The sequence below is a fragment of the Pholis gunnellus genome, assembly GCF_910591455.1.
Source record: "Pholis gunnellus genome assembly, chromosome: 16".
In the NCBI taxonomy this organism is placed as follows: domain Eukaryota; kingdom Metazoa; phylum Chordata; class Actinopteri; order Perciformes; family Pholidae; genus Pholis; species Pholis gunnellus.
The window spans coordinates 783840-928018 of NC_136543.1; the positions used below are offsets into that span (position 1 = coordinate 783840).

Consider the following 144179-nt stretch of genomic DNA (forward strand, 5'->3'; position numbering starts at 1 on the left):
ATGAATGCAATCACCAGAAGTAAAAAAAACAACGATAGGCTTTTAACAACACTACACCACATCCGCATGAGTGAGTATACACAACGAGGCTGTGAAGGAGGAATAGTTAGCATCATGACATTAAGTCTTATTTTGCTTTTTGTAAGCAACTGCTTTTTTAAAGAAACATAAAAAGGTTCAAATCGAACCAAAAACCCATTAAAAAAAACCTAAGAGGGAACCGGATGTGTAAAAACGTAGACTCATTTCTGTGTTTTAGGACTCATTTCTACAGAACTCTATAGACATCTTTACATGTTGTAACGGATTGTATATGGACCCAATTGCAGCAAACACGGTTCCAGGAACCGTTGGCTTTTATCATAAACTCAACAGGTACAGACTGACACATCAAAGTCTCTGGCAGAGTAGCAGAAATGTAATATCCAATATTATATTTATCAGACATATCCATCTCGACCTCCTTCTCCTCAGCATCAGTGGGTGAGTTGTCCCCGCCAGAAGACGGCTCCTCTTCATCCTCCCCAACATCTGAAATTACAGATGGAAGAGGGGGAACAGAGTCTAGCTGGGTAGCCCCAGTGGGCACAGAGGCCTTGGAGGGCTGGTCAGGATGGCAGCGGGGAAACTCCCTGATGAGAGGGGCATCCAGAATATGTCGAGCTGGGACCCAGGATCTTTCTTCTGGACCGTAGCCCTCCCAGTCGACCAGGTAATGCAGTCCTCTCCCGGCGAACCGTGTAGGTAAGACCTCCATCGATGAATCGAGGTGGCGGTGGAGGTTGAGCAGCAGGAACCCGTGGACTCTCTCGAACCGGCTTCACCTTGGAAATGTGGAATGATGGGTGGACCTGCATGGAACGGGGCAACTTGAGCCTCACTGCTGCAGGATTGATGACCTTCTGGATCTCGAATGGGCCAATGAACTTGGGTGCCAACTTCTTAGACTCTACCCGCAAGGGTCGGTCCCGGGTCGACAACCGCACTTTCTTGCCAACCTGGTAGATGGGGGCTTTGGTGCGGTGCCGGTTGGCTGAGTGGAGGAGCGCTGCTCTGGCTTCGGCCCAGGTACGGCGGCAGCGGCGCACAAAGGCACTGATGACAGGGGCTACCATGCAAGGTGCCTCCTGTCCATCAGGACTGATTAACATTCACACCCATTCATACAGCAATTTGGAGTTAAATGTCTTGACCCTGCACTGCCACTGAGCCACAGGCGTTCTACATTGCACACAGATGATAGTTTGGGAAAAACAACTAGTTTTATTTTCATTCTTACATTTCAAATTATCTCTGATATCAGATATTACAGCATATATAAATATATTTTGAATACTGTACCACATGAAATACAGCTTGTATATGCTGTCATCATTATTTACATCATCATTATTTACAGTCAGTGTGCATATTGTCATGTGTATCAACATCATCACATCTTCACTGCTTTACAGACTCAACAGTAAAACACATCATAACAAACAAACAGCAGATCTTTACACATGGTCTCTTTAAAAGAATGTAGCAGGAGCAGTGCACAATGTTCAGTCACTTCAAAAGTGTTTACTACAACCCACACTAATGAAACCAGTTGTGCTGCCACACAGTGATAACATGAGAGTCAAGACTAAATCTATACTTTAGGTAGAGATCACACAATATATTTATTATGAGAGTTTAAGACAATGTGCTTTTGAGAATAAATTGCAAACAAAGAAACATTCAAATCAAAAGCTGAACCCTCAATTTAAATACCGAGCAGAGGGACAAACATTACATACTGTAGCACTTGCAATTTTCCTGTGCTGCCTTGCAAAATTGATTATGAAAAGTATTCTTGACCTTTGAAACAGAAGTTTAGCCAAAATCATAACCCCAGGTCTCCATGACAACTGTAGCAAACTCCGTTCACTGAAGTCAATGATGGATTGCAGTTGAAAGCCCTAGAAGAAGTTTGCAAGTGACTTTGACACAAAAGACTGCCGTTCCTTTCCTGTTTCCTACTGATAGTCATGATTAGTTTCTTGAAACCATTGTTACCAACTAAATCATTTTAAGTCTGAATCTAACCACACTGCATAGCTACTGTTTGTAGTGGTGATTTGTCACAGTTTTGGAAGGTATGAACAACAACATGTTTTGGTTCGGTATTATTACCTTCTTCACAGTTAGAATCCTTGTGATTTCCATCCTGGTTGCGTTGGTGACATCTGTGGTTACAGTGTTTAATACTACGGCAAATCCTTATTGAGCAGCTACTGCCAGGAATCCAACAGAAGAGGTGTGTGTGTGTACATTGCAGGGTCTTGTTGTTTCAATAAAGATGTTGGTCACACAATAAAAGTCATCCCATGTTTTACCATGACAACTTAAAGCTCAGAGAAACGCATTAAGAGACCAAAAGCCCCATTCTGTTAACTGAAGTTAGTCTTATGTATAAAGAAGTTCAGCGCCTGCTGTAATTTCACTATCTGCCATGAAAACCTTTTTATTGAAACTGTATGAGGGAGTCTTCCTGTCTGTTCACAGAAAGCTATATTTGGAAGTGAGAGCAAAAAAGCAGAAGAGTGAACACAGCAGAGGGAGAACTGAACTGAACTGAACTTGTGAATGGAAGCAATATGATGGCCTCTCCTATTAACTAACTATTAACTCTCCTATTAACTGATCAGACACTTTTGGTAAGAGAGCAAGTCTGTCATGGAACCCAAAATGTGGGTCACGTGCACTATTAGGGGCCGTGTCCATTAAAGAGTTTTTTCCTGAGGCCAGTGGGAGTGCCATGTATTTACGCTCTGCTACAATCAGCAGCCGTGTCACAAGGTGCTGAATGTCTATTCTGAGCTGAGCGCTTCATATTTGGCGTTTCTTTCTGGTCACTGACAGTTTAAAAAATGTTCATCAAAAGTCTTTTACTATGAGTATGTTGTGGTCTTACTGTGTACATTATGCTAATGTTTTTACTGTGGACTTTATGTTGACCTCATGTCTGGAGCACCGGACCAAAGGAATTTCCCCGTGTGGATAATAAAGTGGATCTGATCTGAACAAAACGATAGACTCACCAAGATGTTTCCTCGCCGGCCGACACTTTTATTTTAAATATATTCTGCATCAGAAGCAACCAAAGTGTCTCATTGAAAAAACGCTGCACCTCTAAAGCACCCTCAAACAATCCCAGATTGCCGTTTTCTACAGAGCATCTGGCATTTTGAAGTGGGCAAAAGACTTTGGTGGAGGCGGGCCCTGAAGCCTTGATCCGACAGAGGGCATTTTAGGAACCTGGGGTGGCTTTTATAATTGTTTTCAATGAGCGTAAAATCTGCGTTGCTAAGTGCCAACCCTAGTTACCATGATCTAAACAGAAAACAGCAGGAGGCAAATCAGTGAGATTTCAGGGTGAGGTGTTTCCATTTGATTTTCATTTAAGCTGTGTTAACTATTAAGTAGCCTACAGTTCATGGTTTGGGTTAAGCTAACGGCAGCACTCATTCCTTCGTGCAACAACCGTGCACATTGCTCTGTCTGATCAGACCCTTAGACCATATGGTGCTGATTATATTTGAATTTCTATTGAATTTACTATTTACATTTGAATTAAGTCAGCAGGACCTGTGGAGTACCACAAGAATCAACAGGTCCCCCTTTTAGGAAACGTTAGCATGCTCCTGTTAGGCCAGATTTACATCTATTTTCCACTGGCTGATGGTGGTCCCCTTGACTCACGTCAGTGCAAAAAGAATGACCAGACATGCCAGGATCATCTCTTACCAAATAAAGACAAAGCTGAGGGGACTGTGTTTGGCGCATGAAATAAAATTCAGAGAGGTTTTGATACTGTGGGTTGAAACAGCGCCGCTTTGTTTCACCTCAGTCCCTAAATGTGCTGTCACAGACAGATGAAACTGAAATAAAAAACTGAATTTAAAATGCACTGTGCACCTTCTTTTCAATTCATATCTCTTTAAACAGTCACATTTTCCTTACTTACTTATTCATTAAGACATGTAAAAAAGTCAGCTCTTGAAGAACAACTTCAAAAAGTTCAATAAATACCAATAAAACTAACTGCATTAGCTTTAGGTTTGACATTTAAGCCTTGTCAGTTGAAAGCGGTCCATTGTATTTATGTCTGTCTTTCTTGTACAGCCACACGCAACTGCAGTCTAACATTAAACACTTAAAGGTGTTTGAATTGATGCTTGTAGCCTACTTCAGGGTGGCAGTCACAAGACTTGTTACAGTAACTACCTGACAGATGACAGCAGTGTACTTTTCTATTCAGCCCTAAATCTACAGGACTACGTTCATCTACAGTGAGGAGTTTAGCATGAACACACAACTCTGTACAATGACTCAGCAGTCTCTTTGAACAGAGACTAATAACAATATAAAAACCATCAAACATTCAACAAGAGGAGCTAAAATGACAAATTACTTTATGGATACATACAACCAGTTACTTTGTCACAAAACTGACATCATCATGGAGTCTGTCCTTTCGTCCAGCCTCTTAATACAGTACATAGCACTATCTAGACACATTAGGAGGCAATATTGTAAGGTACAGATATGATAAATGCTTTGCCATAGCATCTTGGTCTCCAGCGGACTCTTTGCTAAGCCCCACACCCCATTAGCTACTCTTGCTATGTCCGTCTTTCAATTCTGGCACTGCAGTTTTCAATGATAACGTAAACAGATTTACCATCAGAATTCTTGGGACTGTGATTTCACACATAAGTTAACAAAAGCAGTCTTCACCTTTTTGTCAGAGACCATCTATTTTGTCAGCTGAAATGACAACTGTCGCTGGCAGATTTTGTCAGCTGTAGCTTGCTTTTTTACTCTAATATTTTAAATTGTTTCTGGCTGTTTCATTTCAAAATGAGAGCCCTGTTTAAAGGGGTCTTAAATATGCACTTATACATGGTATCATGCTAAAAGACTGAGGCTAATGCTACACAAACACACTTTAGCTCTAATGCTTTTGGTTTTGGAGGGTGGTGTATTGCTCTTGATAGAGTCCAATAAATACATATATAACTTAAACTAAAGAGCTTGTCTTTCTTTAATCTTAAGGCAAGAACATTTAGTTTTAGAAGTTGACATCAATTCCGATGGTTAACCTGCTTCCATTGTTATGAGCAGTGTTACAATGGGAAACGGCTAGCACCTGCAGCTAAGGAGGCCAGGGCTAAGCTGACAGCGGTTGTTTCTCAGACTCTGGATGGCACATGATAAATCAGTGGCAGATTAAATACAAAATTGTATCATAAACAAAAAAATAACATGTTGATCTGCTCGAAAACTGGTTATCCTCCGGCATCAGCTGATTGGTGGAAGGGGTCTTGGAGTCAGCTGCTCCAACAGATACTGATTTATTTTTCAAACTATGTTCGTACTTCATTTTCTCCATCTCCATGTAGCTGTGAACATCATTACTGTCCTCGTCCCTCCCAATGTTCACCACTACCTCACTTGTACAGCAGCTGCAGATGGCTGGTGTGGCAGTTATTTCGGCTGATCTTGCTGTCCGGCTGGTAGAGGCTGGACGAGTTGCCGAAGGGCTGAGGGATGGGGTGGATGTCAGAGATGGGGGTGGGGTAGCCCGGAGGAGGGGCCAGGGACCGTGGGTCACTCTGGGAAATGGCATTGGATGAGGAGCTGTGGTTCTGATTGGTGACAGTGGACGCTCTTCTCCTTGAACGCAGGGCCTGTCGCTCAGACAGCTGGTTTCTTAGCTCAGACACACGCTCTTCTTTCTGAGGGGACAAATAGTGACAACAACTCACCAATCTTCTCCAGGGACAAGTCCTCTGATCCTAAATACTGGTTTATGGTAGGCTTATGGTGTAATTTGTTTGATTGTTGAAAGCAGTTGTGTGGAAAGACATGTTTCAGAATGATTCCCTAAACATGGCTTAACGGGTCGGTTTAACCAAATTCACATCCATCTAGTGGTATCAATCCCTGACAATAGTTTGGATTTCAATTCCCAGGTTTTGAGATATGTTGTCAAGATATCTGTCTCACACAATGCATCCAAAGTAAACAATAGTAAATGTGTGCTACTCAAAGTATTGAAAAATGGAGTGATCATTCTTGAACTGGTAGTTTTTGAATATAGTAGTTTGATCAAAGAAACCAGAAAAGTTACAGAGATGCCTTGTCATCATGTGATATGTGAAGTATGAATAGATATGATGACAACTGAACCAATTCTGTCCGCTGAGGAAGGCTTTGAGGCCTTTTTTTGTTTGTTTTATCATATATTGAAAAATTCATATTTACAAAGTCAAGATCAAAATCTTAATTCTATGCTATCTTCTGGACATATATTTTAATCCTAATAAGAGATTTACCTGCTAAATGTGAGTGAAAAGAGAAAGGACCTGGCTGACCTCCTGGATGATCTTCTGGAGCTCCTTGTTCTCTCTCTCCAGCTGTCTGGACTTCTCCTCGTCGTTGTTATTGGTGGACGAGCCGGTCTTCATGGTCTCCTGGGCATCGGACTGCCACTCACCCCGTGTGATCAGACGCCGCATCTACAAATCATGCACCTGTTATCCTATCTATACATGTAAGACTTGTCATGAATGTTCACCAGTCACTGACGGAGTTCATCAGGGGTCAGTTTTTGGACTGACCACTTATGTGCTTAGCATATTTTTGAGACCTGAATACATGTTATTATTATGGTTATTTGTTACTGGGCCCAGATCTTTGTCATCATTTAGAATAACCACAATAGGAATATGTGGGGTGAAAGAATACTTAACTTTTCACCTTGAGTCTAAGATTGAACAACTTAATTTTAACCCAATTTTATCGACCCTTCACTGTGGACGGTTGTACTTGAATGGAATGAACTTTTTTTATCCTATTCATATTTTATTTTGTACTATTCTTATTATATTTGATCGTTTTTTCAGATTTTTCTATTGTCTAATTGTATATTTTAAGACAATATATCTATGGTGTAAAGGACTAAATGTTTTGCACACATTTATACTTTCTGACTCCCAATCTTGTTGATGCTTAGCTCTTCCAGTTGAAGTTAAAATGGATTCCTATTCATCTGAGCTGGTTTAATATACGTATATTTATAATATCATTTTTTGTTCACACTTTTATTCTGCAATTGTGTTATCTTTAATGATTGTATTCTACATCCAGATGCTTTGGAACCAATTAATAAACATTTATGTTTCTAAGCTCACAAAATACACGGCTTCTCCATCATTGTCCATCAAGTGTCTTTTTCAATATATACTTACAAGATATACTGTTTACATTTGAATAAATACTCACCCATTAATGAAACAATTTACTCTCTTTGAAGATTAAGAAATATTTACATTACAGTAGCAGGAAGCATAGTGCATTTAGGGGCATTTTGGACATGATTTACAGAATACAGAATTAAAACTGTGTTCTGATTAAATGTCTGTTTTTTCACAAAGCCATATTCTCAATCTCTAATGTTGATATATAATATTGTTTGGATGACTGCTTAGAATGAGATAATATAAATACCCTGTAATCTGGATGAATAGCCATACATTCCTGTTGCTGAATAGTTATACAATTATGGACAATAGTTGGCTTCCACTTTGAAAAATAAGAGCTGCTTCCCACTCACCCACAGAGAGAAAACTGCTGAGTGAGTCATTGTTTGAGCTGCTTCCATCAGTTTAAAAACCATGGACACATTTAAGCAGAAGATCTAACAGCATGTCCTGCATTCAGTCACTGATTTATCTACACAGCTTTCCTGAACCCAGCCAGTATTTCATCCAAACTAACCTGCATTATATGCTCCATGTTTCCATATACTGTACATAATAAAAGTCTAAATTTTGTGCGTCACATTGCATTCAATTCAATTCAAAACACAACAGCATGTTCCTCAAAATGTTTAGTTCTGATGTAATGGTCATTTGGACTATTATGTGTGTGTTCAACTACTTCATGGTAAGTAGAGGATGTCAAAGTTAAACCTATAAGTTACTGCAAAGCATCTTTACAAAGGACGGTTTGAATGGTAACTTCAAATCATGAGTTAAGTGATCTAAGATATTGTGCATTTAACACATAAATGAATAACCACCTTCTCATCTCACTCTGAAAAAAGGTAAAAACAACTAGCCTGGATCCGTCCAAAACAAAAATACAACACCAATTTAGTTCACTGATTAAAACATAGCATCTTGTTTGTTCAATGAGACCTCACTAATGCTCTTGTGGCTGAATGGGTGCAAATCCCTGGTGGAAAAAAAGCAACCAGAAAAATGGAGGCTGTTAATAATAGTAATTAATGCATCAATGCATTAATCAGCCTGGTCGCGAGAAGGGTCAGAGCAAATTGATACACAGAAACACACAACCATGGTGAAAGCATAGCAGACTATTGGAGACTTGAGCAGGTATAGATGCTGACACAGCTAGGCTGAGCCAATCTACAAGTCATTATGTGATATATTGTTCTAGCCCAGATGACTTAGATCCCTGATGAAAGGCAATCTATTACATCTGAAACTTTCAGCTGTAATCTACAGGGAGGATATGCTGAGAGGAGGACAGTGCTCTGCTTTTACCTTGGGGACGAACAGAACCACCAGAGTGATGTAGACCGAGAAGACTATGGCCAAGGAGGCGAAGGCGAAGGAGGCGTCCTGCTGAGAGGACAGGATCATGGTGACTGGAGCTGTTATCATACACAGCACCTGAGGAAAACGGTGGATAGAAAAAACATGTTTAGTTATTTTATGATAGAAAATGACACCGCATACTTGTCAGGTCACCGTGAGCCTGCAAGTCAAAAACGCACAGCATTCTGTAACCACTACAGACCAAATCAATTTTATTCTTAAAATACATCAATATTGAAACTACTGACTAACACTAACACTGATGTGTAGCCATGATAAGAGTAAATACTTGCATATAGCTACCTGCTTGCTATATCTTTGGAAAGTTGTGATGGTCATCTTTTGGTGTTTTACTGTCGTAATGTAGAGATCCATTTGATTCATTGATTATTGAAGAGTAGAGTCATTGATGTTGAAAATGATTGTTAGCTGCAGCCCTAGTTTAGATAACATAAAGTACCTGCTTATTTAGATTGTAAAGCCCTTTAAGGGCACATTAGTGATTTGCAGTAGTTCTCTGCTGGCGTGGACAGAATCCCAAAGTTATAGCTATTTTATAATTTAATTATATTTCATAAATACACTACATCTATGCCTTCCTCAGTTGCGCTGCTTCCAGTGCAGCTTGTTTTAAGTAGAGCTTTTATCCAATCAGATTTCACCCTTATGCTGTCTTCAGGGGAAAAAATCTGCCCGGAGGCCTTCAGAATTACAAGTGAATCCCTTAGCAGTTTAAGTGAATGGGGACGATATTGTTGATTGTCATAGTCTTCAACCAATCAGATCTTTAGTTTGACATGTTGGGCGTATTCTTTGACGTGTCAGAGCCTTCTAGCTGGCCTACAAGTACGTCAGCATTAACATGCGGCTTGATTGGTCAGTTGGCTAGCATGACTGTTGTTAAACTAGCAAACAGAACTTTGTAGTAGTAAGATTTGAAGTTTAAAGATATGTAAGAAGTTGTTACTTGACATAACATTTTTAGCATTTTGGCATGTTGGGCTGTGACAATCCCAACATCTGCTGCCTCTGTGGAGCGGACATTTTCATCCCTCAAACGCATTAAAACGTATTCAAGAAATACAACTGGGGAGGATCAAATGTCATCACTGGCGTCCATGAATCGAGAAGGACCTCCGTGGTGACAACCGTGGTGTTAAACTCTTTATTAACAAAGAAAGGAGGATGGACTTTGTCTTTAAGTGAACAGCAGCTTTGGTAAGTGAACTGCTTTCGTTTTTACATCTGCAGTAGCGTTACTATTGTGTTAGATTTTTCTATTGTGTCGTTTTTATTTTATGGTTGATATTGTTCCCTCTGATGTGAATAATCATGAATAATAGTGTTATTTGGGTTTTATGTTATTCTACCTGCTTTGTTGTCATATAAATATATGTGACTGGTTTTTGTGAGTTTGTTCTTGTCATTGTGTTAATTACATTGATTTTGACTATATGCATTGACGTTAATGACGAAGCATCCCGTCATGCTGCGTCATATTGAGGTTATTAGGAGGTGGTTCAACTAGGACAGCACTGAAGGCCCAGGTATGAAATACACAGCCCACCACTGGTGATTTGTGATACCGGGCTATACAAATCAAATTGAATTGTCTGTCCACTGGGTTTTCTTGACCTGTAGGACATCATGTACTCCCAGATCTCAGCAATTACTTTAGTAAGAACAATATTATCATAACTGATAAAGATGATGGCCAAAACAACTCAAATAAGACACATGTTCTAATAAACCCAAAATATGTTTTAAAACCTTTCTGGCGAATGATCTTTGTTGAATTGTTAATGCTTTTGACGGCTAAGCTGAATAATGCTGCCATCTAGTGTTTCTTCTTGTGTAGGAATTCATAATATATTTTTTGTATCGTTGTCAAAGAATTTCTTTTAGTTTTTGTTATTATTGGGTTATGTTTAACTTTGAGTACATTTTATCCTAATTGCAAAAACCAAACATATTTTATCAATTTATGATAGTGTTGTTCCTCCAACATAACAGCTACTTATAGAAAACAGACAACTGAATATAACTGAAGACTCAAAAACACATCCATCTGCAATAAGGATAGCATTATAATTTGTTGAATTTCATTCGTTACTTGTTTAATTGCTGATTATATAATTGTGGTATGTGTGGTCGATCTGACAACGCAAGTTTCAGTATTGTCATACCAACAAAGTTTAATCCAAAAGGCAGCAGGAAGAGAAGCACAACATCCAATAAAACATGAGAAGTGGGGGTGAGGCTGGAAATCAATACATATTGATCAACAGTCACAGTTACATATTGGTCAGTTATCTCTGTGCAAAAGCTGAAAAATCCCATCTCGACTGGCAAATGGAAGCAGCAGGCCGACACCAGCACCAGCCATGTTTTCTCTGCTGTGTCATTACTCACACACAGCGACGCATAAACACAATCGTGTCCTCTGCTCACACACAATTCATCCAATTCATTTCAACCACCTCACTGGCACAAATAGCATTGTTGTGCACTTGGGGTATTCGTTGAGGAGAGAACCACTCTCATTCTTGGAGACGAAGCGTTTCCACACAGTCTGCAGCCTTTACAAAGACAACTTTGGTGGACATACATCCATTTTATGCAACTTATACTGATGCAAATCGTGGTGGCAGTAGGCTAAGCAGGCACAGTTCTGCTTGTAGTTCTGTATTAAACTTGTGATATAGAAATACTTTATTGTACCTCTATCCTATCATGTGTCCAAGTGAAATGTCAACTCAGGAAGTCTGGATTCTGTCAAGACAAGTTTAGTCAAGTCTTGAGTCATTTAAGACCAGCCCACGTCAAGTCTCAAGTCAGTAGAAAAAGTCCAATGAAGGGCGCCCAGGATCAAGCCTGATCAGATGCCACAAATCTGACTTAAGTTCCGGGTCAATCAATCAATCACCCAGACACAGACACAGTATTTATTGGAACTACTTTCACTGAGAGAAATAGAATTATTGACTATTTCTGGTTCCAAAATGAACAGGCAGATATTTAAAAAAAATCTAAAGCATTTAGAAGATTCCATAAATAGATCCTACAGCTACCCATTATTAATTTGTTTTAGAGTGCGAGGGGATGACAGGCCACTCATTGATGAAACACAGACCAAAGCAGGAAGAAGAGAGGAAACACATGATTCTTTCCCTGTACCAATTTCAATTTCACCCACACAGTTAAGGCTTCAACTGGGTTCAGTGCATAATGAATAATGCTCAGAGATAAATAAAAAAGCGACATGAATGAAAATGACAAAATCAGCTATACTGGAGATGTTGTTCATTATAAAGCCACTTTAAGGGTGTGTGTGTGTGTGAGAGTGTGTGAGTATGTGTGTGCGTGTGCCTGGCTGGAAAGAGAATGGCATTTCAAAACAGTAGCTGCCTCACTTGTCTATTAAATTGTCATGCAGAGAGGGATACTTTGCGTTTTGTCGAGTGATATTTGGTTGCAGTGAAACGACTTCTTGTTCTAGGACACACATTAAAAAGCTGAACAATTTATCTGGCAGTGTGACACAGCGAACAGGCCCAGCCAATTTATAGACACAGAGAGCAGTGACGTCTTTGAAGAACACTTGAGGGAAGAATGTCAGAGTTATTCACACTGAGCAGTTGAAAATCCTTTAGAAACCTGGTCACAGTCATATCTTTTCTGCCTACACTTTCAGACGGACTGAACGCAAAGGAATTTTAGAAGCAGCGCTACTGCATATTGAAGCCCAAACGATTAATCAAATAGCCAATATTATGTGCTATTCGTTTATCACAAATATATCGTGTTGGCCAATAAATAACAATAAATATGTTTGCTTTGATTTAGAAACTTTGTCTTCCTTTCATAGTAAGTTCATTTTCAAACTGTAAAATGTTGTGCTCACTACACTTTAATAACCAAATTTAAGAAATCTCTATACAAATTTGTTAAAAAACATGTTAAAAAACAGATATCGAAATCAGAGAAAGACAAGACAAAGAAAAGCAGCAAATCTTCACTACCGAGAAGCTGGAACAAGGTCATATTTGGCACTGAAAGTGATTTGCCTGAAAAGTTATTCAAACGATTATTTGATTATCAAAATAGTTGCTGACTAATTTTCTGTCCATTGACTTTAACAATGAATCAAGTAATCATTGTATCCCTTTTTACAAACCAACAGAAACGTGCATGTGTGTCAACATACAAGTGTCTAATGTGGAACATGCATCTGTGAGAAATTGTGACTTGGCCTTTGTGTTTTCTGGGCATGCTGCCGAGCCTCATGCCTGCAGTGGTGTCGTCACTTAGTAGACTCATCGTGGACTGCAGAGCCCACCAGCTGGCGTCACCCTAATTTAAGCCCACAAATTGGGCTGGAGGTGAGCCTCAGCACAAAGACGGCAGAGCTTTCTCAGCAGAGTGTGAAACAAAACAGAAGAGGTCGAAGAAAAAGTCAAAGTGCCTGATGACGGAGGCTGTGCTTATGAAGGATTCGAAGTGAAAGACCAAGTCTGCAGACTAACTCAGGGCCTGCAGAGAGGCACGCTACTGACAAACACATTAGTCCAGCTGCCACACACTTTTTCTATATAAATATTAACTGTGGTACATTCAATGTCCTTTGGTAGTAGATTGTTACCATGTTTGTGAATGATTGCTGAGTAATTCTCAGAGAACACTGAAGGTCGAATACATTCCCCCTTGATATTACTTATGTTTTTATATTGACTGTAGCCTGCATCCATTTCAACTGCTATAATTGTGACATGATGTTTACAATTGCAAACAGCTGCTGTCGTCAAATTATTATATCAACATTCTCTTTGATGTGGCTCAGTGGAGAGCAGGGTCGTTTTCAATCACAAGATCGGTGGTTCGATCCCCAGCTCCACTAGTCGCATTTCGATGTGTGCTTGAGCAAGACACTTAACCCTCGTAGCTGTACCTACGGTGAATGTGATAGGATCTGAATAGTAAATAGCTTTGTATAAAAGCATTTTCTAAATGACTGTAATGTCATGTTATCAGTTAGGAAGAAGGAAGAAGGACCACGCCCCGAACAAAGCTCATTTCCTCTGCACAAAGTATTTAAGTACAACGAACCCGTTCACTTTATCTTTGACTCAGTTTCTACATGACGTGCGATTCCCGAACAAAAACCCCAAAACCTCGCTCTCCTATGAGTTCCGGCCGCCCGAACGGTGGCCGAAACCACCACAACCCTTCTCTACCATGCCAATGCTCTGACAGATCCCATATATCCCACATTTCCGAGTGGACAGTCTCCTGACTGAAGAACACACTCACCCAGCGCCAGTGGCTGGCCGTCAGGGCCTGCAAAGCCTTCTCTGCTGGCCTAAACAGAATCACAAAGTTATAGCTATTTTATAATTTAATATTTTTTCTTAAATACATTACATTTTTTCTTATATGTATTATAATTTATAAATATATTTTCCCCATTATCTTATTTTCTCATTGCACAGCTACTGTGTTCCTCAGTTGCTCTGCTTCCAGTGCAGATTGTTTTAAGTAGAGCTTTTATCCAATCAGATTTCACCTCTGTGTCTCTAGGTAGAAGAGAGGCCCCAGCCTGCAGACTCACCCAGTGCTTCCATGTGCAGGTTAAGTGAATGGGGACGATATTGTTGATTGACATAGTCTTCAACCAATCAGATCTTTAGTTTAAGATTCATGGACGCACCAGAGCGGTTTGCAGACCTACAGCTACGTCAGCATTACTGCAGCTCAGAGTCCAGATGCCTCTCTGCCGCAAGGGTGCAGAGTGTGCTGTGATTGGTCAGTGGGCGGGCACGTGACTATGTGCCCGCGAAACATAATGCTTGCTAGCAGAGCTTTGGTTGTAGCAGACAGAGTTCAAGTGGAAATATTTGAAAGACATTTTACCTAGCTTTGTTTTTTTAATATGAAATGGCGGAAGGAGGAGAAACGGATTTAGTGGCGGAGTTACTGGGAACGCTTTTCTCAAGAAGGACATTTCCGAACAAACTGGACAGTAAGAAACGACCCCACAGCTAGCAGCCCTGACCCAGCCAGGAAAAGGATTTGTATGCAGCGTCGGAGAAGCGTTGCACATGTTATAGCTGTGAATAGGGCTGCACAATTAATCGAATTTTAATCGCGATCAGGATTTTGGCTGCCACGATTAAATGAGCATGATCGTCTGCGATATTGACGTTTAAAATACGTGCTCTGCTACATATCAAATCAAGCGCTTCCTCAATCAACAGTCAGCCAACTACCAGGGGGCGAATGAATAATCGTGATCAATAATCGTGATCTCAATATTGATCAAAATAATCGCGATTATGATTTTGGCCATAATCGTGCAGCCCTAGCTGGGAATGTGTTTCATTTTAACTGAGCGTCGGTACTTTTGGAGAGACTCGAGTGGATCTACAACTCAACGACCACGTTCGCAGGGAAACAGCTCCACAACCGCGGCCCGCCCTTTGCCGGTCCACGAAGACGACCACCGAACGGCGGAAGACCGACGACGACCGGCGAAATACAACTGGGGAGGCTCGACTGGCATCGATGAATGGAGAAGGACTTCTTACTGGAACTGATGTACTGGGATTAAACTCTTTGTCAACAAAGAAAGGAGGATAGACAGCATTTGGTAAGTGAAGTTTGTTTACCTCTACAGTTACTACTGTTCATTTGTCTATCGTGGTGTTTTTATGAATAATATTTGAATGGCTCGTGCTCGTGTGGTGGAATGTGTGGATCCGCTGCAGGTCTGCTGGATTGATTTGTTGCTTTGTTGTCATACGAATATATGCGACTGCTCTTGTGAGTTTGTCATTGTGTTACATTGATTTGGATTGTATTGTCCGTTAATGACGCAGCGTCCCCTCATGCTCGTATTCATGTATCTGCACTCTGCATTTCATGTTTTGTATGCTAGGTGTTGAACTTCATGTAACATTTTATTTCATTTGTCAAATGTTGCATTGTTATGTGAATATGCGGCTTTTACACGAAACAAATAATAACCCGTAGCTGTGACGTCATAATGAGGTTATTAGAAGTGTAGAACAGCACTGAAGGCCCAGGTATAAAATCCACGGCCCGCCACTGCTATATAGACGCAAGCGCAATGTCCCCTTCCATCAGTCCGACAGAAAAGCAAAACTTTACAAACTGTTCACAGACTCTCAGCATAACACCACTATCGCTAGCCAAGCCTCCAGAGCACTTCCGGATTCCAAACACCGCTATGACGACACAGCCGGAGATTGTCTTCATTACCATCCCACGCACATGCATCCCTCCATCCCAGCATCCTTTTCTCTTCCTGCCCCACTACCTTGACCAACTTTGCTCCTTCCAACATGATACCGGCTACCTCAGCTGCTCAGATCGCTCCAACAGCAGGAATCCATGGCAGAGTCACTGGCCAACACCCCTTGTTTCCTACTGTTTAAGCTTTTCCCCCTCCCTTTCATCCGGCCACCACATTCACCCTAACAACACCTCTGACTTTCGCCTCAGCTTCTCGTAAACAAGGCCCCACCATTTACCGCAGCCTGCCTCCCGCAGTCCCCCCAGCATCCATCACCCCTAAATGGTAAATGGACTGTACTTGTATAGCGCTTTTCTAGTCTTCCAGCCACTAAAAGCCACCTGCCCATCAGAACTATCTAACATTCATACAACATTCACACTTTGTAGGCACAGCTACGGGAGCAATTTGGGACACATCGACATGGACCAACGGAGCCAGGGATCGAACCGCCGCTCCTCTGATTGAAGGATGACCCTGCTCTACCACTGAGCCACAGTTGCCCCTAAACCAGCCACCAACCAGCCAACCACCTTCGGCCCTCAACCCTAGCTTCCGCCTTAAAGAACCACACAGACTGCCAGTTCACTAGCTTCCTCATACAAAGTTTCACACACGGCTTCCACCCAGGTTTGCAGGTGAAGCCAGAATCTTCCTTTACGTATAAACATGCAATCAGCCATCTCTGAGCCCGATACAGTCGACAAGCTCCAGGCTCAGGAAGTTAAAGACTCATACATGATAAGCCCACTCACTAGCCCTTTTCCCCATATTCAGAATCAGTCCTATCGGCATAGCTACTAGGAAATATTCAGGAAAAAAGAGACTCATCATAGACCTCTCATCTACCTACGGCTCTACCGTCCCAAGCATCAACCTCAAACACAGCAAGACCAACCAATCTGGTCGACCTCAGCCCATCTACCTCTTCCGACTAGACTCATACCTAAGTCCATATGAATCCATCCGCTACATAAGCTCAAGATCAGCCAGTTGGCAAAGGGGCCACGCAATCCTGGTTTTACCACCACTTCCGCTATATCTTATCCAGATCCGGAATATCCCCCGAGTTTTACTCGGGCGATTCATTTTGCATCGGAAACGCCTCCTCCGCTTCAAGTCAAGAATCCCTGATTACATCATTTGGCCATTGGTATTCCACTGCGTACTTCTCCTCCATTCCGCTCCAACCTGAACAACATCAGAAACACCAACTGGCACCTGTCTTCATGAAGCTGTCTCTTGGGGACTCTGCATGACCAAAGCTTTTGAAGAGACGGCCCCCCCTCAATAGTCTCCACTCCCCCCGTTCCAACCAGTCACTGGACACCAGCGGTCCTCACCTCTCCCATTCAACCTTCTTTCCACGACCCCCTCTACCTCCTCCTTTCTTCTTCCCTACATCCTTTCGTCCCATACCTTTAATCCCTCTTCCCTCATCCCTTATCCAGCATCCCTTCATCCCTCGACCCCCATACCTTTATAACGGGTTTGGTAAGGACCCTGAAGCAGTATGACAGACACACTGGATAGTTGAAATCGAAGCTTCATTCTAAACTGAACATACAACAGGTAACGGTCTTGGATATGCACAGGTGTAGAATCCCACATGGTGGAACGCCAAGCTGTCAAGGGAGAAGGCAGACAGAACCCCGAGGAAGCAGAGGCAGAATCTCGTGGTCGGGGACAGAAGGCTGAATTGTTTCCCGGGGAAGAGGCAAGGCGGAGAAGTCCAAACAGGCAGGGTCGGTAACGGTTGGAAGGTCAGGCATAAATGCGGAGAATGATCTGGCATTGGAGTCAGCTGAGGTGGTTCGGGCATCTGATTAGGATGCCTCCTGGACGCCTCCCACTGGAGGTTTTCCGGGCACGTCCAACTGGGAGGAGACCCCGGGGAAGAGCCAGAACACGCTGGAGGGATTATATCTCCCAGCTGGCCTGGGAACGCCTCGGGATCCCCCAGTATGAGCTGGAACATGTTGCGGGCGAGAGGGAAGTCTGGGTCAGCCTGCTTGGCCTGCTGCCACCGCGACCCGACCCCGGATAAGCGGAGGAAAATGGATGGATGGATGGATCTGGCATTGAGTGTGTGTGAGACTGGGGTCTAAATACTGTAGTAGGTACAGCAGAGTGAGCAGGTGAGCGTGATGAGCTGATGAGATGGGTGTGACTAGCAGGTACACTGAATGACCTGATTAGGTGAGTGAGAGATAGGCCCAATCCCAATGTCCCCCCTAAACCCTCAAACCCTGAACCCTCAAGGACTCACTGACGTCACCTGGTAAGTGATTCAGTGGGAGAGACTGTGAGGGCTTGAAATGGTGTAAATAGGAACGGGACAGTACTTTGCTGCAACATATCACGTTACCATGAAAACGACAAAAAATGATGTATAATTGTGTGTATTTATTTTATACTTTGTACTCCCTGAATTGAACGTCTTCCAGGATCTTTCCTCACAAGATGAGGTCATTTTATATAATCTATTTACTCATTTTTGTCAAAACAGCTTCAATGACAAAATCAAATATTTGATGAATAAATGAATAAATATTCTCTGATTTCATGTTTATTTTTTGTTCCATCTTTAACCCTTAATGTTTCTGAGTAAATTTAATATGACAGGCTGACACATAGAGTGTGGTCTAACATATGCATATGACTATACATTTTCAACCTCTTCATTATTAAAATTAGCATTGTGATCCATATTAATTCATATTTAACTGGCCGCGCTCCCTCAGCCCACATCACCTCCGGTTTGACTTTTTTTTAATGCCGAAATAAAAACGTCTTACAAAAACGACTCCAGATGTCACATATCTATGTAATAATAATAATAATATTTTAATTTTATATAGCGCTTTTCTAAGTACCCAAAGACGCTTTACATAGTGCAGAGACAAACAAAAAAGACTGAGGAGCAAACAAAACAAACAAACAATTTTTCAAACAATCTGGTGCCTACGTCATTTTTGTTTACTGGGGGCTCTAACCTGCAAGCTGCTCTTTAGGTCATGGTCTTTGGCAAATACACACACACATACACGCACACACACACACACTAACTGTACTCACTGCAACATTATAGATGGCCATGCCCACAGCTCGGTGGTCATTGATCTTCTCTGTGGAGATGGACTTGGTCTCATAGGCCAGGAAGATGCCAAGCAGCAGCAGTAAACCTTTATAACCATAGACCACACCTGCAGAGAGGAAACAAGATAGCAGCTGTGAGAAATTATGGAACTGTCTGTACTGCTTTTACACAGTACTTTAATATGTTTAATATGTTATTTATATGTTACACTGATAGCTACTCACCCAGCCATGTGTTCATCTTTTCTGAGCTGCAGTGCTCCAGTAAAGGCTGGATCAAAACATCCAGGTCTCCTTTGGGGGCTTCCCTGGTGAATTTCTGCTTACATACAATCAACATGAACACGTAGGTGAAGAACAGCAATACACTACAACTTTAAAACCTCTTAAACCCTTGGCCTATTTTGAGACCTCTGCTTGAAAATGTCATAACCAAACTCTAGAGAGTGTAAATCTCTAACTACAAGGTCTATTTGAATAATTTAAATGGCAAAATAACACAAATAAATGTGAGCTTTGTTAATATGTGTACATATCATTGTATATGTTACTGGTAAATGCTGAAACGAATGTTACACACAGCTCAAATTGAACATTTTCAGGTTCGCCTTTTTTTTTTGTTGCCTAAAAAGCACTTTTATTGATTTGAAATGATGCACACAAAGGCCTAAACTCTCCCAAATCATATCACAACACGTCAGCAGTCCTTTTAAAAAAAAGGGCTTTGATAGAGTGAAGTATGTCTGAGAAATCAATGCAGGTCAGCTCAGGTCAGCCAACGACAATTCTGATTTTGGAAGGAGCAGACATAGCTATTTTATTGTACTTTTATATACTATATAACTATATATTTCACTTCTTTTATCACTAATAGTGTTCAATATATCTAATACAGCAGTTTGGCATCATTTTGAGAGCCTGGGCCATATAAAAACATGTAAAACATGGCTCATTTTCGTCAGAATTTCAGTTTTACGTGATGCAATTGAACCTCACACAGCCTGTGATCGACCGATTTGCCATTTCTCACAGATCTGAACCCGGAAGAGTGTGGGCAGTGTAGTGATACCTTCTTTGAGTTGTTTCCAGAATTTTAAGCCTATAAAATAATCGAAAACTGTGATCCGCCCCCATGAGTGACCCATTGGCCAAAACTGAAATTATTATTCATTCGTCATAGAAGCTGGTTAGAGACACAGTTTTTTTCACAGAACGAGGAGAGAGACTTCTGCGAAATAGCCGCACGGATTAATTTTTTTGTTGTTGCCGATTTTCATCCAGGAAACATCTAAAAGGTACGGAGTGTTTCAATTTTTATGATGATGGGCTGAGTTGATATCTGTGGCAGATCAATAGTAATTTCTAATGGTTTAAAGTAGAAGAATTTGGAGGCTATACTTCGAAGTGTGTTCTGCTCGTCCTCCTGGATATGCAGTGTGCCTGTGAAAGTCCCGTAGATCGCGGCTGGGATCGATAACGGTGAACATTGCTCGCCTTTTCCTGGCGAGAAATAGGTGAAATTGTGGTAGAACTTGTAGTACCTTGAAGTACTTTGTCTATATATATGTTTTTGAGTGATTAAAAGAGGTTACATGGTCGATTTTATCAGAATTTCTTCGTCATGTGGGTTTTTAAAATATTTTAAAATATCATTTCATTCGTTCTCAGAAGTGATTTGTACTACATGTGTGTACTCTTCGCCCCCTCTCTAGCCCACCAATCTCGGGTGCAAGAGGTTTTAACAGTAAACATACATGACAAAATCTATTTAAATTTAGGTTAAATACATTTGATTATGCCAAAATGAAAATGTGTCGAATTAATTAATTTAGTAATAGATAAGTCAAATGACAGCAAATTTATATTATTCATTGATTTATTATATAAAAATTAGTGCTGGGCAACGATTACAATTTGTAATCGCGATTAATCGAATGATTTTTCTGCAATTAATCGCATTGTTTTTTGGCGATTAATCGCATTGTTATGCGCAAAATTCAATAATTAATTCAAAAGTAGGGTATTGCGCACTTTTATTTTAAAAGTACTGCTATATGAACAAAAGTGCAATAACGTTTGGTTTGCAAACACTTTCAATAAATAAGGTTCTTTTTAACAGCAGTATTCCCTTTACACAGTAGCAGTTAAAATACAGTTATAATGATTCTGATAATAGATATTCAGCCTGTGTTCACAACTTTATCTTCATGTGTGTAAGAAGTTATGACATTGACATGACATTTTTTGTGTTTTGCTTGGTGTAGATTCTTTTTTTTTTTAACACTCAGTGGCTGAAGGACGAGAAACGGATTTCTTGAGAAGGAGATTTCAGGAAAAGCTGGACATCGTAAAAAAAACCCACAGCTAGCAGCCCTGACCCAGCCAGGAAAAGGATTTGTACGACTAGTATTTCTGGCTGACAGCGTTGGAGAAGCGTTGCACATTGTATGGCTGGGAATGCGTTTTATTTGCGACCATCTTGGTTTTTGGAGCTACGCTACGCTAACCTGAGTTGGCTAACCAAGGCAGCAACAAGACACCATAGCACGACATGACACTTACAAGCTACGGTGCTTTTGACAACTTTTGCTGAGACCCGAGTGGATCTACAACTCAACGAATACATTTGCAGGAGGACCTCTGGCTGGAACTGAACGTCACCGATGTTCTGTACAACAGCTCATTGAAATCTAAGTAATCAAAGAAAGTTTTGCTGGATTGATTTGTCATGCTTTGTTATATAAATATATGTGACTGGTTATTGTGAGTTTGTTCTTGTCATTGTGTTAATTACATTGATTTTGACTATATGCATTGTCCGTTCATGACGAAGCATCCCGTCATGCGTGTATGCATGTATCTGCACTCTGCAGTTAGTGTATTTGTAGGTGTTGAGCTTCATTTTTACACAAAACAAATAATAACCGGTAGGGATTAGGGTTCTGACATGTGATTCTGTTTGAGGTTTCATTTTCTTTTACAAAGCAAGAATTATGGTCTGGGGAAATGGGGATTGTGTGGCGATTGCTTTAGCCCTGTTTGAATCGGTAGGGAACAGCTAAATGCTGCGGGGAGAGTTTGTAGCTTGTGTGCTGCTGTTGTTTTCCTGCTAAGCTAGTTTAGCGTAGCACGCCTCCCAGAACCCACGAGCCTCACCAGAGTACAATGTTTTTCCGTGGTGGGCGTGTCAGACAGCACGTTGTCTGTTACGTTGAGTGGGTTGCCAGGTTGAGCGCAGTGGCTCCACCGAAAGAACATTATGTTTCCCACAATTTAAGCTTCTGTATTTTCCAAATATTTTTTATATATATATATATATTTTCGTAATGCGTACCGTAGCTAACCTGTAACCTGTAGCTGTGGCATCATAATGAGGTTATTAAGTGGTGGTTCAACTGTAGTAGCACTGAAGGCCCAGGTATAAAACACACGGCCCGCCACTGCAATTTGATTATGCATTATTAATACATTCATATTCATTATACTATCCAGCATCATAATAGAATTGAAAGCTCCACCTTGAACACATGTTAAGTAAATTTAAGTACATTGTGCGGCTAATGGCTCTCTTTGACTTTTCACTTAAAATAGGGGTTTTGAATGGGAAGGACGTTTACTGTGTGGTATTAGTAGTTGTAGTATTAATAGTTTCACTATTATTAGTTTTACTTCAGTAGGCTACTTCTACCACTGCCAATACCATTGGTGAATACCATAGAGACATTGGTGAAATACACTTAGTCGCTTGTTTGACATAACCACCGTGGTTATAAAGTAGAGCATGGATTTAAACAGTAGAGTTTTTTTGCTGACTTAAACGTATACACCGAAGTACTCACAGTAACACAAGTGAAAGACATTCTGGTTTGATTCTGCTTCCACTTGGCTATCCGCTCATGTTGACTCCAGTGAGGAAGAGTTTGGTTGTAAAGTGAACTGCAGTCAATGAGCCATGGTCTGCCCTCTGCAGCTGACATACAGGACTCTAAATTCAGAGCCCTGCAGACCTGCCCCATCAAAGTTTATTAATATTGAAAGTGTCCATATTGCACCAAATTTGACAAAGCACCCCCTTGGGTCCCCAGCAATACACCAGCCAAGAGTAAAGTAGATCAGACGAGCAGTTCTCGATACATACGAAGGACAGACAGATGGACAGATAGACAGAGATTTCTTGCTTTAGAGTTAGATTCCAATTCAAATGTTTAGGTTGCACATTGTCTTCCAATTTGAAAATATTAATGAAAAGTCCATTTCAATTGTATGTTCTTTATGGCAGTGTTATGTTTAGGAGTACACCAAAACATTTTCAGGGGTTCTTATTTTCATTTTGTCAGTAATCATTGACATTTTCATTTTGTCATACATCATGCAGGATGGAGTTTCACTTTGACTAAATTATTTTATTTTAATATCGGCATTCATAAGCTTCCATAATTTGTATGCCTCTATTTGTTTTATAACGTCTTTCTCCCCAATCAACCTTACGATTAACTAGACAGACCAAATACTTTAAGGTAATAGATTTAAAATCACTTTTTAGCCCAGTTACGATTAAAGAACAAAATGAATGGATTGGCCATACCTCCACTGTGACATGTAAAGGATCCACGATCTGCCAGATCATGAGAGACAGGATGTCGATGCTGAGCAGAACACCTACAGTAGCGTAGAGTTTCCATGGTTCCAGGTGCTGCTGGGAAACAGGGAGGTGATGGTCACTGCAGCAGCATGGAAAGGGATCAGGAAAAGGCACAAATCCTCTCTTTCTGATTTTGTGAGGGAGGGAGTTATGAAGCCATAAATAGACTTGCCGAAGCTGGACGAGAAAACAATGATCCATCACTAACTGAAGCCAATTCAATCTGCCCTCAAAGCGCTGGGCCATGACAGGAAAAGAGACAAAGAGGCAGTGGTGGGCCGTCAGGGCCTGCAAAGCCTTCTCTGCTGGCCTAAACAGAATCACAAAGTTATAGCTATTTTATAATTTAATAATTTTTCTTAAATACACTACATGTATCATAATTTATACAAATATTTTTCCCATTATCTTATTTTCTCATTGCACAGCTACTGTGCTCCTCAGTTGCTCTGCTTCCAGTGCAGCTTGTTTTAAGTAGAACTTTTATCCAATCAGATTTCACCTCTGTGTCTCTAGGTAAGAAGAGAGGCCCCAGGCCTGCAGACTCACCCAGTGCTTCCATGTGCAGGTTAAGTGAATGGGGACGATATTGTTGATTGACATAGTCTTCAACCAATCAGATCTTTAGTTTAAGATTCATGGATGCACCAGAGCGGTTTGCAGACCTACAGCTACGTCAGCATTACTGCAGAATCCAGATGCCTCTCTGCCGCAAGGGTGCAGAGTGTGCTGTGATTGGTCAGTGGGCGGGCACGTGACTATGTGCCCGCGAAACATAATGCTTGCTAGCAGAGCTTTGGTTGTAGCAGACAGAGTTCAAGTGGAAATATTTGAAAGACATTTTACCTAGCTTTGTTTTTTTAATATGAAATGGCGGAAGGAGGAGAAACGGATTTAGTGGCGGAGTTACTGGGAACGCTTTTCTCAAGAAGGACATTTCTGAACAAACTGGACGGTAAGAAATGACCCCACAGCTAGCAGCCCTGACCCAGCCAGGAAAAGGATTTGTATGCAGCGTCGGAGAAGCTTTGCACATGTTATGGCTGTGAATAGGGCTGCACAATTAATTGAATTTTAATCGCGATCAGGATTTTGGCTGCCACGATTAAATGAGCATGATCGTCTGCGATATTGACGTTTAAAATACGTGCTCTGCTACATATCAAATCAAGCGCTTCCTCAATCAACAGTCAGCCAACTACCAGGGGGCAAATGAATAATCGTGATCAATAATCGTGATCTCAATATTGATCAAAATAATCGCGATTATGATTTTGGCCATAATCGTGCAGCCCTAGCTGTGAATGTGTTTCATTTTAACTGAGCGTCGGTACTTTTGGAGAGACTCGAGTGGATCTACAACGACCACGTTCGCAGGGAAACAGCTCCACAACCGCGGCCTGCCCTTCGCCGGTCCACGGCTGAAGACGACCACCGAAGGGCGGTCGAAGACGGACAACCGAACGGCGGTCGAAGACGACGACCGAGCGGCGGCGGAAGACCGACGACGACCGGCGAAATACAACTGGGGAGGCTCGACTGGCATCGATGAATGGAGAAGGACTTCTTACTGGAACTGATGTACTGGGATTAAACTCTTTGTCAACAAAGAAAGGAGGATAGACAGCATTTGGTAAGTGAAGTTTGTTTACCTCTACAGTTACTACTGTTCATTTGTCTATCGTGGTGTTTTTATGAATAATATTTGAATGGCTCGTGCTCGTGTGGTGGAATGTGTGGATCCGCTGCAGGTCTGCTGGATTGATTTGTTGCTTTGTTGTCATACGAATATATGCGACTGCTCTTGTGAGTTTGTCATTGTGTTACATTGATTTGGATTGTATTGTCCGTTAATGACGCAGCGTCCCCTCATGCTCGTATTCATGTATCTGCACTCTGCATTTCGTGTTTTGTATGCTAGGTGTTGAACTTCATGTAACATTTTATTTCATTTGTCAAATGTTGCATTGTTATGTGAATATGCGGCTTTTACACGAAACAAATAATAACCCGTAGCTGTGACATCATAATGAGGTTATTAGAAGTGTAGAACAGCACTGAAGGCCCAGGTATAAAATCCACGGCCCGCCACTGCATCCAATGCTAATGTTAAGTGCCAATACAATAATGCATGGTGGAGGGATGTGTAGCACATCTGACATTCACAACATTAAGTTTCACTTTCATTTTTTGGGGGGTTTCGTTTGGCCCTTCTGAATCATTAGCATGGTAGTGATGACCACTGATAACAGCCATTCAATTGGCTGATAACATTGAAAACAGATGTTTTAATAACTCCCATTGAAAAGTTTAGGGACGTGGCTGTGAGTTGCTCTTTGGGCACGTTTCTAACTTACATTTGCCAAACCAACCACTTAGTCTCATTCTTGGAGCCTTCTTTTTTGTAAAATAAAAATATACTTTATGAAAATGCTTCTGAGAAAGCATACCTTTGTGTGTATGGTCCAAGTTATGTTTCATTTTTACCCAAACCTCTAACTTTTTATCCCTATCCCTAAAACTGGGACTGTACCAATGTAATGGTTGTTGATTATAAGTTCAGGGTCAAATTTGCTCAATTGATAGGACCACCTAAGAACGAGATTGATGTATGAGACGTGATCAGCCCGTACTGTGCTTCATTTTTTCATTTACTTTGTAATATAGAGTAATGGGGGGCTACAAACTTACTTGTAGACCTGGAGTTTAATTCATGTAACTTCTATTTTGCCTCGACTGACTGAATAGAAAACTATTGCAATCACAGTGAACCGAAGATTTGCTAAAGTAATGCCCACCCAGAGCCCGGTTCTGCCCAAGGTTTCTACCCGTTTAAGGGGAGTTTTCTCTTGCCAATGTGGCCCCTGTGATTGCTCATGCGGGGATGTTGGTTCTCTGTAAATTAAAGAGTATGGTCTAGACCTGTTCTATATGAAGAGTGTCTCCACATAGATTCTGTTATGATTTGATAGTAGATAATTAAATTGAATATAATGTTTTAGAACTAGTCTCTACTCGCCTCGGAAAATTGAAAGAGAAAACATTAGCAGCCAAAGGGTTTTTTCCCCCTCCCTCTGTGCATGTCTATCTGTGTCTGTATGGCGTGTGTCGGGAGTTCCTCTCCTGGCTCCCAGTTACCTCTGATTACCCACAGCTGCATTCCATCAAGCTCATCACTCTGCAGGACATCAACTCTGATCTTCAGTCACCCCTCGCCAGATTCTTGTTGCAACCACCAAATTTACTCCACACTTTGTCAACATTTAGGTTCATCCATTACTGATTGTTACAACATATAGTTGTTAAACAAACAGAAGTTCCCCTTGTGTCTTCTCCACCCTCAGAGAGATGGGCTACAGCAGCCATGGCATGGGCATTACATGAGTTAAAGGGATCTCAACCAGTTTTGACAGAGCCCCCTTAAGCCCAACTGATAGGGTTACCCAACTAAAGATATTCATAATCAGTAATAGTTATCTCTCTGCTGGGAAGATTTCTGCTCTTGCCTCACAGCAGGAGTGTCCGATCTAAGACATTGTGTCTGACGTGTCCCATAGAGGAGACAGGAGAGGGAGGAGGGGGGTTGAGGATGGAGAACTAGGGCAGATTGAAAGAGTTCACTGGCCAAGCCGCCCGACAAATAGATGCTACAGAATGCTCAACGGCGAGCTATCCCATTGTGAGCCAACTATTGAAGCCGGGCAGAGAGTAAATGTAAAAAGATAACACATGATTGGGGAATACATCATCGTTGAGGGTAAGGGAGGGTCAAGGGAGCTTGCCCTTGAAGGGGATGATGATTAAGCAAAGCCTAACCCCCCTTGGCTTGGCAGAAACGCTCCGGGTGGACTTAATTGTTCGTAAATCCATTGCTTTAAATCCCTGCCACATTTACCTTCCTCTTGTCCTTCTTCTCATCCTTTTTGGTGAAGACAGTGTGGACCCACCAGATCTTGGTGAACATGCTGCCGTAAGCGAGGCTAAAACCCAGACCGAGCAGCCACAGCCGAAACTAGCAGAGAAGAAAATCAATGAAATATTTCATAATTAAATTGGTTAATATATTAAACAGATAAATCAGTCATTCTCCATCATTAATCCCTGTTTGAGTTTAATAGCCTTTCAGAAATGACCTTGAAATGAAAATAACCTTCTCTATGGCTTGCTATCTCTTACCTTAAACTCTGTAATACAGCAGTGATGGTGGACAAGAATCAGAAGCTTAAAGTCTTTAAACTAGAGAATATTTGTGGAAATTAACAAGTTTTGTTTTGGATCTGATCTCCTTTCTGTGGAAATAACACTTTCATATGTAACGGTAGCCAGCAGTTTACAGTGATGTAATAATGACATACCAGCAATACAATAATAACAATAACAGACATGTCAACTTGGACCGGACTGATTCACCTAAAGATTTCACTGGTATTTCTGACTTCTATGCATTTTATGGTCAAAACTCTCTTTTCTACCTCTAAAAATGTAAAAATTCATATTTCTGACATGCCTGAATGGCATTAAGCCAGGGTCCAGATTTGTGATCACCCCCCACATCTCTCTAGCAATCAGTATCCCAGCTCCCATGTTAAGTGAAACTGACATTGGCGAGACAAATAGATCACTACTTACTGATTGGTTTGGGTACTACATTAAATAACTCACTAATACAGAAATGTGCTGGCAAAAACACAATAGCTATTGTCAGGCACATTTGAAGTAAATGTTTGAAATGTCGCAAAACGCACATTTCTATCAACAGAATAGGAGATTTATATTCCAAAGAATAAACTCAGCTACAGCATAGTTTGGTCAGAATTTGACACAAGAAGCTTGCATGTCTGTAATCCGCCCATAGAGAGAGTGAAAGAAGAAGAAGACATCCAACCATATCTACCCCATCTACGAGAGCAAAATGTGAGGGAGGTATGGAGGAATTTGTTTAAATTGGGCACGTTTTAATTCTTCTTTCATGTCACGGCCATGTTGACCTGGGACGAAGACAAGCATTCACACGTTATGGGAATATCAGAGAAGATGAGCCGTGTTGAGCATATATTAACTCTAGTCACTAGGGGCCACTAACAGGGTTTTACCCTTATTTGCTTTAAAGGAATAGTTCAACGTTATATACACTTTGCTTCCTTCCAAGAGTGAAATGAGAAGATCCATATCAATATAATATCCGTGCAACATTAATACTCACTAATTAACATCTGGAACAACACATTCTCACTCCCAACTCAACCGATACCAAGACTTGGTCAGTTGCACTAAGCTTCAAAATATGATGCTCTTGTACCTCTACTGTTTTGGACCCTTATGCTGTGTAAAATATTGATGAAGTGTCTGTGACATTACTCGCAGGTTTATGAAAGGCAGTTGTGAAGCTCAAAGTAGATGGCTCCGGCTGCTGCCATCTTGTCATTGACGACACAGCCTTATTCCCGGCTAATCCATAAATTGGCAAATAGGTGGAATGTTGGTGGAGCTGAGGCGTCCCAGATGATGCATCAGAGCAAACAGCTAGCAGCAGGCGACCTGAGACAGTACCCACCTTTCACTAAAAGCAAACACAGCCTTTAATAAACATAACTTCAAGCCTTAATGTAATGTAAGCAGATGAGTTTTATAAAACAAAATCACCCTCTGTTTAGTTGTCATGAGGAGGGATATTAGCTATAGAGACCAAAACTGTTTTTAATGTACCAGGGTGTAAACATGTTTATTTCTGCTGTAAAGTTGATCATTTTGAAAATGGCTAGGGAGACGCGGTCAACATAGTTTGTCTATTCTTTAGCATTTCGTGACGCAATCATGTTTTTATTCAGATTCTCCAAAATATCAAACATGTTTTAGATTATAGGGGCGGTCTTGATGGGGCTGCGAACATTTCGGGAGGTTTAAGACTGGATATGTAAACCCCTCACATTATCAGATAATCAGGGCCAAACATCGTTACCGACCGAGGTCCCGGACCAGATTTTGCCCTAAACGCCAAGCTATGAAGTTCTACGTGGCCATAAGGATGAAAATAGTAAAGGAGGACGTCAGGTGACGTAGAATAAAGAGTGATAAAGTCTGTGTAGGGAGGAGTCAGGGTGGATGGATGGGTGAGAAAAACATGCGGCTTTCACCCAGGAGACGGTGTCCTGTGTGAAACCAAATTACCAGATTACACCCCCAAACAAGATGCTGATGTTGAGTGTCCTAGACACGAGGATATTATATAATTGTGCTTAAGTGACATGATTGTCAACATCTTTACTGTTTTAGTGGAGATATCTTTTAACTTATCCTCTTCATCAGGGTATCTGGACACAGCACAATTTGAATTGATTTAAAAAACATTATAGTAACTCCAAAATAAAAAAAATGCTATCAAGCTAAATATGTTTGATATGATGATTTTGACATTATATGACTGTGAGTGACACTTAACCCCAAATTGCTCCTGTAAGCTGTGCCTGCGATGACATGACATGTAGTGTTAAAGCGCTTTGAGTCGTCGGAAGACGAGAAAAGCGCTATATAAGTACAGAAAAACAATCTAAACATTATGTTTGGAGCAAGGGCAAAGTTCCAAAAACTGTAGTCCTTCAAATGTCCACTTGAGGCAGGTTCCAAAAGGTAGTCAATCCCCATAGACCCCTGTTAAAATGACCAACTTTACTGCAGAAATAACCATGTTTACAGCCTGGTGCAAGAAATGTTTTTGGTCTCTATAGCTAACTTCATGACAACTGTACGGGGTGGGGGGTAATTGTTATTCAACTCACCCATTTTAATTATTTTAAGTCATAAAGTTAGGCATAATAATTGAGGGCATGTTCGCTTCAAGTGACAGCTAGCTGCTAGCTGCTAGCTGTCTCCTCTGCCGGCCTAGCTCCACCGACGTTCCACCTCTGCTCATTTTTAGCTTTCGCTGCGAGTTAGGCTGTGTCATCACTGCCAAGATGGCGATTGCCGGAGCCACCAACTTTGAGCTTCACAACGGCCCTTCAGAAACATATGGGTGACATCATGGAGACTATGGTTTGAGCAACTCTGAAAGTGTACCTGGCAGACCACGGGGAACTGCCTCCTGTGGACATGAAGGCCATCGATGCCCAGAGGGAAGACAGCAGCCAGAGCCATCATGCAGCCCACTGCAGTCATGTTGTTAAGGTAGGGCTGAGAGTTCTGAATGTACCTGAAACAAAAGCAGAAAAACATAATCATAATAATTAACAGACAAATACACAAACAATAGACTATACCGTAGTGAAAGGAATGGATAAGAATGGAGGTAGGATAAAGAATAAATAGATAGTGTTTATTGTTTTTAAATTGTGGTCCTCAAAGCAACAATAGACATATAAGTTGTATCATTATCTTACACAAGAATTTAAGTTTCAAGTGCTTTAATTGCTTACAATTTAACTGACATACTTTATTCTTCAACTTACACTTCAAATATGTTAATTTCTTACACTTCAACAGACAATTTAATTACGCTTATGCTGCACACAATCAAAATGTCTCCAGCACCTCCACTTTAACTGAAATTTCAACTGCTTACATCAGTTATGATTCAACTGAATTCCAATGGTTTCATCAGTTTACACATTATCATTGTAACAGTTTTCATCCCTTACTCTTCAACTGACATTTTACAAGCTTTTAGGAATTAATCTTTATCTGCTTTCAGTGTGTTCACTTCTGATGACACTTACCTCCTTGACAAAGTTATGCAATATTATGTTTTTTTAAAACCAAAGCTTTGAGACATATCCTACACCTAGGCAGTTGATTCCAGTGCACTTTTAAAATGACTTGTTGAGACTTGAGACTAGCTTGAGATAGGGTCATCCATCACATTTCATAAAAGTTTCACCACTGATGCGTAAGAAAGCATCTGTAAGGGAAGGTATAAGTATAATGTCTGCACCGCATTTACTATGCAGCAATAAATTGCCTTTTACAGTAATACAAGCAGACATTATGTTCACTGTGAAAGACTAAACACTAGCAGGTTTCAGGTTTTCAGTAGACTGATTTTCATTCATTAAATGAAAGGAATGGATAACAATGGCTGCCTGGGAGAAAGCTTGAACTATTTCATGTAAGATATAGGATAAAGAATATGTCACTGCCTTGTGTATCCTGTGTCCATTTGGAGCTTTGGTTGTGTACGTAGTCAGAAACACATGTGTTGCATGTTTAAAAAGTACGTCTCCAACCTAACATGTCAAAGCTGACACTTCACTTTTATTCTTCAACTGACATTTAAAATATGTTCATGTATAAGGGGCTGATCACTCCAAACTCTTAGAGAAACTCATCGCCAGCTAAACCATTGTTCCTATAGTACAGAACGCCTGGTCTGTGCTCCTCTCTTGTGCAGCACTTTGCATTTTTCTAGTGGTTTTAAGACATGCATTCAAATTAAAATATTCTCAACTTTTCAGTTCAAATCCACAGTCACACAGCTTGTCAATGTCACACTTAGCCCAGGCAGCCAATCGAATTGAGCAAGAGGCGGGCTTCACTACTTTACCACTTCTTTCCTAGTTTGATGCTGGTAGATGTGGTAGGGCTGGCTGTCCAGTTATCTGTTGGACTGTGAGAGAGCTGGGGAGTATGTGGGGGGAGGAGGGAATTGATATTTCATGCCGTGATAGTGTCATGTAGGCTTCTACAGAAAGAAACAGAGAGAGAAAGACCATTTTTCCATTAACACAACTGATTGCGTGGTTGTGCACATGGCCCCACTCCACAGGCGCACTGAGCTGTTTAGCTGACGTGCTTTGCCATGGTGCTTTTGAAGCGGCCGCGCCGGTAGTGACATGTATCAGTTTGATAAGCTCCTTACACTTCAACTGACATCTTGACTGTGTCAGTTCTCACATACCAACTGACACTTGAACTACTTACAGTTAACACACTTAGAATCACCATTTCAGCTGAACTGTTTTAATCACTAACCCTTCAACTACTTTCAGTGGCTATGCATCAAGTGACATTCCAATTAGTTTCATCTCTTACTTTTCAACTGACAGCTGACTACCCTCATTTTGGAGGATTAACATTATGTTTTTCTGCTAGTGAAGACATTAGGTCCTCCTCACTGCAGAAATGGATGTCTCTGTCAAAGGCTTTCCCAGTGCACTTACAAACAGGCACACAAAGCTCCTCAAAGTCATCCTCCTGCTGTCAGAGTCAAACTGTCACACAGTCCAGAATATTAGCTGTTTGTCAGAAACATAAACTGCAGTAAGTCTGGATTCAAATGTCTGCCTCACACATGCCTTTCTAGGATTTACCACAACTTGCAGACTGAGCGCTGTAAATACTAAATAGATTAGATCACTCCCAAATTAAAGGTGTGGTTTTGTCCTTGGCAATGTAAGTCCTGAAACAAAGTAGTTTACAATAGGAAAACCAAGGCTCATAGATTACCGCATGCTGTTTAGACTGTATGACAACACTAACTTGTGACTTTGTCAGTTACACATCAATACATTTTTACCTAACTCTACCTACATTATATCCATTTTACACTATTCAATTATCATCTAAGTGCAATTAAATGACAAAATGAGAGGAAAAGTTTAAAAAATATGACTTAATAATTTGTGCAACTTCATTGAATTTTGACAATTTCATATTTTTGTTACATTACATTTTTCTGTATGTTAACATATATTTAGTATTTTAGTACACATACATGAATGCTTCTTAAAGTGTATAATGTGTTTTGGCAGACTTAGTCTTCTACATGTGATCTCTGTGGCCTGATGCTTGGAATGGATAGGTCTTTGGAGGATGAATCATCCGCAACTCCAACCGATGTGATTACCGGGCATGGTCTGAGTAACTTAATCATACATAATTCAGGTTAAGCTAATGCTACCACACTAGTTCACCTGCACAAGCAAGAAGAAGAAAAAGCAATGATCTTGTGGATGACACCGGAACTTGTACCTGGCCGGTGTCTGAATGGGAGCAAGACATCTCTTTAACAGGTAATTGAAGTCAGCAATGTAACAGTCCAATATTCACACTTCTTTTAGTGCTGGTTTGATGTTCAAAATCTCCCCAAATAGCTGTCTATTTCGCTGCTCCTCTATGTTCACCAGCTAGTCTGTAACATTATTTTAATCAGGAGAGACAAGTGTGATTAAGAAAAGATACTAGTTTATTATTAACAGATGATATGTGATGATAAAGTCTTCAGCGTCTTTGGTGCTTGGACTCTACAGGGAGATTTGTAATGGAGGGGCGTGTGCCCTGAGCAGCAGCAAGATGAATCCCCCCATGGAGTCCAGACACTGGTGGTGGTGGTGGCTGATGAGGCTGATAAGATGATGAAGCTGATGACTCTGATGAAGACTGGGTGGAGATGAAGAGGTGCAGGGGTGCGTAACAGCAGCATGAACGTACTGAAGGTAGAGAGACAATCATATTTAAAAGAGACAGCAGTAAGATGATAGGCTAACGATGTCATTGTTTTGTTGTGCTATTGGATAGAAGAGACCAGCTGATCTAAACAGCTGATATCATGATTGACAGCCTCGAACAATGACAGCAAGGAAATAATGAGTGAGCATGTGTGAGGAGTGAGGCAGATGTATGAGAAATAAACTACGGGCTTAGGCATGCAAGAGTATAGTCTTTCTGACTGATTTTACACTAGAGCTACATGAGTATGCTGTTTGCTGCTAAACAGGTAGTGTACCCTGGGTTTTTAGATTTTTTGTTTTTACTGAAAACAACTGCTTGTTGCGGCTAAAAACAAGGAAGATGAGAGCAGAGTCTGTGGGCCATAAAACCATAACAGTGAGCTAAAAGATGCTAAAACGCAAACCGAGAAGAACTGCAGTGCTGGGTAGTAATTCTGGAGGGTTTGCTCTTTCACATATATGAAATAGCCATTGTTCAAATAAAAATATTGAAAATGCAACTTTAAATGAACTTGATCTTGATCGATGTCTGGTGAACCTTTGTACCTGACATTGCTGTTGTAGATGTTGAAGGTGAGGCAGACAATTCCCAGCAGGATTCCCAACCCAGCAAAGACAGAGACGGACACAAATATCTTCTGGGACAGGTAGCGAAACTCCTCAATGACCACTGTCTGGTCTGCAGGGGGTCCTGAGCCTGGGAAACACAAAGCAGATGATGAGAAGGATGAAGAGACTGTAGGGAAAAGACGAGATGACAGAGGTAAGAAAAAAACTTATGTAGAGCAGAAAATTGAAATACATTCCCAGTGTTGACTCTGACTACTGGTCTAACTACCAGTGCAGTGTCCAGCCATGCCTCAGCCTCCCAGGTCCCACTGATGTTTGTAGTGAACCACACACGGTCACTTAGTGCAGTGATTCTCAACTGGTGGGTCGTGACCTAAAAGTGAGTCACAGACCCGTTTTCAGTCAGCCTTTGCCTGAAAAAAATAAAAATAAAATCCTGTGCTTTTATTTTGAAGGGGATTCTTTTATGCAGCAGAGTTATTCACACTCAACCTGTTAACACTCTGACTGCCCGCGTGTTAACTGTACATGTGTGTCATGTACACAACTGCTATTTATAGATAGGCATTGATGCGAATTATCTTTGGAAAGCTAAGATTCTTGTGATTCAATTTCTGCAAACCACTTCAAGATACAATCACAACAGCAGGTACAATCAATGCCTCTGTCAGACCACCAACCAACAAACAAGCAGTTACAAAATCGAGGCAACTCACAGATGAAGCTTTATAGAAGTCCACCACATCGATAATATTCCAACAAAAGCGGTCTTGTTACATTGCCAAAGGTCCAGATGATCCAATCCAGTAAAATATTTCGTCCAAAACACATTATTACATCCATAAATACCCACGGACTGCTGTTGCATCATTTCAAATTAGCCGGCAGATATGCCTAATTATCTATGTATTTTCGAACGTAACTTCAGTTTGCATGTAAACATTGCCGCTCTCTGGATCTCAAAATGGCGGCTGCACTCTGACCTTTAGATTGACACCTCACTTGACCCAATAGGAGCTTCCATGTCCTGTCCACAGCCTAGAATAGCCAACGAGAGTCCGCGTTGAAGGAATGTGCCTGCCCCTCTTCTTTCTTGTAAAGCTCGAGCCAATTGCAACTGATCGTTCTGATGACTGACGCTTCTTATAGCCAATGAATTTTCGAAAATAACGATATACAGCTTCAGGGGTTAGATTCAGAGCCAGAACACGGAAGTCACCTGCGTAGCCACGAGTCAGCTCCCTACGTCCGTGCGCTAAATGCAAAGTGTAGTTTTTGAGAGTTTTTGAGAATTTAGGAAAGTGAATAATGGTGAAATAACTTATAGATTACTGTATTTAGACTTCAATGAGCTTTAGATTGAATTATGAATACATATTTTTACACAGCCTAGATATGTTACCATAGTTACCATGGGTGTCCAAATGACCTTTTTTGGAAAGAGCCTAGACATGTCAATATGTCTAGGGTATGTGTAAAATATTCATTTTCTGTGGTATTGTTATCACATTTGAACTTGGACTAGGTAAGGCTTCATGCTGTGGTCTCATTGTGTTTTCCAGCTAATATTAAGTCCCAGCTATAGTCATCTGTTTGCAAAAAAAATATTCAGGCGGAAATAAAAACCTTCTACTTCAGTGTGTTCCAACTTCTATTACTCAATGCCAGTAGCACTTACAGTGATTCTCACTGTTGGGGAGAAAACTTCAGAGTTTGCTGCTCTCAAAGATAAACCTGTTGAGTATTTTCGAAGACGACTTCAAGACCTGAGGACATCACACAAGTGTCTTACTTACCTGCTGCCGTGGACATGTTTGATCAATCAGCAGGGGATAAACTGAAAACTATACCTCTGTCAAATGACACTATAGGTAGACGAATTGAAGACATGTCGGATGACATCAAACAACAGACCACAGCTCGAATTAAGGCAAGTGGTCATTTTGCATTACAAATGGACGAATCTACAGACATAACAAACAAAGCAGTTTTACTCGTTTACGTGTGTGGGACGGGGACTGACAGGAACAATTTCTCTGCACAAGAGAGCTCCCTATACTACGACTGCAGAGGACGTTTTCAGCTCAGGTTCAAACTGCACCATCTTTTCATTAAATGCATTTGAGAAGTTGAAAATTTGGGTCGCGGCTTGTTAAGGAGTGATGGTGGGTCCCGCAGCCAGACCAGTTGAGAACCACTGACTTAGTGTGTGTCTCCATTACCAAGGTTCATTTAATGTTCAGAACAGCACGAACGGGTACACAGACACAGCTCAGGTGTGAAAAAAACACTTTCACTTCTCAGTTCATTTAATTCATTGACCTCTACTTTGCATTATTCATGAGCCGTTTCCTGATTTTACAAAGAAACATTGGAATAATGAAGTGCAAGGTCTGTTCACTGATGCACAAGGCTCCGTCAAATGAGGCTGTACAAACCTGAGAAATGTATGCTCATACTTACAGTTATGTGTAAAATAAAATGATCAGCTGTGAAATAAATCTCAAGGTTGTTTTACCTGAAATAATTCAAACACATGATCTGAAACTTGCTGATTTCAACATAACTGCATGAAAGACACAAGGCAACTTTTTGTAAAAGCAAAGAAGATAATGAAGTGTTGCTTTCAGCAGAGTGGGACCTGATGAACAGGGAGTTATGATGAGTCTTCATGGTCGACAAATTACAGCAAATAAAATGCAACAAAAATATCAAATCATTCCCCAATCAAAGACATTGCGCATTTACATACAAGGAGTCTAAACTCAAACTTGTACAGAGGATAGAAGCCAATCAAGAGAGTGGGAGTGAGCTACAAGATGCATCTTATTGCAGTCAGTCCAGTCTAGAGGGTGGTAATGCACCTGAAGCTCTTAAACACAGAAAACATCAGAAGAAGAATAACTTCTACCATCTAGCAGTTTACTTAGAACAGCAGTTTAGCTAGCTAATAACCACCATGAACAAAAATGAACACATCTGTTGTGCCTGAAATCACTCCCTTGATAACTCATTCATACTACAACACATGATAATTTCCTCTCGTTACAGTCAAAATAAACTTCCGTCTTCACAGGAAACAGTTTAGGCAACAAAACTACTTACTTAGGTTTAGGAAAATATTGTTGTCCGGGTTAAATAAATACAGATGTGCTGTTACTGAAGTATGAAAGTTACGTGAAAAATAAATAACATTACATGATCAGTCTGGACATGTGCAGGGTGTTTTTAATGTATCATGAATGTGGGCGCCTTTTGTGGCTTAGCTGTGCAATGTTGACTACAGGTCCGCAAAGACGTTATCAAGAAGAGAATGGACATCTCTTACTATTATTATCTTCATAGCTGCCACATCCTGCCAGTGCAACAGTAAGCCTGATCAAGATCTTCAAGTGAGTTCAATACATTGCAGTGAGAAGAGTACAACATGTGAAAGTAGCCGTGGACCAGAGTTTTCTGCCAGAAGTAACTCTCAGACTTCATTTCTAGTGAAAAGACCATATTGTTCGACACTGAGCAATAATATAATAAAACAACTTTTTAATAACTCTTTTTGCCCTCAGCAAATTGCACATTTCTAAATCTGTTCAGTGTTATTACATTTACTGCAGCACAAAATGCAAAGCCAAGTTATAAAATAGCATCACGTGGAAGAGCAGAAATTTTCCGCATTTTCCTTCTTGCCACTATCATTTATTACTATATGCACAAGTACTTTTAAAAGAAATGAATATCTTGCTCTCTGTCAGTTAGTTTTCTTCTTCATCTACCTATATATCAATCCATCTTCAGAAACTGTGATCACACACTATATCATTAGTCTACATACAACTGCAGCAGAGATTGGATCAATAATGTAATTGTATTTTATATCTGTTTTGTTTATGTTTAAAATGGTTATTTATAGTATCAAGGAACGAAATGTGTCTCCTGCCTTGCTGACAAACATACTTACTATAAAACCACAGGTTCTAGTAACTAGTGGTGCATTAAAAAATCAATAAGCCTCTCTTTGCTTTTAAAATGACCAGATTGTCAGGATCCCTGTCGGACCTGTTGTGTGTTACCTCAGCTTCCCCTGGGCCCCGTTCCTCGTACGTGGCTAACTGAGTTAGCCGGATAATTTTCAGGATAAGATTACATGAATCAGGCTTTTCGGTTCCTCGAAGCAAGTTTGGCAAAATCACCATAGCAACACATCCATAAGCTTGAACCTGCTCCAGCGCAGGCTAACTTAAGTTAGCTGGATAAGCTGCCACTCCCCCGGAAAAAAATGTCAGCTCCCTTCCTCAGAGATCCCATTGATGAAGGAGCGATATTAGTTAGATGAGCGTTTTATAGTTATCACATCATGATGACTTCCTGTACGAGCGCTAACGATTCTGCCGACAAGGAATCATTTATTTAAAGACCTTCTCGAGCCGTACATTGAACACCACACGCCATCTACTGTCTCACAGACTGTATCACAGCCTCGCGCTGTGTAGTGAGTGGTTCATGTTTGTACAGTGTCTGTGATGTGGAGAACATCGGGAAAGCCGCTGCATGCCGTGTTGTTCATAAAGTTTATTTGGCGCTAAAGAAACTTATGGATGTGTTCATTACATCACCATGGCACATGTTGTATTGACTCACCATTCTGAATAATGTTTTTGTGCTTAGTGTTTACTTGCTCCCGTGTCCTCTTGATGGCTGGTTGAACTACATGATGGTTGAAAGCACTCATAATGATATGACAGTATTATTAGTACACCATAGATATCATTGTTGTAGAACATGATTAAGGTGGACTCATGATAAGAATAGAGAGAATCACACACAATTTATTTTCACTGCTGATTATGAATAATACACACACACTGATCCGCCCATACACAGATTCACACACACATATTCAAACTCCTAGTTCTATATGGTAAACTACACATACATGTATATACACATATAGTACATGATATATAAGTGCATACAGTACATGTATCCTCATAAGTATCTATTAATTCGTATCAATTAGATTCTCTTTGGGCTTGTTTTTATCCACTTCTTCTGAAAGAGTTGAGATCATTATTGTCGCTATAGATCTCATTAGATGATGCATTCCATTAAGCCTACTGCCAGCACCACATTTAAAGAAATATAATCTGATTGATTGGGGTGATGAGGCACTTAAAATTAACCTATACATTTTCCCAACACTTACGCATTTAACTTGTCCGCGATATGTTGCCATGCTTCTTGTCTAGCCCTCGCAGCAGTGGCGGTGTTAGATTTTGCCATGATTATGGTCTTGAATTCCTCATATGAGTTCATGATCATCTCCTGCTCGTCGGCAGAGAAAAAAAGAGGCTCTTTCTTTGAGTTGATTTGCCATCGTACTGTTAGAAAATCATGGTTTCGGTGATCGACGCTTCCCCCTTTTGAAGTAGGACGGGCACGCGCAATTATCCTGGTTACTGCAGTCTGGTTCGAATTAACGAGATTGTTTGAGCGCGGATCAGCCTTTGAGGAACCGAGATAGCCTGATGTCAATCATCGAGTTAATTTAAGCTGGCTAATAGGACATTTGATCGACTTAGTTGAACCACGTACGAGGAACGGGGCCCTGATCTCCTCTCCTCATGTGTTCTGTCATTCCCCTGTTTGTTGTTGTGTGTCATGTGCCCTGGGATTTTCCTCACCAGACTCTGATCACACTAATCCTTCCCCTGCCACTATATCAACCCTGGTCCTGCAGTCTGGGGTTGTCAGTTCGTACCGTCTTTCACCCGCTTCGACTCCATATCGTCTTCTGCCTCGAGCGCCTGCCTCCGGTGCCTGCCGGTCCGGGAATCCCCCGTGCCCTCCGTTGTGTTCCAACGGGACTTCACATCGTCGCTCTGCCTGCCCTCCGGTGTCGGACCACGGGTTCCACACAGCCATTCCTATCCTTTTATTCTGGTGAAATAAAATCTGTTATACCAGACTCTGTCTCCTGTGGTCTTGCTATTGGGTCCTGATCTTGCACTCCTGTGACAGAACGAACTGACCATTATGCACCCAGCAACCACAGTCATATCACTCTGCTGGAGGAAATGAGAAGATCACAGAGATCCCTCGCATCTGAGGTTTCCCAACTTAGCAGTGTCTTGCAGGACCGGGCCAAGCGAGTGTAGCGGAACACTCGGTGGTCCGGCCAACTCCAGCTCCCCGTATTCGGACGGCGCTCCGCCCGACTCCATATCGCGCTGCCACCTCGGAGCCGCAGCGAGTTCCAGTTCCTGCCGCCTCCGCGCCGCAGCGAACTCCAGTTCCTGTTCCTGCCACCTCAGTGCCGCAGCAAGCTCCTGTGCCTGCCGCGTCAGCGCCGCAACTACCTCCGGACCCCCCCCACCCTCTTTTGTCTTGCTGAACGTCTGGAATCCGTTCCTTGAGGGGGGGGCACTATCCGCTGCCTCCAAGCAGCAGCGACCTCCAGTCCCGGCCGCCGCCGTCTCAGAGCAGCAGCGACCTCCAGTTCCAGCCGTCTCCGAGGGGCAGCGACCTCCAGCCCCTGCTGCTGCCGTCTCCGAGGAGCAGCGACCTCCAGCCCCGGCCGCCGCCGTCTCCGAGCAGCAGCGGGCCCCAGATCCAGCCGCCGCCACCATTGAGTCGCAGCGATCACCAGTTCCAGAGCATGCTGACGAACGCCAGCGATCCCAGTCCGGCTCCCCTGAGCTCCAGTCGGAGCCCCAGTCAGAGCCCCAGCCCTGCTTGTCCGAGCCCCAGCCTGTCCAGCCCGGCTCCTCCGAGCCCCAGCCTGTCCAGCCCGGCTCCTCCGAGCCCCAGTCTGTACAGTCCGGCCGTCCGTCGGAGCACCTGTGTCAGAAGCAAGTCCGGCAGTCCGGCCGTCCGCCTGATTACCCGAGTCGGAAGGAAGTCCGGCAGTCCGGCCGTCCGCCTGATTACCTGTCTCCGGAGCCCTTTTGCCCGTCCACCGGAGCACCGGTGTCCAAAGTCGTCTGCGGCATTACCTGTGTCTGGAGCCCTTTTGCCCGTCTGCCGTTGTTGTGTGCCATGTGCCCTGGGATTTTCCTCTACCTCCAGACACCTCCAATGGCCACACCCCTGACTAGTGCACAGCTGCGGACACTCCCGCCGATTATCTCTCGCAGGCTGACACACCAGACTCTGATCACACTAATCCTTCCCCTGTCACTATATCAACCCTGGTCCTGCAGTCTGGGGTTGTCAGTTTGTACCGTCTTTCACCCGCTTCGACCCTGTATCGTCTTCTGCCTCGAGCGCCTGCCTCTGGTGTCCGCCGGTCCGCCTGTCCGGGAATCCCCTGTGCCCTCCGTTGTGTTCCAACGGGACTTCAAACCGTCGCTCTGCCTGCCCTCCGTTGTGTTCCAACGGGACTCACACCGTCGATCTGCCTGCCCTCCGGTGTCGGACCACGGGTACCACGCCGTCGATCCGGCCTGCACGCTGTGTCGGACCACGGGCTCCACACAGCCATTCCTGTCCTTTTATTCTGGTGAAATAAAATCTGTTATACCAGACTCTGTTTCCTGTGGTCTTGCTATTGGGTCCTGATCTTGCACTCCCGTGACACAGATATCACAATGGGTCTACACTAGGGACATCCCCATCAAGTTTTTTGGGGCCTAGTCCTTTAACATTGAATGTCTGCCAATTATGAGTCTGATCCAATACCTACTGTTACCTAAATGTTGATGAATTATACATCTTACACATCTACATAATAGTTGTAGCTGCTGTATTTCATTTGACCCCAAAACTGATGGTCCTGGTTCAAAGCTTTGTAGTTGATCAGCTTAAATTATTGAAATGATGGTAATGATAAAGGGACTTGTACTTGTACAGTGCTTTTTCTAGTCTTCCCACCACTCAAAGTGCTTTAACACGACATGTCATTTAGCCCGTCATTGAGTCATGTTGTCATTGAGTCACAGACTTCTGGGGCAATTTGGATTTAAGTGTCTTGCAAGTGTAAATGAAAGTTTCATTTGGAGAATGTTTAAGGTTTAAAACCTCTTGAACCCTAGCCCTATTTTGAGGCCTCTGCTCGAAAATGTCATACCCATACTAAAAGGGGGTTATCTCTCTAACTACAAGGTCTATTTGAATAATTTCAATGGCGTTATAACACTAACACTTGTGAGATTTGTTCATATGTGTACATATCGGTGTATATGTTACTGGTAAATGCTGGATGAATATAACACACTTTTATTAATTTTCTCGATTTGAAATGACGCAGAAACACCAAAATCAACCCTCACAAGTCATAGTACAACAGGTTAGGGGTCTGTAAAAAATAAATTGGCTTGATAGAGTGAAGTATGCCTGATATACAAGGATTTTGTACAGGTTAGCCGAGGTCAGCCAACGTCAATTCTGATTTTGGAAGCAGCACTTATAGCTGTTTTTTTGTACTTTTATATACTATATAACTATAAGGGGTGGGGGAAAAAGTCGATACAGCATAGTATTGCGATATTTTGCGTGGCGATATTGTATTGATACACGGAAGCCAAGTATGGATCTTTTATTCTATAAACTATAAACTTTTTGGTACTCAACATAACGTCATCTAGACGTAAAAATACGGCAGCGTCTTTTCATTGTTTGCACCATATGGTGCATGTGCCTGGCTGCATGTAAAGTGTTTCGCTCAACCGCTCAATCTGGCCTCACAACGGGCGTTAGATCTGCCAACAGCAGCCACGCTCATGGGGAGAGTGCAGCGCATAACTGGCTCTCTGCCATCGACGTCCACGCATCGCAAGTTATACTAGTTATTAGGGGTGGGAATCGCGAGAGATCCCGCGATACGATATTATCACGATACTTAGGTCACGACACGATATTATCACGATACTGCGATATTATCACGATACTGCAATATGCTGAGTGTTGCGATAACATATATTGCGATTTATTACCTTTTTTCAACTGCAAATGATGTCCCCAAAGGAAAACTGTGTCAACATGTTTTATCTAATAAGATAAAGTTTTCAGTCTGTTCATCTGTTCATTTTTATTGTAGCAAAATGGGATTGTCAAGCAGACAGACCAACACTGTCATAAATGTTGCATGCACCTGACAAACTTAACTGAATGCAAACGTGTCTATAACTTCTATAAGTACGATATAAGAGTTATATAACTATATATTTCACTTCTTTTATCACTAATAGTGTTCAATCTATCTAATACAGCAGTGATTGGCCGATTTGCACATGTGACACAGCGTTAAACGCGGAAGAGAGTGAGGAGTGTAGTGATACGTTATTTGAGTTGATTGACAGAATTTTAAGCCAATAAAATAATTGAAAACCGTGGTGCGCCCCCAAGGGTTAAACCCATTGGCCAAAACTGAAAGAGACTACCCATTAGAGGATTAATTTTTTTTGGGGGCGATTTTCTTCCAGAAAAACATCTAAAAGGTACAAAGCGTTTAAATGTTCATGCTGATGGGCTGAGTGTTGATCTGTGGGAGAATAATTGTAACTTTTTAATGATTTGAAGGAGAAGAATATGGAAGATACGGTTGGATTCAGTGTGGAGTCCTCGTGCTCTTTTATATGTGCTTTGTCTGTGAAAGTGCCGTAGGTCGCGCCTGGGATCGGTAACGGAGAACATAGCTCGCCTTCTCCTGGCAAAAAATAGGTGAAATTGTGGTAGTACTTGTAGTATCTTGAAGTACATTGTATATATATATATGTTTTTGAGTGATTAAAATAGGTTACATGGTCCATTTTATCAGAATTTCATAAAATATCATTTAATTCGTTCTCAGAAGTGATTTGTACTACATGTGTGTACTCTGTCGCCACCCCTAGCCCCCTCCTAAGGGGGCTCTCAGAGACAGGAGGTTAGAGTGGGAGCATTTCGGTTGCCTCTCACCGGCTCTCAACATGACAATGGCGAGATAACGACTCATATCTAACAGAGCTTACAGTGCAAACTACAGCGAAAGTGTTGACAGAGCTAACAGTGTTAACCTGAGGGGGACAGGAAGGTGGGTGCTACGTTTCCACAAGAACGCTGTTGGTCGGGATGGCATTATTAGGTATTATGAGCTAACCAGTGGGACAAGTTCACATGCACTCACATGTCTGGTTCATAGAATAAGAGTGATAAGGAAATATTAGTGTAGAAGTAACTATTGCTTCCTGTTGTGCTCTGTTCGTTTAGTCTCTTTCTCTGTGGATTATAATTATTACAGTTTACCATCAACCCCGGTATTGTCACGGCCAGGCCTGCTTGTGTGTGAGTATGTGTGTGTGTGTGTGTGAGTATGTGTGTGTGTGTGTGTGTGTGTGTGTGTGTGTGGTATGGGCAGGGCTTCTACCTGGTCTCCTCCCAGCTTCCTGATTTCAATTCACTTCACCTGCTCAGTCAAACCAGCTGCAACTCATCACTCAACAGTTTATCTACCCTGGTTCTTCATCTACTCGTCGCCAGATCGTTGATTCTACTCACGTGGTAGCTAGTCGCTCTTGGCCACTCTACTTTTGAGAGTATTTCAGAGTTTTTTCCCCTAGTATATATCTTTGCATTGACCCTGTCTTCCTTTCCAGCAGTTTTGTCCATCCTCCTGGTTCCCCAGTCTGCCTGCCCTGCCCTACCTCCTCCTGCCTGGATTCCACCCTCGCCCTCCCTGGATTTCCCTGCTGCACCCTGGTTGTTTTTCCCCACTTTTATTTCCTGGTTAATAAACCTCTACACCCATACTCCCTAGTCTGTGCCTGCGTTTGGGTCCACCTCCACACCCCGTGACAGGTATATTTTATGATCCTTACAACCAAACTGTTATATTTGGCATGGTGAATATAAAGTGGCACCTTAATAAATTTGCACCTTATTGATATTCAATATGTTATATATTACACTCGTACTCTTTCCTACTTTGTACTGCAACTGCTGGGATATCTCTAAGTTCTATGTTAACTTATCTTCCCCCAGAAATACTCTGAATGGGAAGGAATGTAATGAGATTTAGCTTCCATTAAATTTGCATTTCATTTAGTGCCATGCACTAAATGTGGGAATAAGAGTGTGTGTCTGTCAGTGTTGCCAACTTAGCTGTGCTTTTAGAGCATCTGAAGCTTGAGCAGTGACAGGAGCCCCAGGCAATGCATTGTAACATCTGTGAGCCTTGGCATGTTTGAATGAGATGTTAATAGCAGCCGTGTTGTCATGGAGTCTAAAGGTCAGAATATTAACAAGAGCTTCTTTTGCCTCACAAATGTGTTGCTATGGAGGCTGCTGGTTCGTATGCAGTTGAGAATGTGTCACACTTCAGAGTCTGATACAGAGGATTACTTTGAGAATCTTACTTCAAAAGCTTGGTGTTTGTTATTCATAAGGCAGCTATTTTTGATTTATGTCATATTCAGAGAACGCAACCTTAAAAAACTGTGAGGAAAAGAGATTTCTTTTAATCAAAAAGTGGATACAAATGATCTTTCATTATCATCAAGCTGAGCATATCTGGAGAGGCCGACTGTTGTGTAGAGTTAACGCCTATATCTGTAGGGATGTAGAGTGATGAAACTAAAAATGTATTATTATTAAGCAGAAAATATAACTAATTGTCTTTACGCTATGTATAGCCTATGATGGAGAAACAGTCATCAACATCAGATAAGGAAGCACAGGGATTGGATGAAAAGCATCGGACCTTTAGTCAATCACTGCCCACGACATCCTCCAACCAGCCAGACCAAGTGCCACTGAGCCGGGATAAGAGCTCGGCTGGCACAGCGTGGCCCTTGGGCTGTTCCACTATCCAGCCTGCTCCTGGCTGATGGAGGTCACAGGAAGGTAGAATGGATAGGACTTGGGCTGACCCAGCAACAGTAGCTCTGTGACCACACCAACAGAGCGCAGGACTCCAGTGGGATGAGGGGATGTTTGCATCAGTGATGCTTGATGCTAAAACATAGTCAAAGTTAATGGATAATGTGTTCCTGATGTTGAATGATTAATTGATTAAGATAAACTGCTGTTCCTCATTCCTCCTAATGCAAATTATATAAAAAATTATGTTTTTGTTTTTTCTTTTGTAGAATAAAGGGACTACAACTGCTTTTTGTTGTGCAACCCTGAGTTGTGGAAAGACAATAGATGAACATCGAACCTACTAAACAGAAAATCAATACATGCAACCATGAATACAGAGATGATCAATAAAAAACTGACTGAGGACCATACACCAGATGAAGCAGTGAATGATATCTTGGCAAGATGTATTAACTTGTGGAAACATAGGAGACCACTAAGTGGATGAAATTCACTAAATGCACCGCTGAGAGATTGGGCAGCACAAGGGAAAGTTCCTAAAGCAAATCAATATTAGCCTGCTATATTGCTGGGAGGTCTTACTAATCTAAAGCAGGGGTCTTCAACGTTTTTCAGGCCAAGGACCCCCAAACTGATAGAGAGATGGAGCAGGGACCCCCGACTATATATATATTGTATAACATTGTGTTTTATATTAAACTGGGCCTAGTGCCATGTATAAACATACCGCTTTATTGTGCATTCAATACTAAGCTATTCAAATAATACACAGGTTGATATGTTCATGTTGTTATTTTAAACATGTGAAGGTACAGTGAGTAGGGGGGCCGTGCCACTGACATTTAGAAACATACCTTCAGCTGATACCAATGCCAAAATCAACATTGTCTGTCAATTGCGTGATAATCATGCATACAAGCTATTCAAATTGATGTTTTAATTTTAAACATAAATGTGGAAACGAAAAATGAGTGATGGCCTATTAGTGCCACTGCCATGCATGAACTTCTTATCTTGCATATTATACTGGACTATTACAATAATGGACAGATTCATTTTAAAAAAATAAATAAATGTCTAATCAACCAAAAATTTCGCGGACCACCTGCAGTACCTCCGCGGACCCCCTAGGGGTCGCGGACCCCCTGTTGAAGATCTCTGATCTAAAGCATCAACCTCCAATCACAGTAAAAAGTAAGGTCTCAACTAACGGTTCTGATGCCTAGGAGAGGCGGGGGCAACCGATTCTCATGCCACTCCCTGGAGCTTTCACGCATTCACGCATTCACGGATCAGATCGGTAACCTTTTCGCTCACGCCCACTTGGCTGGGTGTGATGGAGAAGTGGTGGCAGTGTTTGCCAGATGTTGCTGAATTCAGAGTTTGTTTCTTTCAAAGTTGGTTGGATGCAGGCCTTCGGCACATTCTGTAGGTTTGGGGACTTAGCTGATCTCTGGGTCAAGGGGCTAGTGGGAAATTGGGCAACGAGGAAACAAGAAAGAAAAAAGTCCAACTAAAGAGATCTTTGGGCTACTTGTTTTACAGCCTTCTGTCAAGGGGGTGCTGTGTTCAATGTAAGTTGTGCAAAACTGTTTTGTTAAATAGACACAAAATGTCAATTAGTGAACATTCCATTTGGCATTGTATAATTAGTTTATTTATTCCCTTTTTCTCTCTGTCCAAGAAGTGAGTCTTTCAATCTTGAACATCTTCTTGGGCTGTGAGATGTTGACCCTTAAAAGGGTCAGTGCTTGTCCCTTAACCCTCCATTAGTGTCTCACTTGAGTCCTACAGGGCTTGTTCTGTGACCCATTCGCCATGTGACAGAAGGCAATTTTCTATGGGAGGTGTAAAGTTGGAGTCACCACATTTGCTACAATTGTTTGAGTGAGCAGTAAAGGACAATTTGACGAGTCTGTTAAAAACAATAGCCAAATGCCCAAGTGTACATTAAATCAGATTTTTCTTGCTGTAGTCATTCTTATCCACCAAGAGATTCCTTCCGAAAGTGTTTGACCATCCAACTAGGATACACACCTGAACAAGTTTAATGATTGGAGTCAGATCAGAGGATTTAGTTTTACATCAAGGTGACTTCACTGACCTCAAATTCATGTGGTTTAAAAACATCAAACTTCATAGGAAAAGAAAAATATCACTAGTGTGCATAACTAGCTGAACTTTTCAGTAGGCTGAGGCTTGTGTAAATTGTCGAAATAATTCATTTTTTATCAAGACGTCGAAATAGCTGTGCTAGGAGCAGGGATGGCAATGTTGGTATATCAGTTGTTGGATAATATATCTCTTAGATCCCCTGATTTCCTCCAGTAAATTTGACATATTGGGTTTCAGTGAAATGACATTCATTCTCCCTTCAAGATGACTTTTCATCCGGTGCCACCATTAAGTCAAAGTTTCAATTTGTCCAACTAAGGTGGTGAACATGGTTAACATCAGTATGTTAGCATTGCCTTTGTGAGCAGGTTAGCATGCAGACGATTGCATTTAGCTCAAAGCACTGCTGTGCTCACGTACAGGTTCACAGAGCCATTAGCATGGCTTTACACTCTTAGTCCTGTAACGTTTGAAGGAAACCATCATAACATTTGCAGTATGTTAACAAAAGTGTATGCCATATTCCCCTGACATACATTTTTTAAGAATCACATGACTTGCCTCTGTTTCCTTCTGCATGTTCTATGAAATGTCTCACCATGTTAACTACAGTAATACCTCATCATTCAAGTAAAGACTTCTGCAGTAACAAAAGTAAGGATCCAGAATCATAACTCATAAAAATGATGCACCGTGCTTGTGAGTGGGTGTGTTTGTTGAAGACAGATAGTGTGTGTGTGTGTGTGTGTGTGTGTGTGTGTGTGTGTGTGTGTGTGTGTGTGTGTGTGTGTGCGTGTGTGCGTGCGTGCGTGCGTGCGTGTGTAAGCGAGAGTCCTTTGGGAAAATGTGTTCTCCAACACTAATATCTCCCCTTGCCCTTGATGATGGAATCGGGACATTATGTTACCATGGCGACTGGCCCCATAATGGTTACCAAGGCAATATGAGAAAGGCAGCGATGCAGCAGTGGTTGTCAAGGAGACCAAAGGGATGAGGGAGGACAGGAGATTGTCGACAAATACTGGAAAGTAAGAGAGGGAGTGAAGAGATGAGAGGGGTTAGAAAGATACGATGAGTTGAGTAGATGAAGGAGGGATTACGGAATAATGGTTGGAAAGAAAGGGAGAAGTAAGAAACAAGGTAAGAGGGAAGAAGAGAAGGGGATTGTGAGGAGAGAACTATTATGTGTTGAACCAGACCCTGAGCTGTGACACATTAACATGTAGTAACCAATCTACCACAGAGTCCTGGTAACCTTGAGGAGGCCTGATTTTGTCATGTCACCGGCCTGGCTATTTTTAGTGTTGACTGCCAGGAAGGACGCCGCATACTGGCAGGGAGGGAGGAGGACATCTTGACAAGTGCCTTGGGGTGACTGGCTGCCACGCACATGACTTCAAACTGGCTTCTTGAACCGTATTACTCAGCTTGTCCACTGTCCAAGAGCATCTGCTGACTTGCAAACACAGTCCAGATGGCCCAGACAGTCTCACTAAGGACGACTTAACTGCAGGGTCAAACACCAAAAACAAGGGAGGTCCACACTTCCTCCGGCCTTCCCTCAAGTCTTGTCATATCAGAGCAAGAAGTTACTTGGATGACCTTGCCGTCTGTTTGCTTGATAACAAAAACTAGTTTCTGTCACACAGCCAGTAATGTATCAGTGCTTGCAGCTTTTCAGTGACAGTAGACGAGAGTTACGTCAAAGACTACCAGGGGACATTGCAGCTTGGCTTGTGTCTTCACAGCTGAGTGGTGGGTTTGTCATTTTAAATTGATTTATTTTAAATTTGTATTGGTGAAATGTGTATTGTAACAAAAATAATTGTGTATTGTGACAAAAAAACAACATATAATAACATACACATGGAAGATAGACGTAAAGACAGACATAAAGACAATAACATAAAGCAGTTACAATGATCTAGTTAATGAAATGGTAAGAGTTCAGGAGTATAGATTACAATTAGATTGGGTTATGTTGGATATGTGTGTATATGTGTGTGTGTGTGTGTGTGTGTGTGTGTGTGTGTGTGTGTGTGTGTGTGTGTGTGTGTGTGTGTGTATGTGTATGTGTGTGTGTGTGTGTGTGTGTGTGTGTGTGTGCATGTTTCTATAAGAGGTAAAAGTATATGTTTGAGTAGTCTATGAGATGTGTGGTGGAAAGACAAGATGTAGTGGAATTGTTGCAGTAGTAATAAATAAATACATGCTTCAACAGCAATATCCTAATAATAATAAGCAGAAATAATAATAATAACAATATGACATGCTATCATATAATGGTCATATAACTATAATATGAACAATAATAACATAACAAATAGAAACAAATCATAAAACAGCACATAATAGGCACAATATAAATAGAATCCCGCTGTGTGTGTAGGAATGTGCGAGGCCCTAGTCCAGTCCCAACAACGACAAGAATGGAGACCATCCTTCCTTGAAAACTGTGCTGATGTTGGTATTGTAAACCATAGTTATATATTCTGATAAGAGTGGTTAATGTTTATTAATTTTTTTGATTTCCAGTTTAAGATAATTGTTCTTGTCAACAGAAATAAGCCAGCTGTTTTAGTATTTTTTTGGTATGTTAATTGCTGAAATGTCTCCCAGCAGACAGCTGTGGGGATTGAAGGATTCTGCAGTCCAGGGCTGTGGAGAGTTTTTGTGCTACAGAATTCGAAAAAGAGTGAACAGGATGGTAGCCCCAGAGTGCATGGAAATAATTATCCATTGCGCCTATTGTGCATTGTGAGCAGGTGGTTGTGTTTGCCAGTCTCATTTTGTACACTTTATATTGAGTAAAATTTATTCTATGGATGACTTTATATTGGCTTAGCTGTGGGTTTGTATTGGGAGTCATTGCAAAAATATTTAGATTTATTTATAACCAGAAGTCGTTTGAGGGAGATATGGTTAGGTCCGTGTTCCAGCTAGCTAATGAGGTTGTTAAATCATTATCAGAGGTTAGTAGCAATCTGTAGATTTTGAAAATGTATTTATACATTTTTTTAAATTGGATTATATCGTTAATTATTTTGGTAGGTTGAAGTGGGTTATAAGTTGTTGATGTTTGCTTTTATTATGGTTTTAAGTTGTAGGTATTCCAAAAACTGGTGTCTCCCAAGTCCCTGCCTCTATATAAGCTCTTTGAAATCTATAAACTGGTTGTTGTCGAAAATATTTTGGAGGTGTGTGATACCTTTTTGTGCCCATGTGTGGTAGTGGAGAGGGGTGCTTTGGAGTAGGAAGTCGGGGATGTGTAAAACAGGAGTATATTTACATGGTACTGGAGTGGAATTAAAAATCTTAACACAACCATTAAACAACATCCCTGCTTTAAAAAATGCAACATTCTCCACAACTCTGCAGCCTGATGGAAAGTAATTGAGGAAAGGTAAATCTGCAAGTGAGATGTTATTGCAATATAGCTGTTCCAGGTCTATCCAGGGGGCATTGTGGTTGGTTAAATGAAACCATTTAGCAAGATGCTGTATTTGATTTGCCAGGTAGTAGAATAGGAAGTTTGGAGTATCTACTCCACCAGAGATTTACTTCTTTGTAGAGTTGATAGTTTGATTTTTGCTTCTTTATTTTCTGTAAATATGTAATTTAATTCAATTGATCTGTTGGTATGATAGGCAGCATTGAAAATAAGTAGTTAATGTGGGGGAATACTTTTTTCATCTTGATTCATCCAGCAACGGAGGTCATTTTCTACTGTTTTTAACAATGGAGGGTAGTTAAGATGAAACAACTCTTGAGGAAATGTCAATACCCAAGTATCTAATGATACCTGTGCAAAATGGGAGTGATGATTTCTGTTCTGCAGAATCCCAGGCATCTTCTGAAAATGGGAAGATTGTGGACTTGTTCCAGTTAATTGTGTAATTAGAGATTTTGGAGAAAATGTTGATGCGATTAAGGTTACTTCTAGCAAGGGGTCCTTTAAGTACAATAGAATATTACATTACAGTCATTTAGCTGACACTTTTATCCAAAGCAACTTACAATTCAGATGCTATCATACCATAGGCACAGCTACGGGAGCAATTTTGGGGGTTAAGTGTCTTGCTCAAGAACACATCGACATGCAACTAGTGGGGCCAGAGCCAGGGTTTGAACCGCCAACCCTCTGATTGAAAGATGGCCCTGCTCGCCACTCAGCTACAGTCACCCACTCGAATATCATCTGCATAGAGGCTAATTTGTGTTGGAGGTTTGTTGTATGCACTCCTTTAATGACATTGTTTCAGTGGCGGGCCGTGCATTCTATACCTGGGCCTTCACTGCTGTCCTGCAGCTGAAACACAGCTACGGTTATTATTTGTTTCGTGTAAAAATGAAGCCAACACCTATAAATACACTAACTGCAGAGAATACGCCAGGAGTTACCGCCTATGAGTGCTTTGTGGAGGCGGAGGGGCAGCACCCGCTGCTCGTTCACAACAGTGCAGGACGTACAAGCTTTAACGGCACAAAAGTCTCCAACAACACCAGAACAAGTCGCTAGATTTGTCACTAGTAGCTTTTGACAAAAAAAGTCGCCATGAGGGTTTGGAAAGTCGCCAGATTTAGCGAGAAAGTCGCTAAGTTGGCAACACTGGCACCAGCTAAATATGTCCCCAGAGCAACATTGGACGTAACAATGGTTCCTATCACATATTAAACCAAACAAAAATCCAATCTTCAGAAAAACAAATGATAATATATAAACAAGCATATTAAAGCTACTACAGATGTAAAAACAAATGCAGTTAACTTACCAGAGCTGCTGTTCACTATTTAAAGACAAAGTCCTCCTTTCTTTGTTAATAAAGAGTTTAATCTCACGGTTGTTCAGTACATCCGTGCGTTTTAGTTCCAGTAAGAAGTCCTTCTGGATTCATGGACGCCAGTGAAGACAGTCGAGCCTCTCCAGTTGTATTTCTTGAATAGGTTTTAATGCGTTTGAGGCTGAAAATGTCCGCTCGACAGAGGCAGCAGATTTTGGGATTGTCACTGCCCAACATGTCACGCTAGCCCAGTGGTTCTCAACCTTTTTTCAGTGATGTACCCCCTGTGAAATATGTTTTCAGCCAAGTACCCCCTAACCAGCGCAAAGCATTTTTGGTTGAAAAAAAAGATCATCAGTGTTGTCTGATTTATTAAACTGTCAACACTGAAGATTGCATTGTTTAGGACAGGGGTCGGCAACCTTTACTATCCAAAGAGCCATTTTGCCCTATTTTCCACCACATAAAATTCTTCTGGAGCCGCAAAAGCTATTTGATGTCACAGTTTATAAAGTTTTATATATAGATATAATATATATACAAAAACTATAGTTTGTTGTATTTATGAAATTATAGAACAAGAATAAAGACACTTGTTGCCATTTTATTGCTATTTTACGTGTTATAACAATATGAAACTCTTCTGAAGAGGAGAGTTTGCTGCAGCAGAGGAATCGCTCTTTTTTGCTCATCTCCATCGTGACACTTTCCAGCTAATGCTGTGTGTTTGTTCTGGAAGCGTCTTTCAACATTACATTTTTTGTTGTTTGCAAATTTCTCGCCACATATCAAGCATACAGGTAAGCCAGCATGGCAGTGAAAGCAAATGAATACGTCCACACAGAATTAAACTCTCTATTTTCCTCTGTAACTTTTCTGTTTTTGGATTTATCCATTGATAGTTTACCGAGGGCGGGGGTCTACAAATCATGATTAGCCAGCTGCAGGGAAAGGCGCTAGACAGCGACAGAAGATGCAAGTGGCGGATCGCGTAGCGTTGCAGCTTTTAAATATATTACTATTTTGCTCGACAGAGTTCGAATCCAGGTTGATGCGATCTGTCCATAAATATATTTTCTTCAATGTATTTCTTCATATGTGGCTGTGATGTAGTGCTCACTTATACAATTGTAATCCCCGCAATATATATGAGATGTGGCTTTTAGATCTCCAGCAATATGTTTGTGAATGTTTGACGAATCTGGCAACAGAGACAGAAAACAGCTGCTGCTGTTACACGAACACAACACACGCACGGAAGAGAAACCAGTAGGTTTGAAAACCAGTAGGACGTAACACCGGCACCCACTGCATGCCCAGTGTATCTCGAAAACGATGCTTAAACGCCGTGTGGACAGAGTAAATAAAATGTGATGCAATCTGCCTCTGAGCCTGTGCGCGTGTCCTCGCCATCCTTACTGCTCTTTAAAAGTGACGCCTTGTGTAACTGAAATGTATTGAAACTTTATTGTAGTGTTTCAGGGCGTTTTCACACCTGTAGTTCGTTTGCTTTGTTCCAATTCAGGGATTAATATGATACAATGTTGCAGTTTCCCCTTTGTTCAGTTTGTGTTCACACGGCAACATTTAACAGCGGACTAAATCTGGTAAAGAAACGCCACGCGCGAGCAAACTGTTCTCTCATTGGTCCGATTTTTATGCGGCTATAAATAGGCTCTGTTGCTTTTTTTTTTAAGCTGTGGGGGATTGGGGGTGCGTGAACCCGGTCAGGATGGAGAAGGGGGTGCGTGGCCTAAAAAGTTTGGGAACCGCTGCTTTAGATCATTTGGGTAGGTCCTGGTTGTTAATGAAGGATTGTATTTGTGATGGATCAGGGTCTGTGTTTGAAGATTATAAATTACTATAGAATGTCTAAAAACTTTATTTATTTATTGTCGGTTTTGGGTGGTTTCATCTGTTGATTTTTTTATGACTGGAATAATTGCTCTTTCCTTTCTGCATTGTAACTAATTTGCTAGGTATTTGCCTGAATTATTGCTGTTTTCGAGATCGTCCTATTTGAGTTGTTGAATCAGTTTTATTTTATTTGTAATATTGTTTAACTGGAATTTAGCTCACTTTTTGTTTGTTCCTTGGCATTGTTTAAGTAAATGTCCATAAATTGCTTTATTTTTTGTTCCAGATGTTTTTCTAGCAGTGAAAAATAGTAATTCCAAATTCTCTAGATTATGGGTTAACTGTATGTGAATGTAAATGTGAATTTTTGGTCATAGATGGATGCAGTGATTATAATATATCGTCTTTCAGAGTCAGCAGCTGTTGATTATAGAGAAACCTCTTTGTCCACTGTAGTAAAATGCTGAGAATACTTGATTATAATGATGAGATTTGAGGTCATATGGTTCTGATTAATAAATCAGTATCTTGTAGAACACAGATATCTGCCTTTAGTTTATTAAGATGGTTTAAGATTTTTGTCCTGTTAGTCTGAGTGCAAATGCAGCGCATCTTCCAAGTTATTAGGTTGAGTGTCTGTGCTATGTTAGTCTGTTAAAAGTTTAAACTGTATGTGATTGATGTGTGTGTGTGAGTGTGAGAGAGAGAGTGGATGCATACTTGTTATTTATAATACAGCAATATAACATACAATATAAAAAAAACAATCATCGATACATAACTGCACAGGAATAATACAAAGGTGAATTGGTGTGGGGACATAAGGTGAAGGAGTGAGTAAAAGACGAGAAAACAAAAGTGTGTAAAGGGATAGGGGATGGAGGTAAGATAGAGAGGATATGAGAAGATTGGAGTGTGTGTGTGACATTCTGAGCGTATGTGTGCATATGTGCACACATACGCACATACGAGTGTTCATATATGCATTGAGTGGAGCAGCTGCGCACATTGACATAGAGGAGAGAACAAGAGGAGAGAGAGAGTCATTCAAAATAAGGAAGAAGAAACTGAAACAAAAGATGGAGAAGCACTGAGAGGTAATATTGATCGTAATGATGTCTATAGTTTGTTTAGAAGAGCCATGGGGTTATCTTTGTGTTTCGGAGGAGTTGGCTGTCAATAGAAAGTTTGTCCACCACCATGTAAGCTTGTTTGTTATCTTTCCTGCTGTCCTTCAGGATCAGGTACTTATTCATTTTGTGCGGAAATTGGTCGTTCAGACCAAAATGAGTTCCTTTTAGTTATGTATTTTCAATTTCAACATGATTAGATCAGAAGACAGGGAGACGAGGGGGGGGGGGGGGGGGGGAAATATGAAACTAAATCTAGTTATAACAGAAAAAATCCCAAACAAACTGCCTGTTTTTTCTCTTCTACTGTGGTAAATTCAAAATAATTTTTAATTTATAGTATGTAAGCGGTATTAGTAATAAAGGACATTCAAAAGCACTGGTATGGTCATTCAAAATAGAAATGTAAAATGTAATATTGTTTACCAAATTACACTTCCACCGTTCTTCCAGTCAGCAACCAATGTTTCAGCTTGTCTAGTTCTAGAATAGTTGCCTCACACCCACCTCCCCCATCTTGAAACAATCAATGTAATTCTGACAGGAAATCCAATCAGCTCCGTCTGAGAAAGCACTCGTGACAGACAGTCGTCAAACAAGCAAACTGAATAAACAACTGAAGGTCGATCCATATCCACCACCCCCTTCCTGTAATTGACCATTGCATCACTCAGTTTTGTTTTCCATTTGTCAGACTTGTAAAATCCTTCACAGTTTTCAGGGCATGAACCACTTTTAGATCTGCATCTTGTCAGTGTTCAGGGAGGCAGAGCAGACACGGACACACAGAGCTCCCCTGTGTACTGATTAGGGAACACAAAGTCAAGGTCATGGGACCCAATCCCATTACAACCCAGATTGCTTCCTCCTGTTTTGTTTAGACTGTCAACTAGCATCTTCTATTTATTACATTGCTGTCATAGCTTTGAAGTGGTTCTCATCTTTAATTAGCAAATGGAGTGAAATTGTCGCTCCATAGCACATTGGCCCAAATGAAGCCCTTAACTGTGGCTCTATTTGCTGCTGCATCACTTGGTTGTCTGGTGAGCTTAGCTGTTCTCACATGCTTAATAAAACCTGACTGATTTATCGATGAACATTTGCAGCCAACCTTGGATGTAAAGTGTGGAAGGGAGAGAGAGAGACGAGAGTGCAACAATGGTGGAAGGAAAGAGGAATTAAAGGGAGAGAGGGCGAAGCTGCAGGGTCAGAGAAAACAGGAGATTCGAAGGGAGAAGGAGAGCAACAGACAGTGAGAAAGAGGAAAATAAAGGCGCTGAGGAAGATGAATGTCCCTCACCTATCCACTTGTCATTCCCATACCAGGAAAGATTGCCTTTAGTGCTGTCGTAGTATCCAATCTTCTTATAGCTTCCTCCTGTGAGAGAGAGAGAAAGAGAGAGGCGGTCACTCTGGGCTCTAGTGTTCCCAACTTTAAATGTGTGCATAGCAGGTATATCAAACAGGCAAATAGGTAAAGTTTCATTTGCCAATTTTAGACAACACAAGTTTAACGTTTGAGAACATGGGCTTTTGTGTTAAAGGGCAGGGTTGGTAATCTTCCTCAAAATGTTATTGATATTTTTGATGAAATTCTCATTTCATCCTGAGAGCAAACAATGATGAAATGCACTGGAAAAAAGAGCATTTGATCCAGTCCGTCCAATCATTTAATTGTGCTCGAATAGGATTGGACCGGCTACCTGAGCTAGATTGAGCAACTTTTGGAGCTAGTATAGCTACTTCACTGGAAAAGAGTTGGCAACACAGAGCTGGGTTTTTTGGTTAGATAATTAACAAAATCTAGCATACTCTTGCTATTTTCTCAACAGCACCAACCCTGCCTTTAAATGGAAAAGGGTTAAGAGGAAAAAAATATTTCTCAAAATTAATCATTGAAAAAGTATAATTTTGTTCATGGCATGGAAACTCAGGTATCATATCAGCAAACACTTCAAACTGACACAACGGCATGTGACATAATGCTGTCGGTAAAAATCACTCCACTTTTGGTTTCACATGGGACTCGAATGCTGGTCCCCTGAGTAAAAGTCATGTGTTTGTTTGACCCATCCACCACCACTCCCTCCCGTCCTTAGATGACCTCTCCTAATACAATGCCCATTGCTCTGAGCATGTAATAATGACACAGATGAATTTTGATTGGAGTTTAAAGTCTGATGCGTTTCATACAGACACTAAAGGGTGCCTTTTGTTCGGTATCAAGACACTGGAGGACTCTGACCAAGCAGTGTTTTATTGATGCCCTTTTAGTGAGACCAGGCTGCTACAAAGAAGCATCTTCAAATTGTGCTCGCCCTCAATAAATATGCAGTTTTGGTTTACTTCAAATACAAATGTAATGCCCTGCGTTCTTCCGCTCTTTGAACCAATACACTTTATGGGACATTTCATTAATGGAATTCAGGCCAGAGGGATCCCTGCAAGCCTCTTTTCATACAAAAAATTACCCATGTGAGAAACTGGCCTGTCATCAGCTGTAGCACAATCCTGTGGTTTGCTGTAATTACACTTTAATATCCTAGTGCAGTAGCACATGGACGCACAGCCCAGGGGCATCAAACCACCACCCACTGAACTCCACTCCTAATTGTCAAGTAGTCATTGGTCATAATTCCTACAGCCAACCAACCAATATGCTCTACAGCAAAAGCTGCTGCAGCTAAAGATACCGTAAGACTCTCCACCACTCTCAAAAAGCAGTAATCATCATCATAGGAGAAACTACCCTTGTGGTTCCTTGCTGACATAAAGAGCAGATATTGACCCTATTGCCAAGATATAACCTGCCAATACAACACTGTAATGCCTTTCACAACTCCACAAAACCTACAGTGTATTTATACACTGTAGGTTCTGTAGACAATTAAGTTAACAATGTGTTAATTAATTTAAAGGATAAGGCTAGCATTATGCTACACTTTTAGCCACATGCAGCTGAACTCCAGGGATAGCAATGTTAGTCAGTCGATCCACCACAGTGGTCCAGAGCAAAATGTATTAAACTCTTGGATGGATTGCCATGCAATTTTGTACGGATGTTCATGGATGTTCAAGATGAATCTTCTGACTTTTTTTTATCTTGTACCATTATATTGGAGTGAAAAGTTTCCACTCTGATGTTATAGATTATGACATGAGTGTGCATGCAATTCCTGTAGACACTGAAACCAGAGTTAGTATTTAAATACAGTTGTATGAATACTGGATGACAGATGTATTATCTAAGCATTAATACGTTTGAAACATATCTGGTGCAGGTCAGTGAGAAAGAAAGAGGGACACAACAAATTGACAGAGCTGTCAGACACAAATAATCCATTGGTGTGTTTGCTTTACTATTTTTAGTGTTCAAACTGGTTGATTAAGAGTTGCAAGACAAGCTCACAAGAAAGATGCATTCTGCTTAATACATTTAAAGCATGGTTCCAAAACCAAACGGTTGGTTGCCAAAATGGATAAATATTTGACTGCCAAAAATGAAACAGAACAGAAGTTTACATCTCATCTTAACACGTACACATTCAACAAAAATCGCGCTAACAGGGTGCCCACCACTGAGGAAGAGACATGGATTCAACCAATCTCATATCGGACATTTGGTAAGTGGTAAATGGACTTGTACTTGTATAACGCTATCAGAACTATCGAACATTCATAAAACATTCATACACCGCAGACACAGACTACGGGAGTAATTTAGGGTTATGCGTCTTGCCCAAGGACACGTGTGCTCTGTAGTTACCATCTAACTAACTAAATTAAGGGGGGAAATAACAGTGCATACGATTATAGACTGCATACCCTGTCAACGTATCCTCATAGAGTTCACATAATATCACACAAAGAGTTTTTTGTGTGTTTTCCAAGGAAAGCCAGCAACACATGTCAGTTACATGCTTACATAGTTAAGTTCAGGCAATAAAACTACTTAGTTAGGATTAGGGGTTAAACGAACTAAGGAAGACTTCTAATGCCTTGCTTCCAAGAGCTCCCTCCTTTTAAGGAAGCGTCGCCTGTTTCAACCCGGCCACCCAGTCGGGGTCAGTGGCAATGACGGAATATGATGTGTGTCATTCTTCTAAAGAGCACTTTCCTCTCAGCCAGTCTGCTTATGCTCCCACTGAGCATTTTTCAGCTTCTAACACACAGACACACGCTCCAAACACAAGACAGATGCTTGCCGCTACTCACACAATGCAGCCGGCACCCAACAGTCACTTCCTCACATTTTCTCGAAATCCTCTTTTAAAATGTGCATTACTGACTATACAGAATTATCAACCAAATCCATTGGGCCAAGTTATTGGTGGCATCCTAACACAACTGGTGTCAACCGCTTCCAGCACCATGGCCAGCGACGGAGAAGACTAAGTTGGCTACAAATGATGTCAGTGCTGTGTAGCAAAGCCTGCTATCCATGATTACATGGATGTCAAGGCTAGTTTCAAGAGGCTAAACAATTCAGTTGCTCAGTCCCCACATAGCTTTTGGGGAAGGAAGTTTTCCCACTTTGCTCCAGAAGATGAGAACAAGGTGTTCTATCCCAGCTATTTTCTGTATTAATAGAATATTTACCCAGTAGTTAAATAATAACGACATTATAAGTTCTTTGTAAAAAATTGTTACTCCTTTATTACAATAATTCACATCTTGTTCCCCAGTACCTACATATAGTAAATGGGTAAATGGACTTGTATTTGTATAGCACCTTTCTAGCCTTCTTTCCAGTCAAAGCGCTGTACACTACATCATTCACCATTCACCCATTCACACACATTCACACACCGATGGCATCGCCGTCAGGAGCAATTTGGGGTTCAGTGTCTTGCCCAAGGACCCTTTGACATGCGTACTGGAGGAGCCAGGGATCGATCTTCTGATTGGAAGACTACCCGCCGTACCTCTGAGCCACAGTTCACTTTGGTACATAACTCCAGAGTAATTACGCAGTAAATTGCGGGCAGTAACCTAAAGCGTTACCGAGTCGTCTTTCTTCGACCTGAATCATGCTACCTTTAACAGCACACACTACAACAAAGCAGTTGTCGCTGAGCAGTCACAGTTCTTGTGGTGTCCAGGTAAGCCCTTAGCCCCAAAATGTATTTCTATATTTTAGGCAGTGCACATTGGCTACAACAGGATCCTCTATGTAGCTACAGATTCTTCCTGCTCACATACAGCACATACTGCAGCACATGACAGAGAAGCATCTGCCTTTAGAGGATCACAAACGTCCACTACTTCCTTGTCCTTTCCAAAGCCTTACAATTACTTACTACTACAACAGGGGACCTGAAGACTTTTGTAAAGCCAGTTAAAGTTTATCTTGTGAAGATGACAAGAGGCTTGAATGAGCACTTTATTTCCATATCTATCTTTCCCCTTAGCTAAGGCTCGATCAAAGAACTGCCCAGGGTCAGCACAGTTCCAATTACCATCAAACAAAGTGCAGTTCGTCACTGATCCTCCCCTTGTGGGTTGAAGGAGGCCAGCACCAAAATAAAAAATCTGCAAAACAGGCTCAATTTTTAATCGGTCCCAAAAATATACAGAAAGCCTCCAATAGTCACAGATCTCAGCGCTGTCACAGAGACATAAAGCACAGATAGACTGAATAGTAGAACAAAAGGCATCCAGCCAACCAGAACCTCACGCAACTAAGACACTACCATCACCACTCAGCCATCTACATGTACTACATGTGTGTACTCTTCGCCCCCCGTGCAAGAGGTTAAGAACGTAACACAGCTACTACTGTTTCAATCAATTCAAAATGAAAGCATATGCTAGCTTATAAGGCCAGTGCAACAGCCTTATTGCCAGACAAAACTGTAATATTGAATCATTCAATATAGGCATATTTCTTTGGGATAGTGGGCTGACTGTAGACATTAAAATGAGACCATTGTTCTATGAATTCTTAACGCAGCACGTTGATTACCTAGGTCAGGGTTACCAAACTGTTTTTGACTGAGGACCAAAATCACACATGGATTCTCATGATTCCTTAATGACACGTCTGCTATATCTTTTCTTATTTCTACCATTCATACTTTTTAAGATTATCTTTTGCATTATCAGTTTAATGCTGTTTGTGTCCCTTTTCCTTTGAATGTATAATGTAGAGTAGAGGCGTGTGAATTTCTTGATTTTAAGATGCATCGTGTAATGGGAAAATATCTCTCAGTATATTTTATGTTTATAAACACTGTACGGCTTTGTCTAAACGGAGTTAGAAACAGATAGCTTTGTCTAAACGGAGTTAGAAACAGATAGCTTTGTCTAAACGGAGTTAGAAACAGATAGCTTTGTCTAAACGGAGTTAGAAACAGATAGCTTTGTCTAAACGGAGTTAGAAACAGATAGTTTTGTCTAAACGGAGTTAGAAACAGATAGCTTTGTCTAAACGGAGTTAGAAACAGATAGCTTTGTCTAAACGGAGTTAGAAACAGATAGCTTTGTCTAAACGGAGTTAGAAACAGATAGCTTTGTCTAAACGGAGTTAGAAACAGATAGTTTTGTCTAAACGGAGTTAGAAACAGATAGCTTTGTCTAAACGGAGTTAGAAACAGATAGCTTTGTCTAAACGGAGTTAGAAACAGATAGCTTTGTCTAAACGGAGTTAGAAACAGATAGCTTTGTCTAAACGGAGTTAGAAACAGATAGCTTTGTCTAAACGGAGTTAGAAACAGATAGCTTTGTCTAAACGGAGTTAGAAACAGATAGCTTTGTCTAAACGGAGTTAGAAACAGATAGCTTTGTCTAAACGGAGTTAGAAACAGATAGCTTTGTCTAAACGGAGTTAGAAACAAATAGCTTTGTCTAAACGGAGTTAGAAACAGATAGCGTTGTCTAAACGGAGTTAGAAACAGATAGCTTTGTCTCAAAGGAGTTAGAAACAGATAGCTTTGTCTAAACGGAGTTAGAAACAGATAGCTTTGTCTAAACGGAGTTAGAAACAGATAGCTTTGTCTAAACGGAGTTAGAAACAGATAGCTTTGTCTAAACGGAGTTAGAAACAGATAGCTTTGTCTAAACGGAGTTAGAAACAGATAGCTTTGTCTAAACGGAGTTAGAAACAGATAGCTTTGTCTAAACGGAGTTAGAAACAGATAGCTTTGTCTAAACGGAGTTAGAAACAGATAGCTTTGTCTAAACGGAGTTAGAAACAGATAGCTTTGTCTAAACGGAGTTAGCAACAGATAGCTTTGTCTAAACGGAGTTAGCAACAGATAGCTTTGTCTAAACGGAGTTAGAAACAGATAGCTTTGTCTAAGCGGAGTTAGAAACAGATAGCTTTGTCTAAACGGAGTTAGAAACAGATAGCTTTGTCTAAACGGAGTTAGAAACAGATAGCTTTGTCTAAACGGAGTTAGAAACAGATAGTTTTGTCTAAGCGGAGTTAGCAACAGATAGCTTTGTCTAAACGGAGTTAGAAACAGATAGCTTTGTCTAAGCGGAGTTAGAAACAGATAGCTTTGTCTAAACGGAGTTAGAAACAGATAGCTTTATCTAAACGGAGTTAGAAACAGATAGCTTTGTCTAAACGGAGTTAGAAACAGATAGCTTTGTCTAAACGGAGTTAGCAACAGATAGCTTTGTCTAAACGGAGTTAGAAACAGATAGCTTTGTCTAAGCGGAGTTAGAAACAGATAGCTTTGTCTAAACGGAGTTAGAAACAGATAGCTTTGTCTAAACGGAGTTAGAAACAGATAGCTTTGTCTAAGCGGAGTTAGAAACAGATAGCTTTGTCTAAACGGAGTTAGCAACAGATAGCTTTGTCTAAACGGAGTTAGAAACAGATAGCTTTGTCTAAACGGAGTTAGCAACAGATAGTTTTGTCTAAACGGAGTTAGAAACAGACAGCTTTGTCTAAACGGAGTTAGAAACAGATAGCTTTGTCTAAACGGAGTTAGAAACAGATAGCTTTGTCTAAACGGAGTTAGCAACAGATAGTTTTGTCTAAACGGAGTTAGAAACAGATAGCTTTGTCTAAACGGAGTTAGAAACAGACAGCTTTGTCTAAACGGAGTTAGAAACAGATAGCTTTGTCTAAACGGAGTTAGAAACAGATAGCTTTGTCTAAACGGAGTTAGAAACAGATAGCTTTGTCTAAACGGAGTTAGAAACAGATAGCTTTGTCTAAACATGTTTTCCTGCTAAAACAGGTACTGAGTGTTTACTTTAGCGGGCTATACATTCAGACCCAGGAAGGTGAGAAAGGATTCACACTGTGGTTTCTTCCTAATTTGGGAATGTTTAGGTTCTCACGTGAATGTATCTGGCATGAGATCATGAAAGAACGAGAAGTGTAAAAAGACGTCTTTGATTTATCTCGAGGCGGGAACTGTGTTTTGTTTTAGGATAAAGAGTGTGAAGATTTGAACTCATGTTGAAGAATGCTTCCAACACGGACTCTGCTTGAAGAGCTGTGTTGAGTATTTCCCTCTTGCAAGAGAATTAAATGGAACAAAGACAACTTTGAATGATTTGAAGACTATTATTTTGATTTGCGAATAACACTCTCTTCTCCCGATTAACATAGAAATATTCTACAACAATCGCAATGTGGACATGAAATATTCTGCATCGTGGCAGTAACGGAACATAATCAGGACTAGTGTCATTTCAGCTCAGGGTGAGTTTTGCTTTTACTGTCTGTCACGCTTGTTTGTCTCCTCTTTTCTCTCTCCTCTGATCTCTGTGTTTCACTCTGTGTGCACGGGCCTGAGAGATGGCACTCAGCAATCCGCTAACTTTTTGCTGTTGCTACCAATTTTAGCTGCCTTCTTTTAACCATGTTCAGTATATCAAAAGTGCATGCATGCTGCTATTCAACCATGGTGGTGTTCTGTCGGTAGATGTAGTGACTGAAAACAAGTAAGAGCTGAGGAGCTATGAGTAAGAAAAAGTAGCGAACAAACTAAGTCCACTAGCCGCTTGACTAATTCATGCATTGTGAGACTCTCAAGGGGGAACATGGCTCTTCATCTCCAGTCAGGTAGCTTTGTGTGCAGCCTGTGACGTTCAGCCGTCTGTTGTCAGAGCAACAGCGGGTACTTCGGACATTCGATTCTCTGTTTTCTTTAACAAAGCGGGAATTATGGTCTGGTGAAATGGGCTTGTGAATGAGTAGTGTCACAGGGCTCAGTAGCATTAAGCATGTTAGTACAGCCTGACTTTTTAACTACAGAGTGTAGTCTGATATCCGCGGCTTTACATAAGGGTCAATGACATGACGTGCATTTTTTTGTGTCCGAGTCCACTATTTCCTTTTAAAATAATTGTATCAATTGATGACATATATCATTTCATTCTATAAAACCTATCCAGTGTTGATACATTTTCAGTACAATCAAATAATATATATTATTTTATGTTTTGGCATCTCAAACCCTAAAAATGTCCTAGCAGATGAACAGACTAAGAAAACTATTAAAAAAGGTATTTAAATGATAATAAATTCAAAATGAAATACTATGGCATGCTTTTATTGTTATAACGATTCAAATAAACCAATATTTACAAATACCAATAGTTTTAAGCTGTTGCAATAATTTAAAAACTTTTGTCCAACAATTTGAATGTTCTCTAATGTCAGGGTGGCACAACTGTAAAGATAGGACTTTTATTATGAAATTAAAGTGCAAAACAGTAAACAGGATATTGCATCATCAAGAGGACCTCAACTGACCTTTATAGCTGAGTGAAAATGTTTTTATATCTCTTTTGAATATTGATAAAAACAGCTACTTTCAACTTATAGGTAGAGTGGTTCACTTTCCATGTCGGGTGGTACAACCAATGTAAAACTAGAACAATGTTATTTTATCATAAATGTCTTTATTCTATTTAAAATGTATATGTATGAAGTTGTTAGCAAGAACAAAAGCTAATGCTAGTGTCCTAGTAGATGCCTGTTTAATTTGAAATAAGTTGCAAATGTCAGGTGGAGCAACCAGTCAATCAGGTGATGCAACTGCAAAAACTGTCACTTTATATTATATTTAAAGCTCTAACATTATATTAAAAAAATTCAAAAGTTTAACAGTGTTAAGTTAACGATATTATACACTTTCAAACTATTTTCATTTCAATGAATATTGTTTAACTATTAAGGACGCCACTGTCAAGTAAAGCAAAATCAGCACGACACAGGGAGCAGACAGCAGGTCCTGTGTGGAGTGTGTGTGTGGAGTGTGTGTGTGGAGTGTGTGCAGAACGCTGCTACAATGAGGTAGAAGCTGCAACAGCAGAGGCGGAAGCGACTGTGATTTTGTCTATTCCAGTTATGTGCTAAACATGATTACTATGAAATATTTACTACTTTTACTTTTACTTAAATGTCATGGTGGTGCGACCAGCTAAAATATTAATTGAAAGCAATAAATAATAGGTTAAAGTGAAATTTGTGTTGCTTAATATGATGTGAAGAACTATTGTACTAATTGTATTCATTTGTGTATTTGTATTATTATGTTTAAATGTTTAAATGTAGAATCAAATGTTAAATATACTAAATACCTGGCCAAGAGAACGCAAATATGATACATTATTGTATATATATATATAACTCAACCACAAAATACTATGTGTTAGACACAGTAGACACTCTGAGGGATACTTGTCAAAAATTTCAGTTTGAATAAATATTAGGAAAATATATATTTTTATATAAATATGTGGTCGCGCCACCTGACATTTTTTAGCCTGTGAAGTTAAAAAATACTTTAAAAAACTATTAAAACACATGAAAAGTTGGTTCACAACTTAAACTTGTTTCACCACATTGTTCCGGACACAAAAACATGCATGACATCCATTTTGAAGATAATTGGAAAAATTACCTTTTTAGAAGCCTTATTTGTCAATGACCCATATAACAATCGCAGTGGCGATTGCTTTAACCCGGTTTGAATCGGTAAGGAATAGCTACCTAAACACTGTGGGGAGAGTTTGTAGCATGTGTGCTGCTGTTGGTTTTCCTGCTAAGCTAGTTTAGCATAGCGTGTAGAATGTTTTTCTTCCGTGATGGAGTGTCAGAAAGCACGTTGTCTGTTACGTGGTGGAGTGTCAGACAGTATGTTGTCTGTTACATGATGGGAGTGTCAGACAGTATGTTGTCTGTTACGTGGTGGAGTGTCAGACAGTATGTTGTCTGTTACGTGGTGGAGTGTCAGACAGTATGTTGTCTGTTACGTGGTGGAGTGTCAGACAGTATGTTGTCTGTTACGTGGTGGAGTGTCAGACAGTATGTTGTCTGTTACGTGGTGGAGTGTCAGAAAGCACGTTGTCTGTTACGTGGTGGAGTGTCAGACAGTATGTTGTCTGTTACGTGGTGGAGTGTCAGACAGTATGTTGTCTGTTACGTGGTGGAGTGTCAGACAGTATGTTGTCTGTTACGTGGTGGAGTGTCAGACAGGATGTTGTCTGTTACGTGGTGGAGTGTCAGACAGTATGTTGTCTGTTACGTGGTGGAGTGTCAGACAGTATGTTGTCTGTTACGTGGTGGAGTGTCAGACAGTATGTTGTCTGTTACGTGGTGGAGTGTCAGACAGCAAATTGTGTGTTACGTGATGGAGTTTCAGAAAGCACGTTGTCTGTTACGTGGTGGAGTGTCAGACAGCAAATTGTGTGTTACGTGATGGAGTTTCAGAAAGCACGTTGTCTGTTACGTGGTGGAGTGTCAGAAAGCACGTTGTCTGTTACGTGGTGGAGTGTCAGACAGCATGTTGTCTGTTATGTGGTGGAGTTTCAGAGAGTACATTGTCTGTTACGTGGTGGAGTGTCAGAAAGCACGTTGTCTGTTACGTGGTGGAGTGTCAGAAAGCAAATTGTGTGTTACGTGGTGGAGTGTCAGACAGCATGTTGTCTGTTATGTGGTGGAGTTTCAGAGAGTACATTGTCTGTTACGTGGTGGAGTGTCAGACAGTATGTTGTCTGTTACGTGGTGGAGTGTCAGAAAGCACGTTGTCTGTTACGTGGTGGAGTGTCAGACAGTACGTTGTCTGTTACGTGGTGGAGTGTCAGACAGCACGTTGTCTGTTACGTGGTGGAGTGTCAGACAGCACGTTGTCTGTTACGTGGTGGGAGTTTCAGAAAGCACGTTGTCTGTTACGTGGTGGAGTTTCAGAAAGCACGTTGTCTGTTACGTGGTGGAGTGTCAGACAGCACGTTGTCTGTTACGTGGTGGAGTGTCAGAAAGCACGTTGTCTGTTACGTGGTGGAGTGTCAGACAACACGTTGTCTGTTACATGGTGGAGTGTCAGACAGCATGTTGTCTGTTACGTGGTGGAGTGTCAGACAACACGTTGTCTGTTACATGGTGGAGTGTCAGACAGCATGTTGTCTGTTATGTGGTGGAGTTTCAGAGAGTACATTGTCTGTTACGTGGTGGAGTGTCAGACAGTATGTTGTCTGTTACATGATGGAGTGTCAGAAAGCACGTTGTCTGTTACGTGGTGGAGTGTCAGAAAGCACGTTGTCTGTTACGTGGTGGAGTGTCAGACAGTATGTTGTCTGTTACATGATGGGGTGTCAGAAAGCACGTTGTCTGTTACGTGGTGGAGTGTCAGACAGCACGTTGTCTGTTACGTGGTGGAGTTTCAGAGAGTACATTGTCTGTTACGTGGTGGAGTGTCAGAAAGCACGTTGTCTGTTACGTGGTGGAGTTTCAGAGAGTACATTGTCTGTTACGTGGTGGAGTGTCAGAAAGCACGTTGTCTGTTACGTGGTGGAGTGTCAGAAAGCACGTTGTCTGTTACGTGGTGGAGTGTCAGACAGTATGTTGTCTGTTACGTGGTGGAGTGTCAGAAAGCACGTTGTCTGTTACGTGGTGGAGTGTCAGAAAGCACGTTGTCTGTTACATGATGGGAGTGTCAGACAACACGTTGTCTGTTACGTGGTGGGAGTGTCAGAAAGCACGTTGTCTGTTACATGATGGGAGTGTCAGAAAGCACGTTGTCTGTTACATGATGGGAGTGTCAGAAAGCACGTTGTCTGTTACGTGGTGGAGTGTCAGACAGTATGTTGTCTGTTACGTGGTGGAGTGTCAGACAGTATGTTGTCTGTTACGTGGTGGAGTGTCAGACAGTATGTTGTCTGTTACGTGGTGGAGTGTCAGAAAGCACGTTGTCTGTTACATGGTGGAGTGTCAGACAGTATGTTGTCTGTTACGTGGTGGAGTGTCAGAAAGCACGTTGTCTGTTACATGGTGGAGTGTCAGACAGTATGTTGTCTGTTACGTGGTGGAGTGTCAGAAAGCACGTTGTCTGATACGTGGTGGAGTGTCAGACAACACGTTGTCTGTTACGTGGTGGAGTGTCAGACAGTATGTTGTCTGTTACGTGGTGGAGTGTCAGAAAGCACGTTGTCTGTTACATGGTGGAGTGTCAGACAGTATGTTGTCTGTTATGTGGTGGAGTTTCAGAGAGTACATTGTCTGTTACGTGGTGGAGTGTCAGAAAGCACGTTGTCTGTTACATGGTGGAGTGTCAGAAAGCACGTTGTCTGATACGTGGTGGAGTGTCAGACAACACGTTGTCTGTTACGTGGTGGAGTTTCAGAAAGCACGTTGTCTGTTACGTGGTGGAGTGTCAGACAGCAAGTTGTCTGTTACGTGGTGGAGTGTCAGACAGCACGTTGTCTGTTACGTGGTGGAGTGTCAGACAGCACGTTGTCTGTTACGTGGTGGAGTGTCAGACAGCAAGTTGTCTGTTACGTGGTGGAGTGTCAGACAGCACGTTGTCTGTTACGTGGTGGAGTGTCAGACAGCAAGTTGTCTGTTACGTGGTGGAGTGTCAGACAGCACGTTGTCTATTACGTGGTGGAGTGTCAGAAAGCACGTTGTCTGTTACGTGGTGGAGTGTCAGAAAGCACGTTGTCTGTTACGTGGTGGAGTGTCAGACAGTATGTTGTCTGTTACATGATGGGGTGTCAGAAAGCACGTTGTCTGTTACGTGGTGGAGTGTCAGACAGCACGTTGTCTGTTACGTGGTGGAGTTTCAGAGAGTACATTGTCTGTTACGTGGTGGAGTGTCAGAAAGCACGTTGTCTGTTACGTGGTGGAGTTTCAGAGAGTACATTGTCTGTTACGTGGTGGAGTGTCAGAAAGCACGTTGTCTGTTACGTGGTGGAGTGTCAGAAAGCACGTTGTCTGTTACGTGGTGGAGTGTCAGACAGTATGTTGTCTGTTACGTGGTGGAGTGTCAGAAAGCACGTTGTCTGTTACGTGGTGGAGTGTCAGAAAGCACGTTGTCTGTTACATGATGGGAGTGTCAGACAACACGTTGTCTGTTACGTGGTGGGAGTGTCAGAAAGCACGTTGTCTGTTACATGATGGGAGTGTCAGAAAGCACGTTGTCTGTTACATGATGGGAGTGTCAGAAAGCACGTTGTCTGTTACGTGGTGGAGTGTCAGACAGTATGTTGTCTGTTACGTGGTGGAGTGTCAGACAGTATGTTGTCTGTTACGTGGTGGAGTGTCAGACAGTATGTTGTCTGTTACGTGGTGGAGTGTCAGAAAGCACGTTGTCTGTTACATGGTGGAGTGTCAGACAGTATGTTGTCTGTTACGTGGTGGAGTGTCAGAAAGCACGTTGTCTGTTACATGGTGGAGTGTCAGACAGTATGTTGTCTGTTATGTGGTGGAGTTTCAGAGAGTACATTGTCTGCTACGTGGTGGAGTGTCAGAAAGCACGTTGTCTGATACGTGGTGGAGTGTCAGACAACACGTTGTCTGTTACGTGGTGGAGTGTCAGACAGTATGTTGTCTGTTACGTGGTGGAGTGTCAGAAAGCACGTTGTCTGTTACATGGTGGAGTGTCAGACAGTATGTTGTCTGTTATGTGGTGGAGTTTCAGAGAGTACATTGTCTGTTACGTGGTGGAGTGTCAGAAAGCACGTTGTCTGTTACATGGTGGAGTGTCAGAAAGCACGTTGTCTGATACGTGGTGGAGTGTCAGACAACACGTTGTCTGTTACGTGGTGGAGTTTCAGAAAGCACGTTGTCTGTTACGTGGTGGAGTGTCAGACAGCAAGTTGTCTGTTACGTGGTGGAGTGTCAGACAGCACGTTGTCTGTTACGTGGTGGAGTGTCAGACAGCAAGTTGTCTGTTACGTGGTGGAGTGTCAGACAGCACGTTGTCTGTTACGTGGTGGAGTGTCAGACAGCAAGTTGTCTGTTACGTGGTGGAGTGTCAGACAGCACGTTGTCTATTACGTGGTGGAGTGTCAGAAAGCACGTTGTCTGTTACGTGGTGGAGTGTCAGACAGTATGTTGTCTGTTACGTGGTGGAGTGTCAGACAACACGTTGTCTGTTACGTGGTGGAGTGTCAGACAGCACGTTGTCTGTTACGTGGTGGAGTTTCAGAGAGTACATTGTCTGTTACGTGGTGGAGTGTCAGAAAGCACGTTGTCTGTTACGTGGTGGAGTGTCAGAAAGCACGTTGTCTGTTACGTGGTGGAGTGTCAGACAGTATGTTGTCTGTTACGTGGTGGAGTGTCAGAAAGCACGTTGTCTGTTACGTGGTGGAGTGTCAGAAAGCACGTTGTCTGTTACATGATGGGAGTGTCAGACAACACGTTGTCTGTTACGTGGTGGGAGTGTCAGAAAGCACGTTGTCTGTTACATGATGGGAGTGTCAGAAAGCACGTTGTCTGTTACATGATGGGAGTGTCAGAAAGCACGTTGTCTGTTACGTGGTGGAGTGTCAGACAGTATGTTGTCTGTTACGTGGTGGAGTGTCAGACAGTATGTTGTCTGTTACGTGGTGGAGTGTCAGACAGTATGTTGTCTGTTACGTGGTGGAGTGTCAGAAAGCACGTTGTCTGTTACATGGTGGAGTGTCAGACAGTATGTTGTCTGTTACGTGGTGGAGTGTCAGACAGTATGTTGTCTGTTACGTGGTGGAGTGTCAGACAGTATGTTGTCTGTTACGTGGTGGAGTGTCAGAAAGCACGTTGTCTGTTACATGGTGGAGTGTCAGACAGTATGTTGTCTGTTACGTGGTGGAGTGTCAGAAAGCACGTTGTCTGTTACATGGTGGAGTGTCAGACAGTATGTTGTCTGTTATGTGGTGGAGTTTCAGAGAGTACATTGTCTGTTACGTGGTGGAGTGTCAGAAAGCACGTTGTCTGATACGTGGTGGAGTGTCAGACAACACGTTGTCTGTTACGTGGTGGAGTTTCAGAAAGCACGTTGTCTGTTACGTGGTGGAGTGTCAGACAGCAAGTTGTCTGTTACGTGGTGGAGTGTCAGACAGCACGTTGTCTGTTACGTGGTGGAGTGTCAGACAGCATGTTGTCTGTTATGTGGTGGAGTTTCAGAAAGCACGTTGTCTGTTACGTGGTGGAGTGTCAGAAAGCAAATTGTGTGTTACGTGGTGGAGTGTCAGACAGCATGTTGTCTGTTATGTGGTGGAGTTTCAGAGAGTACATTGTCTGTTACGTGGTGGAGTGTCAGACAGTATGTTGTCTGTTACGTGGTGGAGTGTCAGAAAGCACGTTGTCTGTTACGTGGTGGAGTGTCAGACAGTACGTTGTCTGTTACGTGGTGGAGTGTCAGACAGCACGTTGTCTGTTACGTGGTGGGAGTTTCAGAAAGCACGTTGTCTGTTACGTGGTGGAGTGTCAGACAGCACGTTGTCTGTTACGTGGTGGGAGTTTCAGAAAGCACGTTGTCTGTTACGTGGTGGAGTGTCAGACAACACGTTGTCTGTTACATGGTGGAGTTTCAGACAGCATGTTGTCTGTTATGTGGTGGAGTTTCAGAGAGTACATTGTCTGTTACGTGGTGGAGTGTCAGACAGTATGTTGTCTGTTACATGATGGAGTGTCAGAAAGCACGTTGTCTGTTACGTGGTGGAGTGTCAGAAAGCACGTTGTCTGTTACGTGGTGGAGTGTCAGACAGTATGTTGTCTGTTACATGATGGGGTGTCAGAAAGCACGTTGTCTGTTACGTGGTGGAGTGTCAGAAAGCACGTTGTCTGTTACATGGTGGAGTGTCAGACAGTATGTTGTCTGTTATGTGGTGGAGTTTCAGAGAGTACATTGTCTGTTACGTGGTGGAGTGTCAGAAAGCACGTTGTCTGATACGTGGTGGAGTGTCAGACAACACGTTGTCTGTTACGTGGTGGAGTGTCAGACAGTATGTTGTCTGTTACGTGGTGGAGTGTCAGAAAGCACGTTGTCTGTTACATGGTGGAGTGTCAGACAGTATGTTGTCTGTTATGTGGTGGAGTTTCAGAGAGTACATTGTCTGTTACGTGGTGGAGTGTCAGAAAGCACGTTGTCTGTTACATGGTGGAGTGTCAGAAAGCACGTTGTCTGATACGTGGTGGAGTGTCAGACAACACGTTGTCTGTTACGTGGTGGAGTTTCAGAAAGCACGTTGTCTGTTACGTGGTGGAGTGTCAGACAGCAAGTTGTCTGTTACGTGGTGGAGTGTCAGACAGCACGTTGTCTGTTACGTGGTGGAGTGTCAGACAGCAAGTTGTCTGTTACGTGGTGGAGTGTCAGACAGCACGTTGTCTGTTACGTGGTGGAGTGTCAGACGGCACGTTGTCTGTTACGTGGTGGAGTGTCAGAAAGCACGTTGTCTGTTACGTGGTGGAGTGTCAGACAGTATGTTGTCTGTTACGTGGTGGAGTGTCAGACAGCACGTTGTCTGTTACGTGGTGGAGTGTCAGACAGTATGTTGTCTGTTACGTGGTGGAGTTTCAGAGAGTACATTGTCTGTTACGTGGTGGAGTGTCAGAAAGCACGTTGTCTGTTACGTGGTGGAGTGTCAGAAAGCACGTTGTCTGATACGTGGTGGAGTGTCAGACAACACGTTGTCTGTTACGTGGTGGAGTTTCAGAAAGCACGTTGTCTGTTACGTGGTGGAGTGTCAGACAGCAAGTTGTCTGTTACGTGGTGGAGTGTCAGACAGCACGTTGTCTGTTACGTGGTGGAGTGTCAGACAGCAAGTTGTCTGTTACGTGGTGGAGTGTCAGACAGCACGTTGTCTGTTACGTGGTGGAGTGTCAGACAGCACGTTGTCTGTTACGTGGTGGAGTGTCAGACAGTATGTTGTCTGTTACGTGGTGGAGTGTCAGACAGCACGTTGTCTGTTACGTGGTGGAGTGTCAGACAGCAAGTTGTCTGTTACGTGGTGGAGTGTCAGACAGCACGTTGTCTGTTACGTGGTGGAGTGTCAGAAAGCACGTTGTCTGTTACGTGGTGGAGTGTCAGACAGTATGTTGTCTGTTACGTGGTGGAGTGTCAGACAGCACGTTGTCTGTTACGTGGTGGAGTGTCAGACAGCAAGTTGTCTGTTACGTGGTGGAGTGTCAGACAGCACGTTGTCTGTTACGTGGTGGAGTGTCAGAAAGCACGTTGTCTGTTACGTGGTGGAGTGTCAGACAGTATGTTGTCTGTTACGTGGTGGAGTGTCAGACAACACGTTGTCTGTTACGTGGTGGAGTGTCAGACAGCACGTTGTCTGTTACGTGGTGGAGTTTCAGAGAGTACATTGTCTGTTACGTGGTGGAGTGTCAGAAAGCACGTTGTCTGTTACGTGGTGGAGTGTCAGAAAGCACGTTGTCTGTTACGTGGTGGAGTGTCAGACAGTATGTTGTCTGTTACGTGGTGGAGTGTCAGAAAGCACGTTGTCTGTTACGTGGTGGAGTGTCAGAAAGCACGTTGTCTGTTACATGATGGGAGTGTCAGACAACACGTTGTCTGTTACGTGGTGGGAGTGTCAGAAAGCACGTTGTCTGTTACATGGTGGAGTGTCAGACAGTATGTTGTCTGTTACATGATGGGGTGTCAGAAAGCACGTTGTCTGTTACGTGGTGGAGTGTCAGAAAGCACGTTGTCTGTTACATGGTGGAGTGTCAGACAGTATGTTGTCTGTTACGTGGTGGAGTGTCAGACAGTATGTTGTCTGTTACGTGGTGGAGTGTCAGAAAGCACGTTGTCTGTTACATGGTGGAGTGTCAGACAGTATGTTGTCTGTTATGTGGTGGAGTTTCAGAGAGTACATTGTCTGTTACGTGGTGGAGTGTCAGAAAGCACGTTGTCTGTTACATGGTGGAGTGTCAGAAAGCACGTTGTCTGATACGTGGTGGAGTGTCAGACAACACGTTGTCTGTTACGTGGTGGAGTTTCAGAAAGCACGTTGTCTGTTACGTGGTGGAGTGTCAGACAGCACGTTGTCTGTTACGTGGTGGAGTGTCAGACAGCACGTTGTCTGTTACGTGGTGGAGTGTCAGACAGCACGTTGTCTGTTACGTGGTGGAGTGTCAGACAGCAAGTTGTCTGTTACGTGGTGGAGTGTCAGACGGCACGTTGTCTGTTACGTGGTGGAGTGTCAGACGGCACGTTGTCTGTTACGTGGTGGAGTGTCAGACAGCAAGTTGTCTGTTACGTGGTGGAGTGTCAGACAGCACGTTGTCTGTTACGTGGTGGAGTGTCAGACAGCAAGTTGTCTGTTACGTGGTGGAGTGTCAGACAGCACGTTGTCTGTTACGTGGTGGAGTGTCAGAAAGCACGTTGTCTGTTACGTGGTGGAGTGTCAGACAGCACGTTGTCTGTTACGTGGTGGAGTGTCAGACGGCACTTTTTCTGTTACGTGGTGGAGTGTCAGAAAGCACGTTGTCTGTTACGTGGTGGAGTGTCAGACAGTATGTTGTCTGTTACGTGGTGGAGTGTCAGACAGCACGTTGTCTGTTACGTGGTGGAGTGTCAGAAAGCAAATTGTGTGTTACGTGGTGGAGTGTCAGAAAGCAAATTGTGTGTTACGTGGTGGAGTGTCAGACAGCATGTTGTCTGTTATGTGGTGGAGTTTCAGAGAGTACATTGTCTGTTACGTGGTGGAGTGTCAGACAGTATGTTGTCTGTTACGTGGTGGAGTGTCAGAAAGCACGTTGTCTGTTACGTGGTGGAGTGTCAGACAGTACGTTGTCTGTTACGTGGTGGAGTGTCAGACAGCACGTTGTCTGTTACGTGGTGGGAGTTTCAGAAAGCACGTTGTCTGTTACGTGGTGGAGTGTCAGACAGCACGTTGTCTGTTACGTGGTGGGAGTTTCAGAAAGCACGTTGTCTGTTACGTGGTGGAGTGTCAGACAACACGTTGTCTGTTACATGGTGGAGTTTCAGACAGCATGTTGTCTGTTATGTGGTGGAGTTTCAGAGAGTACATTGTCTGTTACGTGGTGGAGTGTCAGACAGTATGTTGTCTGTTACATGATGGAGTGTCAGAAAGCACGTTGTCTGTTACGTGGTGGAGTGTCAGAAAGCACGTTGTCTGTTACGTGGTGGAGTGTCAGACAGTATGTTGTCTGTTACATGATGGGGTGTCAGAAAGCACGTTGTCTGTTACGTGGTGGAGTGTCAGAAAGCACGTTGTCTGTTACATGGTGGAGTGTCAGACAGTATGTTGTCTGTTATGTGGTGGAGTTTCAGAGAGTACATTGTCTGTTACGTGGTGGAGTGTCAGAAAGCACGTTGTCTGATACGTGGTGGAGTGTCAGACAACACGTTGTCTGTTACGTGGTGGAGTGTCAGACAGTATGTTGTCTGTTACGTGGTGGAGTGTCAGAAAGCACGTTGTCTGTTACATGGTGGAGTGTCAGACAGTATGTTGTCTGTTATGTGGTGGAGTTTCAGAGAGTACATTGTCTGTTACGTGGTGGAGTGTCAGAAAGCACGTTGTCTGTTACATGGTGGAGTGTCAGAAAGCACGTTGTCTGATACGTGGTGGAGTGTCAGACAACACGTTGTCTGTTACGTGGTGGAGTTTCAGAAAGCACGTTGTCTGTTACGTGGTGGAGTGTCAGACAGCAAGTTGTCTGTTACGTGGTGGAGTGTCAGACAGCACGTTGTCTGTTACGTGGTGGAGTGTCAGACAGCAAGTTGTCTGTTACGTGGTGGAGTGTCAGACAGCACGTTGTCTGTTACGTGGTGGAGTGTCAGACGGCACGTTGTCTGTTACGTGGTGGAGTGTCAGAAAGCACGTTGTCTGTTACGTGGTGGAGTGTCAGACAGTATGTTGTCTGTTACGTGGTGGAGTGTCAGACAGCACGTTGTCTGTTACGTGGTGGAGTGTCAGACAGTATGTTGTCTGTTACGTGGTGGAGTGTCAGACAGTATGTTGTCTGTTATGTGGTGGAGTTTCAGAGAGTACATTGTCTGTTACGTGGTGGAGTGTCAGAAAGCACGTTGTCTGTTACATGGTGGAGTGTCAGAAAGCACGTTGTCTGATACGTGGTGGAGTGTCAGACAACACGTTGTCTGTTACGTGGTGGAGTTTCAGAAAGCACGTTGTCTGTTACGTGGTGGAGTGTCAGACAGCACGTTGTCTGTTACGTGGTGGAGTGTCAGACAGCAAGTTGTCTGTTACGTGGTGGAGTGTCAGACAGCACGTTGTCTGTTACGTGGTGGAGTGTCAGACAGCACGTTGTCTGTTACGTGGTGGAGTGTCAGACAGTATGTTGTCTGTTACGTGGTGGAGTGTCAGACAGCACGTTGTCTGTTACGTGGTGGAGTGTCAGACAGCACGTTGTCTGTTACGTGGTGGAGTGTCAGACAGCACGTTGTCTGTTACGTGGTGGAGTGTCAGAAAGCACGTTGTCTGTTACGTGGTGGAGTGTCAGACAGTATGTTGTCTGTTACGTGGTGGAGTGTCAGACAGCACGTTGTCTGTTACGTGGTGGAGTGTCAGACAGCAAGTTGTCTGTTACGTGGTGGAGTGTCAGACAGCACGTTGTCTGTTACGTGGTGGAGTGTCAGAAAGCACGTTGTCTGTTACGTGGTGGAGTGTCAGACAGCACGTTGTCTGTTACGTGGTGGAGTGTCAGACAGCACGTTGTCTGTTACGTGGTGGAGTGTCAGACAGCACGTTGTCTGTTACGTGGTGGAGTTTCAGAGAGTACATTGTCTGTTACGTGGTGGAGTGTCAGAAAGCACGTTGTCTGTTACGTGGTGGAGTGTCAGAAAGCACGTTGTCTGTTACGTGGTGGAGTGTCAGACAGTATGTTGTCTGTTACGTGGTGGAGTGTCAGAAAGCACGTTGTCTGTTACGTGGTGGAGTGTCAGAAAGCACGTTGTCTGTTACATGATGGGAGTGTCAGACAACACGTTGTCTGTTACGTGGTGGGAGTGTCAGAAAGCACGTTGTCTGTTACATGGTGGAGTGTCAGACAGTATGTTGTCTGTTACATGATGGGGTGTCAGAAAGCACGTTGTCTGTTACGTGGTGGAGTGTCAGAAAGCACGTTGTCTGTTACATGGTGGAGTGTCAGACAGTATGTTGTCTGTTACGTGGTGGAGTGTCAGACAGTATGTTGTCTGTTACGTGGTGGAGTGTCAGAAAGCACGTTGTCTGTTACATGGTGGAGTGTCAGACAGTATGTTGTCTGTTATGTGGTGGAGTTTCAGAGAGTACATTGTCTGTTACGTGGTGGAGTGTCAGAAAGCACGTTGTCTGTTACATGGTGGAGTGTCAGAAAGCACGTTGTCTGATACGTGGTGGAGTGTCAGACAACACGTTGTCTGTTACGTGGTGGAGTTTCAGAAAGCACGTTGTCTGTTACGTGGTGGAGTGTCAGACAGCACGTTGTCTGTTACGTGGTGGAGTGTCAGACAGCACGTTGTCTGTTACGTGGTGGAGTGTCAGACAGCACGTTGTCTGTTACGTGGTGGAGTGTCAGACAGCAAGTTGTCTGTTACGTGGTGGAGTGTCAGACGGCACGTTGTCTGTTACGTGGTGGAGTGTCAGACGGCACGTTGTCTGTTACGTGGTGGAGTGTCAGACAGCAAGTTGTCTGTTACGTGGTGGAGTGTCAGACAGCACGTTGTCTGTTACGTGGTGGAGTGTCAGACAGCAAGTTGTCTGTTACGTGGTGGAGTGTCAGACAGCACGTTGTCTGTTACGTGGTGGAGTGTCAGAAAGCACGTTGTCTGTTACGTGGTGGAGTGTCAGAAAGCACGTTGTCTGTTACGTGGTGGAGTGTCAGACAGTATGTTGTCTGTTACGTGGTGGAGTGTCAGACAACACGTTGTCTGTTACGTGGTGGAGTGTCAGACAGCAAATTGTCTGTTACGTGGTGGAGTGTCAGACAGCACGTTGTCTGTTACGTGGTGGAGTTTCAGAGAGTACATTGTCTGTTACGTGGTGGAGTGTCAGAAAGCACGTTGTCTGTTACGTGGTGGAGTTTCAGAGAGTACATTGTCTGTTACGTGGTGGAGTGTCAGAAAGCACGTTGTCTGTTACGTGGTGGAGTGTCAGAAAGCACGTTGTCTGTTACGTGGTGGAGTGTCAGACAGTATGTTGTCTGTTACGTGGTGGAGTGTCAGAAAGCACGTTGTCTGTTACGTGGTGGAGTGTCAGACAGTATGTTGTCTGTTACGTGGTGGAGTGTCAGACAGTATGTTGTCTGTTACGTGGTGGAGTGTCAGACAGTATGTTGTCTGTTACGTGGTGGAGTGTCAGAAAGCACGTTGTCTGTTACATGGTGGAGTGTCAGACAGTATGTTGTCTGTTACGTGGTGGAGTGTCAGACAGTATGTTGTCTGTTACGTGGTGGAGTGTCAGAAAGCACGTTGTCTGTTACATGGTGGAGTGTCAGACAGTATGTTGTCTGTTATGTGGTGGAGTTTCAGAGAGTACATTGTCTGTTACGTGGTGGAGTGTCAGAAAGCACGTTGTCTGATACGTGGTGGAGTGTCAGACAACACGTTGTCTGTTACGTGGTGGAGTTTCAGAAAGCACGTTGTCTGTTACGTGGTGGAGTGTCAGACAGCAAGTTGTCTGTTACGTGGTGGAGTGTCAGACAGCACGTTGTCTGTTACGTGGTGGAGTGTCAGACAGCAAATTGTCTGTTACGTGGTGGAGTGTCAGACGGCACGTTGTCTGTTACGTGGTGGAGTTTCAGAAAGCACGTTGTCTGTTACGTGGTGGAGTGTCAGACAGCAAGTTGTCTGTTACGTGGTGGAGTGTCAGACAGCACGTTGTCTGTTACGTGGTGGAGTGTCAGACAGCAAGTTGTCTGATACGTGGTGGAGTGTCAGACAACACGTTGTCTGTTACGTGGTGGAGTTTCAGAAAGCACGTTGTCTGTTACGTGGTGGAGTGTCAGACAGCAAGTTGTCTGTTACGTGGTGGAGTGTCAGACAGCACGTTGTCTGTTACGTGGTGGAGTGTCAGACAGCAAATTGTCTGTTACGTGGTGGAGTGTCAGAAAGCACGTTGTCTGTTACGTGGTGGAGTTTCAGACAGCATGTTGTCTGTTACGCCGAGTGGGTTGCCAGGTTGAGCGCATTATATTTCCCACAATTTAAGCTTCTGCATTTTCCAAATTCAAACGTATTGTCCGGTTCGTAATGCGTACCTAACCATAAGCCTTGTACCGAACGGTTCAATATGAATACGTGTATCGTTACACCCCTAATGTATATGCTAAATATGGATAGTTTGATGGAAAGCACAAGATCAACAGACATTGTATCTAATAAGCTGATTATCAAGATTTACACTTTCAAGCAGGGACATGTGCTGTGTCATACCTTGTAGCTGTTCAATAAGAGTCCAGGCCATCCTAGACCCTTGAGCGTCAAAAACAACATGGCCCTGAAAGAAAAAGGCAGAATTCAAATGTTTTAACATCCCCTTCCATCAGAGTGCTGCCGCTACCCCATCCCTCTCTCTCTCATGTGACTATCCAGCACATTCAACCCTTTCTCACTTTCTGCAACTCCTCCCTCCTCTGGGTTTTGTACTTACTGAGACTCCTTCGAAGGAGCTGGTGTTCAGGGCTCGGTAGATCTCAGCTGTGATATCTCGGTTGTTGTAGTTGAAATCTTCTAGCCGGTGACCCTTGGCCTTTAGGGGTCCCACGGTTTTGTTGAGGGCCAGGGCTAGAGCCCACACAGCATCGTAGGCCAGGGGGGCTTCCTGGAAACCGCCCGTCTCCTCTGGATTTTTACCCCCAAGTTTAGACATTAGCTGGGCTAGAAATTCCTGAGATGTCTGGAGAGGAGAGATCATGGCAAGAGATAGTGCTTTGTTACACGTGGATGATGTTCAGGCCATTAAATCCTAACATCAGTTGGTCTGATTGTGTTGATTGCAGTTCTGAGTGATTAAAATGGTAATATCATTGAGGTGAACTTGTTTTCCTTTCGGAAACTGAGTACCTTCATGAATAACTCAAGCGCTATTCTGAAGTGGAGATTTTTTGCTTATTTTAATTTGACCCGTATTAGACATTTCTGACCTGACGGCCCTATGGGCCAGAACAGTGCCTTACAAAACCCTTACAAATTGTCACTGCAAATATAGTTCATATGATGTATTCTGCGTCCCTATAATTAAAGGAAAACTAGAGCTTATAACAAGTTTTGTAACTCAGCCCCTCAGTTCTATCAGTTATGATAAGATTATACCCACCAAAGTACTCTTTGCAATACATTTTCATTATGGGTTTATAAGTTGTGCCACCAAATTACCTTAATTACCACATATAGGAGGTGTTAAACATTTGGCTTGACTCCCACACAGTTATGGAAGGGTTTGCAGTGATGTTGTGTAATGATGCGTAATGGCTGATTTATTTATGCACAATGTGCATCAGATGCTGTAGACTGACAATGTCTTTGCTGTCCGTTGCATCCCCGTTGTTGTTACCACCAGTTAGATATAAAAATAGAAGCTCATCAATTTATTGACTGTAGCGTGTTAAGTAATTTCACTTTTCACACATTTTAATTTCACAAGGGTTCTTTCGTTGGGAGCCACAGTCTCCTGCTGTTGGGACATAATGGACTCTTTCTTGGTTGGTCATTCCCAAACTATGGCTACACGATAAGAGGCCACCTGTCTGTTTTTATCTCAACAAGCACACCAATAATGCAGCGCAAAATTTGTCTTTGGAGTTTTCGGCTGAATACGAATCCTCATCTATTGTCCAGTGCCAGGGAGACTGTTGCTCAGTGGATCGGCGGTTCGACCCCCGGCCTCCATATTCGCATGTCGATGTGTCCTTACAAGACACTTAACCCCAAAATTGCTCCTGTAGCTACAATGTGTGTATGTGTGTGAATGTTAGGTAGATCCTAACGGGTGCCCCTGTAGCCCCTGTAGCCCCTGTCATCAGTGTATAAATGGGTGTGAATGGGTGAATGATGAGTAGTGACAACGCTTTGAGTGGTCGTGAGACTAGAAAAGCGCTGTACAAGTACAGTCCTTTTACCATTTGCTTACTGGTGACTAAGGGCTATAGACAAAGACCAGATCAAAAATCTGGAATGACCTTACCTGAGATTAGGTTTGCTAAATCTATTACTACGTTTAATTCTCTTTTAAGAAAAGAAATGTTTAATGGCACTGCCTTGGCTTATTTAAATATGTGCAAGCCATTTTCCTGGTAATTACTTTGGGACATGTAATTCAATTGTTAAGCTCGCAAGACGGTTAGATTGCAAAATCCTGTCTCATAGTGTTTTATGCTACTGTTCCGTGTTTTGGTGTCTGACAAAGCTTGTCAAACCTAATTAGATTCTATCTATCTATTCAATAAGGGATTTGGATTCCCCACTCATTTCAGTGACACCACTGAGGTTTCAAACAAACAATCAAATAAACAAAACAAACAACACAAGAATTACCGCCGAGCAGTTGTACGGCTCCGTTTACAGTTGCAGTTTTCATCCCTGTCAGTCCAAGATGTCATCATTTTACATATGTATGATATTGTGATAATTAACATATGAATTGTTGAGTTATGGCCAAAGATGTGATTTGTGATATCACAGTGACCTCGACCTTGAGTATGACAACCAAATTGTAATCAGTTTATCCTTGAATCCAGACGGTGTGTCAGATTTGAAGAAATTCCTCCCCAGAATGGGACAGACGGACAACCCGAAAACAAAATGGCAGAGTTTTGTAGCGTCTCTGTACAAATATGAGGTCAATTCTACTTGTTACGTAGAGGTAGAGCTCGTAGAGACAACTACAATATTTTTTTCTCTATTTCGGATTCAACAATGCCAGGACATGAGGACTTCAAGACATCAGGATGTCAGTGACAACAGAAGGATAATATCAATACTGATTTGCTTTAGTGTCACGCAAATCTGTTGCTCAATTTGAAATACTTCAAATTGCACGAATGGTGTGATGCAAATTTAGCATATTCACGTCTGTGCAGTGACTTTGCATATATTTGCACCGCACAAAAAATTTGCTTTGCGTTTTGATTAGTCTACAGACTTATTCACTTAAAAACTCTTTTGCTCTCACTAAACTTCCTGGCTTTAATTAAACCAAATGCATTGCATGCATCATTATGTGAATCCATCTTCCCAGCCTGTCAACTCCTCTAACACCTATGCCTGAAGTGGAGACAATTATCACTGTCTCATGGGGTGCAGCCTTTGAAAACCCTATCCTTTTTAATCAGGATAAGCTATTAAAAACTTGCATGTCATCATGTATTACAAAAAATCTATAGAAACAGGTTTTTACCATCTATATCAAAACACCCCACTGCCAACCAGCAGTATACCCTTTACAGTTGCATTTAAAGAAAAACTAGTCATGGCACGAATGCACTGTGCAGACTACATAACAATATATATTTATACTAACAACATTTAACAGCTTGTGGAATATATCCAGTACTTTCAAAAAATACATATGAGCCAAGCAAGGGCCAATGGTAAGTGCAATGAATGGTGTTGTACTGCTTGACTCTCCAGCAGCAGGTCAATCTACCCATCCATTGCTGTGGATAGTCATGGTCCTCAAAGGATCACATCTAATGATTTGTTAAACCCTCTAACATCTCTTTTGGCATCACCATCAAACCACATTTTACACAAAAAATCTAAACGTAGGGCAAAGATTGCTATGAAATAGAATATGTAGTATCCCTGACCGGTTACTAAGTGAGAAACGTGACCTACACTGGCTACCTGTCATTTATAGAATTGATTGTAAGATTTTGTTATTGAGGCTCCGTCTTATATCTGTGATCTGCTGAGAGGCAGCAGCCTGTTTTTTTTCCTGGATGCTTTCCTCGCCTCACACAGCTGGTATCACTTCACTGCATTTTGATCAATAAGAGGCCATTCCTGCATAAGTGCTCCCCTGTTCACTCAAACAGAACTTCCAGACAACAGGGCTGGAAGATAACGAGCTTTGGCCGTTCATAAAAAAAAAAATAAAAAAAAAACCTTCTATGTTTCATGGAGTTTTAGTATCAGCACCAGCAAGCACCTGCAGCCAAACAGTAAGCCTTTTCACCATGTTTCAGTTTAAAATGACTATATTCAGGTCAGGTCAAATAAAGGTTTCATACACCTGAGGCACGCAAATTAATAATAATTCCTTTAAGTTAATTAAGTTTGCCTACAAAAGTTAAGTTCTGTGTTGATCTATTGAATTGGAGACAAAGGATGGAGATGGATTGCATCCTGCTGTTCATGAAAGTACTCTTTTGACCAATTCTCTCACAATTCAGCCACTTCCAATTATTTTATAATCTTTTGGATGGGGCATATTGTTTTAAAAGCACACATTTACTGTATATTGCTAATTAAGGGTTTTAATAACAATAAAATATAAAAGGTTTCGCAACATTACGGTCAACATTACGGTAGACTTATATTTAACAAATTTGCAGTGGCAAATAAGAAACAGAGTGCTGCCTCAATTCTGTTTTTTACAACAGAAAGAGGAAAGGTTAATATTGAACAAGGTCCTACTTTGTGCTTCGAGCAACTACGCATGGTTAAGATTTGGATTTAGACAACCCAAAGCATTTAGTTAAGGTTAGGGAAAGATGGTGCTCTCAGTTAAATGTCTTAAAGACAAAGCTAGTGGAGCCATGCTTTTCTTATTCAGTCCTTGTAGTGTTTGAATCAGTAGGACGCACACAGGGATGGACATGCATGAATAGATGGGGAATAAACTTTGCTGCTGAGTATCAGCACTTTGAGCGCTCATATGAACCATAACATATAAAATATAAGGTGATGGTTCTTATATTAAGCTGTCTGTCTTTACAAGTCATCTGGTCTGAAAGGACTTATTCTATGCTTGTTTTCATTGTAAAAGAGAAATAAGCTGCAAATAGCATTCAACTTGACTTGTTTCCAGTGTAGCTTCCCTTGTTTCAGTAATGTTCTGAAAACAAAACAGATGGAAGCTTTTTGCTGCACTAGTATCAATGCAACATGTCTTGGAAATCTTTGAAACAAAGGACTCTGTTGAATATCCTACCTGGAAACGGTTGAGAAATCCCAGAAAACACACATTTAATACTAGATCTATCCCAATGGAAGAACCACACTCAACTAAAGGTAAACCTGAGTATACACAGTTATTTTATTTCAAGTGTATTAGTGCATTCATTATAAATTCCCTTCAGCATCTGCAGCTGCACATGTTTCTGTTGAGCACCACTGTTACATTATGAGATATTGTGCGTCTTACCAGGTTGGAAGCTCCTCGCACCGTCTCTGGGTTGAGCATGACAATCTCTGTGGTCACATGACCATCCACTGCCTCTGTCATCTGCTCAATAGTACAGTTAATGGAGGGGTCCTTGATCTTGAACCAGTTGTCTGCGTACCAGCCGATGAGGAACCATACATACTTCTTCCCATACAGCTTCTCTTTGTACACCTGCAGAGGGACAATGTGACGCATGAACAGCTACTGAGAGGGCAAACAAAGACATTCATATTGCATACATTCAGAACTTGGGCAGGTAATACTTAAAAACCCAGAAAGAGTAGGCTAGATTTAGAAAAATGTCCAACTGAAAACCCAGCTCAGTGTTGCCAACTCTTTTCCAAAGAAAGTAACAAGCAGCACTAGCTCAGAAATCCAGCAAGAAAACCCCCAAGTCGGCAACACTCACAGCCCGTCCCTTCAGATGACAAGAGATTACAAACCCTAGCTTTATGGAAACGAGTAACAGTAAACATTTCAGTGCAATAACACTCTGGACACTATGAGGCCCTCCCAAGGCCAGGCGGGTTCCCAGAAACAGGTCAGAAGGTCGCGGTGCAACGCGCACCAAACTGTGGTCTGCTGAGTCTATCATGGCCAGATCATTCTGTCACGGGGTGTGGTGGCAGACCCAAACACAGACACGGACAGTGTTAAATAAAGTGAAAAGGTTTATTAACAGAGGATAATGGGTGGTGGTCATTTGGGTTAAAATAACTAAAGAAGTGCCGTTACTGAAATTACGTGACAACTAAATGAACGTTTCACATGGGGAACAAACAGCGGTTTCCTGGAGTAAAGACTGCTTTTTGTTGGACTCATCAACCTCCCCTCACTCCCACCGTTTGTGTGCTTTTGCATTCTTTATACTTTAAACCAACATTTGAAATAATTTCATAATATGATGCTATTCAGTTAGCATCATACTATTAAAATATTTTCCAACTAGACAACTAGAAACCTGCTTTTATCTCAGATTTCTAATTACTTCAGTGTTGTGATCTCTACACTAGGAACTTTTAGTTACTAATAATAACATTAATTCTGGCAAACAAACATTAGCATGAGCTGTGTAATCACCATAGCAAACTATAACTGACAGTAAACTGCTTTTCAATAAGTTTAAACAAGATTTAAAACACAAGTGTCTTCAACAAATCCATTAACGTACTTCTTTCAGATTGAAATCCTTTAAACACAGTAAGAGCAGTAAGATGACAAGACATGTATTTTAATATGATATGGCCATTAGTGCATAAAACCAATAACAAACCTACACAAAATCCAAACTTGTCAGAGAACAGTATCGTGAATAGAACTGTACAATGCTAAGGTCACACAATATCCATTTAGAAGAGTGAAGTGGTAAGTTTACATCAAATTTGTGATGGAAAATTTATAGCAAAACAGACCAACAAAAAAATGAATAAATGCCTGGATAGAGAATCTACTGGAATCTTGTGAATGTCAAAAATGTGTGTGCACAAATTAAATCCACGCACGTGGATGTAGAGTAGCTGTGTGTGCAACTAAAGTGCTGTAAATCAAATTACTTTTGTGAGCTCTTTCAAATCACTCACACGCAGACAATTTCTGATCGTGAGAGCATTATAATAAACTGTGAGGAGGAAAAACACAACACGACACACAACTACTAACATTGCTCTCTATTCAGCAAAATGTTCACCTGCTCGCGAGCATGTAGTAATCTTTTTGACAGTAAGAGGGTGGACCCAAGCGCCACTGTATCCCTGGAAAAAAATTGGCGACAGAGCTTGCCTTGTGTGATCGCTACTGCGCTTGTGAAACTTAACGGAGATGAGAAGGAAGTGGGATTGGGTCACTCAATAGCTACTTCCATCATCAGCTTCAAAAAAACAATGTGTTTCATTCAGAATGTTATTAGTTAAGACTTTTTAAACAAGTTTTCTTCTGGATGCAGTCTGGTGAGGTTTATGAGGCAATCTTTCAATGAAAATGAGGCTTGTCTGGGTAAACAGGGAGTTTTTATCATTCTTTGTTTGCCATACTTTACTGCCAACTTTAGCAAAGTGTGTTAGGTCAATGTTCATTCTCATTTAAATGTGCATTCATATGAAAATTGTGTTTTACTAACATAATATCGTTGGCTAACTAGCATAGCTAGCTGTACATCTGTCTCTGCTGTCTTAGCTGAATCTTTACCTTTAATGAGAACTATTTGTCAATAGTCATGCTAGCAGAATACAATTATTTATTAACTAATTGGCTAAAAAATTAGCAATAGCTATTGCTAACTTATATATAAATCGTTTTTTACTGGCTGATATAACGTTAGCCATTATTATCGAGATTACTCTCTCTGTAGTAAACATAATAGTGATCAGCTGGGCATGTCAGCTAACTAAGCTAGCAAACCACAATTTACATAATCTTCTCATATCTGTTAAGAGTTGCAGTACCAATAAAACAAGACAAGCACTATAGCAGGTAGAGATATTCTGCCCGCAAATGACGTGAAAGCGCTTGGTAAAGTAATATGCTTGAGTTACATGTGCGACTTATCTATATCCACGTGCATGGATCTCATTGGCACTCGTTTTTTGGATCTATTTGCAGTCATACTTACTGGATGTACTCACAATAGGTGAGGGGATAGAAAACTTAGTTAAAACCCAATATAAACTTATTTTTAGAAGACTCTTGCATTCAGGCACTTTATTACGTGTCTTTGATACTTTAAATTCATGTCAGGCAAGTCTGTCACAAATTAATTTGAACAAGAGAACTCATTACCTCACAGAAGACTTTCCTGGCCTCCGTCTCATAGAACAGGCCAACAATTATCCTGGCATCTTGACGCTTGGAATTGAAAAAGAAAAGGACACACATTAAAGACCCTGCAGTGTGGATAGGGAACACAGGAGCCACCCACTCCTCCCAGCTCCTGCCCCACACAGCAGTAGGCTTCCTCTCCACTGGGTTACATCCATGCTATCACCATGGTTTCTGGCCAATTAATCTTGCTCACCAAAACTAGACCAGCATGCTGCACAAGGTCATTGTAAAGTGTATGTGTGCCAGGAAGGAAGCTAGTCAAGCTGACAGGGGTGGAGGAAGGAGAGGAGGAAGGAAGGGAACATGGCTAAGTTAGAGGTTCAAGAATTTATTATCAGAAACTACAGCAGTTCATATACTGGGTTATATTGGGTTTGCACATTTATTAAGCAAACATAAACACTCACTTTCAGAGGGCAGATGTAACCAAAAAAAGCTTAAGCTGACAGCAAAACACACTCCCTCCCCACACACTGTATTGGTCTTGGGCTTCATAGATGCAGTAAACACTGTTAGATGTAGGCATGTAATCCAAGCAACAGAAACAATTTTTGGTCAGTGGGAATGTTTAGTACTGTATGTTCAGACAGCTGCTGATCATTTCTGCTCAGTTATTATGTTTTTGGGAAAGCGTTTAGACAGTAAAGGGGACACTTCCTATTCCATAAACTGAAAAATACATGGCCGTTGTATAACCAGTGAGGGTAAAATGGGGCGTGAGATGGACAGGCTGGCATTGTACTAGACTGTTGTGGTGAAGAAATAGCTGAGCCAAGGAGCCAGTCTATCGTTCCAATCCTCACCTATGGTCATGAGCTTTGGGTAGTAACTTCTAGGGAGTCTGAGCTAAGATATATAGAGGGAGCTCGGACTAGAGCCGCTGTGCCTTCGCATCAAAAGGGGCCAGCTGAGGTGGTTGGTGTGTCTGATCAGGATGCCTCCTGGACGCCTCCCTTTACAGGATTTCCCGGGCATGTCCAACTTGTAAGAGAGCTTGGGTGGACAAAGAGCACGCTGGAGAGATTATTTAACTTTTCTGGCCTGGGAACACCCCGGGACGAGCTTGAAAATGTTGCTTGGGAAAAGGACATCTGGAATAGCTCTCTAAGCCTGCTGCCCCCAAGACCCGGACCCGAATAAGTGGTAAGAAAAGGATATATAGATCGATGTATGAACTGTAGTACTTAAAGTAGTATTTGTTCCACACAAGAAGTTGGATTAATAAAATTATCTTTTTACACATTTCTATCAGCAATAAAGTGTACTTATTGAAATCGACAGCATCTCTCTCTCCTCTCCTCTCCTGGTGCTGGAAGATGCACAGCAACAGCTACTTTTCAACTGTATTCAGATTTGTATTATTATTATTATTCATATATTTATTAATAGGAATAAGATGAGAAAAATCAAGTGCTTTCTAAATGTTGTATCTGCCAATTCTGACCACAAAACTATCTGTTTTTCATATTTTCATGTTGGGGCTTCCCAGCATGGCAAATTGCCGTGTGCCACCAGTCACTTGCCCAATGTAATATATTAATTATTGGGCCAGATTATTAACTGATAATTGATCACAAGGAGGCAAGACTACGCCATCCATTTGAGTTAGAATGATTTTTAAAACAATATATGTATGGTTATCACTCTTGGTGTGGACGGCTCTTATAAGATGCCACAACCGTAATGGAAAAAAAACACTGACTATTTCAACAGAGAAGCTGTCACTTCCTGAATATTTTTGGAGATGGACATATTGTAGTGATCATTAATGGTGCTGTATCTCTGAGAGATTCAATATTAGCTTCAGCATTTGTCATAGTTTGAGCCACAGTTTGAGCTATAGAGATGACTCTACATTCTGGGCATAAGACTGCTTCTGTACTTTCTGGGCTATTGTTGCCATGTATCAATGAACTGTCTGTGGTGAACAGATCAGACAAGGCCTGACTGATTGCTGTTCAGCTGCCTGGTATGTAAGTATAGGAAAATCTGGCACCTTGAGGTTTTTGACAGCCACAGCAGGGTCGGTGAGGAAGCTCTGACGAACGCTGATTTCAATCCCTGCCTCCTTCACCCTCTCCTCCAGATCATCCAGAGTCTGCCAAACACGGAGAGACACACACACACAATCATGAGAATGCAGAAGATGACAGGGCGAGAGAGACAGCAACCAGAATAGGAGTGAGAGGGATAATGGAATGGTAGGTTGCAAAAATAAATTTGAAGAACAGCAATTGTGGTTTAGAAAGATGATGGCGGGTGCGGGGGCAGAGAGAAACCAATCAAGGGAGGTTAGACGTTATAGGTGATGAGGGAGATAAGGGAGGGGAGAGAAATAGGAAATGAGAAAAATATATGAAAACTTCTGGAGCAAAGCACACAAATGATGTTTTGAAACTTTGAAACACATAAAGCCCTCTGAGGCAAATTTGTGATTTTGGGCTGTACAATATAAATTGAATTGAATTGAAGACAACTTATTCAAATGTTTAAAAGCCAAGTATCACTCTTACTATGGCCCCATGTACACCACTTCAACATGTGCAGAAATTCAAAGCTTGACAGGCCTGCTGTGCCTAGTTACTGTTGCTAAGCTATGAATGGGCAATCACTGTTAAGGGAAGGGGTTTAGCGGAAGGTCAGGTCACAGATGAATATAAAATATGAAAGCTGGGAAGACATTTTGGAAATTCAAACAAAGTTTGTGAAAGTACCTTTAAATGACAACAACTGGTGTCTTGTAATTTAAAACTCTTGTATAACTTTGGTGCTCATAACTATTTTAAATAAATACACAACTCACTGATGTAAACACTTCTGTTGTTTGCTGAATGGTGGCAATCTTGGTCCATTTCCACTTCTGAAAGAGCTGCACTCGAGTGGGGTTGTGCAGTGTGGCAGACGGATGAGTGCGAAAGAAGGTGGGAAAACGCTGGCGGTTGGATAGAGCCGGGGAGCTGGAGCCGTACGACAACTGAGACACAGGGAAACAGAAACATTAAAGCCAGTGTCTTCCTGATGACTTAAACTGCATTTTTTTATTTAGTCTTAGTCCTGTGTCAAATATCTGTCACATAGTCTAGCCAAAACCAAAGAAATTTCATTTTAGTCAAACATGAGATTTGTCTTGATGAAAAACACAAGTTGAGTGTTGAATGCATGACTGCGTTCATTAATGATGCTGGGGTCAGTGAGTGGCACCGACCAACATGCAAACCTCTAACTTTTACATTAGTTTTCATAGTAACACAAGTCTGAGACAAGAAGGACAGAGTAAGACGTTTGTTTGAGACAGAGAGAAAGTTATCGAGAGAAGGGAAAAGAAGTTGGAAGGTAAAGGAAAAAAGAGAGATTTTAGTGACGATTTCATTTTTCAAACTACTTTTTAGTCTTGCCTCTTTTTGTCAACAATATTGCATATTTCATATTGTCACAGTTGGTGTTTAGTGGGGAAAAAAAGGGCAGTTTGGTCAGTGGCCCTACGCATCATTCTATGAATCTCTACATGGCTGTACTTATGAAAGGAGTTAAGAAGGAAGTCAGATGATAAAGAGCGATAAAGTCTGCTGAGGGAGGAATAATGTTCCATGTGTGTTATATTTTATCTATCTTTTCTGAATCAATCAAACAATGAACTTGCATAAAAACCGGAAGTGCAGTAACATAATTCAAAAGTTCCGCTGCTCCATTATTTATTCAAAACAACTACACAATTCATACAATCTTTTTTGCCACACTTTCCATATCCGCCTTAAATATCACCCAATTAATTCATGGTTAAATGAAAACTTCTGTGGAGAGCTAGAGGCCCTGCAAACAGCCTGTAATAATACAGTACATGATAATTGAGCCATAATCACTTTACAGTATCTTAATGTTTGGTATGTATCCAAATCATACTGAATCAAATGTGTTGTGCTAATTACAATTTTCCTGAAGATAGCCTGCAGTTTTAGTTAGTACATTATGAAGTCACAGTCTTACTGTAGTAACTGAAGGGAAAGCTCTTTCTAAAATAAAAATAGCAGTGCATATAACAAATGAAGGAATAAGTCTGAAACATTTTTAGTGTGAGTGCACTTTCCTAGCATTCCCCAAAGAGCAGAATGACATTAATGCTGTACTTTGCTCTTAACTCAGAGATGTTGGTCTGTCAGGTCATGACCTCTAGACAGCCACAGTGATGTGTAATTGATCTGTCTGTTGGATGCTACATCATAGATGTCTTCAATAGATAGAAGCAACCGGAAAATGGCTGCATCCCTATCTAGTCGTTGTGCAGCAAACAATAGATTTGGGTCTTAACATCATAAACTTGACATTGTTTTTAACTTAAACTTGGTTGGATGAAAGCAACAGGGCAGCAGCTGTTCATGTCAGCATCCACTAACTTTAACTTTTTGGATGTAGTTAATGCAGGAAGGAGGGCTGGATTAGCCATTATATTCAGATGTGTTCTTGTGCAAGCAATTATCATTAGGTAAATACAAATCCATAGAATATCTCTCTGTTAGACTAAATAGCAGTGCTAAAACTATTCTTTTAAATATCTATAGGCCACCATTCAGCCACTTTTTTTGATAACTTTGCATAACTGATTTCCATTATTGTAACTGAATTTGAACATTGATAACCCAATTGATAGAAATGCTTTCCTTTAGTCTTGAAAACGTTGGGCTCTCTCAGCATGTAAAAGAGCGACTCACAACAAAGGCCATATACTGGACCTGGTTATCTCCAAAGGTCTTAATATCTCCAATGTCATGGTCTTTGATACTGCCTTATCGGATCACTTCTGTGTTTTGTTTGATATGACCATCATAGTGGACACTCGGAAGGACCAACACGTCCTCTGTGAAGGAAGCAGAGCTCCTCAGTGGCAAGGCGCCAAGAGTAGATGATGCTGAAGGCTCTGGAGATTGTTGGGCTGTCTTAGCTGGCAGACTTCTTCTGTGTTGTTTGGAGGTTGGGGACAGTATCTGTGGAGTGGCATGGTGGTTCCCATTTTCAAAACTGGAGAGTGTGCTCAAATTAATGGGGTATCACACTGTTTCCGCAGTGTTTTTGCCCAGCTTAGGTTGTTAGTCTGGTAGGAGCCAAGAAACTTAAAACTATCAGCCTGCTCCACCTCTGTCTTCTTGACGGTGAGAGGCTGCAGAGGGTGGGCGCTCTTCCTGACGTCCAGAATTAATTTCCTTGTTTTGTCTATGTTGAGAACAAGGTAAATTACCTCCCCAATAGGCGATGAATTTATCAACTTGTTCCCTGTATACTGATTCATCCATACCCTTGATCAGGCGAACGATGGCCTTGTCATCTGCATACTTAATAATGATGTTGTTATTTTCAGTGAAAACACAGTCATGTGTACAGAGCATAATGTTTAGGGCTGAGGCAACAGCCTTGAGGAGTTCCTGTGCTGACTATGAGTTTTGCAGAGATCTTATCTCCCATCCTCACCACCTGTAGTCTGTGTACCAGGAAGTCCAAAATCCAGTTAGAGGTGGATGTTGGCACCCCGAGGTTTGCCAGCTTCACAGTCAGCTTCATGATTAAATTGAAGGCAGAGCTGTAATCCAAAAAGAGCATGTGCACATAGGTTCTGCTAATGTCCAAGTGTTCTAGTCATAGTCAGTGCCACTGGCCTGAAGTCGTTCAACGTGTGTATGTCTGGTTTCTTTGGAATCGGTATTATAAAAGAGGACTTGAAGAACCTCGGGACTATTTCTTGTGTGAGAGAGGATTTAAAAATGTCTATGTACACCCCTGCCAACAGCACAGGTCTTCAGGAAACTATGACCGGTAGGGTTAGCAATAAGGTGCGTTCACACATATACATACTTAATCGCGTCATTCGCACCACGTTCACTCGCCGGGGACCATTTGTGTTGTCGTTCTTCTGGGTTCATAACATCATCCGGAGGAGGTCCGTGTATTTTATCAAGCTGTATTCACTGTGTCGAGCAAGCCACACATCGGCTGGTTTACTACAGCTGTATGAACACAAAATAAACCGATTTTGCTGTGATTTAACTGCAATAAACAGATAAAAAGGTACACCGAATTAACTACATACTGATGCCGATTTGTAAAAAGTTTGAATTCATGTTTTGGAGCTCAGATCGGTTGGTGCTATTCTAAGCTAACATTGTAGCAGCTCCAACAACACTCAAAATAATGTCATCTCGGTGTATATAGGTCAGCATCTCTTTCATTGTTTGTATGGTTTATACACACATTTATACACATAGTTTGGTCCGGTCTCTACTAATATGAGGTATTGTAGAGCTCTGGGTGAACACAGACGGCTACAGTATTTATTTCCTGATTCAACAACAGCAGGACGTCACTGATGACAGAGGGAGCATCTCAATAGACTTTGTATGTAATCTACTCGGGCGAATAATTCGCGCCGCATTTAGTTTGAACGCACCTTTACTCTGCTAACTAGGCGCCGGAGTCTCTGCTGGATGCCTCCCCGCCTGCCACGTTTCCTTGGCGGCCTCTGGTTGACGGAGAAGCCCCAGGCTGCGGCCTGGCTTGGTGTAACTCCACCATGACGATGTAGCTCTGTTGTCACCAAGCTCACCTAGCTACAATAAGCTTGCCCTGTCATACTTAATTCTGGTCCTTACATGCTGCACAGATAGAAAATGTAAAGACAACAGCAAGTAGAGCGATAGGTAAGGCCTGACTTGGAGAGCACAGCCACGAGCGCCATCCTCCACATTTGATGTGTTACATGTCAACAGGTGTGCCGTGTTAAAGGTCTGTCCCAGAGCTGATGCATAGAGACAAGCAACCTTTTAGGCTCACATTGACACCTACGGGCAGTTTACAATGGAGTCAACAATTAACCTGCAAAATCCCCTCAGAAGGGCCCAAGCCGGCCGGCCCTCTTGGTAAGCAGTGACAGGGTTCAACTCTGTGGCTCCATGAAACAATTACATTCACTGTAGTGTTATGTTGAAGTAAGTGAACTATGAAAACTTCATAAAAGATTCACAGACAGAAAGGTGAAAGTCCTTACCACTATGAGGTTCCACATGCGAGAAGCTTCTGCCACCAGGGTGGACACAGAGCTGCAGCCTGGCAACAGCACAATTTTAATGGGCTCCGTATACAGAAGGTCATACAGCAGCTTGGTGGCCTCACCTGGATCACACTTTGGACACACAGAGACACAGACAGCAGGAAAGTCAGCATAAGAAACACACTGTGCCCAACATCCTACAAAAGTATCATCAGATAAATATATGCAAGTATGCAAATATGCAAGATGACCACAGGTTTCACAATGAAAAGGCATTTTTATGACAGTAAATACAGTTACTTGTACATAAAGCAAGTTCTAAAATTATAATATGAAAAGAAGAAACAGAGAAATATACTGTAAAGTCCAGTCCAAGACTGTATGTTTCACGTATGTTTGTATATTAATTTGATTTATTTATTTTGGATAAGCCTGGTAATCAGACTGACTTGCCACTCTCTGTCATTTTCAGTCAGGAAGTACTCAGAGTCGCAGGTGCTCGGAGCAGTGAACCTTTTTCATGACAATCAAGGAAATATGCAACACGTATTTTCCCAATTGGATTTACAACAACCTGTACATCCTTCCACACACTCTTTTGTGGCCATGTTCATTAATGTACATTAATGTACATTAATGCACTAGCTATATAGGAAGATGATGGCTTTACTCTTTATCCAGCCTACAAAGTTCTGATTGGTCGATTGTTTCTTCAACTAGGGAAACAGCCATGAGAGCTATTGGAAACAAAATCAGACATGTGGTCTAGAACCAGGCTACATGACAAACAGGATTTTTTTTACAAACTCAATGTCTCCAACTCAAAGTGTGATTTTAGATTGATTTTTACATGAATTCCACCAATATGTCCACATCTCCATCAAAGGGAACCATGTTCACACAACTATTCCTGGCAGCTACAAAGCCCTCACCCGCCCCACTTTGGACAATCAAATATTATTTCCCAGCTCCTGCTACCTACATACGCCCAGCTGATTAACAGGCTAAACCATCAGAAAAAACAGTTAAAGTGTGGACAGATGAACCTACAACAGCTCTACAGGACTGTTTTGGATGTACAGACACATGTTCAGGGATGCCAACATTCAGGAGAATGACATCAATCTGAAGGAATATAAATCAACAGTGACATCATATAAGCAAATGTGTTGATGATGTGGTAAATAGTAGAGTAAATATGTGTAAAGCTGCTGGACCTGACAACATGTACCAACCAGCTAAATTATGTCATGTGTTCTTTTCAACATATCTCTGTCACAGGAGAGTTCCCACCTGCTTCAAGACAAACACCATCGTTCCTGTACCTAAAAAGTCTCCAGTGTCTCTTCTAAATTACTACTGCGCTGTTAAACTCTGCCACATTCTGATGAAGTGCTTTGAGAAACTGCTTTTTCAGCTCATCAAAAACAGCATCCGAGTCAGCCTGGATCCTCACCAGTTTACATAGAGAGCCATCAGATCCACAGAAGATACCGCTTCACGGCTCCCCAACCAGCCCTTGCACATCTTTAAAATAACAACACCAACATCAGAATTGTTTGTGCTGATTAAAGCTAAGCATTCAGCACAATCTCCCACATGACACTGACTGACTGGCTGACTGACTTTGTATAAGATAGTCATAAACAAGCCTATGTTTTGCTGAAAGGACTCGAAATGAATGGGCTGTGAGGGAACCTTGCTCATAGAGGGCTTTATACAAGCTAAATGGGGCTTCCTTCAACAGATTTACTATATTTCAATCAGGAGACTTCATTAGAATTTACCAAGAATTTACTACACATGCATACAAATTGAATAGTGCAAAGTCTTTGGCGATTGGATGACATCCTGAAGTAGGATAATAGAGGGGTAGGGATGCTGAGGTCAGATAAGGCCTAATCCCCCTGGAGTTCAGACACTGGTGGTGATGAAGGGAGTTGCTGCAATCCGATGATGAATGACTGTGATGCTGACTGGAGGTTACTGGGGTGGAGGAGGGTCACATCCGATTGTGCTGAAATAACAACTGATAGCAGCAGGAATGAGAATTGTTTTTAAAGTTTGAAAGCAACGATGTGATTGGTTTAAGGAAACTGTGCAGAATCTGGTTAATGTAAAGTGAACGCCCACAATCAGCTGATAGAGTAATCACAGGGAGAGAGAGACTGAGAGATTATAAATGAAAAAGAGTGTTAAGATAGTCTTCCTGACTGAACTTCTGTTTAAGCTTCATATGCTATCTTAGCAGACTCAATTACGAGGCACAAAAAGCTAACTGGCACTGGGTAAGGAACTCACGGCAGGTGTGTGAACCTGCCGTGAGTGGGTAATCAGCAGTAGTGGAATCAGAAAGTGAACCAAGAGAGGAGCCCCACGCCAACAGTACACCAAGGGTGTATATATTACCAATATCTTGGGAAGGTTCTTCGTTTGGCCATAACGAACACCATGTTAGAACATAAGGTGGCTCATAAGTGTACCTGGTACCAGAACACCTTAGGCCGGAGATCAATGATCGACTTTGTAATCGTATCATCTGATCTGCGGCCGTATGTCTTGGACACTCGGGTGAAGAGAGGAGCAGAGCTGTCAACTGATCACCACCTGGTGGTGAGTTGGATCAGATGGCAGGGGAACCGGTTGGAAAGACCCGGTAAGCCCAAACGTGTAGTGAGGGTGAACTGGGAACGTCTGGCGGAGGACCCTGTCCGGGAGGTCTTTAACTCCCACCTCCGGATGAACTTCTCACACATTCCGAGGGAGGTTGGGGACATGGAATCCGAATGGACCATGTTCAAAGCCTCTATTGTGGACGCGGCCGCTAGGAGCTGTGGCCGGAAGGTCATCGGTGTCTGTCGTGGCGGCAACCTGAGAACCCGGTGGTGGACACCGGAGGTGAGGGAAGCCGTCAAGCTGAAGAAGGAGGCCTTCAGGGCCTGTATGGCCCGGGGGTCTCCTGAAGCAGCTGAGAGGTACCGGCAGGCCAGAAGGACTGCAGCTGCGGTGGTCGCGGGTGCTAAAACTCGGGCATGGGAGGAGTTCAGGGAGGCCATGGAGAAGGACTTTCGGTTGGCCTCAAGGAGGTTCTGGCAAACCATCCGACGGCTCAGGAAGGGAAAGCAGGGCCTACCCCAGGCTGTTCTCAGCAGGGGGGGGAACTGTTGACCCGGACGGGGGACATCGTCGGGCGGTGGAAAGAGCACTTTGAGGAACTCCTAAACCTGACCAACATGTCCTCTGCAGAGGAGGCAGCGCCTGAAGACCTGGGGGGGCTCACCCATATCCCTGGCAGAGGTCGCTAAGGTAGTCAAAAAGCTCCTTGGTGGCAAGGCGCCGGGGGTGGATGAGATCCGCCCTGAGATGCTGAAGGCGCTGGACACTGTTGGGCTGTCTTGGCTGACACGCCTCTTCAGTGTCGCATGGGGGTCGGGATCAGTGCCCATGGACTGGCATACCGGGGTGGTGGTTCCCATTTTCAAAAAGGGGGACCGGAGAGTGTGCTCGAATTATCGGGGTATCACACGACTCAAAAAGCAGGCGCTGCACCGGACCGTCTTGGTGAAGAGAGAGCTGAGCCGGAAGGCAAAGCTCTCAATTTACTGGTCGGTCTACGTTCCTACCCTCACCTATGGTCACGAACTCTGGGTTGTGACCGAAAGGACAAGGTTGCGGGTACAAGCTGCCGAAATGAGTTTCCTCCGTAGGGTGGCCGGGCTCAGCCTTAGAGATAGGGTAAGGAGCTCGGACATCAGGAGGGAACTTTGAGTCGAGCCGCTACTCCTTCGCATCGAAAGGAGTCAGCTGAGGTGGTTCGGGCATCTAATTAGGATGCCTCCTGGACGCCTACCATTGGAGGTTTTCTGGGCACGTCCAAATGGGAGGAGACCCCGGGGAAGACCCAGAACACGCTGGAGGGATAATATCTCCCAGCTGGCCTGGGAACGCCTCGGGATCCCCCAGTATGAGCTGGAAAATGTTGCGGGCGAGAGGGAAGTCTGGGTCAGCCTGCTTGGCCTGCTGCCACCGCGACCCGACCCCGGATAAGCGGAGGAAAATGGATGGATGGATGGATCTTGGGATGGAGAAAAGTGCTTCTGGTTTAATCATCATTTGTAGCCAGCTATGAGGTCACCGAGGTCTGGACATTGGTAATTGTTTCCTAAGAAGCCCACCGTCTCCGCTTGAAACTGACCGCTATCAATAAGACTATCTGTGGTGGTGAGGAGACTGTAGAAGAAAGAGAGTGTGGAGCACAGTGGCGTCTCCATTGCATGGTCACTGCAGCAATGTTACACACAAAAACTACATGAAGTAGCATGTAATAAAAAAGTGTTTCATTTGGAGATGACTCTGCCTGTCATTTCACAAATGTATGTTTCAATCCATGTTTGACATATACAGTATTTGTATCATATTTGACGCATGGTGTATCTGCATCATGAATGAAGTGACAAAATGTGAGTGAGGTTGAGGAATGTCAACCCTATTCTAATGTAATGTCTGATCATACATATATTTGCATAATCATTGCTTTGTGACAATGACAAATGTTAATGACATGATGACATAACATTCAATCTTCCAAACATGATCATGAAATGATTAATGACCACCACACCTTCACCTTTATCAGTTAAATAGCTTATTGATTCTTAATTGACTATAGGCTGTAAATGGAAAGCGAGGAACACAGTTGTGTCGATCAATATAATGAGGCTTGATTGGTGGGTAAATGTTTTCCCCGGCATTACGCAGAGACATGCTGTCTCAGGACTCAGGTTGAATATGGTTATATGAAGCATGATGTACAAAGAACAGTGTATTCCATAATGAATTCTGTTTTTAACAACTTGTTTTAGTGAGCTTGTTATAGGTGTTCATACCGTGTTTTCCCTCCACTTTCAACAGTACGTACACACACTATATGTATTTAACAGATATTACAATTTATTGCTTTCCTAGTGTATTACCAAAATCCCATCAGTTAGTCCAGTAGATTCAAATCCCCTAAAAAGTGTCTGCAGGTCCTTGAAAACCCACTGTGAAAAAAGAGAAATAAATCCTGATTTAGGCGACCCCAAGTGTTTGAATCAAAATAGACACAAAGCAATGTCACATAGACTGCACCAATTTTCAGCTGGTTTTTTTTTCATTTTTAGCAAACAACAAATAACCCCATCAGAGTCATTTAAAAGATGCTGTACTCAAATAAAAACTTAAATGTGCAATGTGTAAGATCTGGCCAAAACTTTAGTTTAAAACATTGAGAAATCAACTCACATAATCAACAAAATGAGAAGAGGTTACAGTGTTGACGTTAAGTATTTGTATTGGGGTGCCGCAGTCCGCGGACTCCTCTGTTCCTGCAGCACCATGTTTCATTTGTTGAGCAATAAATGTACCTCTTTCCGTTTAAAAACCCATGTGTCTCCCGTATTTGTCATGGCTCAAGAGCCGGGTCGTGACAAATTGGGGGCTCGTCTAGTCCGGTACGCATTAGGTCATTGAGTTGGCTGATGGATGGACTCGTAGAAGTTTGTGAATGAGATTACGTCGTGTGTTGCTGGGTTAAAGCAGGCAGATCTATCTGAACTCATCAGCGCTTGTTTGTTTGGTGACACTCCTACTCAGACACACCTCATCGAGCACGATATAGATGATGGAGATGCTCAGCCAGTTAGGCAGAGATTCTATCGCGTTAATCCTGAAAATCTTTGGATGTTGAAGTCAAGTACATGTTGGATTATGGAATTGCTGAGCCCTCGTCGTCAAGTTGGGCATCCCCATGACTATGTATTATCTCTTGTCTTGCAATAAAAAAAAAATCGGACAATACTTTTTGTACTGATTTTCGCAAGGTGAATGCGGTGACTAAACCAGATTCCTTTCCGCTCCTGCGTATGGAAGATTGTGTTGACCAGGTAGGCCATGCCAAGTATGTTAGTAAGTTTGACATACTGAAAGGGTATTGGCAGGTTCTGTTGTCGGAGCAGGCACGTGAAATTTCTGCGTTTATAACACCGAATGGGTTGTACTCCTATAGAGTTATGCCTTTCGGGTTGCGTAATGCCCCGGCAACATTTCAGAGGCTTATGACAAACGTTCTGGGGGATTTGGAGGGATGCACAGTCTATTTAGATGATGTGGTGGTCTTTTCAGATACATGGTCCTCTCATTTGGAGCAAATCCGGGCTCTGTTCGGCCGCTTGGCTGAGGCGCGTCTCATCGTCAACCTCGCCAAGTGTGAGTTTGCGAGGGCAACGGTGACATACTTGGGTCGGGTGGTCGGGCAGGGTACAGTTTGTCCGGTGCAGGAAAAAGTCCAAGATGTTCCACATTATCCTACACCTACCACAAAAAAGGAACTGATGCGTTTCCTGGGTCTGGTGGGGTACTACAGAAGCTTTTGTAGAAATTTTTCTGAAGTGGTAGCCCCACTCACTGATTTACTGAAAGAAAAAGTGACTTTTGCTTGGTCCCTTGTCAGTCAACAGGCTTTTGAAAGAGTAAAGACATTGTTGTGTAGTGCCCCGGTTTTGGCAGTCCCGCGGTTTGACTGTCCGTTCTCCCTTCAGGTGGATGCTAGTCACATGGGGGCGATCATCAATTTGCTGTCCTGTTGCAAATTGATGATCTGGGTTTTGATAGACCAGTGACCTACTTTTTGAAGAAATTTAATTTGTATCAGTTAAATTATTCTACGATAAAAAAAGAGGCGCTTGCATTGATATGGGCACTAAAACATTTTTATGTTTATATTGGTTCCGACCATAACCCCTTGACTTTCCTCATCACTTTGCATTGTCCAAATCAGAGATTGATAAGGTGGTCACTGATGTTACAGTCATATTGGTTAAATATTCGGCATATCAAGGGTTCGGACAATGTGGTGGCAGACGCTTTGTCCAGAGCTCCTTATCATTAAACGATAGCCCATGCATGTTATCTGCTTGTCCTTGTCTCCTTTTCCCCTCTTAATTTGCTTCCCACTGGTACCAGGTTGCTGAGGGGAGGGGTACAAGTGTTCAAAATGCTGGGCAGGAACAAGCTGGTAAAAAAGGGAACCATACAGATGTTTTATTTATTACTATTATAGATAAATATACCAGTATCTTATCGTATTTGTGGTATTGTATCAAATTCTGGTATCGTATCGTAAGTATCGGGTATCATGATATTTATGGCAAGTATCGTATCAAAGTCATCATTTTGGTATCGCGACAACCCTAGGAGTAAGTGTAGTTTATTTGTTAGGTTGGAGGCGAGGCTTAGTGAGTTAGAAGTGTACAAGTTCCTGGGTGTCTCCATCGACAACAGCCTCAACTGGAAGGCCAACATCAACGCTGTGTACAAGAAGGGGATGAGTCGACTCTTTTTCTTGAGGAAACTTTGATTCTTCAATGTGTGCAGCAAGATGTTGGAGATGTTCTACCAGTCTGTTTTCTGGTAACACCCACCACTGGCCATTCTCCGGCTTCTACATTGCCTCCCTGCATGCCAATTTATGCCCATAATGACTTAAAATTGGGGTACCACCAGGATTGCAGCTCAACAGATGACCCACACAAACAAAACATACACAAAGATCAATACAAGCAGCTCGGTTGGTGAACCCCAAGATTAAATTCAAATTATTTTTACTAAAAAATCAATATACATCTGCCTGGTGTTTGTTCGGACTTGTTTACTTATGTGGCCAAAATTGTAATTACCAAGAAAAAGTGTTCCATGGGGCATTCATATTTGTTGCCACCTAGGGATGTCTGGACTGTAATCTGATTGGTGCGATATCTGAGTGGGTGGGCGATACAATTTGTGTGAAGGCTGGTGGAAGAAGATTGATCATCTTCATTTACATCATAGTGCAAACTGTAGGTTAGCCCTAATTTTAAAAGGATTCTGACCACTTCACATATGTGTCGACACATCTTCCTCTGGTTTAAGATCTCCTTAACAAGTGCTGACTGAGTTTATTTGTTTTCTTACACATCCAGTAAAAAGAGTTTGTTTTCTGAGTTGTTCTCCTTCATCCTTCCTTGTCTGATATGTAATAATAATCAGTTTTATCCATACAATGTTCAAACCCATGTTCACAATGGAAAGAGCTGAAAAATGTCTAAATCTTTTATTTAGAGTGATGGATAAAAATCAATGAATAAATGGGGAAATGTACAGTGAAGACAATTTTATTTTCATTTTGACTTTAAATGATGTTAATGCTTGTCATTATATGGGATAACATACAATCTACTAAATGGTTTTCTCACATGTTACCGAACAGAGAGCAGATACACCATCACTTCTTAAATTGCACCGTGTGCCTTTTGAATGAAGATTCAATCATATTGCACTGTATTTTAATTACAGTATCTTTGCAGTTACTGTAATTAAAATAATGCCTTTGCAGTTTGACTATAGAATATATTCATATTCAACAGTCTGCTTTGAGTGTAAAATCAACCTTTCCTTTGTGGGACAAATGATGACAATGCTGCTATATTTAATGGCTCACTGGATTTCTACATGTTTGGAACAACTCTGTCAGGGGGTCATGGCAGTTAAACCATAAACATTTAAAATCAGCTTGACATAATTTTGTGCTGTAGAGTTTGCCAACATCAATAGCAGACAGGATGTAAACATGGACCCAAGCTGTTTCCTAGCAACTAGCTCTACATCCTTTCTGTGAGGGTAAAATCCATTTGTTTGGAGTTAAAGGAGGCTGCTGAGACATGCGCTGGATTAACTCTCCTCACCTAACAAGCAGCTTGGAGAAAGCTGCCCACTTAAGTCCTGAATGAAATAGACTGGTTTATAAAGCAGGCCCACCGTAGTCCGGAGCTGCATTTTTTACAGTTGACTCATTGATTAACCCCGGCACTCAGGGGAAATCAGCAACACATTCAAATGAGATATTGTAGCCCCCCCCTTTCACTCTGAACATTTGGGACCTGCGTTCAACTTTCAGCGCTGCGGGACATCACATCATCATTTCACCAGATCAGAAGAAAGCTTAATAAATGCTCTGCTTACTAACTGATGAGGCCGTTCTGGACTGTGATCAGCAGGAGATCGGTCAAATCCTGTTCAGTGTGATGTGCAGCTGGCCTGGCAGAGTGGTGGAGTGGTGTAGAGGGCTGTGATCAATGAGTGCTCCGGCCAGCACTTCTTAGATTTGGCTAACTGCTCTCAATATGGCATTCTCACACAGACGAGCCATCTGCTCCTGTTTGTGCAATGATACTAATGGTGCATGATCTTGCCTTTTTCTGGGAGCCAAATCTGTATTTGTTTGAACTGTAGTTGTCTTAGTTACTGTTGTCATGCCAACCCCCCCTCTCACCCCACCCATTGAAGTGGGGATCCATAGAGCAGCTTGTGTGTGTGTGTGTTGGTATGAAGTGTGTGGAGAGGCTCAGGTGAGAAAAAGAGAAATGAGAGAAATTATGATCCGGCAGTGAAAGACTTCAAAAAAGAAAATTTAAAACCACATACCAATTAAAAATTAATACTATAACCATCTCTGCACACGTTGATACAGAAGATGAAAGCTTCAATATAGCTTCCTCTCACAGATGTTTAGAAATAGAGACCCATGGCTTCCAAGCTTAAACAGATACAAGTTGTGTTACATGGGGAGTTACAAGCTATTAACAAAGCTTAAACATGTATTTACCAAATTGTAGGAGAGGAGTAACAAACATGTGTACTGAACAGTCAAAGAAAATGATGTTGGACAAAAACATCCTTAATCCCTGATATGTTGGTGCCTTTCAGAGAAACAAAACATGTAATCAACCCTAACCCTAAATCATTTCACAAACGCTGCATGATCATTTGATTTGATTTGACTCGGAAGGCAGTATGTATGGATGTCCATCCTGTCACTGTTGGTTACATTCAGGTTGTGACAGCTGCCCCTCTTTGTCCATGCAGTTTATTGTCAATAAGTTGTTACATCCAGTGGATTTACAGAAATAGCAACTCTTAGAATAATTATTAACAATCGTAGCAACCGTTACTGCAGGTTCCATGTCAACATTATGACTCCAAAGGATGAATATTTCACGAGCTATTAATTTGTCTGTGTAACTAATAAAAAAACATGAATTAGTTGTTTGTACAACTAACATGTATCGACTGTTGCTCAGTGGTAGAGCGGGTCGTTCTTTAATCAGAGGTTCGATCCCCGGCTACACTAGTCATTGTCGACGTGTCCTTGGGCAAGACACTTAACCTCAAATTGCTCCTATGCCTGCAGTGTGTGAATGTAGTATGAATGTTAGATAGAGTCCTGATGGGCAAGTGGTACCTTGCATGGACTGTGGAATGGTCCCCCGTCATCCGTGTATGCATGGGTGTGAATGGGTGAATGATGACATGTAGTGTTAAAGAGCTTTGAGTGGTCGGAAGACTATACATGTACAAAATTATATATACAGTCACTTTCAAATTCAGAATCAGAACCGTTTATTGCCATGGTATGTTGAACATACAAGGTATTTGACATGACAGGTGGTGCATAACATTTAACAATCAACAACAATCTGTCACAGCTCTGCCCCTTCTCTCCTGTCTCTTTATTTCTCACTCACCTATCAGCTCATTCAGTGCACCTGTCAGCCTCCCTCATCATCAGCCTAACTCCCTTCACCTGCCTCTGTTCACTAATCAAGCACTCCCTCCTCATCAGCACAACTCCCCTCACCTGCCTCTATCCAGCCACTATATAAACTCCTTGCCAGATCATTGTCATGTCTACTCTGGTCCACACTCCAACACAGTAGGTGGTGGGAATGCACCTTTCACTGGATGCCATCTGCCATAAAACTTAAAAGAAGAAGAATTGTCATGTCTACCCGCCTGTTTGGCTCGTCCTGTTCCCGGTTTCCCCGTCTGCCTGCCCTGCCTCGTCCTCCTGGATTTCCCCCCTCGTCTCGTCCGTGGATTCCCTGTTGTGTTCCTGTAAGTTTCCTGTTCTGATTTCATGATTCATTGAATACCTGCTTCACTCTACTTCTGGTCTTGTCTGCATTTGACAAGACCCCGTGACAGAATGATCTGGCCCGAAATGGACTCAGCAGACCACCGTTTGGAGCGCTTTCTCCCTGAGTTGTATGAACAGTTTATGGGAACCCGCCTGGCCTTTGGAGGGCCTCGGAGTGTCCAGAAGGCGAACCTTGACTTGTTGGACTCAGCGGACCAATGTGGGTTCCAGCTGCTGCCTCCGAGCCGCAGCGGGTTCCAGTTCCGGCCAATGCCTCCGCGGGGCCACAGATGACTCCAGCTCCCCGTGTCCTGTCGGCAGTTCGACCGACTCCAGCTTCCCGTGTCCGGTCAGCGGTTCGGCCGACTCCAGCTGTCGTCGCCAAGCCGCAGCGACCTCCAGTACCTGCAGTCGCCGCCTCCGAGCCGCAGCAGCCGCCTCCAAGCCGCAGCGACCTCCAGTTCCTGCCGCCGCCACCTTCGAGCCGCAGCTGTCGCCTCCGAGCTGATGTTCAGCTCCCACTTGAGGTCCTGGGTTATGATGGAGCCCAGGAAGCGGAAGGACTCCACCGCGTCGACGGGGGAGTCACACAACCATCTCCACTGTCTTTAGAGTTTATTATACTATTAACTGATTATGGTCTTTGTGTGCAGTACTCGGTCAAACAGCAGGTCTCTGCCTTTTTCCAGTGAAAATCAGGGAGAAAAAATAAACATCTGGGTCTGTGTGGACAAATTGTGCATACAGGAGTGACATAACCTGCTTATGGTATACCATATTGACCTTCATAATGAAATTGTCTTGTTTGAGTTGACAAAGGATTAAAGCTAAGCCTACGATAGGCCTATTGCTAACATAATTGAACCATTTTAATCACACTCTGCCTCATTGATCACCATGATCTAAAAAGTATGCTCTCCTCAGTTCTTTGTTTGTTTGCATACTTTTAATGAAAAGGATGGTGGATCATCTGACTGGCATTCCCTTGGCTCATAGCTGCTTCTAGAGCAGAGGGTGGACTAATCCATGTTGCCTTTGCCTCTGTAATTGGTGAGAGGGACCTTAGGAAGCCTTTGTAAAAACAAACAGAATTTTTTCATAGTTCATATATAATAATAAACTATACAAATTGTCAATATTTGTGTTTTTGAAATATGGAATCACCCAGTAATATGTGTAAAATATGATATCTGCGGTAAATATATGCCTTTCCTGCCCGTCCTCTCCGCGTGTGCACGTCTCAGCTGGCTGGGGTGCTGGAGAAACTACCCCAAAAGAGGCGGGTCTATGAAGCAGTTTAGCCAATTGCTGATTAAAGATATAAATGTGTGACATACAATTTAGCCAATCAGCGTCCTCAAATAGATTCAGCCCAAGCTGCGTGTTCCCGTCCGGACTAGTCTCTACAGGCGAGCTGGCAAAAGTAGTAACTGCAAAGTAGTAATGCGTGTTTGATACCTTAATTTTTTTTTTGCATCAAATCATGTTTGCTGAAATTGACAGCCGCCACTATACTTAAATATGTGTTCACTTTGTGCTTATCCATCATCCTGACCTTCACATTTTCATTTCTCTACTCTTCGACTTTCTTCTTCTTATTGTGTTTCCTCTACCACTGTTCCCTGGTCCATTTTCCTGCACAGATTTTGAATTAAAGATGTTGTGTTGCTTTCTTAATGTTTTTAAAGTTAGGATTTTATTGTCACATACACGAAATTTGACCTCTGCATTTAACCCATCTCTAGCTTATAGGGAGCAGTGGGCTGCTGAGAAGCGCCCGGGAGCAGTTAGGGGTTCAGTGTCTTGCTCAGGGACACTTCAACACATGACACATCCCAGCCAAGGATCAAACCGTCGACCTTGCAGTTACCGGACAACCCTCTTAACCCTTTTTGGAGTTCAGGTTGAATGAAAGCCAACAGAAATAGACAAGCAGGAAAGTTTCTTAGGTGAGCAGACTGGAAGCCATTAGCTGAGAGTGTAGTACTGTTTGAATGTGAGCAGACTGTATAGCTGCTGTTCTTAAACAAACACACACACAGTTAAGCTACTATACAGTACTGAAGAACGTTTCTCTGGGGCTGCGACCCATTTTAAGAGCTGAATGCTGCAGTTTAAAACCTACAACACACAGAGGACTGCCAATTATCCTAATCAGTGGTGGGCCGTCAGGGCCTGCAAAGCCTTCTCTGCTGGTCTAAACAGAATCCCAAAGTTATAGCTATTTTATAATTTAATAATTTTTCTTAACCCTGTGAAGCCTGAACCATCAAATAATATTCAGAAAATTCTGAATTTTTGATATTGAATTGTTTATTGGACCTGTAGTCCAAAAATATATATACATTTTTTTTTTTTTATTTACCTATATGATATTTTTTTTGTATCACATTTGCTACATCAGGTATATTTAGCAATTTATTTATCACAACAATTTTTATTTTACAAACAATAACAAATGATGTTCATTGCTTTTTGAACATTTGGAACAACTGAGAAGCCAAATGAGAGTCCAGAATGTTTTTATATTGGGTGCTCTGGCACACAGGGCCAGTGTTGCTAATGGCCTCAGGTGTTTCCACTCTGCCTGACGACCCTCTGCCACACCTGCAAGGAAGGCAGCCAAACGAACAGGCAGACAGGGCAGAGAGGGTCGTCACACATGTCCCATAACACTACCTTTTTGCCATCTAAAAGTAAAAACAAAAAAATTGAGTCCGTTTCTTTTTTTGAAACAAGCAATATAACAAACGATTTTGATAGCCAAAGATTTGTTATTATATAAAAACATAAATTTCAACTCAATATATCTTACTATGACATTTCTACCTTAATTAGTTTAATTAAATAATCAAAACAGTATTTGGCATTGTGATATGGCATAATCCAGATTGCATGATGAAATACAATACAAGGATTTACAGGTGAATTCTTACTTTATATACCTGCTGTCTCATATTTGATACCTATATTTTCAACATGATTTTACTGTAAAAAAATAATGAAACATTAATTAATTATAGGTTGCTTCAATACAGAAAATATTGATATTGAAATATTAGTAACACTATAAATTGTATTCTTACCGTAACTGTTTCAAAATTAGCAACGATTACCCTGCCGAAAACGGAACGAGTCACGTCATGACGGCTGCCATTTTGGAAATGGAATTGAAACGCCTGCTACTGCCTGCAGTGCATTGAAAATCCACCAGATGGCAGCAGACATGTATAGGATTGTATACAATACGTTTTTCCAGGAAAGTATTGCTCATGTTAATTACATAAAGGTCTCTGAAACTGTTGTAGCAAATATGATACAAATGGCGCTACAGGGTTTCTTAAATACACTACATGTATCATAATTTATAAAAATATTTTTCACATTATCTTATTTTCTCATTGCACAGCTACTGTCTTCCTCAGTTGCTCTGCTTCCAGTGCAGCTTGTTTTAAGTAGAGCTTTTATCCAATCAGATTTCACCTCTGTGTCTTTCGGTAAGAAGAGAGGCCCCAGGCCTGCAGACTCACAAGTGCATCCATGTGCAGTTTAAGTGAATGGGGACGATATCGTTGAGTGTCATAGTGTTCAACCAATCAGATCTTTAGTTTGACATTCTTTGACGTGCCAGAGCAGCTTGCAGGCCTACAACTACGTCAGCATTATGTGCAGTGAGATGCAGCGTGCGCTGTGATTGGTTAGTGGGCAAGCACGTGACTATTGGAAAAACGAAACTTAAAGTAGCCATCAGAGGCTTAGATTTTTTTTTTTTTACCTAGCTTTGTTTTTAAACACTTAATGGCTGAAATGGGAAGAGAAACGGATTTGTGAGTTGGGATTTAACCGTGGGATTAAACTCTTTGTCAACAAAGAAAAGAGGACGTGATCAGCATTTGGTAAGTGAACTGGTTAGTTTTTTTACATCTAATATCTGAATGGCCCTTGAGTGTGTAGCAGAATGCATGTTACTGCTGTTGTTTTTCCGTTAAGCTAGTTAGCCTAGCCTCCTGGAACACTTGCGGGGCCCCAGTTTTTGTTCCGGTTCAGAGGTCACACAGACCGTTGTCTCCTAGTGAGCGCAGAAAACATTATATTTCCTACAATTTAAGCTTCTGCATTTTCCAAATGCACTAGTATTATTCAAACGTATTGTTCGGTTTGTAAGCCTCGTACCGAACGGTTTAATACGAATACGTAACGTTATATAGTTACAGCCCAATAAACGAATAATAACCCTAGCTGTGGCGCCATCATATGGTTATAACGTGGTATTTCAGCAGTGAAGGCCCAGGTATGAAATGCACGGCCCGCCACTGCTAATGATGGCCTTACATGATGTGGAAAAAGTAATCACAGTGTGGAGCTATAAATAAAACAGCCACAGTGAAACAGTCTGCTGTGTGGACTCCAAAGATGGGTGGACTAACCTTAGCCGGCAAATAGTTTTACAAATTCACACACACTTTCATACACCGATGAGCTGCCATGCAAAGCCCGCCCATCGGGGGCAACTTGGGTTCAGTGTCGTGCTCAAAGACACTTTGACATGCAGACAGGAGCAGCAGGGGGTCAAACCGCCAACCTTGTGTTTAAAGGACAACTCGCTCTACCTACTGAGGGCTGATATGAATATGATCAGTACATTAGGAGATCTATAATTTATCCCCACAAAGACAACCTCACGTGTGCCCTTTTATGGAACTGACTGTTGTATCAATTGTTAATAACTCACTCTTTTTTTTAGATCAGTTTAAAGTCATTAACACATAAACATGTTGGGTTGCTTGGTTGTGAAAAATCCAGTTGGCGGATGTTTATCCTTTACTTGTAGTTATCCCGTATTCTTGTTAAAATGTTGGTAAGCCATTAATAAATACTCGTGGGTCTTACACTTTCTAATTAACCTTCAAGTCTAGCATTCTAAATGAAAGTCTTTAATCATCAAGTCTGCAGCTGTGTGTTAATCACTTGTGGGTCCAGATCGTCTGCAGCCCAGAAATCATAGTGGTCAAATGCTGTAACAAGTAAAAGGGAGATTTCACAAACTGGCAACCCAAAGGTTGGGCTTTTAACTTCTCTATAAAGCATTAGTCTTCTAATTGTTTGATTCCTACATAAAATAATACTTAAATTATGCTAATAATTGCAAGAATGTTGCAGAGTCCAGAGAGTATTCGGATTCTAATCAACTAATATTACAATGTAGTCCAAGATGGAAGAACGGTGTCTATACTGTGGGTAAAATAGACTGTGTAGTAGCTCATAGTTGGTTAGTTACTCACCATACTGTCATAGTGTATCAGCTCCAGCTCGTAGTCCGGCAGTATATCAGCCCTCTTGTTCACCAGGTCCAGAGCCATCTGAGCGGCGGGGAGGCAGGCTTGTCCGCCAGGCCAGCCTCCACTCATGGGGAAGAGGGCTCCGATGTAGAGCTTCTTCTTGCCTAGAGCCGGGCAGGAGCAGGAGAGGAGGACAGTGAGGGTAAGGGTCAGAGAGTAGCGGAGTACGGCCCTGCGGAGGAGGCTTTGGCAGAGTGGAGCCATAGTTGCTGGAAACTGAAGGCTCAGTCAGCTAAGTCACTCTATTCCTCCTGTACTGTTCAACCTGGAGTCTGCAGGGTTTAGTGTAGGTGGGTCAGGAGGAAGGAATTCCCATGAGCGGCACAAGTTGATTATCCTCAGAGATGGGAGCACGTTTATAATACTAATTTACAAGAAGTTTAATTTGACTGCATTTTTGTTACAAACATAGAATCTAACAGCTGACAAATGAATGTGATTCATATAAAACAATCTGACCCATCTGCTGTTCTGCAACTAAAATACCACCATGGAGGTGATTATGTAGTGATAATAAATGGTCTCTGCCATGCCACACCAAACCAGTGATCAGACACAGCTCAGTCACATGAGAGCGGGCTGCTGTTTGGTAACTGAACTTGAATATCAAAGCGAGATCCGGGATTAAACCATGCAGACTTCGTACTCCTTCTGCCTTCCAAGGTGCTGAAAGTAAACTCAGAAGCCCCGTGATATTCGGCCTGAGGGATAATAGATCGTTACGACTCCTCTTTATGGAATCATCTACACGGAGCACATGAGGAAACAGCAAGAGTTGTATTGAATCCGGATCCTGTCGACGTGTATGTGCCCGTCCTCATCAACCCGCCTACATACTCACGGCTCTCCTGCCGAAATGCTCCCTACAACGCGCAAAACGTGCCGTGTGGGAGCACCACAAAGCACCGGGAATGTCCGCTTTCAGTAATCCGTTGACGTCTAATGGGAGAGCGGTCAATTTTGAAGCTAGGTCAATCTCACGACGGAAAAAGTCGCCACCGTGTTGCTGGAATGCGGTGAGCCCCTCCGGAGAACAGGGAAGGACGACGGGAGCCGTGATCAGCGCGCAGGTCTGTGCGTTAGAGGAGGCTGACTGCAGCAGCAGCGGGTGAGAGAGTGTGAGAGGAGGAGGAGGAGGAGGAGGGAGGGATGTGCAGTCTCTCTGTTTCACAAACCACTTTGAATTTGCAATCCCTTAGCACAGCCCCGCGCACTTAGCTTTCCTCTTCCGGCTCCTCTAACAACAAGCGCCCCTCTCCCCCGTCCCTCCGTCTCTCTATGATCCACCACACCGCCAGCCTTCACGGACAAATGGTAATTAGGCTACGCGTCAAAGTAACTTCCCCTTGTGGACTACTGGTTTCAACTGGTCCACTTCCCTTCCTATGAGTTTAGCTCGTGCATTACTCTTTGTTCTGTCATGTCCACAATTTAATTACAATTACAATTCTCTTGTACCAATTGTATTTTTGCAAGCATGGAAAAGCCTCATTAAGGCCGTTGTGGGAGCATGAATTGTCCACTGAAACTCATTCATTCATTTCAATTCAATCATACAGGGACCCGTGTCGGATTAACACTGTGGGGCCCCAATGAAAAAATAAGGGGAAAAAGGTCTATTGACATGTCTATCAACATAATTAGATAACGTGAAAGTGAATTAATAACGGTATTAAAACTAGATCAGGACTAAATGCCCTACACACACCCCCACCCTTCACAAGACAGGGCCTCAAGGTCAAAAAACAGCCTTAAGCCATAAGTATGTGATTTCGTGCTGCATGCTCCCTAACAAATCATTATTATCAATGAATCAAATAACCACATGCTACATTCCAAGTAGATGGTGTTGGTGCTGGTGGTTCTGGATGTTTGGTTCCTCTTCTCTCTGTGACCCCTACACATTATTTTAAGGGATCCTTGTAAAAATATTTGTTTCTGTAATGTGTTAACATGCCCACCACTGAGGTCACCCAGGCCAGGACCTTGGTATTTTCCGACTAAAATAACTTGAATTTGGTGCAGCAAAGATATTGTACAATGCAGAGATTACAGACTCGCTCATTTGTCATTGCTTTTGTGCGTCTCTGTGTGAGTGTATGTGTGTGGTGACGTAGTGACGTGGATGGTTGTGTTGTTACTACAAAATCATTAATTAACACTGTGGATATGTGATTTTGTCAACAAGTTGAGGAAAATGTCATACAGACAGCTGAATCCATGTGAAGCGTAATTCAGACAACTTGATAGTTAAACTAGTAGACTGCTTGTAGTTCAATGCAATTCATCCCCATAAATCATCTGACCAATAGCTCCTGTGTGGTCGCGCTACGTTTAACAGTGGCCAGTGATGCCCATAATTATATTCACTTTCACCTGAATATAGTCTTCATGTGTTTACTAATGATCTGACTCAGCTTTGGGAAGGGAAGAGATACGGGACAAGATCAGGAGACTGAGAGAGAGAGAAGGTGATGGAGATGTAAGAGGAAGAGCAGCTAGCATTATGTGCCTGTGCTGTTCCAATTTAAACTACATTACCACAAAAATATATATTTTCTTTAGATTATACAGTGGAATCTATCAAATCAATTTAACCACACAAAGACCTAGCATGATCATAGTGTAATAACATAGTATTAATAACAGTATTGTGAATTTGCTTTTATTTCAACACTCAAAATAAACATTGTCAACATTGATTTTCAGATATTTTGTGATCGTTTTAGCCTCTTCTGGATTCCCGGATTGATTGGATCATTCATCTCAACATTTAACCTGATTTTCTTGAATTACTGCTTACATATCATTCATGCTAAATTATCCAATTTTAGCAACTAAAAGACATCTTAAAATGCACATTTTTAGATCAGGGAAATCAAACGTTTTTCAGGGGGTATGGCCCTGAAGTCCCCTAATAGCTCAGTTTTTTTGTCAACTGTATTTCTTAAGCCCTGCAATCTGCCATGTATGTTTACCTTGTAAACTTTTTTGGCCGATAAATTGAATTCTTCTCTGTAAAGGTACCTTTTTCCCAGAACTTGCAACCAAATCTTCGTCAGAGGATGGAGTTTGCTCAGTTACCACTGCCAGTTTTCTATTAAAAGGTTGTAAGGGGATCGTTGGTAAAGATTTTTTGTCTAAACTACTTTCATTTTAGTCATAGTATTACTAGTACTTTTATTTGTCATGTCACTAATAGAATGGATGCAAGAATTTGACTACTATTTTCAAGGTCAAGATTGAACATGCCAAAAAAGTAAAGAGTAAAAAAAAAGATCTTAAAAAACGATCATCATCAGTGTATCTTTAATAATGTATCAGCACAGTGACGGGCTGACACCGATCCCGCTCTCTTAATTCTTATTCCTTGTTGTTCTTTCTTCTCATTGCCGCTGCTATTCTTTCCTTCTATCTGGTTGTGCAACGTGATGTCCATCTCTCTCTGCTCCATCCTATTTCTGTTCCAGGCACAGCCTGACCGGCTCTCCTTTTCTCGGGTGGGCTGATATGTATCTCTCTGTGCCTCCTCCTATCTGTTTTGCCATCTCTCTGGGATTATCCATGCTGCTAGAGAAAACAGGTTTGTATCTCTGCCTCCCACATCCCTCAGCTCCAGCTCATTGCTATCAACAAACTGTGCTGTCATTTACTGTGACTTCAGACTAGACTGCTCAAACACACTACTTGTTAAACCAGTTGCCATGGACATGAAGCTAGGAAGACAACATGGTGCTCTTATGCCTCCTGATCGGTTTTGGAGTTCTTTTCTCCCTCAATAAATTTGAATAGCACTTTGAGCAGGGCTGATAATTGATTTTAGCCTAATTTTGTAAAATTCAATACTCATGATTAAGTGGATAAAAGCAGAGCTGCTGGTGAATACAATGAATACAATTAAAGAACTTAGGATAGTTAACTCATCTAATCCTGTTCTGCTTTCTTCTTGAAGTGAAGGTCATCCATGTGCTAGAAATTGTACAAGGAATGATTTGTTAAAGATGATAGTATGTTCATATACAGGGCCAAATTAACCCACTATGGCTGCTGAGCATGTGTGAGCTGTGGGCCTCTATTCAGCCCTCAACCCATTTAGCCCAGAGTACCTGAAACTAACCAGCATTTCTTTGCTGGAATATTACTTTGATAAATATCCATTTGTTTAACGTTATGTACCATGTGAGCATAATATCAACAGAACTTTTGTTCTTAAAAGTAGATTTTCACACTTTCACCTTTATAAGATAGGGTCTCAGCCAAACATGTTGTGAGAGACACAACGCTACCCAATTTAGTTTTTCGTTATAACATAATCATTGGAATGAGTTACTATTGTGGCAGCACATGATTAACGTTCAGTACCAATGCAGGAAGCAGTGTGTCCTTAATGAAGCAGGATGACAGTAATGAACCCAACCGTGTGGGAGACCGCAGAGTGCATATATGCTGAGACCTTGTCTTGAAAAGGGACTTAACAGTTACTGTTTTGAAACTGTAATCTAACCTTGTGCTTTACATACATTAATCATCAATTAAGATCTCTTACATTAACCATACTGTAGTAGCCATGAGCAGGTATTGTAGAGAAAATGTGATAGGGTTGTTTTATTAACATAATGATGAAACATTTTTAATGATTCTGTCTGTCTGTCCTTCGCATTTCTCGAGAATCTCTGATCTGATCTACTTCCCACTTGGTTTTGCCGAGGACCCCATGGAGGGCTTTGTCAAATTTGCAATTTGGACATGCGACACATTCAATATTAATACATTTTGAATAAACAAGCGAACAGCGTTCTATGGAGCAGTGGGGGCGGAGCTTTAGGGTTCTGAAGTCCAGTATGTGGTCTGCAGCGATCAAAGAGCAGCTAAATCACTGCAGTTCACTTCAGCTGCTGGATGCTGGATATAGCCTGCTCATGCTATGAATGCTGGGTGAAGTTACAACTGAGCTTTCCTGGAAGACTAAAAATGCAATAATGTTGTCACAGCTCTGCCCCTTCTCTCCTATCACTCCACACCCTCCTCACTCTATTCATCAGCCTAACTCCCTTCACCTGCCTCTGATCACTAATCAAGCACTCCCTCCTCATCAGCACAACTCCCCTCACCTGCCTCTGATCTAGCCACTTTATAAACTCCTGCCTCTCAGACACACTTTGCCAGATCATTGCCATCAACCCGCCCATTTGGCTCGCCCTGTTCCCGGTTTCCCAGTCTGCCTGCCTTGCCTCGTCCTGACGGATTTCCCCCCTCGTCTCTCATCTCGTCCTTGGATTCTTTGCTGTGTCCCTGTAAGATTCCTGTCGTGTTTCTGCTCCCGGTTTCCCAGTCTGCTTGCCTTGTATTGTCCTGCCGGATTTCCACCCTCGTCGATCATCTCGTCCTTGGTTTCCTTGCTATGTCGTGTCTTTACTCATTAAAACCTGTTTCACACTGCATCTGGCCATTTCTGCATTTGAGTCCTCCATCACACCCATGACAGAATAATCTGGCCCGAAATGGACTCAGCAGGGTAACTTTTCCCCAGAATGGTATGACTAGTTTGCAGGAATCCGTCTGGCCTTTAGAGGGCCTCGGAGTATCCAGAAGGCCAACCGTGAGTGGATGGAATGCCTTTTCAACTCTCGAAGGAAGCAGAATTAGGGTCCCGTTCCCACTAGGCCGCAGCAATTCCCCATTCCTGTCTCCACTGAGCCACAGCTCTCTGGTAGTGTAAAGAGCGGTATAGAGAACTGAGTCCTGGTGCGAGAGGAGGGCTCAGGAATGGCTGGCATAGTGATCTTGGGGGACACGGGGCCATTGGTCCCGTGAGGCGGCAGGTGGGATAGTGGAGGAGGCTGGGAGTCCCTAGTCAGAGGAGGGAAGTCGTGGCGGGCAAGGATGTCATATTTATTCTCCAACTGTACATTGAAGTGATGAGGGGTAGGGGAGGGATGCCTCTCTCTCCAGCTGCTGCAAACATGGACCAAGGACCAGGCCTCGTGATGGGATGGAGTGGAGCTGACCAGGGTTTTAGGCTGAGCTCCGAGCCGTAGCCAGGAAGCCTTAGGCACTGTGACAGGAGGAGGGGCCACGGCAGCAGGACTGGAAGCGGTGGAATCATGCACACGGTCGCTGGTTGTGTCGGTTTGTGCTGGACTGAAGATGATGGTGTCATGATTAGCTTCCGGCATCCTGGATCTTGTAGAGCATCAATATTCTTCCTTCCAGCTCTGTGATTTTATAGACCAGGCGGGAGCAGCTGACACAGTCAGCTGGGGAGGTGAGTGGAGCCATTGTAGATGTGCCAGACAATTGGGCTCCAACCCGGAGCCCACAGCGTTGTTCAGGTTTTAGCAAAGGTGAAAGCTGATTCACAGAGGGTCCCGTTTTCAGTTTGCCAATTGTAGACGCTCGTAGCGTTAGCTAGCTCCAAAGCTAAAAGCTAAAAACAAGCTGGTAGTAGCCCTGGCAGGCTGTCTGGTCTGGGGAACGTTAAACTTAAAAGGTCTCGTACGTGTTGACTGACATTGTCTAGTTTAAAACATGTGGATTAAAACAGCCAGTATTTCAAACGTTTAGTGTAAAATGTGGCTAAATGGGGAGCAGAGAAACAGACACAACGCCACACAACCCTAACGCATGCGCATAACCGTATTTCTGGCCATGAGTAGCCGTGACTTGGGTGTGTGACTCAACTACATGATGGCAGGTGTGGTGCTCAGGACACAAGGATGCGGAGTGTTGAGTGAGAACTTATTTGTATGAGCGGTTCTCCGGGAAAGCTGCAGGCAGCAACACCACAGGCCAAAAATTTGACCGTTCTGAACACACATGTTTTCAACAGGCATTCAACTAGTATCTGCAAAGATTAAAAATGTTGAGCTCTATCTCCCCGCTACCACCTCTCTACATTTACGGTGCAGTTCAATAACATAGCAAAAAAAAAATGCATAAAGCAACAAGAATTAGTAGCATAAATGTAATCTCTAGGAGAACGTTTTGCAAGATTGGGTAAAATTGCAGGAGCCAATTTAGGGCCCTGCATCTTTTTTCAATCAGATTTTTAACTAACCAAATTACAATAAAGTCCTTGCCCCACTGACAACATGTAGGTCTGGGGCCCCAGAGCAGTGGCTCACTTAGCCCAGTTCACAATCCAGGATTGTTTATATTAATCCATGTTTAATATAAAGGTGTATTTGACAGTGGTCTATTTTACTTTCTGATAAGTGTAAAACTAACAAATAGTAATCTCTTTCATGAATCTTTCTGCTCCTAATGACATTTTGAATAATGTTGAAGGAGCAGTTTGTAGGATTTAGTTGCATCCAGATTGGAACCAACTAAATACCCCTCCCTTTCCAAGCGTGTTGGAGAACTACGGTGGCCTTCAGGTAACTAAAAAAATGCAAATAGCTCTCTCTAGAGCAGGTGTTTGTCTGCTCTGGGTTACTGTAGAAACATGTGTAGAGGACCCACTCCCTATGTAGATATGAAGAGCTCATTGTTAGCTATCGTTAACACTACGATTCTTAGTTTCAGGTGATTATACACTAATTAAAACATAATTATGAATATTATATTCCATTTCGGGTCTCATACATCCCTGCTACACACTGGTCCTTTAAGACAAAAATGAAACTGACAGGCCCAATTTTGTTAAGTAGAACACTGGATCAAACAGAGAGCTGCTGTGATGGTTCATCTTCTTTCCCTCTCTCCCTGATTCCTTTCTTTGTTTTGCCTCTACCGCTGTTTTCTCCTAGCTGTCTCTATTTCTCCCTTCTCCCCTCTCTAACCAAGTTTTACATTTCTATATTTGCCCAAGCACCAATGCCCTGCAGGGTAGCTTCAAAACAATATCACATGTGACATGTTACTATTACTTACGCTGCTTCTGTGTTCCAGTTTATCTTCAGTGCAGCTGCATGAAGCGATGTTATAATCTATGTACTGTAACTGTGTAACAAGCACAGTATGTATGCATGCAGCTCAAATCTATGACTGAATGTGAGTCAAAAAGAAAACGAAGTTAAGACTGAGACCAGAGCAAACCTGGAAAAGCAAAAACTAGCTTTGGGCCCTTGTTGATCCCCTACCACAACAATACATTATCTATTTGCATAGTGTGTCTTCTGTCACCCTAAAACAAAAAAGAAATACACATCATGTGAGCACAGTATAAACTTCAATAATGAAAATATTTAATTACACCCAGGGCACTGTAAACACTCTAATGCTAAATTGTTTTAGAGCAAGTCAAAGCCCAATATATATTAAATTACAATACAGCAGTCAAGCATGTTATGAAGCCTTCATATAGGTTATTGGAATTCACTGATAAACAATTTCATCCTGCAGTTCAGAAGAAGTTCTTATCAGTCATCTTGGAAGGCAATGACACTCAACAGATTTTGTCGTTTATGAGGACTTGATGGTAAGGTATTGTGAGATTTGAACGGCGGCAATATCTCCACACCTGCAACTTGAATGTCACTACCAGGAAAATATTCTGTCTGTCTTCCCTACTCCACTCATTAACTATTTAATTACACTGATTCATTTTTACCTGATTAGCTGATTTGGTGGTAAATAGTAAATGGATGTATTTGTATAGTTCTTTTCTAGTCTTCCGACCACTCAAAGCTTTAACACTACATGTCATCATTCACCCATTCACACACTGATGACAGGAGCTACCATGCAAGGTACCACCTTCCCATCAGAACTAACTAACATTTATACACCATAGGCAATTTGGGGTCTAGTGTCTTGCCCAAGGACACATTGACATGTACTAGCAGAGCCGGGGAATCGAACCGCCGATTCTCTGATTGAAGGACGGCCCTGGCTCCACCACTGAGTCACAGTCTCCCCCATGAATGGGTTTAATTTGGTGAAATTACAATGCAAACAAGGCTGGCTGTCTTTGTTTGTATTTCATGCACAGAAGAAGAGATCTCTCACTACTGTCTGTCAAAACGGAGTCCCGTCAGTGTTGACTGCATGAAACCACATTGGCATGCATTTCAGCAGAGCTCCAGAGACGGATGTCAGCCATTCGGCCAACAATGTTCCCAAGATTAAACTTGCTCCCCTGGTTAATGTTGGGACATCAGGTCACATTACATCCCCATCAGAGGGTATTACACCTCACACACCTTTCTATCTAATTCAAGGCTCCATGTTGGCTTTCCATGGGCCAGCCTTCTGTTTATGGAGGGTTTGATGGCAGAGAAGGCACAGACCGGATATCACAGCATATTAGCCGCCACACTAAAAAAGGTAGCATCACATAACACAACTTTAAGAGGAGTGGTGCATGAACAGAATGGATGGATGGGTCACTGTGACTGGGTTATTCTCCTGTGGTTGGTTTTTACGGGGCAGTAGCTGGGATTTCAAACTAAGCTATATGACCAGTGAAGGTTCGGCTGGTCAGAGCCCACAAATGAAGGGGGGCCACAGGGTTTGATTCACAATGATTCCCGCAAGTTGTAACTCCAGTTTGGTGATGCTTTCTAGCAAACACAACTGACCATGTTTGCCTGTGGGAAGCCTGTGAGGGATCTCATCCACTTGTTGAGGCGCCTTCACAGAATGGACTTGATCTGGGGGATTGTGTAAACCTACGGCCTCCACTGACAGATGACAATTGAGTTGTGGCTGGTGACGTGTCGCAGAGGGACCACATGTCTGTCTACTTCCTCTCCAGGCCGTACAGTCCTATTAGCAATAACAAGGACTGCAATGCAGAGGGAGCTGGGCATTACAATTTAGTCATAAGTAGCATTACATGTGTAGACATTTATGGTTGTTGAATAGTGAGTTTGTACCTTATTAAAACAGATTAATTTGTCAGGTCGACTTGTACACAGGGTTCGAGATGATAATATGCAGTAAATGTTACAGTAATCATGAACAGCACCAGAGCCCGTAGCTGCTGAGTCTGTTGCTCATCTCTCCTCTTCAAGTGGGACCTGCTGTATAAAAACTATGTCAACGACATGCTGTTAAACTAAACTACTCTTGTTACCAGGGGAGGTGAATTATTGTGAGACCTTAATCTCTGGATTGTGTTGGCTTCACACAGCAACTTCCTGAAGACAGGAAGAGCTTCTTACCCTCCCAATAGACCCTCACGCCTAACGTATGCCGACTGTGGCTGACATCTGTTAATGACAATAATGAAAGTGGCTGGGCTTGTTACAGCTAAGAGTTTTAAACAGAGGTAGTTAGATAGTGGTGTGGGTGAATGGAAGAGAAAGGATCTTAAGTGCTAGCTTGTGCGATGGTCCTGATAGGACGGCAGGAGCTGCAGGCTGCATCTGATATTCATGGGTTTTCTGTCCCCGGCTCAGCAGTAAGCCTTTAGGGTTGCTCTAAAATAAAGCACAGGCTCAAAGTGATGACGAGATGAGAGGGAAACATCCAGGGTATGGAGTTCCAATCCAAGTAAAATAACACATCTCACCTTATTACCAATCTCACTTAATGTCCGGCACTTAAAGGTTTACCTGTGGTACAGCTGTTAATTCTCATTATATGGTGAGGTAATAGAAATATCATGCAATAATAACTAAATCAAAATAAATATGAATAATACCAAGAAGAAGGATTGCACCCTGTAAGTGACCTATCTTATTTTGAGGTCAGTGCCTCTCCCCTTTGGCAGCCAATAATGCCCAACAATCCTCATTAACATTTCACACCATCTGCATCTTATTACTGTAGGAAACAGACTGACAAATCTGGTCTGTCAACTGGCATTCTGCTGCTGAATGCACTGCAGATATCTTCAGGGGAGGCTGTAAGACCTCAATGGATTCTATAGGGTGCTGTGATTGGTCGCCCTGGTTGCCAGGTCACTCAGGGCAGCATGTTTGGCTGCACAGGTTGCTAGATCACTGCAGGGCACCACAATTGGCTAAAGAGGTTGCCAAGATCACTGCAGGCAAAGATATGTGCTGGTGGAGAGTAGGAGCTAAAAATTACCACTCAACTCAGAGAAACACAACAGCTACAGATTTCTCTCCAGCAACAAAAGCATGTCGGCCTTAAAAGACACATACAATTCTTAAAGGATTGATATACACACAGGCATTCACAGTAGATTTAGTAGAATGTAAAATCAACTTCCTTTTGAGTGGGAGAAATAGAAATACTCTTATATGATGAACACATGTTGTGGGATTGAAATTGCAAACAATTAACAATTTGAAAAGAAACAGTCAACAATATGTCATAATGATCACACTGTATATACTGTATTTTGACTTATAGGACAGCCTCACCATGCATGGCCTCTGTAACTTTAATTTAATTTAGGTGAAAGTGACTAATCCCTACTAATCCATATTAAACTCACCAACGGGAAGCAGCTAACCTGGCTCTCCCACTGATTAACATGTTGTATAGAGCCAAAGGGACCCAACTCAGTGAGCATAGGTCTAAGACTCTGTACAGCACGATAGTACCAAGTCTATGAGACTTAAGGAAGCTGTGAACATCACAGTCACAATATGTATTCATAAAACATAAGCAACGTAATAGTTCACAGAAGTGAAAGGTTTTAGGAGTAACGGTTCGGTGTTAGTTCAGCAGGGAAATACGATTACATTTCTTTTTATTTATTCTTTTTGTTTTGAGCTAAATTTAGTTGGTTTACCTTTTTCCCCTTTATGGAGGATATATTGTTTATTAAAAAATTAAGTAAATGAAATATTGTGTTGACATTTTGCATAACACATTTACGTCTATTCTCAGAGGTAATTACATATTCATTATACATACATAGCAACATTGGATGAAATAGAATAATACAGAAGAGGAATATATGAAAATAAAATGTATACCCAGGAGAACTCGAGATTAGGTCATCGGTATGCTGTGACCTAGCCAAAACGTCATATAAAACGTGAATATTTACATTATATTATTATTATTTATTAAAAATAATTTATAACTTACATTTAAACCTTGTAAGCTCCCAATTTGAACATAAATCACTCTTTAACGCCACCCTCCCATGGCACAGCCTTATTTTTTTCCCTTAATTATCAATATACAGGAAATAAAAAAATGAACGTATTGTATAACCTAATTTTAACATGTTTGTTAAATGTGCGAGTTAATCTATGTAGACAAGTCAGCTACTGTTGGCCAAATTGGTAGATCTGAAGTAGGATACATAAGCCAGTAAATCATATTAGAATATAACCAAGGTATAAATTATGTCAATTTTAGCTATGATATGATTATATTTCATGAAAAACAAATAATAAATACATCTACATATTCACATTGACATACATATCAATTCTTACATAAACATCCATACATAGAGTCAATTTCAGTTGGCAACGTTTTCTTGGCGATAAATAAAAGCTATGGATCACTTAATAATTTAGCAAGTGAAGCTTATAATGAAATTAATTGAGTGGAATATTATTCCAAATTCTCCACCAACCTATGTTCTTTTCATAGCTTTTAAGGTCTATGTTCTATACAGTTACAATACCCAATCAGCAGTTCAGTTGTTTGTATGTTTTTGTACAAATTTTAAACAAAGCTCCTGCCATGTTTAAAACGTGTAATTATTTCTGATTATTATTATTAGTCGATGAAACTGTAAATACATTTAAAAAAATCTCTCCGGTCCTGGAAAGACCTTAATCCATCATTGTTGTAGATGTCTGAGGTGTAATGAATACCGCAGCGTTGCCATAGTAGGAAGTGTATGGGTAACTTTGGAAAACTCTTTTTACTGTTAAAATAAAGAACGATTCTGACACTGTACACTGGACTCTTCCCCAAAAGGACACAGGCCACAATAGACAACTTTTCTGTTGGTAAACCTTATGATGTATTTTATAATTTACGACGTTAGTTAGTTAGCTAGCTTGTCCATCTCTAGAGCTAGGAGAGGTGACCTCTTAGGGGCAAGGAGCGTGTCAGAGGGACTGTGGACCCAGCACTGCCCCTGGCCACTAGCTCACTGACATTTTCTGTGGCCAGTGAAACATGAGTAATGAAGCGTGGTGCAATTAGCATGGCAGCTAGCGAGTTAATACGTTGTTTAGAACGTTTACCGTTCTGCAATTCTTGAGTGGTGCACTGGTTGCAGAGAATGAACCCAACAGCAGGCCATCTCTTCATCTCTAGTAGTTTAGCCTATTAGCAACATTACTCTCCACTTCTCTAACAGTTTAGCCTTCTGCGTGAGTGTGATGCAGCAGCAGTGACAGCTGAAGAGGTTAGCAGAAGGCTAAGCTTCATAATAATTAATAATTAGATCCTATAGATGTCAATGCATTTTGACATGTACTTTGATTATAATTATGACAATTGTGTATGCATTCCTGTCATATTAAACAAATATTTGTAATTATTTTGCAACCTTGTCTGAAACTAAACGTTCATTAATAAATGAAGGTTGTTTACCCCTTCAGTCATACCCCGTCCAAGTGGATCTATGACCCAACACAGTGGCCACATATCACTTATCCAGACATACAAACATGTTTGATACAACCAACTGCTGTATCAAATATGTGTTTTAAATCTAAACACCACACAACAATTTAGTTATTGGCAATTCAAAAAACAATTAGAAAAAATGTCCTCATGAATCTTTAGGCTGAGATTTAGTTGGAGATGACAGTCAGATGCTGCTACAGACTGTCCAGCAGTAGTCTCCCACTCAAGCTAAGTTTAGCTATTCATCAGTAGTAAATGTCATTCATCAATTTACTACACTAATATTCGCTGATGTGCCTCAAATCTGGGGCGACTGTGGCTCAGTGGTAGAGCAGGGTCATCCTTTAATCCAAGGATCTGCGGTTCGCTAGTCCATGTCGATGTGTCCTTGGACAAGACACTTAACCCCACTTAGTCCGGATGGGCAGGTGGCACCTTGCATGGCATGTCATGTCATCAGTGTGTGAATGGGTGAATGATGACTTGTAGTGTTAAAGCTTTGAGTGGTCGGAACACTAGAAAAGAACTAAACAAGTACAACTATTAACATTTACCATACCTCAGTGTGAAAGCCTCAGCTAGTGATACGGTTGGTTTCTTATCTTTTTAGCATTTTCCTGTTCCTCTTATGTCACAGCACAGTTATTTCCCGTTAAAGGGGACACGATGCTGGATGGTCTTTAGGGGTTGCTTTTTCCAAGTCCAGGTGATTGGCACATCTGGATGATGTCGTTGAATGTGTGTCATTCATTTAACCTACACTCACACACTGTCATAGTCTCTTACACATTGTTGTTGCTATTGTAGCTGACCGGGAACTTACAGCAAGTCTTCCAGCTTTTCCTTTGTGTTCGCTGTAGTGTGACTGACTCACATGCCAATCAGCTTGTTGTGCTAACATCAGCACACGTTGCAAGCAAAAAGCCTTGTTCCACATGAAACCTGTACCTACCTCCCTCATCATCACTTAGCTGAACGCAGCCCTCTCATTTCATCAGTGCAGTAATCCTTTTATCACCCCACCATGGAGTGCTGTCTCCAGACACGTTTGCTCAATGTGAGACCAAATTGCATTTGTTCACATATTTCAAAACACAAATTACATCATCAGCCTCCAACTCTCCCAGTGGTGAGCAGAACACATTTAACAGCAAAATGTTTGGGAGGCAAAATGAAAGCCTGAGATCACGCACAATGGCAGTCCATGATGCAATCAGTCAGCTGATTCCCCTGACACAGATTATAGCTGTGTTCTTGTTGCAGATTTTACAATAATCCCCCCCCCCCCCCCCCCGTTGAACTGGAGTGTGAAATATTACCAGCCGCTGCGTTCTAACACACCTGCTGTTTAACCCGTCTGTACCTCCAAATCCTGATCAGCTCCTCCAAACCCTCTGATGCCTCCTGTTCCGTCTTTGTCGCCTATCCTCACCTTCCTCTTATCTTCCTCATACACACAGCCAACACCTCCCCCTACTCTCCTATAATCAGCTAACACAGTCAAGTTTAAGATATTTCAACATTTCCCCCCGGATTTGATTCAAGTTAGATTAAATATTTTTTCAAAACCAAGAGCAGGCAAATCCAGCCTTTAACTCGACACTCGAACAAGACTTGAAAGTAAGTTATCAGGTGATGAATTTTTATTTTTTATTAAAGAGAGGACATTTATGTGTATGAAATTTCCTGAAAGTGTAACGGGTGTGGTAAGGACCCAGAAGCAGTACGACAGACACACGGAATAGTTGGAATCAAAACTTTATTCTGGACTGAACATACAACAGGTAAACAGTCTTGGCTCTGCACACATGTAGATTCCCACTCAGTGGAACGCCAAGCCGTCAGGGGAGAAGGCAGACGAAACCCAGAGGAAGCAGAGGCAGAATCTCGTGGTCGGGGACAGAAGGCTAGTGATGTGTCCTTCCGTGTCGAGGCTTCGATTTTTGTGAATCGCGTATCGAGGCTTGTGTTGATGACGTATGTGGTGACGTTCGAAGCCTCGCGTGCCGGCCGTACCACGTGACTGATTCAGGAAATGGTTCGCGGGTTTGGCGTGCGATTCGAAATATAAGGGGCAGCGAAACGCAATGGATCCCCCCTCACGTTTTGTGGACTTCGGACTTTATTGCGCGTTTGTTTGCAATCTATTCGAGCATCACAAACATAATTTATTCAATTCAAAGCTTCACACACCAAAGCTCTGCCTGTTTTACATTTATTGTCCACTTGGTGACGCAGTAGAGCAAATAAAGCACCATGAAGCTTCGGCCCATGAGTGAACCAATTGGATGGAAAGCTTCAATGCTTCATGAAGCTTCATCTCGCCATCACTACAGAAGGCTGAGTCGTTTACCGGGGTAGAGGCAAGGCGGAGAAGTCTAAACAGGCAGGGTCGGCACCGGGAAACCAGTCGGAGGGTAAACGATGGAAAGTCTGGCATAATGCGGAGAACGATCTGGCAGTGAGTGTGTGTGTGACTGGGGTCTAAATAGTAGGTGCAGCAGAGTGAGCAGGTGAGAGTGATGAGCCGATGAGGTGGGTGTGGGTGTTCCTATGCTATTCAGCAGGTTAATCATATTGCCTGACATATATATATATATATATATACACCAGTGGCGGGCCGTGGATTTTATACCTGGGCCTTCAGTGCTGCTCTACACTTCTAATAACCTCATTATGACGTCACAGCTACGGGTTATTATTTGTTTCGTGTAAAAGCTGCATATTCACATAACACTGCAACATTTGACAAATTAAATAAAATGTGCAGATACATGAATACGAGCATGACGGGACGCTGCGTCATTAACGGACAATATAGTCCAAATCAATGTAACACAATGACAAACTCACAAGAGCAGTCGCATATATTCATATGACAACAAAGCAACAAATCAATCCAGCAGACCTGCAGCGGATCCACGCATTCCACCACACGAGCACGAGCCATTCAAATATTATTCATAAAAACGCCACGATTGACAAATGAACAGTAGTAACTATAGAGGTAAACAAACAAACTTCACTTACCAAATGCTGTCTATCCTCCTTTCTTTGTTGACAAAGAGTTTAATCCCAGTACATCAGTTCCAGTAAGAAGTCCTTCTCCATTCATCGATGCCAGTCGAGCCTCCCCAGTTGTATTTCGCCGGTCGGTCGTCGTCTTCGACCGCCGTTCGGTTGTCTTCCGCCGCCGGTCGGTTGTCCGTCTTCCGCAGCCGTTCGGTGGTCGTCTTCAGCCGTGGACCGGCGAAGGGCGGGCCGCGGTTGTGGAGCTGTTTCCCTGCGAACGTGGTCGTTGAGTTGTAGATCCACTCGAGTCTCTCCAAAAGTACCGACGCTCAGTTAAAATGAAACACATTCCCAGTCATAACATGTGCAACGCTTCTCCGACGCTGCATACAAATCCTTTTCCTGGCTGGGTCAGGGCTGCTAGCTGTGGGGTCGTTTCTTACTGTCCAGTTTGTTCGGAAATGTCCTTCTTGAGAAAAGCGTTCCCAGTAACTCCGCCACTAAATCCGTTTCTCATCCTCCTTCCGCCATTTGATATTAAAAAAACAAAGCTAGGTAAAATGTCTTTCAAATATTTCCACTTGAACTCTGTCTGCTACAACCAAAGCTCTGCTAACAAGCATTATGTTTCGCGGGCACATAGTCACGTGCCCGCCCACTGACCAATCACAGCACACTCTGCACCCTTGCGGCAGAGAGGCATCTGGACTCTGAGCTGCAGTAATGCTGACGTCACTGTCGGCCTGCAAACCTCTGATTGGTTTAAGACTATGTCAATCAACAATATCGTCCCCATTCACTTAACCTGCACATGGAAGCACTGGGTGAGTCTGCAGGCCTGGGGCCTCTCTTCTTACCTAGAGACACAGAGGTGAAATCTGATTGGATAAAAGCTCTACTTAAAACAAGCTGCACTGGAAGCAGAGCAACTGAGGAGCACAGTAGCTGTGCAATGAGAAAATAAGATAATGGGAACAATATTTTTATAAATTATAATACATATAAGAAAAAATTAAATGTATTTAAGAAAAAATATTAAATTATAAACTTTATGATTCTGTTTAGGCCAGCAGAGAAGGCTTTGCAGGCCCTGACGGCCCGCCACTGATATACACACACACACACACACACACACACACACACACACACACACACACACACACACACACACACACACACACACACACACACACACGTATATACTAGGGGTGGGGGGAAAAATCGATACAGCATAGTATCGCGATATTTTGCGTGGCGATATTGTATCGATACGCGGAAGCCAAGTATCGATCTTTTATTCTATAAACTATAAACCTTTTGGTATTAGAAAAATAAAATCAATTGCTTTTTCAGTCCACTAGATGGCGCTGAGTTTTCTGGTGAGGTCAGCAGAGGTGCCGGGTCAGTGGGATTGGTAGGAAGTTGGTCAAAACAAAGAAATCAGAAATGCGCTGTCCGCGTTTGAATCAGACGTCTGGACTTATTTGGATTTTTATTTAACAAGGAAGGCCATCGCGGCGTTTTTTCACAGACACAGCCATGCCCAAGCTCTACAGAGAAGTGAAGCTTAAAGTGGAGGAATCTTTGAGTATAGCCATAAGAGTTGCATTAACTTGCGATGCGTTGACGTCAAGCGCAGTGGATTCCTATGTGACTATAACAGCACAATATCTCACAGAGGACTGGCGACTGCTGTCTCTCATTCTCCAAAACTAGAGCAGTACACTGTAAAACGCAGCACAAGAATGGGGGATTGCCGACAATGACCTGGTGGTTGTAACCAACAACGCTTCTAACGTGGGCGTTGCCGTTCAGTTAGTGGGATTCCTGCATGTGAAGTGTTTCGCTCACCCGTTCAATCTGGCCTCACAACGGGCGTTACATCTGCCAACAGCAGCCAGGCTCATGGGGAGAGTGCAGCGCATAACTGTCTCTCTGCCCTCGACGTCCAAGTATCACAAGTTATACGGAGTTATATAACTCTTATATCGTACTTATATAAGTTATAGACATGTTTGCATTCAGTTAAGTTGGACTATGTAGACTGTAATACAAACAGTTCAGTTTGTCAGGTGCAACATTTATGACAGTGTTGGTCAGTCTGTCTGCTTGACAATCCCATTTTGCTGCAATAAAAATGATTGAAGTGAGATGAACAGACTGAAAACATTATCTTATTAGATAAAACATGTTGACACAGTTTTCCTTTGGGGACATCATTTGCGGTTGAAAAAAGTAATAAATCGCAATATATGTTATCGCAATACTCAGCATATTGCAGTATCGTGATAATATCGCAGTATTGTGATAATATCGTATCGTGGGATCTCTGGTAATTCCCACCCCTAATATATACACACACATATACACATACATATCCACATAATATATTTAAAATGTGGTTCCATCTCCAGTCTGATCTGGAGCACACAGCTGACATGTACATGGTTGGTTTCCATGAAGTAACGTGACGTTACACGTGTCTCTCTCTCTCTCTCTCTGCAGCTGAGTTTTCTGCCATTATTACAGTTGTTGTTAAATGATTCCTCATTCAGCTTGACCTAATGTTACATTTTATATTCAATTAATGAAAGTGACATTGTGTGACTCCCGTCATGTAGTGCATTCAGTTCAGCGGCTCACTCAAGAACTAGGCAGACAGCAGCAGTAGTGCTGCTTTATTTCGCAATCGTATATAATTAACTTGTAATACATTTTAATCATCAACTGTCTTTTTTTTTTTACAATTTACAGTTGACAATCTTAGTGAACAGTAGGTTTTTAGTGCTTGTTCTCTAAAATTCCTGCTGTGGCCTAAAACAACGCTATGAGAGCAGTGAGAGTAACGTTGTGGCCGGATTTTTTAACAATGAGCTGAAACTCACTATAAAGATCTGTAACTCCGATGGGAGCTGCAGATTTAGATGATAATTCTCTGTAGGTTCATTACTATGAGCAACCCCTTTAACATTGTCACATGTTTTCACATTGTCACAATACATTGTTAAAAATATTACTTATAGCCACTTTAAGGATCGGTGTTGAAAGGATACAACGACAATTTAGCATTGCAACTCCATAAAGTTGGAGAACTTGCATGGGACAGATTTAAAATAGATAACGGTCAAAATTAAACCAGCAGAGCTTGAGGTATCCAGACTTTTTAAAGTCTCTAGTACGAGGCAAACTACAACTAGAATAAAAACACTGGAACCTTCATATCATGTAATGTAGCACAAATAACTTGGACCCATCAGTTTCAAATACATTGCAAGTCCCTGCTTAGATCTCAGAATGCAGATACAAGGCTAAACAGTGGTCCAAAAGCATTACAGGGCTACGTTAAATTTTGCCCTTTCACTCTTTAAGTGCCCATGAAAAACCCTGCATTAAGTTCATGTCACGCTCCTCTCAGGCTTTAACCCCAAACAATCCACAGCGATGAACCTCTGACTTGTTTTCACCCCCCACTGCTTTGGCACTGCGGCTAGTTGAATGTAATAATAGTCAGGAGTTCATCCATGCGGTTCATTGTCAGCTTTGGGGGCAGCAGTAGCTGACCACCATCTGATTGCTCTGTATGATGGCCCCCCTCTCTGCAGACTCAGCCGTCTGCAGTTGGTCTCCAGTTCATTTGGAGGCCTCTGCAAAGGGACTGCGTCATCCTCTCCTTCCTCCTAATATCCCACTTTCTTCTTATCAACATCTCACATTCTCACTTACGCATTTTACCTTTCACCTTTATAGCAATAAGTTTACCCTTATTTCTTTCACACTTGTTTGTTGCACATTCTGCTCTATTTCACTCCTCCATTTTGCCTCTCCATCAGCTGTCTCGTTTGCCCACTCACCCATTTCCATCTCCATTCCCTCCCTTCCAGCTCGTCTCTCTCCTCTATCGTTCTCTCGGCTCATTCCCATTGAATTCAATAACGTTAATGTGATCTGCAGTGCATCCATAAAACACACTCTAATCTCCCTGGCTGTCTGTGGGCATGCGGCTGAACCTGTTGGGCTATATCTGGCTTCTCCATTTCTCATGGTTAAAGTGTTATCACTGAACAGCTTCTTTCTTTGCTGTAGCTGTAACTGTATGCATCAGTTTGAATGCCACAGTTGCTATGTAGAGTCATGTGCTTATCTTATATTGAATTCATTTTTTCAAAACTACTAGTGACAAATCTAGCGACTTTTTCTGGTGTTGTTAGAGACTTTCTGGTGTTTTGACTCTTGACTCTCGTTCTGCACGCCGCCTAAAAGCACTCACAGGCGGCTACTCGCACAGCAGTCCCAGCTGCAGTCAGAGCAGAGAGGAGACGCACTCTCGGCGTATTCGTGTGAAATTGTTGTATGTGATTCTTGTGTGAAGACCTGAAATAAAAACACAGCCTTACATTTTGTATGTGTCTGAAGCAAAACAAAGTATTCTGGTCCTTTAAAACAATTGAACCCTCTTCCCCTGTCTGTTAATGGTGCGATAAAATGTGACGACTGAAACATGCAGAGGAGCTTAAGGTGAGTACCCTGGGTGAAGACTTGGCAGTGTTAGTCATAAATGGTGAGAATGTTCACAATAGGCAATAGTAAAGTATAGACGATGTACATAACTATTACATACACCACCGTGTTAGGTGTGAAAGACTTCCCCACCTAGAAACAGGGCAGGAGCCGCTCACGCTACAATAGTCTGCACCAAGACGGCAACAACTCAACCTTGTTAAAAAGAGTGCATCACTGATTCACCCCTTCCCCTTCATCTTTTACAATAAATACGCCCAGATGTTGGACGGACACATACTAAACTCATTGTCATTCAGAGAATTCACTAGTACGTAACTCAAAATAGTTCACACTTGTTTGTATGCTATACTACATTCTTTAGCCCGGGGACTTTTAATACAGAGTTTCAGTAACCATCTCAAAATAAAATAAAAAATTCTTATTCAGTGCATTTCAGGCAATATTTTGCCCTGTATTTCGCATGTTCATATTGCGATAACTATGAAAAAACAATTTATCAAATTAAACCCAGTTGATGTGGTAAGTCCGTATTAACCTTTGGCTACAAAGCGGATTGCATACCTGGAAGCATTGAAGGACAACCTGGAGAACCTTGAAAGGAGAAAAAATATTCGGGTGTCTCAAGGAGGTTGCTGAATGCAGACGTCTCCTTCTGGACTTTGTGCACGACATGCTACCCCATTGGCTGGGTGTAGGACCCGACAAATTCTTCATTTTGGAAAGCAAGCACTGTAAGCTGACAATAGCAAATCCTGATTATAACAGAACTGTCTTTGATTACCTATCAACTATCAACTTTCATCAACTATCAACTTTCAAAAAGAACATGCTGATTGTACAAATAAATACAAAGGTAACTCAACAGGACAATGTAAATATGATGTCCAATCAATAAAGTCTTCATTCTTCAATTGTTACACTCATTGGAACACTTGGTGCACAAGTTTATCAATCCCAATCATCCCAGCTTTGTAAAGGCATGATATGCTTCTGATAACCTTCGAAGGCTACACTCGCCCCTTCACAATGACCAACATTAGTGTTATCACTTGATGCAGAAAAAGCGTTTGATAGGGTTGCATGGTCAGATTTTTCTTGAAAAACTTCAATTTTGGTGATGGATGTGTTGGGTGGATCAAGTCTATGAACAACATCCACAAATTCGGGCATTACGGCAGCTGTGGCTCACAGGTAGAGTGGGTTGTCTTCTAATTGGAAGATCAGCTATACAGTCCCTGGCTCCTCCAGTTCTCATGTCAAAGTATCCTGAACCCCAAATTGCTCATGAAGGCTGTGCGTGAATGTGAATTAGTTTAGAAAGTTGAAAGTTTGGCTTACACAAGGGCTGTCTGTAGGGGTCCATTATCCCATTCTTATTTAATTTGGTGATTAAACCCCTAGCAGAGAACATGCAGATAAATAAAGAGATGTCCAAAATTGCCAGTGGCAGAATAAACAATAAAATGTCATTGTATGCTGATGACATTATCTTAAACCTAACCAAGCTAGAGAGATCAATTCCAGAAACTTGTTATCATTAACAAATTTGAAAGGATATCAGGCTACAAAATTAACTGAACTAGGGGGGGTGACGTAGATAAACAAGTAGGGCAAGATTTCTAACGCAGGGGAAGAACGGGAGCCGGTCGCTGTGACGGGCTGCCTGAGGCGAAATCAGGAGAAGAGCGGGGAAGGAGACTATGGTTAGTCAAAAATCCCTCTGCTATGACTTGTCCGAGGTACACAGTGTAACTTGTCTAAGTGAAAGTTCAGAGGAGGAGGAGGACATCTACGAAGGGAGGGAGATTTAGGGTAGAAAGGAGGTAAAAATAATGTACAATGCTATACAGTAGAAACTAGGGGTGGGGGAAAAAATCGATACAGCATAGTATCGCGATATTTTGCGTGGCGATATTGTATTGATACATGGAAGCCAAGTATCGATCTTTTATTCTATAAACTATAAACTTTTTGCTACTAGAAAAATAAAATCAATTGCTTTTTCAGTGCTGAGTTGTTTTCTGGTGAGGTCAGAAGAGGTCATGGGTCAGTGTGATTGGTAGGAAGTTGGTCAAAACAAAGAGAGACATCAATCGGAGAAAGAAATCAGAAATGCGCCGTCCGCGTTTGAATCAGACGTCTGGACTTATTTGGATTTTTATTTAACAAGGAAGGCCGTCGCGGCGTTCTTTCACCGACACAGCCGTGCCCAAGCTCTACAGAGATTAACGAATCGCGTTAATCGCGTCATTCGCGCCGCCGGTCTCGCCGGGGACTATTTGTGTTCATTCGCATGAATTGTGCTGGATGCGCCGGAGAGGCCTGAAAGCCGTTCAACTGTCCGCTGTGTCTAGCAAGCCACACGTCGGCTATTTACTACAGCTGTATGAACACAAAATAAACAGATGGCTGTGATTTAACGGCAATAAACCGACAAAAAGGGACTCCGAAATAACTACGTAATGACGCCCATTTGTACTTGTTTTCTCAATGGAGCTCGGATCGATCGGTGCTATTCTATGCTAACATTATAGCAGCTCCATCAACACTCACAATAACGTCATCTAGATGTAAATACGGCAGTGTCTTTTCATTGTTTGCACCATATGGTGCATGTGCCTGGCTGCATGTAAAGTGTTTCAGCAGCCAGGCTCATGGGGAGAGTGCAGCGCATAACTGGCTCTCTGCCCTCGACGTCCACGCCTTGCAAGTTACACTGACAGGTTTTTATGACAGTGTTGGTCAGTCTGTCTGCTTGACAATCCCATTTTGCTGCAATAAAAATGATTGAAGTGAGATGAACGGACTGAAAACTTCATCTTATTAGATAAAACATGTTGACACAGTTTTCCTTTGGGGACATCATTTGCAGATGAAAAAAGGTAATATATCCTCAGCAATACTCAGCATATCGCAGTATCGTGATAATATCGCAGTATCGTGATAATATCGTATCACGGGATCTCTCGCGATTCCCACCCCTAGTAGAAACATGGCCTCCGTGAAGAGGACCAGCACCGTATGCAGATATAAATGGCTCACTTTAAAGGTAAAAAGAACACAATGATTTAGTACAGAAAACATACTTATGATATCATAATTCATTTCTCCCAAAATATCCCCCTAAATGCACAGCATCCCTTCTTATGATGAAAATGAATAACAATATAATTGAAAAAAATATGGGGGTACATAAACGAAAATATAAATAAAATTAAAATAAAAACAAAACAAGAGCATTTGGAGACAAACTACATGATGAAGTGACAGTGGTGTGATTGAAAGCAGCAGAGTCAAGTATAAGAGTATAACAGTGTACACCAGGCTAATATATGATATAATTAAGTAATGTTACTTTGTGTTCATTTGTATTAATATAATAGAATAAAGTGTAAGAATCAATATAACATATTAATATAATATAGTATAATAAGTTGCAAAATTATATATTATGAGATGAGACATAGTATAAGGTGTAGTAGTGTAGTAATATATTTGTGTAGCGTACCATAATATATAGGATAGTACACTATAATACAATGTAATGGTATAAGTAGAGTACAGCAATACAACAGACTTGAATATAATATCAAATACACAATGGTATCAAATGGTGTAGTATAGTATATAAAAAGTACATATTAGTATAGCGGGTTACATAATCAGTCCAGCAGAGAGGTGAGGTGAGTGTCTCAAGCAAACCAGACACTTTGGATTTCCTAGGGGGCCATGTTTGGTGGGCTTCTTGACAAAGAAGTGAGAGTTAACTGAGTCCAGTGGTGTTCCTCAGGGCTATCTATCCCTCGTACTGTACATACTGTATGCTCACAGTTGCACTAGCCAGTTTCGGAATAGGCATATCATAAACGCTGATGGTTCTGTTGTTGCCAGTCAGCGCACAGGAAGGATTGAGATTATTGTATTGGCCAGCGTAAAGCTTCTCACCTAACGATGAATACAAGTAAAACAAAGTACTACATCGCTGATTGATTTTAGAAAAAAAACACCCACTCCATCTCAGACTGTCATACCAGATAACACAGTTGACATAGTTAGTACCTATAAACTTGGGCACAATCATTGATGACAAACTGCAATAGAACAACACAAACGTAATCCAATTCACAGCACAACAAAGACTTTTACTGAAGAGGCTGAACTCGTAAAACGTGAATGTGGACAAAATGGTTATGTAGTCTTCTAGATCTATTATTGAATAATTTTTAACTTAGGTCTTATCTTAATAATTATGTGAGGAGTAAGAAAGCACCTGCTTTTCGACTACATGGGTGTCCCAGCTCAGTCTCTCCGCTCTGTGCAAGACCTGATCAGAAAGACTACCTCCATCGTGTCCGACCCATTCCACCCCTTGCACCAGAAGTTCCCCCTTCCGCCGACTGGACGGATCTTGTTATTTGTTGTTGTTAGTGTTTTTGACGTAAGCACTGTACGTTTCTCCCATCTCTTTTTTTGTTTGTTTTCTTGCTGCACCAGAATTGCTCTCAGGGGACACTAAAGACTCATTCAATTGAATTTATCTTAGTATGATCTTAGCTAAATACAAATTACTCTAATGTTAGTTTTCTTTGTAGCATTCACCCTCCTAATGTTAGAATATTGAATATTGGCCACAAACTAATAAATGTAAAAATGTAATTCCCAGATGAAACTACTATGTCAACATAGAAACCAATGCACGGTAGAAGCCAATGTTCGAAGATATTATTTTCCGACATTTTCCACGAGTAGTTTTATACTACTGCAGTAGTCGAGCTAGGTGAGCTAGCATGTCTAGGTGATTTTTTTTTTAACATTTGGTGACATGTTAAAGGCTGTGGATTCACCCTTCCTCTGCCATCGCCACTGGCTGATGTGAACTGTCTGAACTATTCTTGGCTTAACGTGATCCCACAATAACGCAGATTAAGAAAGGCTTACACTAAAAACAGGCAAACTCCTAGTTGGTATGTACAGAAAATGTCTATACCTGTTTTATTTATTACAATAGCTGTTTGTAACAAAGAAACGCAGCTTGCATGACTTATGATGCAGTCAAATTTGTCGATATCAAATGACAAGTTGCTTTGTGTTTAATCTGAAAGCACCTAAACAGCACTACAATAAAAAAGTAGCCTGTTTCTAAATCTGCATGGGCACTACAGTGAATGCCTCTTCATTTGGACCTGCTACCACACAGCACTCACTCTTGATCCCATTTAATACCATCATGTGTTACTTCTTCCTCAGGGCAAAGTCAACCTGCATTCTGTACATCCCTGCCGGAAGCCAGGCAGGCCCTGGACATTAGAATGCAGCACAGATCACAGCTCTCCTGCCTTCAGGAGAGGCACTTAACCTGTGCTGACCCTCTCAAGCCTCAGCTAGATGAGGAGAGAGGCATCTGACAGGCCAATAAATCATAGCATTAATAACAGCATCAGTGTGGGACAACAAGCCAACACAAAGCTGTATTAGACATGCATATGACAAGCTGCTGAGGTCATTCAGAATGATGGAACTCTGTCCTCCTCGTGCTTATGAGACAGGATGTGAGCACTTTACTCTGTGTAGTAAATGTTTAAAATGACTTCATTATGTTTAGTTAAATACAACTTAAAGCTCCCATATTGTAGAAAGTAAGATTCCCATGTCTTTTTGAATTTAAAGCAGGTCTAGGAGCTATATCTATACTGTGAAAGTATCAAAACGCTCAATCCAGGAAGGAATGCACACAGCCTGTAGTCAAAAACGGTGCCTTTAAAATGAGCCGTCAAGACTTCCTAAAGGTTGTGATGTCACGGTAGAAGTGCTGCTGGTTAACACTTGAGTTCCCGGCTGCAGTGACACTGTGAAGGAGGTGACAGCATAGATGTGGAAGACTGGAAGTCACTGACCAACCAGAGCAGACTGGGCTTTTTCGGTAGGGGCTTAAAGAGACAGGAGCTAAAACAGAGTGTTTCAAACAGACTGTATTAGAGAAATAAAGTGCTTTTTTAACATTAAAGCATGTAAGAATGTTTCAAGTAGAAACACAAAATAAAAAAGTATGAACCTGAAAATGAGTTTGATAAGACAGATATGCAGGGGCATGTGGCATTTTATTTCCTAAATATCCTCCTCAATATGTACTCTCGTCATTTTTGCATTTCCATGATGTGTTGGATAATTATAGCTAATGTAAAATTCCATAATAATGGCATTACAAGGAATGAATAATACATACTGACAGTAATACAATTATTAATATCAATAAGATTATTTACAAATGTTAATGATTCTCTTTATAAGGACACTAGCTTTACTTTGCTGTGTCCATTGAAGGTGATAAGCAAACCCAGACATCTATGTCAAGGTTATAGCATTGTTAAAACAGTGTTTCTTGGCTACATGCACCAGATGGACAGTGAGGTCATCATCATGAGACGTGACTGCTAATTGAGTGTAGTAACAGATGTGTTGGAGGAAACAGCCCTGAGAGTGATGGAGGTCATTTCCATGGTTCTGGGTAACAGTGTGAGCCAAAATGCTCGGGCTGAAGTGAATAAAGGGGAAACCAGTGTACTGTTGAATCCTGCCGTGTCCTTTGACCCCCCCGTCATTATCACTCAGTCACAGCCACATAAATAATTCATGCAGCATCTCAAATCAGCGTCACAAGAGCTCATGAATGTTGGAAAATAGATGAAGCGCACGAGCATTTGTGTGCCCACAACTAAGTGATGTCAACATGCTGCCCTGAAACACAACAAGCTTGAAAGCACAATGCAAAGCCAGGTCCAAAAAACAGGCAGGGTCAAAACCAGGTAATCCGTCAAATCAGGCAAACAGCACCAGACAGGGGGCAGGCGACCAATCATCAATCTGTGTATCAGGCACACTGTCAGGCAGGTTAGGGCAGATAAACACTAGACAGGGAATAGGTGGATATATACTGATAGGTCGATTAGGGAAATGGGAAGCAGGTGAGTAAGTGTGCAGAGAACGTCAAGCGATGGAAAAGGCGGGAAACGGTGACTGCCGGCAGGAGGGAGTGTCTGGATCTGAGATGACTGGGAGAGCTAGTATATGGCAGAGTAAACAGAGCTAGCAATATAATGAATGTTAGGAGCTGGCTGGAGTTGTGACACATGCATTATGTAAAAATAACACAGCAAATGAGAATGGGAATTGGTAGAATGCAGTACATGTACATTTTGCTACTTCGTTTGCTCTTTTTTTGTTGTAAAACCACACAACTGATCTTGATTTTGTTGGAATGAATAAACAAGTAAAAAGAAATTCAAATATTCATTTAGAATTTGAATGTCAACTTTATGAATAAAGCTTCGAAGCTTCCCACAGTTCGGTGGAGCCCTAGCATTGTTTTACATTCATGAATTTCATATTCAGGTTACTGATTAAGACACACTTGTAACTTTCTATTGACGGGGAAGGGACAGGTATGTGGTCCATAGTCAATGGTAAATGGTCTGTACCTGTATAGCGCTTTACTAGTCTTCCGACCACTCAAAGCTCTTTAACAATACATGTCAACATTCACTCATTTACACCCATTCATACACTGATGACAGGGGCTACCATGCAAGGTACCACCTGCCTATCAGAACTCTAACTAACCATTCATACCCATACCCCAATTTGGGGTTAAGTGATTGAGGGACGACCCTGCTCTACCACTGAGACACAATTTCCCCAGTCGATGGACCCTCTGCCTTTGCCATCTCCCATTCCTCTGTCCCATCAAAAACTCCAGTTGACTGCATAGGAGCCGGAGGAAAGCTCTTCTGCATGTCCCTGTGTAGACATGTAGAGTTAATTTGCGTTGTTAACCGGCCTAAGTAGTAACATCTTACTATCTTAATAATGTGTCCTTTAAATAGCAGGTTGGTCAATGACAAAATTGCTTTCTTCTGCCTCAAGATAGCAATGCTCCAACAATGCACCTGATCACACCTCATCTTAAGACCAACACGCCCATGGGTGCAAAGAAAAGCGCATTTGCTACTTAAACAAAGTGGGCGCAGGGCGTGAAGATGACATCTGCTTTGTTTGAAACTAACAATGATGTTGTGGTGCGGGTGTAATATAGACCCAAAGAATTTCTATACCAACATTTCTTATTACCTATAGTCGGGCAGAGCCTCACAGGTGGAGAAAAAATAAAGTACCATAGTCCTTTAATATTGTAACAAGATACATGTTAGAGTCAAAATCTAAATGACTAATTATAATGTGGGCTTACAAGGTCTGGTGTCCTTATGTGATCCTCGTTGTGTGAACATCCTCTGACATTAAGCGCCACAGCTGTTTAGTCTATCCGAAAGAACACTCAGCACTGCTTGTAATGGTAAATAAAGTTGTAGACGGCGTCAATACTTCATGGCGTCTTCCGATTAGAAAAGTGACCTTTGTACTAGAACGAATTGTTAAAGTGTCCAGATACTTAGAATATGCTGTATGAAGGCAATTCGTATGTGTTATGCTTTCGTGACGTAGATTCTCTGTGACACTGTTGTTTACTTGGTATAAATATACGAGGCTCGGGGACAGATCTCGGACCAGCCTTGATCCATGTATACTGTGTGTGAATCAACTCCGTCTCCTTCTTTGCAAAGAATACCATATCATAAAAAAAAACGACACCATAGACAAATGAACACAATAGTAACGCTACTGCAGATGTAAAAACACAAAAGCACTTCACTTACCAAAGCTGCTGTTCACTTAAAGACAAAGTCCATCCTCCTTTCTTTGTTAATGAAGAGTTTAATACCGCGGTTGTACAGAACATCAGCGTGGTTCAGTTTCAGCCAGAGGTCCTTCTGCGAACGTGTTCGTTGAGTTGTAGATCCACTCAGGTCTCAGCAAAAGTTTTCAAAAGCACCGTAGCTTGTAAGTGTTCTGTCGTGCTATGGTGTCTTGTTGCTGCCTTGGTTAGCGAAGCGTAGCTCCAAACACCAAGATGCTCAGTTGTAAATAAAACACATTCCCAGCCATAAAATGTGCAACGCTTCTCCGACGCTGTCAGCCAGGAATACCGTTCGTACAAATCCTTTTTCTGGCTGGGTCAGAGCTGCTAGCTGTGGGGTTGGCCGACCCTTTGATACGATGTCCAGCTTTTCTTGAAATGTCCTTCTCCAGAAAGGCGTTGTCAGTAACTCTGCCACCAAATCCGTTTCTCCTCCTCCTTCAGCCATTGAGTGTTAAAAGAACAAAGCTAGGTAAAAAAAAGAATCTACACCAAGCAAAACGCTAAAAATGTCATAACTTCGAACATATCTTTCAACTTGAACTGTTACTACTACTACTAACTTCTGCTAGCTAGCTTTCTGCTTCAAAACAGTGATGCTAGCCCACTGACCAATCACGGCGTACGTTAATGCTGAGCTGCACTTTAATGCTGACGTAGTTGTAGGCTACCTAGAATGCTCTGACACGTCAAAGAATACGCCCAACATGTCAAACAAAAAATCTAATTGGTTGAACACTATGGCAATCAACAATATCGTCACCATATACTTTAATCCGCAAAGGCTATCCAGCAGGCCTCGGGCCTCTCTTCTTACCTAGAGACTCAGAGGTGAAATCTGATTGGATAAAAGCTCTAATTAAAACAAGCTGCACTGGAAGCAGAGCTGCAGGGCAACGGAGGAAGACAGTAGCTGTGCAATGAGGAAATAAGCTAATTGGAAAACTAATTAAAATACATGAAGTGTATTTATGAAAAATTATTAAATTATAAAATAGCTATAACTTTGTGATTCTGTTTAGGCCAGCAGAGAAGGCTTTGCTGGCCCTGACGGCCCACCACTGAGGTAATGTCTTGGTAATGCTAGCTTCCTAGCTTTTCATATGCATTGGTTCATATTTTGATTATTGCTCCTATGTATGGTTAATACAGTCTGCAGATAATTAGCTTTTTTACACTCGACATTTTGCCATGTCATAGTCAGGCAGCAACCTCTGGTTCTGGAAAGTGAGGCCAATGCAGAAGTTCCTTAAACTCACATTCTCTCTAATGTTCATCAGGGGGAAACTCCTGTGGTTGCAAAAAAAAGTCTGATTGTATAGAACTCAATGAGAGAATGACCCTACTTCTCACTAGATTTATTAAGCCATCGTTCATGTCAGCAATTTTATCATTGCTTTTCCTGCTGTAAGTCAAAATGTCTGCTGTGAAAAAGTGTAATGTTGAGAAAGTATGGTGGACAGGTCTGAGGTTCCTCAGAGTTGAATGAGGAAAGAGATACACGTCTGTAGGCAGGGACAGAGGAACAGAGCTGATTAAAACTAGCTGAGGCAGCTGTCCTGACATGGGGAAAGATTGTCCATCATCATGTTTTGTTTTGTGATTCAAGTCACCGCAGACTTTTTCTGTATAAAGTCAGCACATGATATTTCCCTACCCTTTACCAAGTGCTGTGAGTGCCTAAACATAAGTATAGGAAGTTAAACATATTTATATTTTGGCGGAAAACAAATTAACTGTGTTGTCAATTAAAAATGTATTGATCTGCATTAACAGTTATGTAACTTGCCACATACTAATACTAATTAACAACATTTCTTCATTATGTTAATAGGAAACATAATCTGGATGGCATTATGTTTCCTTCAAAACGTATTTGCTGTTGCACATTAGTTGTTTATAAAGATAATTTCTAGGAGGCAGGGTTGCTATTACATGCCCCACCCCTCAATCATTTATGCATGGGATCTTCATACATCAGTCGTCTTGTGGTTACAGTTTGTGCAGGAAAATGCTACAGCAGCACACACACGGGCTGTAATTTCGATAACAGTAGACATATGATAGAGTTTAGTGTTAAAAATGAAGTCAGATGTTTCACTAAGTGGATGTGTAAAGTCTGATAAGGCAGAGAATTATTATAATGAGCAGCCAAAGTCTACAAAAAACAGAGATGTTTGACGGCAACAAACAACTTCCAAGTAGATTCTTTGAATGGTTGTCAGACAGTTTCCGTCCCATCATGTGAATGTAGCATAGTCACTGCTTTCTCCAGCGGTGTAGTACAAAAATCTGAGCCCCTGTACGCAGCCTCAGTGGACCCCCTTCCACTT

General features: G+C 42.0%; 1 protein-coding gene across 1 annotated transcript; it reads right to left on the bottom strand.

The window, feature by feature from the left end:
- Positions 1-5477: 5477 nt before the first annotated feature.
- On the bottom strand, positions 5478-112529 carry gabbr1b (gamma-aminobutyric acid (GABA) B receptor, 1b; the record flags this gene model as incomplete). The annotated part of the gene is made up of 18 exons (XM_079176599.1): positions 112044-112529; positions 95769-95903; positions 91542-91712; positions 90735-90836; positions 88697-88762; positions 85901-86092; positions 81185-81430; positions 80968-81031; positions 57696-57773; positions 34696-34846; positions 30764-30896; positions 27603-27719; positions 23651-23758; positions 19291-19384; positions 19045-19172; positions 8601-8729; positions 6405-6548; positions 5478-5765 (listed from the first exon to the last, which is right to left on the bottom strand). Exons 1-18 carry the CDS (start codon positions 112302-112304, stop codon positions 5478-5480), a joined length of 2607 nt encoding a protein of 868 aa, XP_079032725.1. The 5' UTR covers positions 112305-112529.
- Between the last annotated feature and the right edge of the window lie 31650 nt (positions 112530-144179).